The 141,465-nt window shown below is 45.1% G+C and overlaps 3 protein-coding genes, 3 long non-coding RNA genes, 1 other non-coding gene and 1 pseudogene across 7 annotated transcripts; 5 read left to right on the plus strand and 3 right to left on the minus strand.

The window, feature by feature from the left end:
• The first annotated feature begins 36,014 nt into the window (after window positions 1–36,014).
• Window positions 36,015–40,839, plus strand: LOC123089675 (uncharacterized). The gene is made up of 4 exons (XR_006442345.1): window positions 36,015–36,383; window positions 36,629–37,095; window positions 37,275–39,763; window positions 40,486–40,839. It is a non-coding gene; the product is annotated as an uncharacterized lncRNA (long non-coding RNA).
• Window positions 40,840–59,060: 18,221 nt separating this feature from the next.
• Window positions 59,061–62,039, plus strand: LOC123089676 (flavin-containing monooxygenase FMO GS-OX-like 3). Its single transcript, XM_044511293.1, has 7 exons — window positions 59,061–59,679; window positions 59,805–59,875; window positions 60,253–60,402; window positions 60,920–61,002; window positions 61,117–61,252; window positions 61,347–61,526; window positions 61,661–62,039. Exons 1-7 carry the CDS (start codon window positions 59,121–59,123, stop codon window positions 61,898–61,900), a joined length of 1,419 nt encoding a protein of 472 aa, XP_044367228.1. The 5' UTR covers window positions 59,061–59,120; the 3' UTR covers window positions 61,901–62,039.
• A 17,547-nt stretch (window positions 62,040–79,586) lies between these two features.
• Window positions 79,587–82,096, plus strand: LOC123089677 (flavin-containing monooxygenase FMO GS-OX-like 2). Its single transcript, XM_044511294.1, has 7 exons — window positions 79,587–80,149; window positions 80,278–80,348; window positions 80,423–80,578; window positions 81,060–81,142; window positions 81,275–81,413; window positions 81,501–81,677; window positions 81,828–82,096. The coding sequence occupies exons 1-7, from the start codon at window positions 79,621–79,623 to the stop codon at window positions 82,005–82,007; spliced, it is 1,335 nt and encodes a 444-aa protein (XP_044367229.1). The 5' UTR covers window positions 79,587–79,620; the 3' UTR covers window positions 82,008–82,096.
• Window positions 82,097–96,648: 14,552 nt separating this feature from the next.
• On the plus strand, window positions 96,649–97,700 carry LOC123090374 (flavin-containing monooxygenase FMO GS-OX-like 4). Its single transcript, XM_044511703.1, has 2 exons — window positions 96,649–96,800; window positions 97,145–97,700. Exons 1-2 carry the CDS (start codon window positions 96,649–96,651, stop codon window positions 97,698–97,700), a joined length of 708 nt encoding a protein of 235 aa, XP_044367638.1.
• Window positions 97,701–99,191: 1,491 nt separating this feature from the next.
• TRNAG-GCC (transfer RNA glycine (anticodon GCC)) lies at window positions 99,192–99,262 on the minus strand. Its single transcript has one exon. It is a non-coding gene; the product is annotated as a tRNA-Gly (tRNA).
• Window positions 99,263–113,335: 14,073 nt separating this feature from the next.
• Window positions 113,336–114,156, minus strand: LOC123089678 (uncharacterized). Its single transcript, XR_006442346.1, has 2 exons — window positions 114,084–114,156; window positions 113,336–113,577 (listed from the first exon to the last, which is right to left on the minus strand). It is a non-coding gene; the product is annotated as an uncharacterized lncRNA (long non-coding RNA).
• A 155-nt stretch (window positions 114,157–114,311) lies between these two features.
• LOC123089680 (uncharacterized) lies at window positions 114,312–115,451 on the minus strand. The gene is made up of 3 exons (XR_006442347.1): window positions 115,268–115,451; window positions 114,925–115,068; window positions 114,312–114,473 (listed from the first exon to the last, which is right to left on the minus strand). It is a non-coding gene; the product is annotated as an uncharacterized lncRNA (long non-coding RNA).
• Window positions 115,452–119,663: 4,212 nt separating this feature from the next.
• On the plus strand, window positions 119,664–120,562 carry LOC123089681 (coniferyl alcohol acyltransferase-like; annotated as a pseudogene).
• Window positions 120,563–141,465: the final 20,903 nt, after the last annotated feature.

A 141,465-nucleotide genomic window follows, 5' to 3' on the forward strand; every position in this document is an offset into this window, starting at 1 on the left:
TCCAAGACCGCGTTGTCCACTGCTAGAGATGGACGTTTCTCATCCACGGCAACGGACCAATAGCCTTGCATCGCGTCCTTTTGCTCCATCGGCGTCGTCGTCCTCTTTGTCGGGGCCGCTCACACGACCTTCTCTTCCACCGCAATGGGACTTATCCCCCGATGCACCCGTCTACTGTCGCAGATCTGCTTCAACGCCACCGACAGCCATCGCACCCCCGATGCCTACACGATGCTGCAAGAGAGGTGGTACTTCATATCTCCTCAACTTTTTGATCTCAACCAGAAAATAGATCTTAACTTGGTTACTCTACTTTCTTTTCAGCTCTTAGAATTTAGTTCTTAGTTCGAAGCAAACAATGGATGCTAAATATCATTTCTCCAGTTTGCAGCTTCAAATCTGCCATGGCAGAGCCATAATACGGTTTAATTGATCATGCTTAGGGTTTAATTGATCATGTTGGTTCCGTGGTGGTTTCTTTAATAGAAATCGGAGGGAAAACCCTCTTTTGCTAAAAAATATATGCTTAGAGTTTCCCCCTTTTATGATCACTATACGATCAGAATACGTGCTTCGTGTCATAATAACACTGCTCCACGCATCAAGCTAAACAAGCTTAGATGTTCAAATACGAATCTGATATTATTAAAACAGAGTTGTTTAATTGGTCAGCTAAATGTTCCTAAATTAGTTTTGAAAATGCATGTTCGCCGCTCGGGTGTGTATCTCTACAGGGTGCCCATGGTGGGCCGGCCCACCCTGGGATTTTGGGTCGTCCCAGGCCCCGATTCCCCTCTGTTTTGTTGTGCGCTTCCGATCTGTACTCGCCCCCAGCCGCCTGCCTCGCCGGCGACTTGCCGTCCCCGGACGGCATGACTCTAGGAGGAGACGCCAGACTAACATGAGTTAAAGATCGAGGATGTCGCCTAGAGGGGGGGGGTGAATAGGCGCTTTAAAATAATTACGGTTTAGGCTTGAACAAATGCGGAATAAACCTAGCGGTTAATTTATCAAGCACAAAACCTACGACAACTAGGCTCACCTATGTGCACCAACAACTTATGCTAAGCAAGATAAGCAACTATGTGATAGCAAGATATATGACAAAGAACAATATGGCTATCACAAAGTAAAGTGCATAAGTAAAAGGGGCTCGGGTAAGAGATAACCGAGGCACGCGGAGACGATGATGTATCCCGAAGTTCACACCCTTGTAGATGCTAATCTCCGTTTGGAGCGGTGTGGAGGCACAATGCTCCCCAAGAAGCCACTAGGGCCACCGTAATCTCCTCACGCCCTCGCACAATGCAAGATGCCGTGATTCCACTAAGGGACCCTTGAGGGCGGTCACCGAACCCATACAAATGGTGACACTTGGGGGCGGTCACCGATCCCGTACACTTTGGCAACCCTTGGGGGCGGTCACCGGTACCCGTCAAATTGCTCGGGGCGATCTCCACAACCTAATTGGAGACCCCAACGCTTGCCCGGAGCTTTACACCACAATGATTGAGCTCCGAACACTACCAACCGTCTAGGGCACCAAGGCACCCAAGAGGAACAAGCTCTAGGGTGCCCAAACACCCAAGAGTAATAAGCTTCTCAAACTTCACTTCCACGTATCACCGTGGAGAAATCAAACCGATGCACCAAATGCAATGGCAAGGGCACACGGAGTGCCCAAGTCCTTCTGTACCAAATCCCACCAAAGCAACTAATGCTAGGGAGGAAATTGAGAGGAAGAACGAAAGAAGAACACGAAGAACTCCAAGATCTAGATCCAAGGGGTTCCCCTCACTTAGAGGAGAAAGTGATTGGTGGAAACGTGGATCTAGATCTCCTCTCTCTTTTCCCTCAAGAAGTAGCAAGAATCCATGGAGGGATTGAGAGTTAGCAAGCTCGAAGAAGGTCAACAATGGGGGAAGAATACGAGCTCAAAGGATAAGGTTCATTGGGGAAGAAGACCCCCTTTTATAGGAGGGGGGAAATCCAACCGTTATGTGCTCAGCCCGCACACGAGCGGTACTACCGCTCGAGCGGAAGAAGCAGGGAAATGGAGCAACAAAACAAGAACCTTGGGGCGGTAGTACCGTATATAAGCAGTACTACCGCTCACCCCAGCGGTACTACCGCTCCTACTGCCGCTACTACTGCCGCTGAACCCGACACGGGAAAACCACATCTCGAGTCGAGGCGGTACCAGCGCGGAACCGGAGCCGTACTACCGCTTATGGCCATGGGCGGTACTACCGCTGTGGGACAGCGGTACTACCGCTTGTGGCGATAAGCGGTACTGCCGCTCCGACCCAGCGGTACTACCGCTGGCGCCATCCTAATGCCACTACCGCGAAAACAAAGAATACTCCAAAGAAAACCAGAACTACCATAACTTCTGCAAATGAGCTCCGAATTGAGCAAACTCAAGCTCGTTTGAAACAAGACAACGAGTAGCATCAAAACAGCATACCCTCCAACATCCCATGGTTATAGTAAGAAGAGGCAGGGGAGGTATGCTTAGCAAACAAAGGAGTGACACCTCCGACAGAGAAGAACCGGCATACCCTCCAACATCGAAAACATCATAGAAGATGCATGTGAACTCCGTTTTTGATGAACTCGAACTTGTCATAAAAATGACCATAAGCTCCAAATCTCACAAGGAGAAGAACCAACAAGAACCAAAAAGATGATGCAAGGATGCAATGGTTTGAGCTCTCTATGAATGATACGATCAAGCAACTCATCAAGAGCCCCCCTTGATAGTACGGCAAATGATCCTATAACCTAGTCTCCCACAACTACCATGAGACCAGTAAAATAGAAAACCTATCAAGGGCAAACCTTTGCCTTGCACATGGTCCACTTGAGCTAGATGATGACGATCTTGACTCCCTCAAGTTGGACCACCTTTCTTGATTGTGTTGGCTCGATGAAGACTAGTTGATTGCTCCCCCATACTCCACTGTGGGTGAGCCTCTCTTCCGCACATCTTCACAAGTCCATTGTCACCACAATGGACGGCAAGCTTCAAGCATTTGATCTCTTCGTGATGCTTCACTTGAACTTGCACACCACAACCTAACCCCACAAAGAACTCTCACGAAGATCATGGGTTAGTACACAAAGCGTAATTGACAGTGCTTACCATACCATGGGATCGCTTGATCCCTCTCGGTACATATTCTACGCTTTGTGTGTTGATCAACTTGATTCACTCTTTGACTTAGTCTTGATCAATCTTGAATCTTTCCAACTCTCTTCATTTGGATGATGTCTTGAAGGTAAACATGAATGATCACACAATCTTCTCCTTCAAGACATGCTTGCAATAAGCTCAACACTCACTGACCAATCTTTGGATAATTCCTTAATAGCACCTTGGTCAACTCATAAACTCCTTGAAACCAACACATGGACTTCAAGAAAAACCTATGGACAAAACCTTCACATAAACTCAAGGCAACCATTAGTCCATAGAGATTGTCATCAATTACCAAAACCAAACATGGGGGCACCGCATGTTCTTTCAAGGAGGTCAGGAGCCGCTCGCCCAACAGCATCACCGCTGCCCGGGCGCGCCGCCGTGCCTACCTTCCCAGTCTGTTCAGGGCTCAGGCGTGCAACACCCACCAAGCCAACCCGATTTATCCTGAGATACGTCCTCAACACTCAGCAGCCACTCCTCATCACCCATTTTCTAATTGATTCATTACTCATTAGGCAGGACTGTCATTAGGGTTTGTTGTGTGCTCAGTGCTACCTACACTTAATGGTTCAGATGTATTTTGGTAATCTTTAGTACCTCTAAAGTTCACAGGGTTTTGAAAATTTCGGCCCTCGAAACAGAAACTAGTCATTTTGGATTGTTGGTTGTAGTGACATTGACCCAGATTACTACTGCAAGCCAGGTTTGTTGACAATTTTACTTGTGTTTCTTACATAATATCCAATTATTTAGGTCGATTAGTTGCAAACAATAAGTGCTAGACAAACTTCTTCATTCCGATTTTGGACGGTCTCTTACTGCAGTTATAATTCTGCATACTTGTCCTAATAAGCTCACAAGTAAATGATTGATTCACTACATCTATGCTTGCCTTGTCATATTTGTTGTCAATATTCTTTTAGAGTGGACCACCCTGTTTCTAAATACTGGAACCGTAGACCTGAGTGAATAGTGTTTCTCTATGTGATCTCTTCCATCATGTGTGGGTAACGAACACTGCATTGTATAGAAAGAAAGTGTCATTTCCAGCTTTTACATAGGTTTCGATCTTTTACATGGAATGCAATCTGCCTACTTGCTTTGTGTCGCACTACCAACACTCCACCCTTGAAGCTAAACATTACGCCACTCATAATTGCTTAGTTTATTTGTTCAAATACGAATTTCATATGATTCTAATGTTCCTACTTCAGTTTTGAAATGGGTGCCTGCCTGTTATAGAGACATAAGGGGTTTGTATTTCTGTGTCTGGTCTGGTCAGCACGGTTGGGGAGGTGAACTTTGCATATGCAGGGGTTTATAGGGAGACACTCTCCGAGTTGAATCCGCAATGTATTCCATAGATAATCTGACTACTTTTTATGTTTTCATGAATCTTAGATTCTGAACAACATCATAATGATTATGAGCTTGCGCGCATGAAAAGAATAAAGCAGAACAATGCCATGGCTGTCAAACTTGGCATTAAGGGACTGAAATCAAGTCTGGATGCAATGCAATGCAAACGCTCTCCACCTATAGATTCATGCTCAGAATATGATCCTAACAGTGATACTGAGCTAGAGGGAGACCTAAGTCAATGTAGCTCCCTAGTGGAGGAGTTAGAGGAAGATGCCCTATCTTATTCATCCATCAAGGTACTTGCTCTAACTTTCCAAGGTTACATTGCTCGCACATATCTTGCAACTGATGCTTTGCATTGCTTCTACTTTGTTGAACTGCCATTAGCTTAGTTTACACATCGTGTACGTGAATACGCCCTGCCTATCCATTTTCAGTACATATTCCATCTGTCATCATACCATATTTATCCATTCAAATGTTGTTCTTGTGTATTAGACGTTCAAAAGGAAGAGGGCGATTGCTGATCGTGGAGGAGCACAAGCAAAGTATTTGGAAAAGGTAGTGGCACCTGATAAATCAAATAGCCCATTAGGTGTAGTTGCAATATCACCCGACCCACAAAATATCCCAACTCTAGCAGACTCTAGCCCTACTACACTGGTCATTTCTGATGCCCCAACTCAGCAAACCCCAACTGCAGCAAACAGTATGATTATGCCAGTTGACATAGCACCAGCTGTACAACGCAAAACCCCAATTCCAGCAAAGAGTACACCAAATCCAGTTGCCAAATCCCTTTTCGAACCAGAGAGAGCCCCAATTGCAGCAAATAGGACCCATGTTCCATTTCTTTCCAGTTTAGAAGACGAAGCTTATGTTGTTGTCAGGAACTTTGTGCGCATCTTTCCTTCATGGAAAGATTATACCGCAGACACAGAACAATTTCCAATCTTCCTCCGCAACTTATGCGTAAGTAATGTACTAATGTTATTCATGGTCATTACTGCATATGTTTCTGCTGACAGAAGACACAAGATTTCATTCTTTTAAATAGGCGAGGAGCAAACTGGATTGTGATGACGAGCAAGAGTTGGTTGCACTTTTCAAGCACTCGTTGATGAAGTATCGTTCCTACCTGAGGCAAGCGCACTTCGATGGCAAGCCTCTGAACGAAATTTCTGTAAAGTCTCCGGTGCTACATTTATCCGACGGTGACTGGAATAATCTTGTTACACATTGGTCTCGGCTGCAGCGTAAGGTACTATCTATGATATCACATCACAATTTGAACTACATTTCTGCATTTGCCTTAATGTCTCACTTGTACGAAAACTGTTAGCAGAAGAACATTCGTTCTCAAGGGACCACAGAATCTCGCAACTATACTGCACACTGCATTGCTCTCGTGAGTACCTCTTTCCCTGTATGACCATACTTACTTTCATAGTTGTTTGATTATGTAGCATCACTTCACATGTTAGCCTCATCATCGCCCATTTGGTGGACATTATAAGATCCGTATGGACTCTTATACAAATTTAGAATCAACCCAATGCTTTTGAAGAGGTTTAGCTCTGTAGTCCTCTTGTAAGGACTGAACGTGGTCTATCACTGTACTTACATTAACAGCTACTCCCTCCGTACCGTAATATAAGAACGTTTCGTACAGTACACCAGTGTTCAAAACACTCTTGTTTTATGGGAAGAGGGATTGGTTCATTTTGTAGCATTCTGCATCTTATCTCCCTCGCCCACCATTTACTAAAAAAGATCAGATCTATATTTAATCTTACCAACAAGTAGAATACACAGACAATGCCAGTGCAGAAGTGTAGCCCATTGCTCTTGTCAGTACATTTTGTCCTGTAACGCTTGTACTTCTAGGGATTGGTAGTTGATTATGTAGCATCAATCTGCATCTTATCTTCATTATCCTCTATCCCTTCCAGTATTATCATATCTATGATTACTCTCTACAAAATGTAGAGTACAGGCAATGCTTATGAAGAAGATTCTGTGCTGAAATTCTTGAGTTATCCTTCCCTTGACATGGAGAAGGGCATTATAAAGCCGGTGTTAACTGTTAATGTAAGTCAGTCCTTCTAAAGCCTTTATCCTCAACTGCTGTTTAATTTGCTCATACTCCCTATCATTTACTGCTGTTTAGTTTGCTGTTTCTACCAAAATGCATATTCGTAAGAATCGTAAGTTCTAAGATTTACTTGTAAAACCAAATTTCTTATTCATACCATGCACATTACTTAATACTGCCTATATGTATGCTTGGTTTTGTGGATCTATAATCCAGTGTGTGGTGAAGCAGCCCACGTTTGCACCTTGTCATCTCCTATTTTATCTTACGGATGTGGCTGATGATATGAACAACATGCCATGCATATTATCCAAAATAGATACAATGATTTTCTTTGCCCTTCATCTATGCTTGTTATGTTGACATGGTAATCCAGTAGTGTGGTGAAGCTCCCCGCATTATAAACAATGCCAAATTATGCTATTGATATTTTGAACTTACTCTTTATTTTCTAATTTGAAATTGGATAGAATTGACAGAACAGTTATCATCTTTGTTTATACACATGCAAAACCTGTCATCTCTCTGCTTTGTTTCAGGGTGATATGCCTGATGGCATGCACAAGTCTGCTGAAGGCTGTGAGACAAACCCAACATATATTGCAACAAAGAAGGCAAAACATCTTGAAGATAGCGAGACAACCCCAAAGTCTTGTCTTGATGCAGTGTTCAAGTTACTTGAGACTAACAGTCAGACAAATTCATAGAATTCGTTGTCTGAATCAGTTCAACTTCTTCAGTCCCAAGTTCTAGCGGAAAGGCATTCTGTAACTCAACTTCGACTTGAAGTCCTATCTCTAAGAAAGATTGCGGAGAACACCAATGAGAACCTCATCGCTAAACAGCTACACCTGGAAACTATGACCGACATGCTAGGCCGGTCTCACAGCCTTGGTCATCAGCTTGCGCAACAGTTCCCCCGCAAGGCTAACCTTTCTTGAACTGTCTTGGAAGTGATCTCGGTTCAGTATTATTTTGTTATGCTGCAACGGTGCCCAGTTTTTGTAATCTGCTTCTTCGTTGCGCTTTATGATCACTGGTGGCGAACTTCGATGCCCAGTGGATGTAATATACCTTAAATCCTTTATTGTATAGTGTAGGTTTATTCTTAGTTACTATGCCGTAATTTCTTTATTGTGTAGAGTAGGTTTGTTCTTAATTCCTACTAGTTACTTCCATCATTCGCTATCTGAAAAAAAAATCAGATGTAGTCGACCGGGCTGAAACATTCGATAATGGGCCAGGTTTTTAGCGGGCCACAATCGGCCGGCCTGCGTCTTTCTTGGGACCGAATTATTGGGGCCTTCACACATTGCGCCAGGCCCAAACTTACACCAGCCTATATTTTAGTTGGGCCTTTTGTCGACCCAGCGCTTAGTTCGGCCCAGGTAGCGTTGGGCCATTAACAGGCTGAATATTGTACTGGCCCGTTACGACCGAGATGAAACCACGTGCCTTTAGCAGGCCAAAATGCATGTTGGGCCTCAATTTTCACTAGTCGTCGACGGGCCTTCCGCAGGCCGAAATGTAGACCGGGCTGTTATGGGCCCAGTTAGCTCACGGGGCGTTACCAGGCCGAAACATATCTCGGGCCTTAGTTGGCCCACTGATATCATGGGCCTTTAAGAGGCCGAAAGCTTAGTACAGGCATCAATGGGCCGAATTACGCGACAGGCCTTTAACAGGCCCAAAGTCACGTTGGGCTTAACTGTTGCCACCTTTAGCATGGGCCGTTAGTGGGCCCGATGTCCCGTCGGACCATATATGGCCCATGGGCAGCACGGGCCATTCCCAGGCCGAAAGTCACACCGGGCTGAAATGGGCCCATGTCTACATCAAGCCTCTAACAGGCCGAAAGTCACTAGGCTGTAGTTGGGCATGAATATTCGGCGAACAATTAACGGGCCAGATCTGGCTTCGGGCCGCAAATGGGCCCAAGTATAGGGCAAACAATTAACGGGCCAGATCTGGCTTCGGGCCGCAAATGGGCCCAAATATTGGGCGAACAATTAACGGCCCCGATCTGGCTTTAGGCCGTAAATGGGCCCAAATATTGGGCGAACAATTAATGGGCCAGATCTGGTTTCGGGCTGTAAATGGGCCTTTATTAAGCAGGCCGTTATTGGGCTGGCCCACTAGTACCTGATTAATTTCTACGGGCCTTTGACTGGGCCGGCCTTTTTAACCTATATGGGCCTCTATTGGGCCCAGCCACGTGTTAACGTACCATAGGCATGTCTCCTCCAATGGTCGGGCAACATCTGGCCCACTTACGAGCTGACAGGTGTTCCCTTCGGCCAATCAGAATTTTACACATGGAAATTTCCCATTGGTCAGGGCTGTTAAAGGTTATCGGATCCAAAACCCGACCCGATAGCTTAACGGCGTTCCGTTACGGTGGATGCCACGTGTCGGTCACCCTTGACGAAAGCACTTCTGTGATGCGCGATTTATTGTCATGGAAGTGGACACCTCCGTGATGATAATTTGGTAATGTCATGGAACACTTCTACGACAGCACAGGTATGACTATCTTGATTCCGTCATAAATTTGTCATGGATGTACATGCATGACAAAAAACGCGACCTACTATGACAAACACGTATCATCACGGAACTGTATTTTTTTGTAGTGGTTTTCTCTGCAAGCACTGAAATAGTAGGTGATAGATAGTTTTGTGATAAGATAAATAGTAACGAGAAAAAAGTAAATAAAGTAAATAAAGTGCAGCAAGGTGGCCCAATCCTTTATGTAGCAAAGGATAAGCCTGGACAAATTCTAATAATGAAGAAGGAGCTCCCGAGGACACATTGGGAATTATTGTCAAGCTAGTTTTCATCACGTTCGTAAGATTCGCATTCAATACTTTGATAATTTGATATGTGGGTGGACCGGCACTTGGGTACTGCCCTAACTTGGACAAGCATCCCACTTATGATTAACCCCTATTGCAAGCATCCGCAACTACAAAAAGGATTTTTAAGGTAAACCTAACCACATCATTAAACATATGGGTCCATATCAACCCCTAACGAAGCAACGCATAAACAAGGGTTTAAGCTTCTGTCACTCTAGCAACCCATCATCTACTTATTACTTCCCTATGCCTTCCTCTAGGCCCAAATAATGGTGAAGTGTCATGTAGTCGACGTTCACAAAACACCACTAGAGGAAATACAACATACATCTCATCAAAATATCGAACGAATACCAAATTCACATGAATACTAATAGCAAGACTTCACCCATGTCCTCAGGAACAAACGTAACTACTCACAAAGCATATTCATGTTCATAATCAGAGGAGTAATAATATGCATAAAGGATCTGAACATATGATCTTCCACCAAGTAAACTAATTAGCATCAACTACAAGGAGTAATCAACACTACTAGCAACCCACAGGTAATTTATGGTTTTGATACAAGATTGGATACAAGAGATGAACTAGGGTTTTGAGAGGAGATGGTGCTGGTGAAGATGTTGATGGAGATTGACCCCCTCCCGATGAGAGGATCGTTGGTGATGATGTTGGTGATGATTTCCCCCTCCCGGAGGGAAGTGTCCCCGGCAGAACAGCTCCGCCAGAGCCCTAGATTGATTCCGCCAAGGTTCCACCTCATGGCGGTGGAGTTTCGTCCCGTAAGCTTGCCCATGATTTTTTCCAGGGTAAAAGTGATGATATATCAGAAGATGGACGCCGGAGGCCCACCAGGGGGCCCAGGAGATAGCGGGCCGCACCCTACAGGGGGGCACGTCCCCTGTCTCCTGGACAGGGTGTGGGCCCCCCTGGCCTATTTCTTTGGCTCATAATTCCTTAATAAATCCAAAAGGTTGTTTCCTGGAGTTTCAGGACTTTTGGAGTTGTGCAGAATAGGTTTCCAACGTTTGCTCCTTTTCCAGCCAGAATTCCAGCTGCCGGCACTCCCCCTCTTCATGGTAAACCTTGTAAAATAACAGAGAATAGCCATAAGTAATGAGATATAATGTGTAATGATAGCCCATAATGCAATAAATATTGATATAAAAGCATGATGCAGGCATGTATCTTAGCGACTTGTTGGTGAAGTTGCAAGTTTTACCGATCGTCATCGTCATGGTTTCCAGTGGCGGATTGGCTGAGGGCCACGAGATCCGTCTCGGCACGCTCGTTTTCGTCGCCGACGACTCCGCGTGGCTTCAAGAAGCTCCCCTAGACGTTGATGCGCTCCCTGTCCGAGGGGCGACGCACTTTCGCGCGTGCGTTCGCGCCTACGGCAGCCGTCGACTCAGTATCAGTCGGCTCCGACGGTGTTTTCACTCCTCGCTGTTCGCCGTCGCAAGTGGTCCAGTCGATCGCGGCTTTAGCGGTGGGTGAAGCACGTGGTGGCTTGGCGTTCGGCCACCCATCAAGTCGTGGCAATCAAGCCCGACAAAACTCTCCACGGCCTGTTCGACCTGTCGACTTGCTCCTCGGAGACCGCATCCGAGTGCGATAGCAGCGACCCTGCGGCTGAAGTCTTGATGGTCGACGGACCTCACAGCCTGCCCGGTTTCCGCTGTGAGGACGGCGGAGACAGGGGCAGCGATCCGTCGTGCATCCACGAGGAATACCGAGCCGAACCCCTCTCTTCGCAGCAGAGGGAAGAACTTCGTCGCCGCAACATGGATACACTCCACACGCCCATCGTTGGAGAAACCCCCAAGGCTCAGGCCTTGGAGGAGGTGCGCCTAGCTAATTTGGCTGAGCGCACTCGACTGGATAACCTTCAGCATGCTTTCGACGAGCGCGCTCAGGAGCGGATCCATGAGTCGAATCGACGACAGCTTTTTCTGCCTCCACCTAAGGTATACCGTACTCCGATTCAGAATCTCACAGCTGCGGCCCGAATAGCAGAGTCGATCCAACCTTCCCAGTCAGAGGCTGGCAGAGGGCTGATGCAGATCCGGGCCTTGCTCCGGGCAGCAGGAGAGCAAAATACAGCAGTATCTCAGTCGCAGAATAGGATACACAGCAGACCCGTTGTAGCGGACACGGTTCAGTCAGCCCATAGCCCAAGATCGCCCCCGCGGTGTGAGGGCCGTGGACAGTATGATCATCCACTCGACCGCGATAATCATCATCGGGGACCCACGCCTCCTATGAGGAGCGCGTCATATGTGCCTCGGCGGAACGATGACAGGCGCCGTCACAGTGGCGAGCGCAGAGCCTCAGTCGACCCAAGAGAACCAGGCTTCGACGCGAGGTCCATCCTCATTCAAGGCCTGTTCGACCGGAACAGAGCGCATAGAGAAGACCCTGGCAGAGATCGTCCAAGTGGTAGCAGAGTGCATGTTTCCGGTCCGGAGAGTTTCAGCAGGGCCATCAGGGCAGCGGTGATTCCTCCCAACTTCAGGTTGGCGTCCGGAGTCAGTAAGTTCACTGGAGAGTCCAAGCCTGAAACTTCGCTTGAGGATTACCGAGTGGCTATGCAGATTGGCGGTGGAAACGATGAAGTAGCAATGAAACATCTCCCTCTGATGTAGGGTCAGCCCGAGCGTGGTTGACTCAGTTAGCTCCGAGCAGTATATACAGTTGGGAAGAGCTGGCTCCAGTGTTCTTCAGAACTTTCGAAGGCACTTGCAAATGACCATCGGGATTGACCGAGTTGCAGCATTGTGTGCAGAAGCCGAGTGAGACCTTGAGAGATTTCATTCAGAGGTGGTCCACTTTGCATCACACTATTGAATATGCATCAGAGCATCAAGCAGTGTGCGCCTTCAAAGTGGGCGTCAAATACCGAGAGTTAGTCCTGAAGTTTGGTCGAACTGGTGATATGACTCTGACTCAGATGATGGAAATAGCCACCCGGTACGCTAACAGGGAAGAAGAGGATCGACTCCGTAGCGGAAAGAGTAAGCCAGTCGGCCAAGAGATCGGTGGAGGTAATTCCAATCGGAAGCAGAAGCGTAAGGCCGAGCCTGCATCACCCGGTGAAATTGCAGCGGTGGCTCAAGGAAAGTTTAAGGGAAAGCCAATGGGGCCCTGGCCCCCTAAGAAGGTGAAAGATCAGGCGGGAAATGATGTGCCGGATTTATCGTGTACATCCACACGAAGAAGGACAAAGAGGGGAATCTGATTTACCCTAAACATACCACTCGACAGTGTCGGTTCGTGATCCAGCAGTTCCGAGGAGATCAACCCAGTGAAAAAGGAAAGGAGTCGGACAGATATGAGGACAAAGAAGAAGACGATGGTTATCCCAAAGTCAATTCAACCCTGATGATTTTTGCTGATGTTGAGAGCAAGAACCGATTGAAAGTCATCAACAGAGAAGTGAATATGGCCGCTCCGGCAGCGATGACCACATACCTAAAATGGTCTCAAACAGCCATCACAATCGACCAATCTGACCATCCTGCTCATGTAGCCACCCCCGGGAGGCAAGCACTGGTGGTCGACCTAGTGGTTGGAGGCACTAGACTGACTAAAGTACTGATGGATGGTGATAGTGGTCTGAACATCCTTTACGCTGAAACCTTGAAGGGGATGGGCATTCTGATGTCCAAACTTAGCGAGAGAAACATGAGTTTCCATGGTGTTATCCCTGGAAAGAAAACCGAATCACTCGGCCAGATCGCCCTTGACGTGGTTTTCGGTGATTCCAAGCATTACCGTAAGGAGAAGTTGACATTTGAAGTCGTGGATTTCCAGAGTGCTTATCATGCCATTCTGGGTAGGCCGGCCTACACACGTTTTATAGCTCGACCATGTTATGTGTATCTCAAGCTGAAGATGCCTGGCCCCAAAGGTGTGATCACAGTCACTGGCAATCGACAGAAGGCAGAGGAATGTTTCCAGAAAGGTTCCAAAATTGCCGATGCGCAGATGGCAACGGTTGAATTCCAAGAGTATCAAAAGAATGCAGATCCGAGTGACTTGCTTTGAGCCAAGAAGCCTGCTATAGATTCTGCATTTCAGTCGACTGGTGAAACGAAGCCGATCCATATTCACCCGACCGATCCCAATGCCGCACCGACTCATATATCAACAACACTCGACAGCAAATAGGAAGAAGCACTCATCCAGTTCCTCCATGAGAACTGGGACATCTTTGCATGGAAACCCTCTAACATGCAAGGTGTACCCAAGGGACTGGCTGAGCACCATTTGCATGTCAATCCCAAGGTAAAACCCGTCAAAGAGCACCTTCAGCGGTCCGCCATGCGGAAGAGGAAAGAAATTGGCGAAGGAGTGGCTCGGCTGCTAGCAGCAGAGTTCATCCGTGAGATCTACCACTCCGAGTGGCTGGCCAATGTAGTCATGGTCCCTAAGAAGGATGATTCACTTTGCATGTGCATTGATTTCAAGCATATCAATCGGGCCTGCCCAAAAGATCACTTCCCCCTCCCTCGCATTGATCAAATTGTTGACTCGACTGCAGGGTGTGAGCATTTGTCTTTCTTAGATGCATATCCCGGGTATCATCAGATCCGACTGTATGGTCCCGATGAAATAAAAACAGCTTTCATCACCCCATTCGGGTGCTTTTGTTATGTCACCATGCCATTTGGTCTGAAAAATGCCGGAGCCACATTCATGAGAATGATTCAGAAGTGCTTGCTCACTCAAATCAGTCGGAATGTGGAAGCATACATGGATGACATTGTGGTCAAGTCTCGCAAAGGTTCCGACCTATTGACTGACCTTGCAGAAACCTTTGCCAACCTAGGAAGATACGATATCAAGCTTAATCCGTCAAAATGTACATTCGGAGTTCCAGGAGGAAAATTACTTGGTTTTCTCGTTTCCGAACGAGGGATCGACGCCAATCCAAAAAAGGTTGATACCATCCTCCGAATGAAGCGCCCTGTGCGAGTGCATGACGTTCAGAAGCTGACTGGTTTTTTGGCCACCTTGAGTCGATTCATTTCTCGTCTTGGTGAAAAGGCCGTGCCTCTTTACCAACTGATGAAGAAGTCTGATAAGTTCGAGTGGACTGAGGAAACTGATGCGGCGTTTGCAGAGCTCAAAACCCTGTTGTCCACCCAGCTGGTGCTCGCTGCACCAATCAGCAAAGAGCCTTTACTAATTTACGTTGCAGCCACTGGACAAGTTGTCAGTACAGTACTCACGGTCGAGCGAGTAGAGGAAGGAAAAGCTTACAAAGTTCAGCGCCCAGTTTACTATCTCTCTGAAGTTTTGACTCCATCCAAGCAACGATATCCACATTATCAGAAGCTTGTCTATGGAATATACATGACCATGAAGAAGGTTGCACATTATTTCTCTGATCATTCCATTACGGTCGTCAGCGACGCACCACTTTCTGAGATCCTGAATAATAGAAATGCAACTGGTCGAGTGGCAAAATGGGCGATTGAACTCCTTCCCCTGGATATCAAGTTTGAGGCAAAGAAGGCCATCAAGTCCCAGGCGATCGCAGATTTCCTTGCCGAGTGGATTGAACAGCAATTCCCGACTCAAGTTCACTCGGAGCATTGGACTATGTTCTTTGATGGCTCCAAGATGCTGAATGGTTCAGGTGCTGGGGTAGTACTGGTACCCCCCGTGGAGACAGGCTTAGCTATGTTCTCCAGATCCACTTTGATTCCTCCAATAACGAAGTTGAATATGAAGCACTTTTATACGGGTTGCGTATGGCCATTTCAATTGGCGTCGTCGCCTTATGGCCATGACTGGTTATTGCAATGCAGTAAGGAAGCTGGAAAAGAAGTTTGAAGGGTTGGAACTTCACCACATACCCCGACTAAAAAATCAAGCTGCAGATGAGTTGCAAAGATAGGTTCAAAAAGAGAGGCCATTCCCCGTAATGTGTTTTTGGAACATAGTCATTCACTTTCAGTTCAAGAGGATCCTTTCACTGAAGGATCACCACAGCCCAAGCAGATTCGACTGAAGTCGAAGTCCCAGTCGTGGTTGACTTGGTCATGGAGGTTTTGGTCATCACCCCCGACTGGATAGTGTCGTACATTGCATACATTCTTAGGAAAGAACTTCCAGAGGATGAAGAAGAGGCTCGACAGATCGTCCGATGGTCTAAAGCCTTTACCGTGATGAGAGGTCAGTTGTTCAGAGAAAGTGTAACTGGGGTCTGCCAGAAGTGCATCATGCCAGAAGAAGGCCGAGTGATCCTCAATGATATTCACTCAGGGACCTATGGTCACCATGCGTCCTCTCAGACCATCGTGGCCAAAGCATACCGAGCCGGATTTTACTGGCCACGTGCCAATGAGATGGCAAAGGAGATAGTAGACAAGTGTGAAGGTTGCCAGTTTTACTCCAACATGTCCCATAAACCTGCATCAGCTTTGAAGACTATTCCACTCGTCTGGCCTTTTGCTGTTTGGGGATTAGACATGGTTGGACCTCTGAGGAACGGCAGGAGCGGATTTACCCATGTGCTAGTGGCAGTCGACAAGTTTACCAAGTGGATCAAAGCCAAGCCCATTAAAAACCTTGAAGCAAGTACTGCTATGAGTTTCATCTGAGAATTGATATTCAGATATGGTGTGCCGCACAGCATCAACACGGACAACAGATTGAACTTCGACTCTGATGAATTCAGAGCCTTTTGTGCTTCCCAAGGTACGAGGGTCGATTACGCTTCGGTCACCCATCCTCAGTCGAATGGGCAGGCTGAGCGAGCGAATGGATTGATTCTCAAAGGACTGAAACCCCGATTGATGAGTGACCTCAAGCATGCAGCAGGAGCTTGGGTTGATGAGCTCCCATCAGTGCTTTGGGGACCGAGGACAACTCCCAATCAGTCGACTGGACGGACTCCATTCTTCTTACTCTACGGAGCCGAAGCCGTACTCCTGAGTGATTTGCTCCACAACACACCCCGAGTCAAACTCTTATCAGAAAAGGAAGCAGAGCAAGCTCGGCAAGATGCAGTCGACCTCCTGGAAGAAGAAAGAGAGATGGCCTTGATCAGGTCGACCATTTATCAGCAAGACTTGCGTCGATTCCATGCCAGATATGTAAGAGGTCGGGCATTTCAAGAAGGAGACCTGGTTCTCCGAGTGGACCAGCAGAATCCACACAAGCTCGCTCCAGCTTGGGAGGGCCCTTTCGTCGTCACCAAGGTGCTCCACAATGGAGCATATCGTCTCATCAATGTCGAGCACAACAAAGATGAACCACGCGCTTGGAACGCGGAACTGCTTCGCCCTTTTTACTCTTAAGTACTTAGACTAATGAGATGCAATAAGAAGTTCCTTTTTAGTTTGGTTATCAAAAGACATAGTTTTACAGTCTTCCGAATGATTGTTGTTTATTTCTTTCGTACATGTCGCCTTAGCTGCGAATCTGTTTCGCCTAAGATGAAGGAAATGCTACCGAGTGGTGAGTCTACCTCTCACTCGAGGACTTAACTGCAGTCCAGTACTCGCCTAAGTGGTGAAAATCCTACCGAGTGGTGAGTCTGCCTCCCACTCGGGGGCTTAGCTACGAATTTGTTTCGCCTAAGATGAACGAAAAAATCATACTGAGTGGTGAGTCTGCCTCTCACTCGGGGGCTTAGCTGCAGTCCAGTACTCGCCTAAGTGATAAAAATCCTACCGAGCGGTGAGTCTGCCTCTCACTCGGGGGCTTAGCTGCAGTCCAGTACTCGCCTAAGTGATAAAAATCCTACTGAGTGGTGAGTCTGCCTCTCACTCGGGGGCTCAGCTGCAGTCCAGTACTCGCCTAAGTGTTAAAACTCCTACCGAGCGGTGAGTTTGCCTCTCACTCGGGGGCTTAGCTGCAGTCCAATACTCGCCTAAGTGATAAAAATCCTACCGAGTGGTGAGTCTGCCTCTCACTCGGGGGCTTAGCTGCAGTCCAGTACTCGCCTAAGTAATAAAAAGTCCTACCAAACAGTATGGGTCGGTCACGTCCCTCCCCCCCCTGGGGGGTTGCACCGTCAAGAAGAAGGACGGGATTGGGAGAGCAAATCTCCCTACTTGAATACTTAGTCGCGGTCCAGTACTCACCTAAGTTTGAGAAATCCTACCAAGTGGTGAGCAGCCCTCCCACTCGGGGGCTTAATTGCAGTCCAGTACTTGCCTAAGTTTGAGAAATCCTACCCAGTGGTGAGCAGCCCTCCCACTCGGGGGCTTAGCTGCAGCCTAGTACTCGCCTAAGTTTGAGAAATCCTACTGAGTGGTGAGCATCCCTCCCACTCGGGAGGCTTAGCTGCAGTCCAGTACTCGCCTAAGTTCAAAAAATCCTATCGAGTGGCGAGCAATCCTTCCACTCGAGCGCGTAGCTGCTGTCCTGTACTCACCTAAGCGTGAAAACCCTACCGAGTGGTGAGCAGTGGTGCAGGTCGACCACAACCCACCCCCTCCCCCGGGGGCTGCACCGTCAAGAAGAAGGACGAGATTGTGCGCACTATCAAAGGCCCATCCAACGACTGGTCCCTTGCTGATGACAGGAATGTCAAGACCATTGTTGAGTACCTTGCTGATGAGCTGATCAATGCTGCCCAAGGCTTATCCAACTGGTCGACTGCTGATCCTTCTTCAACACCTGCATCAAACAAGGAGAAACCGATCCAAGAGAAGAACGGATTCCACTCGAAGATAAACGCAACATATTCAAAGATAAATTCAAAGGTCCCTAACCGTAGATTAAAAGTACTTGGGTGCCAGGCCTGAAGGAGTTTTAACGATTACAAAATCACTCGGCATTCGGAGGCAAATAAAAGTGGGGCATAATGTTTTTCCGTCACTTAACGGGAGAAGGACTGGCTGGATCGCAGAAACTGTCAAGATCGATGCTGTCGGCAATGCGGGTAGCTGCCTCGAGGAAGGTGTCCATGAAGTTCTGGAAGGAGTGCTTCTTAGTATTTGCTACCTTGAGGGCCGCCAGCTTCTCTTCTTTAGCCTCCTTGCAGTGTACTCGAACCAATGACAAAGCGACGTCAGCACCACAGTGAGCAGAGGACTTCTTCCACTCTTGTACTCGGCTAGGAATCTGATTCAGTCGAGTCATCATTGACTCGAGACCTTGAGAAAGTTTTGCCTGAGGCTAGAGTTCGGCGTCCACTCGGGTCATCGCAGCCTTCAGCCGAGCCAGATAGTCGATAACACCGTCCAAGCGTGATTCCAATCGAAGCAAGTTCATCACAACTTCGTCTTTCACGGGACAGTTGATGGGATCGAGACCTATCTCGACCCGCCCGATTTCAGCTTCAAAGTCCTGGCGAAGTTCTGTTCCATCACAAAAACAATGAGTCGACGGTATTGCAACAAATTTCAGTCGATGACAGTTACCTAATCGAACAGCTATACCTTCAAGCTTCATGACAAGCTTCGCCGCAAGATGTTCCAGGTAGGACTCCAGCTTGCCCGTTTTGGCTCTGAGGCCACCGACTTTAGTGGCCAGGTTCTCCTTGTCCTTCTTCAGTTGCTCGACCTCCCGATTAGCGTCCGAGATGGCAGTCTTCAGCTTTGCATTCTCCTCCTGCAATTTGCCGACTGAAGCCAGCTTCTGGTACGCAAGCGTCGTCTTCTCACGTGCTTCCTTCTGAGCAGCTGCAAGGTCCAGGTCCTTCTTCTCCAAAGCCTCCTTCATTTTCTCTAAAGAAACAACACTCTTCAGACGAGCCTGAAGTTGGCAGTTTTCACTACGCACATCTGCTTGTGTGAAGTCATTCGGTTCAAAGAGACTGAATGAAAAGCAGTGGAAAGTGCGAATTGCTAAGCAGACAAGGCAGTCGAATGGTTACCTCCCATGATGGCCATCTCTTGTTGAGCAGTCTTGAGATTCTTCTTTGCGAGTTCAAGGTCAAGTTCAACACTGATATGCTTCTTCTTAAACTCGGAAAGCCGAGCTCCAAGATCACAAGACCTCTGCAGTCAGAAAGTGTGATGCGTCAGTCCACAGAAATAAGAGATAGTGACAGAGAAAAGTTACTCTAAGACTACTGCTGAATCAAATATTCACCATTAGTCTCGGGGACTACACCCAGTGGGTGCACTTAGCGTGTCCCCACTGGTTCAGATCAACGCTCAGCAGGGTCTGCCTAGCGTGAGTTCAAAAAAAGAGAAAAGGAAAGAGATAAATTCTAAGACCTCAGTCGACTGCCAGCAGTCGACCGTGGTCTCGGGGAGTACACCCAGTGGGTGCACTTAGCGTGCCCCCACTGGTTCAGATCAACGCTCAGCAGGGTCTGCCCAGCAATGGGTGCACTCGGTGTGCCCCCACTGATTTAGAAAGTTTACTAAGACTCAACTCAAGTCGACTAGCGTGGAAAATTTCCCAAACTCTAAGCAAAGAAACACCCCAGTGGGTGATCAGATAGAAAACAACATTCGAAAGTTCCGTCGGAATTTTTCTGACCTGAACATTGGTCTAAAGGGAAGTACTGGCGTTGTAAGCCATCTGGCTAGCCTCGTGCATCACCTTCACCTGCTCCATGACAAGGTTCACCTGGCGAAGAGCTTCCCTAGCGGCACTCGGCGAGTCATCCAGGGTCTGATACGCAGCAAAGAGTGATGGCTGCAGGGCAGTCGAAGCAGTTGCTGGGTCAGAGGCGTGGAGTTGCACTGGAGCAGCAGGAGTCGGTGCGGTCAAGCCCGACGGACGATTAGTCGTCAGCGGGCTGGCGAACATGACGCTGGTCCGAACCGGCTCTCCAAAACGTTCGACCACCGCCTCAAGCGTCGGTGTCGACTGAGGGACTTGAACTTCAAGCATCCTCCTACCATAGCTCCCACCCCTCTTCCTCCTCTCCTGTAGAGGCACTTCTTCTTCATCATCACGAAGCACAACAACCTCTTACAGAACTATAGAAAGAGAGAAATGTCAGAAACTCTGCCGATTGGCGATCCACTCAACTTAACGAAGCTTAGTCGAACAGACTTACCAACTAGCAAGGTGGCCTTTTCGTCTCTTGGCGCCTTGTCGATGTCCATGTTAGTGGCAGCCGAGGTGGGACTAGAAAGATACATGAATCGGCTGGTCAGAACAAAAAAATCTCCAGTCGACCAACGTAAACACAAGTGAGACACTCGCCCCGAAGCAATAGGGATGTCCATCTTGATCCGTGGAAAAGTCTTCCGGACCTTGGGAGGAGCAACTTTGGGCTGCTTGGCCACCTTTTCCGTCGGATCCGGGGTCAACGACCGAGTGCGCTTCTGAGTGTTGGTACTCGGAGCCACGCTCTTCCCGCGCCCGCTAGACGGGTCATGCTGCTGTTTGGATCGACGTTCAGAGCGCGGCGGTGAGTGGACTTCCTCCTCCTCGTCCGACTCCTCGCTCTCCTCCTCCTCCTCCTCTTGACCCGGAGACTCCCACTCGCCACTCTCCTCCGCACTGTCCTCTCCCTCCTGGTCCTGCTCCAAAGCTTGTTCGCCGTTGGGCATCGAATGCATCTCAGTGAATACCTGCAGGACAAATTAGTTGAGTAAGAGTCAGTCAACATTAAGTACAGTCGCAGCGTGAGCATGAAACAGTCGGAACAAAGAGCATACCTTGTCAGGTGGATTACCGTCGCCGAAGGGGATGACTCGCCTGGATCCTCTGGGGTTGTCCTGGTTGCCTGTAATGCTCCTCAGCCACAAAGCCACGGTATCGGACGACACTTCTTCTGGATGGACTCGAGCGGTGTCGTCCGGTCCGGAGTACAACCACATAGGATGATCGCGAGCCTGGAGACACTAGTGCAGAACCGGGCTTTAGTACCGGTTCGTAACGACCTTTAGTGCTGGTTTGCCAACCGGCACTAAAGAGTGGGGACTAAAGGCCCCCCCTTTAGTACCGGTTCGTCACGAACCGGCGCTAAAGTGCCACCACGTGGCACGAGCCAGGCCCGGGTGCGCGTAGGGCATTAGTACCGGTTGGTAACACCAACCGGTACTAAATATTTGGGGTGGTTTTTGATTTATTTTCCATTCATTTTTTTTGTTTGCTGGTATTTCACGATACTACAAATTGTACACGTTATGCATATATATAAATAGATTTTCTCGTACGTAGAACCGCATATATATCATTGAATGTCTCATAAACCAACACCATTAATTATTCACACATACACATCTATATACATATACACAATTTCTCCTACATATATATGTTGCCTTTGGTGCCTCCGGAGCACGATGACAAGTGGTTCATGGGGGCGGTAGCGGGTAATAGTATTCTACTTTGGGATCTATGACCTGGTCGAGCAAAAATCCGGCTATTTCCTCTTGAAGTGCTAGTATGCGGTCCGATGTTAGGAGCTTATCCCGCACCGATCTGAACTGTTAAGAAGGAGATCAATATATGCATGTGTGTTAGTTGTGTGACTAGATATCGATAATGGTGTGAATAGTGTTCTGACAAACGTACCCAGTCCTGTCTATCAGATCTGCTCCTTTCGCACGTCATCATGCGAATGTTCTCGCAAACGTAGTATGCACACAGATTATTCCCTTGCGCCTGCCTCAGGGCCTTTACGAGAATGGAATTGAATCAGATAATGATTAATCAAGCATGATAATTAATTAATGATATTGAAACAAGAATTAAAGAGATGGTAGCTAGCTAGTACTACTTAATTACTTACCTTGGATTGATGCCAAAACAACTTTTTTGGCCACGTGCCTGGAGTCACCTTGATGAACTTTGTCCATGCCCTGCCCGCCGGCAAAGAAAATTAATAAAGGGGTTATTAAATAGTTCATATCAGGAAATGACGAACTAATAATTATTAGGCTGAGATATAGTTAATAATGATTGAAATTACCCGTTGACTATCCCCTTCACGATGGTGTAGTCTTTATCTTCTTTAGTTAGTGAGTCCAGTAATTCAACTTTTCCTTCCTCAACTTTAATGTCTAACAAGACCCAGTGCCAACTGCATACGCACACGTTTGCATGTCTTAATTAAGCGGGCATGTGCATAAAATTAATCAACTACCGTAAACCGTATACACTTAATTATTAACATCTAGCTAGCTAGTAAGCAAAAACAGAATTTGTAGTACAAGACAGTGTGACTCACGGGAAGTTGTAAGGAAGTAGTATATCTTCACTGCTATTGAGGCGCTTCAAGAACTCTAGCATGCTTTCCTCTACAGCATCTTGACAATGTTCAATCTGCCATATGTCCTGATTAATGGTATTTGGGTCAATGAACCCAATGCCATAGCGTCCAGCTTTTTTCATTTCATACATCTTCATCCTGCATATAATACCACAGAAAAAGAATATAGTGAGGATAATTACATGTAATGATTGATCAAAATTATCACTACATAACTAGCTTGAGACTTAAATTACAGAAAGAAATCACTTACAGACAATAGCAACTGACGATAGACTTGTCGAGTGCGTCTTGATTGTATAACTGAAATAGTTCTGGATACTCAATGATCAGAGCTTTCTCATGGTAATAATGCTCATGCTTGACATTCACCATGAGGGACTCTCGATTGGAAATCTTGGTAATGTTCATGTACCATTGATGCAATTGATACATTCTCGTTGGGAGGTCCTTGACCTTGTCTGGATGGACCAAAGGTTTGCCCCGGACATATTGCCATGCTATTTCCGATTCTTTAAGCGTAGGCATGGGCTCGATTTCGAGGAGTTGTCCAACAGAGATATTGAGCATTTGAGCCTGCATTATATGATCCTCTGTTATTACCACATCGCCCTGCTGGGGAACGCTAACGGTTTGCCCACAATAATATTTGGCGCGCGTACTACTCCTCTCATGTGTTGTTGGCACAACAAGCGGGGGGGATCGCTTGCGCCGCCTGTTCTCCCAACTGGGGAACGGTTCTCCCGCATTTTTTGCCAGCTGCTTGTTGGCTCGAGCTTGAGCTCGCTTCCTTCTGTACTCGTGCTCGATGTGCCTTCCTGATTTGGCGCTCATAGTCCGAGTCAACAGGCTTGGGAGCTGGTTCTCTAGCCATACGAATGAAGTGGTCAATTACTTTCTCAGGCACTTTCTCCTTTGGCGGCGGTGCCGGTTTCGGTCCAAAATGGGCGTCCACTTGGGCTTGCACTATGGCTGTGTTTTGCTCCTTAGTCATGTCGTAAGGCCTCTGAGGAAGAGGAGCGAGGCTTGGACCATATTTATATCGCTTGTCTCCGCCTGTACTTCCTGAACTACCTCGACTCGTACCGCTACGCACCAAAGCTGCGGCATGTCTCTTCTGCGATTGCTGAGACGGCGGAGACGGCTGACGTGGAGTTGGACCAGGAGAAGTGGCCTGACGATGTGCCGGACTTGAAGCAGGAGGTGTGGCCTGACACGGTGCCGGACTTGAAACCGGAGAAGTGGCATGACGCTGTGCCGGACTTGAAACCGGAGGAGTCAGCTCACGCGTTCGGGGACTTGGAGGAGGTGGCGGACTTCGAGGAGGAGTCGTCTCACGCGTTCGTGGACTTGGAGGAGCGGGAGTCTGCTTACTCGGTGGCGGACTTCGAGGAGGAGTCGGCAGACGACGCGGTGTCGGTTGACTTCGAAAGATGATGCAATCCTTTCTCCATAGGATGATACGATGTATGGCCTCTCCCAGTGTGCGCTCGTCTTCACCTCCAGGAATGTCAAGCGTTAGCCCCGAATATGGGTCCACCACTTCATCAACCATGACACGAGCATAGCCCTCTGGAATCGGGATGCAATGGTAGGTTGCTTTGGGGGTAACTGGAAAAGCAACGCCGTCCGCCACCTTCATGGATATGTTCTTCATTTTGGAGTGTAGCTCACAGTTAGTGTTCTCTATGATGTCATCCACAGGGTATGTATCCAGCAGTGTGTCGCCCGGGGCAGAACCAACGCTGCTTCTCGGCATGGATGGGACGGTGCTATCCAATGCTGGACGATCATCCGCTTGCTGCTGCCGCTGCTGAGACCCCCTTTCCTGGCTAAGTGAGTCGATCTGCTGCTGCTGCTGCTGGAATTTGAGTGCCAGGTCCGCGTGCCTTGCTTCTAGGCCTTGAAGGCGTTCTGCGTCCTGCTTCCTCTGCTCCTCCTCCAACTTCCTCTTCTTCTCCTCCTCCATCTTCTTTCTTGCACGGGACCTGTAGTCGTCATTCCAGTCCGAAAAGCCCTCATACCAGGGAATAACGCCCTTGCCTCGTGTTCTTCCCGGGTGTTCAGGATTTCCCAGGGCGCGCGTAAGCTCGTCGTTCTCTCTGTTGGGCGTGAACTCCCCCCTTCGAGCTTCTTCTATTGCGTCAATTATCTTTTGTTCGGCTCCTTTTAGACTTGCCTTCCGCGAAACTTCACATGTCTTCTGGTCCAACGCTCCCCCATGCACATAGAACCAAGTTCTGCACCTGGGGGGCCAGTTCCTAGTAACCGGAGTGACCCCTGCATCCTCCATCTCTCGCTCAGACTTATCCCACTTAGGCAATCCCACCGCGTAGCCACCTGGACCCAGCCTATGGAACTGCGTCTTTCTTGCGGCATTTGCCTTGTTTTTCATCGACCGTTCCTTAGATAATTCTGAATCCTTGAAGGTCACGAAATCGTCCCAGTGCTCTCTTTGCTTCTCCAGTGTTCCCTTGAAATCTGGAGTCTTCCTTTCATTAGCGAGGTAGTTGGCCCATACAGTTTTCTTGTGGGTGTTGAATGCAATTGCCATCTTCTTAAGAGCAGCGGCCTTGACTTTCTTCACATCTGCTTCAGTGAAATGATCTGGTAGGGTGAAATGTTCCATCAGAGATTTCACCAGGTCTTCTTTGGCTCTGCCATCGACCCAAGTAACACCTGGACGTTTAGTCTTTGGCTCTTTCCATTCTTGAATGGAGATCGGGAGTTTGTCCTTCACAAGAACTCCGCACTGACGAGTCCACTTGTCCGCAACGTTCTTAGGCGTGAGGGGTTCGCCACTAAGTTTGATGGATTCGATGTGGTACTTTACACCATCCTTCAACAATCTGCCCGGGCCTCGCTTTGTCTTGCTGTCTGTAGAAGCAGATTTGCTCGATCCGGAGGGCTGAAAGAAGAAAGATCGATTCGTTAATATATCTTCAATAAAAAAACATGTGATGATCACCATGATGCATGCTTATATAAATATATACCTCACCGGAAGTCTTTGTTATTTGAAGATCAGCATTGTCTGTGTCATCACTAACATTGTCTGTGTCATCATAATCATAGTTCATGACTTCATCAGCTCGGTCGTCGAGATCGAATATCTTTTCATCACCCTCTCCGGTATTGTTCAGATATTGGGAGCCGTCATCTTCATTCAGATCATCTAGCCTGTGAGGGCTGCGTATGATGTCGAACAATTCCTCTTCTCTCTCTCTGCCGGTATTGTCCGCCATAGCTTTTACTTTACTAATTAATACAGAAGAAATATAAAACAATTTAGTATTCAAATTACAATGCATGGATGCAATTAATCAATAAGGAAAAACTGAATCTCGAATACATCGTCTCGAATATATAATCTCGAATACATCATCGTCTTAATATATATAATCTCGAATACATCGTCTCGAATATTATATATCGAATACATCACTGGCTAGGTACCTAATAAAGATCGAGTACTACAGAAGAATCTAGGGCGCCACTCGCGGTTCCTGGGGCGCGGGCGGTGCACACCCAAAGAGAAGGAACCATCACAGGATCATATCTCCGGTCATCTGCCCAAAGAACCCGCCAAGTAGTGGAGAACCTGACGTCGTCCATAGCAGCCATGTAGCGATGGACGTGCTCATCTTCCTCCCTGACATGGCGACGCACCACCTCCGGCGGGGCCGGCTGCCTCTGCACCGAATGTGGCCCACGCGAACGCCACCAAAGAAGATCAGGGTCGACGACGGGACCCGAGGTCGGGTTCCTCACCAAGCGGCGCGCCCCTCCAGGTAGCACCTCCCACTGCCAGCCCGGCGGAGCCCAGTCCCGGACATGGCTCCCCTGAAGCATGACGTCGTCGCGAACGGGTCGACGGCGAGGATGCGGGACGGGCATATCGTCGAGAACAAATAATATATGCCCGCAAAAAGTAACATTTTTTAAATGATTGGATTGTGATAACTAAAATTCTATATATATGCAAATTCTAACAATTTGACATTAATCTAATTCATCTAACTAAAACTAATTCTAAAATTTCCTAATTATATAACTAACATTTCTAATATTTATATAACTAAAAAACAGAAAAATTGCTAACATTTCTATAAATGTTTCTATAACTAAAAAACAGAAAACATTTATAACATTTCTATATAACTAACATTTCTAATATTTATATAACTAAAAAACAGAATAATTTCCTAACATTTCTATAACTAAAAAATAGAAAATAAAATTAACAAAACAAACTAATAATGTGTGTGTGTGTGTAGTGTGCGTGTGTATAGTGTGTGTGTGTGGACATGGCGGCCGGGGCGAGCTCACCAGCGAGGCGACGACAGGGCGGCGACGACGGGGCGACGGGACGGGCGGCGACGACGATGGGGCGGGGCGGCCGGGGCGACGGGACGGGGCGGCGATGACGGGGCGGGGCGGGGCGCGGCGACGGGGATGACGGGGACGGGGACGGCTGGGGCGGCGACGTCGACGGGGCGGCGACGAGGGGCGGGGACGGCCGGGGTCGGCGATGAGGGGCGGGGGACGGCCGGGGTCGGCGACGAGGGGCGGGGGCGGCAACGTCGACGGGGACGGCGTCGATCGGGGCAGGGCGGCGCGACGGAGGGAGGAAATAGAGGGAAGAAACAGAGGGAAACTAATTTTTTTAAGTGTTGTATATATAGGATGGACCTTTAGTACCGGTTGGAGCCACCAACTGGTACTAAAGGTCTGTTTTGATCAGGCCAAGCGGCGGGAAGCGCACCCCCTTTAGTACCGGGTGGTGGCTCCAACCGGTACTAAAGGCCCCCCTTTAGTACCGGTTGGTGCCACGACCCTGTACTAAAGGGGGTGCGCTGGCGCAGTGCGGTGCGGCAAGTTTAGTCCCACCTCGCTAGTCGAAGGGCTACCGCACTGGTTTATAAGCCCCGGTGCGGTAGCTCTCTCAAGCTCCTCTCCTAAGCAGGCCTACTGGGCCTACCTATTCATTGCTGCCATGTGGGCCTGCTGGGCCATTGCGGTCCTGCATCCTGGCCCAACAAAAGGTTGAGTTTCTAGTCGTATGCAGGCCGCTTTGGCCCAGTAGGCGGGCTTTTTTATTTTCTTAATTTTTTTTGCTTTTTTTGTTTTATTTATTTTTGAGTTATTTTTTGCTGCATTTAGATTTTCTTTATGAATATTTTTGCTTTAGGTACAAAAATTTACAAACTTTCTGTTAGTGCCGGTAGTTTTAAAATTCGAATAGTTTAAATTTTGAATTATTTGTAATTTGTGTGAATCACTAGTTTGTGAATAACTTAACTTTGAAAAAAGATTTGTCAGTGATTCTTTTTTCTTATGTTTAATATTAGTGTGTTTTATTATTATATTCAATTTGGTAATGCTTAGGTTATTTAAAAAATGAAATGCCTTTGTAACATTTCAGTTTTCGTCGGAAACCCTGATACTTCGAAAAAGATTGTCCATTTTGTACACGAAGTGTATCCAATTTTTGCCGTAACCCTCTCTACTTTTTTGCACATGCTATTTGTATGAAATTATGATACCATGCCAACTTTCAACCTTTTCTGAGTTCATTTCAAATGCTTTTCAATTTCAGGGTCATTTAGCTGGAAAAAATCAGTAAATGCATGAAAAGAATTTGTTTGCACATAAAATTTCTTCGCGTTTCAAATGCCAAAACACATAATTAACTACCCTAACTATTACAGACATTCCCTCCTGGGTGTGAAACACAGAAGAAAGTGATGATAGTGAAGCCGATCACATCCCAGATCTTTGGGTGTGAAACTTTTTCTTCTCGTGTGTCCTTTTGCGCCGTAGCCATGGAAAATCTTCATCATTTAACTGGATGCTCGGGTCAATATTCACTGTGAATGGAGCAATTTCATCAAACTTTTCATAATCTTCTGACATGTCTGTCTTGTCATTCACTCCCACGATGTTTCTTTTTCCTGAAAGAACTATGTGGCGCTTTGGCTCGTCGTATGATCCATTCGCTTCCTTATCTTTTCTTTTTCTCGGCCTGGTAGACATGTCTTTCACATAAAAAACCTGCGCCACATCATTGGCTAGGACGAATGGTTCGTCTGCATACGCAAGATTGTTGAGATCCACTGTTGTCATTCCGTACTGCGGGTCTTCCGTTACCCCGCCTCGTGTCATATTGACCCATTTGCACCGAAACAAAGGGACCTTCAAATCACCTGATCCATAGTTAAGTTCCCATATGTCCTCTATGTAACCATAATATGTTTCCTTTCCCGTGTTGGTTGTTGCATCAAAGCGGACACCACTGTTTTGGTTGGTGCTCTTCTTATCTTGGGCGATCGTGTAAAATGTATTCCCATTTATCTGGTACCCTTTGAAAGTCATTATATTCGAAGATGGTAACTGGGACAGCGAGTACATGTCATTTTGAATGTCGCCATCATTCAGGGCATGTTTCTGCAACCAACCGGCGAAAGTCCTCGTTTGTTCACGTGTAATCCAGTCGTCAGACTTCTCCGGGTGTTTGGACTGTAGAAAATTCTTGTGTTCCTCCATATACGGAGCCACCAAGGCGGAATTGTGTAGAACTGTGTAGTGTGCTTCAGTGAGAGAATGCCCGTCCATACATATTATTTGATTCCCTCCTAGCGTGCCTTTTCCTTCCAGTCTGCCCTTATGCCGCGATTCAGGAACACCAATCGGCTTAAGGTCAGGAATAAAGTCAATACAAAACTCAATGACCTCCTCATTTTCATGGCCCTTCGAGATGCTTCCTTCTGGCCTAGCATGGTTATGAACATATTTCTTTAAGACTCCCATGAACCTTTCAAAGGGGAACATATTGTGTAGAAATACATGACCCAAAACGTTAATCTCTTCGCAAAGGTGAACTAAGACGTGCGTCATGATGTTGAAGAAGGATGGTGGGAACACCAACTCGAAACTGACAAGACATTGCACCAAATCATTCTGTAACCTTGGTATGATTTCTGGATCGATTACCTTCTGAGAGATTGCATTGAGGAATGCACATAGCTTCACAATGGCCAATCGAACGTTTTCCGGTAGAAGCCCCCTTAATGCAACCGGAAGGAGTTGCGTCATAATCACGTGGCAGTCATGAGACTTTAGGTTCTGGAACTTTTTCTCTGCCATATTTATTATTCCCTTTATATTCGACGAGAAACTAGACGGTACCTTCATGCTGAGCAGGCATTCGAAGAAGATTTCCTTCTCTTCTTTGGTAAGAGCGTAGCTGGCCTGACCCTGATGTATGTCGTGTTTTCCGTGCATACGTTGTTGGTCCTCCCGTGCCTCTGGTGTATCTTTTGTCTTCGCATACACGCCCAAAAAGCCAAGAAGGGTCACGCAAAGATTCTTCGTCACGTGCATCACGTCGATTGCGGAGCGGACCTCTAGGTCTTTCCAATATGGCAGGTCCAAAATATAGATTTCTTCTTCCACATGGGTGCGCGTCCGTCAGCGTCCTTCGGAACAGGTTGTCCGCTAGGACCCTTTCCAAAGATTACCTTCAAATCCTTGACCATATCACGTACATCAGCACCAGTATGGTGGCGAGGCTTCGTCCGGTGATCCGCCTCACTTTTGAAATGCTTGCCTTTCTTTCTTACGGGATGCCTGCTCGGAAGAAATCGACGATGTCCCAGGTACACATTCTTCTTACAACTATTCAAATATATACTGTCGGTATCATCCAAACAGTGCGTGCATCCGCGGTATCCCTTGTTTGTCTGTCCTGAAAGGTTACTGAGAGCAGGCCAATCATTGATGGTCACGAACAGCAACGCCTTTAGGTCAAATTCTTCCCCCATGTGCTCATCCCACGCACGTACACCTGTTCCATTCCACAGTTGTAAGAGTTCTTCAACTAATGGCCTTAGGTACACATCAATGTCGTTGCCGGGTTGCTTAGGGCCTTGGATGAGCACTGGCATCATAATGAACTTCCGCTTCATGCACAACCAAGGAGGAAGGTTATACAAACATAGAGTCACAGGCCACGTGCTATGGTTGCTGCTCTGCTCCCCAAAAGGATTAATGCCATCTGCGCTTAGACCAAACCATACGTTCCTTGGGTCACCTGCAAACTCCTCCCAGTACTTTCTCTCGATTTTTCTCCACTGCGAACCGTCAGCGGGTACTCTCAACTTTCCGTCTTTCTTACGGTCTTCTGCGTGCCACCGCATCGCCTTCGCATGCTCTTTGTTTTGGAACAAACGTTTCAACCGTGGTATTATAGGAGCATACCACATCACCTTGGCAGGAATCTTCTTCCTGGGGCGCTCGCCCTCGACATCACCAGGGTCATCGCGACTGATCTTATAACGCAATGCACCGCATACCGGGCAAGCGTTCAAATCCTCGTACTCACCGCGGTAGAGGATGCAGTCATTAGGGCATGCATGTATCTTTTGCACCTCTAACCCTAGAGGGCAGACAGCCTTCTTTGCTTCATACGTACTCTCGGGCAATTCGTTGTCCTTTGGAAGCATATTCTTTATCATTACCAGCAACTTTCCAAATCCCTTATCAGATACACCATTCTCTGCCTTCCATTGCAGCAATTCAAGTGTGGTGCCCAACTTTTTTTGTCAGCTTCGCAATTCGGGTACAACAATTTCTTGTGATCCTCTAACATGCGCTGCAACTTCGTCCTCTCCAGATCACTTGCACAGTTTCTCCTTGCATCGGCAATGGCCCGACCTAGATCATCAGCGGGCTCATCTGATGCCTCTTCTTCAGCTTCTTCCCGCATTGTCGGCTCAACTTCTTCCCCCATTGTTGTATCATCGTATTCAGGGAACCCATGGCCAGGATAGCCGTCGTCGTCCTCTTCTTCTTCATTGTCTTCCATCATAACCCCTATTTCTCCGTGCTTGGTCCAAACATTATAGTGGGGCATGAAACCGGACTCAAACAGGTGGACGTGAATGGTTATTGACGTAGAGTAACTGTGACCATTCTTACAGCCAGCACATGGACAAGGCATAAAACCATCCGCCCGCTTGTTTGCCTCAGTGGCAAGCAGAAAAGTATGCACGCCATTAATGAACTCGGGAGAGCATCGGTCATCATACATCCATTGTCGGCTCATCTTCATTACACAACACCGAATAGACTAAATTAATACAAGTTCATACATAAAGTTCATACATGAAGTTCATACATAAAGTTCATATACAACACTTAATTAAATGCAACATACAAATAACTCTCTAGCTAAAGAATTTAAATGCAACAACAAATGCGATGAAGATCACAACTAAGGTAACAATTGATCCAACAGCATAATGATACCAAGCCATACTATCAATGGCATATTTTCTAATCTTTCTAATCTTCAACCTCATTTTCTCCATCTTGATCTTGTGATCATCGGCGACATCGGCAACATGCAACTCCAATTCCATCTTCTCCCCCTCAATTCTTTTCAATTTTTCTTTCAAATACTCGTTTTCTCTTTCAACTAAATTTAACCTCTCGACAATAGGGTCGGTTAGAATTTCCGGTTCACATACCTCCTAGATAAAAATATCTATGTCAACTTGATGGGCATAATTTGTCATAAACACGAAATGCAACAACTAGTTTTAAAAGAGAATATACCACATCTGAATCATAACAAGGACGAGGGCCGACGGGGACGGATATCAAAACCATGGCACTATGTATAACAAACAACGTACGGGTAAGATAATTATATGATTAACTATATATCCAAATCACACAAACATCAATTTGGTAATGTAAAACATTCATGAACAAGAGCCTCACCACAAGGTGGTGCCGGCGACGGGACGGTGCGGGCGCTCGACGGTGGTTACGACGGAGATTTAGAAGGCACTAAGTAAACCACACCTACATATGCAAACTAAGTGTTATTTTTGACCTCAAATTGCATATAAATCAAATACTAGCAAATATAATTTCTCCCAAATTAATAACTATACAAAGCATTGCAAGAGTTGAAAGGACAAAGTTGCTAACCTTTGTGATCATTTGAATGGATGGGGGCCTTCAAATCTTGACAAATTTTGGGCAAAATGTGTGATGAGCTCAAGAGGAAGAGGGGAAGAACAGAGGAGGAGAGGGGAAAGGGGAAGAACAGAGCGAGCTCGGGTGGACGAAGGGTTTATGTAGGTCGACCTTTAGTACCGGTTCGTGCCACGAACCGGTACTAAAGGTGCTGGACGGGCCCCAGACTGACAACACCCTGCCACCACCATCTTTAGTACTGGTTCGTGCCACGAACCGGTACTAAAGGTTCGCCACGAACCGGTACTAATGAGAACGGCCGGCTAGCCGTTGGAACCGGCACTAATGGACACATTAGTGTCGGCTCAAAATCGAACCGGCACTAATGTGTCTCATATTAGGTCCTTTTTCTACTAGTGAGAGGCTGGATGCGTCGACTGAGGAAAACTTACAGCAGGTCCAGGCCGGTGACACTCTCATTGATAAGTTGGACCACTCTCTCCACCAACATCTTCGTCTCCACGGTCTCAGCAGCAGTTACTTTCAGTGGGGCAGGAGTCTGAACACGGTCGAATGAGAAGTGGGGAAGACCAGTCGACTGACCTGGAGCTACGATGTCCTGGCAGTAGAACCAGTTCGACTGCCAGCCTCTAACAGATTCAGGGAGAGTCATGGCAGGAAAGGCACTCCTATGCCTCTTGTGGATACCTAAAACCCCACACATGTGGATGACGTGGGTTTTCGAGTCACTCGACTTTGCCTTTTTGACCGACTGGGACCGGATGGTGAAGATATGTTTGAAAAGACCCCAGTGCGGTCGACACCCTAAGAAGTTCTCACACATCGATACGAATGCAGCCAAATACGTGATGGTGTTGGGAGAAAAATGGTGGAGCTGAGCGCCAAAGAAGTTCAGAAATCCTCGGAAGAAAGGATGCGGAGGGAGCGAAAAACCTTGGTCGACGTGAGTGGCGAGTAGTACACACTCACTCGGTTGAGGCTGCATGAGTGGCGAGCAGTACACACTCACCCGGTTGAGGCTGCGGTTCCATCTCCCCCTTCGGCAGCCTTGCCGCTCCCTTGGCGATCAGCCCAGACTCCTCCAGCTCAACCAGATCCTCTTTCCGGACCGAAGACCGGATCCAATCGCCCTGGATCCAGCCCGGCGGCAGCCCCGCGCGCGATGACGACCCGCGGTTCTGCTTCTTGCCTTTCGCCGCCCCCATCTCCTTCTTTGCCCACTCTAGTGCCACAGTCTTGTCCTTCACCATGGTGGCTGGGCAGCAGCGTCGAGAGCGGAGGAGCTGGGTGCGGTGGAGGGGCGGAAGAAGGAGAAGGAGGAACATGCATGCACAGTGCAGGTGCCTCGGCCCCGTCGCCTTATAAAGGGCCGCTTCCGAGTGACTGACGCGTGGGGCCAGGCGATCTTGTCAAATCCCGCAACAGTCGCGTGCAGCGTACATGGCGAAAAAGGTGGCGCGGTAATCGAGGCATTGCTGCTTATCCGGTCCGCTCGTTTCGGCGCCCTCCGTCCCGCGCGCTTCCCCGAAATTTTGTATCTCGCGAAATCCGGGATACACAACAGTCAATCGCGCCCAAGATCCCACACTCTAATGCAGCACTCGGCGCATGATGCCATAAGTTAAGTCAACAACTCACTGAATAGATCAAGGCGACTGAGTCGACACTAGAGCGTCGACGTAAGTATTTCAGTCTTGCAGAAAACTCTCACGAAGACACAAAGCTCAGAACGAGTTCAACTTCAACCTACTTTCCATTCGAACCTTAATCCATTCGGGGGCTACTGATAAGGATACAAACCTGTGGTAGGGTCATAAGCCTGACCTATACGTCCTACCCAAGGTCACTACCCTAGAAGATAAGAGGTCCAAGAGACAACAAGAGACCACCAGCCGAGGACGTCGAGTGCAATCCACTCGACGGTCGTGTCACTCGGAGGTCTTCTTCCCTACCGTCACTCGACCATACAGAGAACCACTCAACCTATCGAAGACCAAGAGTCACTCAGCGGGGCAACGGACAGGCGTTCACTCCGTAGTCTTTAAGGTCATTAACAACACTTAAGGCTGGCGTTACCAGTAACACCCCCACTTTATGTACATTAAGTTCCTTGTAATGGAGGATGACTGGGTCCTGGCGCACTCTATATAAGCCACCCCCCTCCTCTGGCACAAGGGTTCGCACTCCCTGTAATATCACACACATAATCCAATCGACCGCCTCCGGGCACCGAGACGTAGGGCTGTTACTTCCACTGTGAAGGGCCTGAACTCGTAAACCTCGTGTGTACACCTTCACCATAGCTGGGATCTTGCCTCTCCATATCTATCCCCTTTCTACTGTCAGTCTTAGGACCACGACAGTACCATTAACAAGTGATCTTGAAATCAGAGCCGGCGACACATAACCCTATTTGTACGGGCGAGACATAATACAAATCAGTACGGGTGGGAAACAAGAGCTTTTATTCATAACCGTATATCGCGCTGCTGTGCTTGGCCAAGATAAACGCTCTGCCACAGGAAACAAAAAAAACGGCTCCTACTGTTTGCCTTGGTTTCCTTTCAAAAAATAAAATAAATATATTACTAAGACCTGCTTCAGTAATGGATTTGTTGATGAATTTTAAAAATGGACTTAATATTTTTTATAAATTTAGAAAGAAAAAATATATTTTTGAAAACATTAATAAATGCTTACATTGTTCTCAAATTTAAAATAGAATACAAGAATTCAATATATTTTTTATGAATTTGAAACCTTGAAAAAGGTGAAAAAGATAATCAAAAGGAAGTAAACTGGCGAAAAATAAATAAAAGAAATCACGAAAAGGGAAACCCGAATGCAGGGAAACAAATATGAAATAGGAAAACGAAAGAAAAAGTCAGATTTTTTCTGTAATACAATAATTATCTTTTTCCATGTATAACTTTAGTTTTCAAATGTATGTAAATTTTCTCCAAAATACACTAACATATATTTTGTATGTATGTGTGTAAAATATGAATTCTTTTTATAGATATATAGTATCAGTGAATTTTTTTAGGTTTATATTAAGTACAGTATAACCGCACCTAAAGCGAGACCTCATAGTGATTTGGATTTTCGGCTGTCTGTTTTCACGATCTGAGAGTTTCTGGCCGTCAGATTTATTGTGCAAAGCGAACTGTTTCGCAGTGGAGCTAATTTGGCCCAGCTGTCCTGTGGGCTGCTGCTCCACGGGCCAAAACGGACGATTCTGGTGCATTGGGCCATTTCTCGCAGCCCAACGCGTACAATCGCACGTACAACCAGAGAGCCCAGCCCACCTCTACTATCCTCTCGCCTCCGCAACTCCCTTCTCGTAGGGTTTCTTGAGCGGAGGGCATCGCACTGCCGCCGGCCATCTCTCCTCTGCTCCCTCCCGCCGCCGTGCATCTCGCCATATCGCTCATCCGCTCGCCAGTCCCGCCTCTCCTTTACCGCGACGCCGGAAGCCATCGCCCTCACCCCGACCACGAAGCCAGCGTCCAATCCACTCGCTCCGACCTCGACAACGCCGCCGGACCCCGTCGCTCGACCCCGTCGCCTCTACCTTGAATGAGTCATCGGAAACAGCCGCTCGACCCTTACCCCGTGCAATAACGCCGTGCTCCCATCCCTATTGACCCTGACACCGCTGCTTCACCCCTACCCCGACCTCGCACCAGACGTGGTCGCTCTACCTCGGTGAGCTTCTTTATGCCTTGTGGATTATTGCTCGTAGGACTGAATTGTTGCTGCTGTGAATACTTGCATGTAGAATTTTTTTTCTAATGCTACATGTATACCAATTGGTATTGACTATACATACAATCTGCTAATGTGTGGTAATTGTAATGTAAGATTGTTGATTCCAATGCGTGCATAGATGGTGTCAAAGATGCATTTTTTCTGATTTTTAATGTGTGTGTGGCGGTTGTTCTGTCTTCCAGTAGCAGCTCTTGTCAAGATGGTTGCTTACTGAGATGGTCGGTTGTGGGAAGGCAGTCGACTCCAGCGCGGTCAAGGAGGGGACGTCGAGCAGGGTTTTGAATTTCGGCCGAAAAAAATGGATTTCGGCCGAATTTCGGCCATCTCGGCCTAGGGCGAAATCTATCTTCCGCCGAAATTGGTCAAATTTGAGAAATTTTGGTCAAATTTTAATCAAATTTCAGTCAAAATTTGGTCAAATTTGGGCCGAAATTTTTAAAAATGACCGAAATTCGGCCATCTCGGCCTAGGGCGAGAAAAATCACAAACCGAAAATCAAAACGCTGACGTCGAGCAGCACCAGGGTCAGGCTGTAGTTCCCCGTTGGCAGGATTGCTAGATTCCTCAAGACTGGCAAGTACACCAAGCGTATTGGCGCCGGCGTCCCCATCTACCTCACCACCGTCCACGAGCGCCTCGCCGCTGAGGGGTGCGTTTCTACTGGTCTCATCCTTGCCCTTGTTCTTTGGGTCCTATATTCCTCGACCTGGTTCGTTACTGGGTTCCCATTAATCAGGCTATTCTTAGATCTGTTTTCGACTGTACTGTTGATTAATAGCAATGCCTGAATATTTGTTCTAATCTTGTCATTTTTTCCCATTGATGCAGGTCCTGGAGCTGGCCGGCAATGCTGCCAGGGACAACAAAAAGAGTTGTATTGTGCCCCGCCACATTCAGCTCGCCGTGTGCAATGATGAGGAGCTAACCAAGCTGCTCGATGGTGCCACCTGTAGTTGCGCCGCTCGCCACTACCATCTCTGGCATGGATAACTTCCAGAGCCTCACCATCCTCATGAATATCCAGTCCATGTTAATTCTCATTGGTCACAACTAAACTTCGCCTTCTCATGATACCATCTTTGCTTTGTTTGATAATAAGACATGACATAGGGGGGCAGGCAACATTGATCCGAAGAATCATGTCACCCATCTTGTTCTCAGGTGCTACACCTACAATACTGAAAAGAGGATATACATGAGAATGACACTTCACAGTTGATTTGATAACATCATATACATGTATTGGTATATTCTCGTCACAATGTTAGTAGTTGGCTATAAATAACTGGTTTTGATTCATCCATCTAACTCGGCATGATGGTTATCTGCTCAGTCTCCCTGAATTTAGCATAAATCAATCTCCAACTATTAATAAATGGCTTCAATTCATCCATCTAGCTTGGCATGATGGTTATCTGCTTAGTCTTTCTGAATTTAGCATGATCAATCGCCAACTATAAATAACTGGTTTCGATTCATCCATCTAGCTCGGCATGACGGTTATCTGCTAATTCTCTCTGGAATTAGCATTATCAATCTTCAATTTATGAGTATTTTAACCCAATTTGTTCTCTAAATATTTCACCAGCTATCTCATGTTGGTTGTAAGGATCACAAGACAGACAGGAGCTTGGAGCAAGTCCATCCATGTCGGCTCCTTTTCATTTATTTATTTTGTGAATTCCTTTTCATTTATTCATGAGCATACTTTTATTACTGTTCTTGCATAATAGGAGTCATGAGGATTGCTCCTCCATAAGCAGCGGCATACTCCTAGATGACAACTTGCCTAAATGAGCTGATAGAGGTGATGGGGAAAGGCTAATGACGGTTTCTTGGAAATATATAGACCATGTATAGTTTATGTAGATCGATATGATTTATTATTGGGACAGATAGCGTACGCATATTAGCCTATGAGATTGTTGCTGTAGATTCCAGTGTTTGCATTTTCCGCCTTGATTTCATTTCATACGGCTTTAGTAAGACCATCACATGGGTTGTTTGCATTTGACACCTTGATTTCCTTTGTACGGTTTTAATTAGACCATAACATGGGTTAATTGGTCAGGAGGGGGCCAACATCCAGCAAGATATGGTGCTGCAAAATGAATGTGGGGTTTGTCTAGCTAATCAGGTCGGTGTGGTGCAGTACCCTCTACTGTTCGTATCTTCTTTTTTGTTGCAATTCTGATGTCCTGATTCTGTTGCTTAGTTGTAATATATTTCCATTCACTTGGTCTCCAGATATCCAGAAACATGTGAGGAAACATGTTGCTTGAATGGTCAACTCCATCGCTGGCTATCTTTTAGACTTCCTACACTTGTTGCGTTATCTTCAGTGAAAAATTGTTATATGCTAGGAAACAAGCTTCAAATATGATTAAGAACACACCTAAATACATTCTTAGTCCAATAGTTAATTAGAATGGCACCACCTAGCTTGCTATTTTTGACCTCCGAGCCATCCATTAGTCATATGTCGCTGTCCCAATGCACTGGCTTCTTAGTACTGTATTTTGCCTATTATCCTATCAATTGTTTCGGAAAATGTCTCTAGACGTGTGGTTCATCTGCTGCATGAGACAATCTTTCCTTATTTATTTGATCCTTATAAGTCACATCAAAGATGTATTCTAACAAATCCATCTTAATCAGTAATATGTCTATCTGGCTCTAGCTTCCTGTCTATGTCAGATTTGACTTTAATATCATCAATGATCCAAAACCCTTAGTTGATTCATCCATGTTAGATAATATTTATTTAGTATGAAATTTTTCTGCAAGTAAGCGTATTTACGTAGTACAAGTATGTGCAATCAGTTTCATGACATTTTTAATACTCGCTTCACCTGTCAAGAGGGGGGGTGTCTATCTATCTTCACTGACAGTCCATGGTCCTCGAGTGTTTCTACTAAAATTCCTTCCGAAGAAGCTTCTTTGTAGTATGTAGCTTTTCTTTTATGATTGTGCATGTGCAGATAATATCTTTTACAACAATGTGCGCTAGATGATGATTATGAGCATTTTCAGTACAAGGTATACTGTTGTGCGGAAGGTTGTACTCGTAGCAACATGATGATCTTTTTTCCCACCCCAAGTATTTGATGATTGGTTCATCTTCTTGCCCATCAGTGTCGAATAGAGTGGTGGATTCTTGTTTCTATTGAGCTGTTGCATGCATTGTTACCTCAACTGTTACCAAGCTAATGGAGGAATTTCCTGGAATCCGTTGGCACCTGTGCTTACACATATTGTGAAGTTGAAGAAGGCAGAGATAGTATCAACTTCAGACCATCCCTTTTCAACCTCAAATCGTGAGTGTGTTCTTATTTTGTTGTTTGGTATGTTTGTAGAATATCAATGCATTTTCTTCTCAGAGGCATGTTTGACCTCTTTCCTGCTCATGTGTAGTCTAGGGGGGGAAAATAGGTCCTGCAGAAAAAAAACATGCCTGTCAATGTTTAAGGTTATTGTTGACATTCATTCACCGAGTGAAAGATCTGTTTCTCGATCCAAACTTAGTGTGATATTATTTACTGTAATTTGAAAAGAAACCAAAAACTTACATGAAACAGTTTATTTGAATCTATTTATCATTTTCCGTAAGTTCTCTGTCTCCAAGTATTTACAGAAATTCATATCTTATAGAAAAATTCAAAATAGACGGGCGTGGCGACGCGCGCCATCAATGATCTAGTATAAGTAAAAACTCTACCCGATTAGCGAGTCACACTAAGACGGTCCATAAGTAGTTGCTGGCGAGCTGTTGCTCTGAATGGAGGAGGCATATGGGTTCTCTTTTGGTGGAGGCCACATAATTAAGATGCACAACATTGATTTCCGCAAAAGATAAAAAAAGACGTACGCTCTTCGATGTGGGTGCTTGTTACATACGTTGAAGGGAAGAGAAGGTATTAATGTTGAATGCGCAAAATCGTAAGCTTTGAAGAATGGGCTCATGTTGGCAATTCATTTAGGTTGCAGTAGAGTTGTTGTTAACACTGATAGCAAGTTGGTGATTGATGTGATGATGTAGGGTGGATCACTTTTTAGAAGGTGCTCCGGCTTGGCATTGAGGAGTCCAAGCGCCCCACGAGAGCGGCTTCCTAGCAAAAGCAGCCCGACTCAGCCAAGGAGCAGGCTTGCGTTGCCCAACATCTGGTTGGATCATCTCCTCCTCCTCCTTGTCTGGTAGTGGCATGCCGAGAGATGACGACAATGACTCCCCTCCGGTGGTGGACACCTACGTGGAGGAGCACAACCGGCACTCCAGTGACCCCAAGAAGAAGGGACCTGTGAGGAAATGGTGAAGTCTGGCGCCCTCCCCCTCCGTTTATCTATCGTTTGTATCTAGGTGTGGTGATGAACCTGTACATTTTTTGTTCGATTGTAGACCGGATCTATGCTATGTTGTTATGTTCGAATGTGATCTATGTTCATCTCACATTGTATGGGTTGTGTGGATTTGGGAGGGGGGAGGGGCTGCCTACGCGGACAAATAATGGATGATCGGTCAGTGTCCACGGACCATAGGAGGCCAAATTTGACTCTGATGATTGTAGATGCTCTAACAGACATGTTACACACATTCCTAACTAATGGACCGGCCAAGCAGCTGATGTAGTCCTGTACGTGTTTGGATCTCAATGCTTTCAAGTCGGTGAAGACGACTAAAACAAGTTTGTGGTCAGTCAACTGCCCCCAATTTTGTTTAGAGGACTGACCTCTAGCGGTCTAGCTGGTCCAAACTATAGGAGAAGCAACTGATAGTCTTATAAAGAAACTAAAGATTGACGCGCGAATGGAGGAAACGGAAAGGTGCCATAGCACCCGGTGCCCCGACACCCTGTTATCCAGTGCGTCCAACGACCTGAAGATTCGAGCTGAAGAATAGTCAGCAGCAGGCGACTTGCATGCGCATGTTAATTAGGCAGCTGTTTTACATGATGTGATCAGGCTGCAGGACACTAGTAGAAAAAAGACCTATTGTCCCGGTTCGTGAGGGCCATTTGTCCTGGTTTTTGAACCAAGACTAAAGTGTCGGTACTAATGCCCTAAATCTTTAGTCCCGGTTCTTGCATAAACCAGGACAGATGGGCCTCCACGTGGCCGGTGCGGCGAGCCCAGGCAGGAGGCCCTTTGGTCCCGGTTGGTGGCACCAACCGGGACCAATAGGCATCCACGCGTCAGCATCTCAGGTGCTGGGGTTTTTGTTTTTTTTGAAAGGGGGGGAGGGTTTGAGGGTTTTGGAGGGTTCATTTAGGTGTTTCATATATCGTGTTAGCTAGCTAATTAATAGAGAGAAGTGTCCTTTCTTATCTCCGTGCTTGGTCGACGCTATGTACTATACGTATAGAGAGGACTAGACACACTAGCTAGTTAAGCAAATGAAGGAAACAGAAGATCATCATGAACAGATGCATACAAAGAGAAGTGATATGGACCACCTCACCTTCTCTGAGAGATTGGTCGAACAACAAATTCTCGTATATCTATCCGATGCTATTGGCTACATATATAAAATATAAGTATATTTTACAATATAATCTCCTAATTAAAATTGAACGCATCAGGGTCCATATAGTATTCTCCGTCTTTAGCGATGACATGGTCAAGAAAGAATGCCGCCAATTCCTCTTGAATTCCTCGCATACGATCTGGTGCTAGGAGTTCATCCCGCATCAGAAATATCTAATTTCAAGAAGGGGGTCAATACATATATATGAATAAATGAAACTGAACACAAATGATGGTAATAAAATAAAATTGTGAATATAATTATTTACGCACTTCATATTGTTTCTCGTAGTAGCCCCGCTCACAGGTCGTGTGGCGGATGGACTCACAAATGTAGTATCCACAGTAATTAGTCCCTTCTTCCTGCCACAACCACTTTACAAGAAATAGAGGTCAATCAAACTGATAATTAGCAAGCATGCTAAATGGTATTAATGAAACTAGCGCTTGAATCACTAGGAGATGCGTGGAACATATATGCTACTATAGTACTTACTTTCGGGTGTCTAAATTGCAGCTTCTTCGGCAGTTCCGGAGTTTTTGAGGTGAATTTATTCCAAACCCTGCCAGACAAAGAAAACAATTACTTGATATCAGAAAATGAACAAATTGAAGTTGCCGATATGGTGCGATAATGATCGATTTAACTTACTTCTCTAGAATTTCAGTCATGTCCGCGTACTTCTTGGGATCTTTTCGTCTCGAGTCTAAGACAGTTACTAGTCCCTTCTCAAGCTTAATCTCTAGGAGAATATAGTGAAACCTGCTCACGCATGCATAACTCATCAATTACATTACTATAACCTCGACTAATAAGGGAAACCGAATATGCACAAGACAGTAACACTCAGTCGAAGTTGTAAGGGGAGAGTATTATAGCTTTTTTTTATTTAATATAAACGATTTTAGCAGCTTGGCCTTGGTATCTTTGGCCTGAAATTTAACCATATATGCATCTATGAGATTTGTGTTAATGAAACCAATATCACCGATTTGTCTTTTCTTCAATTCGGCGATCTTCAATCTGCATAATATAGTGAGAATAATTAAAAATACATGCAATGAAAGAGCTGACCTATATATAGAGACTTAATGACAGAAGTAGTACTACTTATAGGCAGTAGCAAGTGATCATTAACTTATCGAGGGCCTTTAGATTGAAAAACTCGAAGAACTCCTCAAATGGAACATTCAACAAATCAATTCCAACGAGGTCATGCTCCTATTTAACTCTGAGCGTCAAAATATTCCTCCCCTCAGATTCTTTGCAGGTTTTCATATACCAATCATGGAATCTTCGCATCATCGTTGTTAGAGATTTTTCATCTTTGACGAGAGGCTTCCCGTACACATATCTGTGTTCGTCCACCTCCAAGAAATCAAAATGTGCATCGTCGGACAGGTAATCTCCAAGATCGTTATAACCGGGCACCATCCCGCCCAGATGATTCGCGACGACGCTAGACACCTGGAGCGGGGGCAACGATTGGTTCGCTTGTTCACCGAGCTGGGCAACTTTTTTCCTAGCTCGTTGTTCTTCTAACCTTTGAGCACTGACAGTAGTTCCCGATCGCTCCGCTTCGATAAATGACTTTGTAAGAATGCGCTCATAGTTGTCTTTCACCGGAGACTTTGGTGGTTTCGTCAGGGCAGCCAGAGTACGCTTCGCTTTTACCGGATCTATCTTCTCCTCCGGAGGTGGATTTTTCTTTGCTTTGACCCCTTCAAAGAAGTTGGTCACTTCGGCTTGCACGATCATCGCGTTTTCCTCCTTGCTCCTCTCGTATGGTAACATCTCTGGAGTCTTCAGAGAAGGACCATATCTGTATTGCCTGCCTCTGGCTGTATTGCTAGACGCCGGAGCAGACGGAGCGGCTGCGTCTGTCTTTCCTTTCTTACAACACGGAGGAGAAGGACGACGCGCCGGAGAAGCCGGAGCGGCGGCGGGTCTCTTCTGCCCTTGTTGACGAGGCGGAGAAGGAGGAGGCAGCTGGCTTCTCGGGCTCGCCGGCGCAGGCAGAGAAGGAGGCGGAGTGCCGCCACGCGCCGGAGAAGGAGGCTGAGTGCCCTGATCACTCGCCGGAGGGGGCGGAGTGCCCTGACTCGCCGAAGGAGGAGGAGAAGGAGGCGGAGGCGTCCAGTTCGGAAGGTTGATGAGCTCCTTCCGCCATAGGCATGGAGTCTTCAGAGAAGAACCCAGCCGAATCTCCCCTTCACCCGTAGGGTGGTCAAGCTCAAGGTCCTCAAATCCGTCCGTTATTTGATCCACCATCACCCTTGCATATCCTTCTGGAATCGGCTGGCCGTGGTAGGTTGAGCCAGGTTCATTAGGTATAACAGAGCCAACAACCGCCTTGACTTTCAATGTCATCCATCGCGTCATAAGGTGGCAATGTTGAGACTCTGTGATAGCATCCACGGGGTAGCCCGTGAAGACAGGCTCCAGCTGCTGAGTCTGCTCGGTGGAAGCCATGCTGCTTCTCCGCTGAGATGGCGGGGTAGCTTCAGGGGAAGCTTCGGCAGGTCGTTTGCTGCGATCTGCTTCTCGTTCCTCTAGCCCTTGTACCCTTTCACGCAGCGCCTGCAGTTGGCTATGGTCCACTTTCTTCCTCCTCTCCTGGGTTTTGTAACCCCCTGAGTCCGGAAACCCAGCCTTCCACGGAAGGGAGCCTGGCATGCCTCGTGTCCGTCCAGGGTGCTCAGGATTCCCAAGGGCCATTGAGCTTGTCGTTCTCTCTATCTGGAACGAACGTCCCTTGCTGCGCTTTCTTGATATACTCCTGAAGCCTCCTGACGGGTATTCGCAGCTGCTCTTCCGTCCAAACGCACTTCCCTGATACAGGGTCCAAGGTTCCGCCAACCCTGAAGAACCAAGTCCGGCAACGGTCTGGCCATTTCAATGTCTCTGGTTCGACCCCTTTAGCAATCAGGTCATTCTCAGCCTTGTCCCACAAAGGTCGGGCTTTGAGGTAACCACCTGACCCCATGCGATGGTGATGCTTCTTCTTAGCAGCATTAATCTTGTTTGTCGCTGTCATCTTCTTACTCTTTTTCGATGTCTTGTGGGCCACAAATGCGGGCCATTGATCTCTGATCTTCTCAAACCGGCCGATTATCTCTGGTGTCCCTTCTTTGTCGACAAACGTTTTCAGCTTATTCTTCCACCTCCTGAATAGTTCTGCCATCTTCTTAAGAGCATGAGACTTGATCAATTCCTCTTTAACTGGCTTCTCTGGATCCTCCTCTGGCGGTAGGGTGAAATTTTCCTTAAGCGTTGTCCAAAGATCTTCTTTCTGCATATCGGAGACATAAGACGTCGGCACCTCAGGGTCTTCCTTCTTAGACTTTAACCATTGCTGGATACTGATCGGGATCTTGTCCCTAACAAGAACCCCGCACTGAGCACGAAATGTATCCCTTGTCTGGATGGGTTCAATCGGCTTGCCATCGCGCGCGTTTGCTGTGATCTCAAACCTTTCATCCGAGCGCAACTTTTTCTTCGGGCCTCGTTTCTTTACCGAAGTTGAGCTCGATCCGGAGGGCTAGAAATAAAAGAAGAAAGACGAGAGTTAATTAATATGTGTACATATGAAAACAATGAATGCATCAATTAACTAGTCAGCACGGGCTTAACTAATATATATACCTGGCCGGACTTGGTTCGGTCACCGGAGCCGTCATCGCGGTCTCCTTCTTGTACCTCCATTGGGTCACCGGAGCCATCATGAACATAGCCCTCTTCTTGTACCGGCATTAATGGGTCACCGGAGCCATCATGAACATAGCCCTCTTATTCACCCCGTCCTTCCTGACCATCGGTGTCGTTGAGAAACGACAAGACGACATCACTTCCTTGTGCGATTATCTCCCCCAACATCGCTTCTGTTGCTTCATCTCGGGAGTGCTCCATAGTTTCTGCAAATATTTACAACATGTCAATTATTATTCAAACATGACAGATGGATATATATTAGTGGCAAACATAGAACTAGCTAGCTAATCACAATGAGGAATCATATTAGTGGCATCGACACTGCTTCTCTAGGGTTTGGGGTGGCCTAGACAACGCTTCAAGGGTTTGGGGTGGCCTCGACACAACGCTTCAAGGGTTTGGGGTGGCCTCGACGACAACGCTCTTTTAACTTGGTAAATTTGGGTGGCCTCGAGAGAGTTTGTCGGGTAGGGGCGCGGCGGGAGGGGGTAGGAGACCAACGTTGTTTTTTCTCTAGGGTTTGGGTGTCCTCAAGAGTTTTGGTCAAGCGAGAGGGCCGAGGGGGGGGGTGCTCCCGTGGTATAAGTTATCACGGTCGAGAGGGGGTATATATATCGACCGCCCCTCATGTCGAAGTTATCCGGGAGGGGGTTATATCGACAACGACGCGACATACATATACATGGGAAAATAATGTTATCAGGGAGGGGGTATATCGGTACCCCCCCTCGTGTTGAAGTTCTCGGGAGGGGTTATATCGACAATGACATACCCGATAAAAAATAAGAAGACAAAAGAAGAAATAAAAAGAGGAGAAGAAGAAAGGAATAGAAGAGAAGCAATCGAAGAAAAAAAAGAAGAAGAAAAAGAGAAGAAGAAAGGAATAGAGGAGAAAGAAGAAAAAAATAGAAATTCTATTTTTGAATAGAGGAGAAAGAAGAAAAAAATAGAAATTCTATTTTTTCTTCTTTCTCCTCTATTCCTTTCTTCTTCTCCTCTTCTTTTTCTTCTTTTTTCCTCTTCTTATTTATTTCTCCTCTTCTTCCTCTCCTCTTCTTCTTTCTTCCTCTTCTTTTATTTTCTTTTTTCCTATCCCGTGGTCTAAAATCGGTCTATGCACGATAGAAAATTCTGAAAAAATTACATCTATGATCCCTCGACATCCCCGCCTCTCTCATGAACAAAAAATAACTATGAATAAAATAACATCATGTTCTATGAACAAAAAATATCATATATTTCATCCACGTCCATGCATACATCATATATATCATCATATATCATATATATGAAAAAAACATCATATTCTATAAAAAATCATCATATATATATATATATATATATATATATATATATATATATATATATATATATATATGAACAAAAACAATTAAGATAACAAGCATATATATCATCATATATCATATATATGAAAAAACAAGCATATACATATGAAAAAATAAGCATATATATAAATGAAAAAAATGTTGCGCCAGCCGGACCAAGTGAGGAGGACGGCGACGGCGACGGCGGGGGCGACCGCGACGACGGGGGCGGGGTAGGGGGAGACGACGACGGAGACGACGGGGGCGGGCCGGGGCGGCGTGCGTTGGGGTAGGCGAGCGGGCGACGACGACGACGGGGGCAGGGTAGGCGGGCGACGGCGACGGAGACGACGGGGGCGGGCCGGGGCAGCGTGCGTCGGGGCAGGGAAGTGGGCGACGACGAGAGAGCAGGCAACGGCGAGGGCGCGGGCGACGGCAATGACGACGGCGGCGGCGGGGGCAGCCTGGCGGCCTCGATGTCGTCGGCATCGTCGGGGGCGGCAACTTAGAGTGGAAAATTCCTAAGTGTGAACTTATATAGCGAGGCCTTTAGTGCCGGTTGGCACCAAAAACTGGGACTAAAGGATGCATTAGTCCCGGTTGGTGCCACCAAACAGGACCAAGGGTCTCTTTTCAGCAGCCTAAAGGGCGGGAAGCAGAGGCCTTTAGTCCCGGTTGGTGCCACCAACCGGGACCAAAGGCCCCTATGCTGCCCGCGTCGCGGCCAAAGTTTAGTCCCACCTCGCTAGTTGAGAGGGGCGCGCAGTGGTTTATAAGCCCCACTACCGCAGCCCTCTCCACTAGTAGAAAAGAGGGCTTTGGTCTAGGCCGGGTTAGCCCATTAGTCCCGGTTCAGTCCAGAACCGGGACCCATGGGGGCATTGGTCCCGGTTCGTGAGCCCAGGGGGCCGGCCGGGCCACGTGGGCCATTTGCCCCGGTTCGTCTGCACCTTTTAGTCTCGGTTAGTGCCACGAACCGGGACTAAAGGGTGCGATGCCCATTAGTACCTGTTCGTGGCACCAACCGGTACTAAATGTTAGACCTTTAGTCCCGGTTCGAGCCACCAACCGGTACTAATGGGGTTTGAGGCATTAGTACCGGTTAATGGCATGAACCGGTGTCAAAAAATAAAAATAAAAATAAAATGATGGAAATGATGCAAAATCTCTCTGGAATTTGTAAAATGGGCATAACTTTTGCATACTAACTCGGATGAAAAAGTTTTTTATAGGAAAAATCATCTACTCGAAAAGTTACATCCAAATTTAATCGGGGGAACCCCGTTAAACATTTTCACAATCCTCAAAAACCTAACAGAAAAAAGTTACGGGGCTTTTAAGATCTGGAGGCGAAAAAATTAAAAAAAATCAAACTTACTAGTGGCGCACCGTTTGCTAGGTGCGTCACTAGTAACAGAAAAAAATTAGTTTCAAATTTTTTTTGGGAATTGTTTTTAAAATATGATACGTAATATGAAAAAGGAAAAAAAGTTATGCTCAAATTTCGGTTTTTTTAATTTTTGTTAAATCTAGTCAAACTACTTATTCAAGAAGTATTAGTGTTACTAAATAATTATTCAAGAATATTAGTGTTACTAAATAATTATTTCAGTTTTTTTGAATTTTTGTCAAATCTGGTCAAACTATGGTCAAACTGTGGTCAAACAATGGTCAAACAAATTATTCAAGAAATATTAGTGTTACTAAATATTAGTGTTATTTTTTAGAACAATAGTTTCAAACTCAAACAGTGAAATGTGTGACTTTATGCTCAAGCAAAATTCCTGAGGTTAATAGGATTGACATCTTACTATTGTCAGGAAAATAACAAGTGCAGACTTGGAAATGAGGGAGAATAGAACCCGGAAGTTAAGCGTGCTTAGGCTGGAGTAGTGAGAGGATGGGTGACCGTCCAGGAAGTTAGATGATGAGGGGTGATTAAAGGTTAAATTGAGTAGTGATGATGGGTGATTAGAGAAGAGAGGTTAAAATAATTCAGAAATTTGAAAATCAGAAAAAAAATATTCCAAAAAAAAATTTAAATATTTTTTGAAAAAAAATCATAAAATTTCCTTTAGTACCGGTTGGTGTTACCAACCGGGACTAAAGGTGGACCTCTAGGCAGCGGCCACGTGGAGAGCCTATAGTCCCAGTTCGTGTAAGAACTGGGACTAAAGTGGGAGGCTTTAGTAACGACCCTTTAGTCCCGGTTCCAGAACCGGGACTAAATGCCCTCATGAACCGGGACTAAAAGCCCTTTTTCTACTAGTGCTCGATCTCCTCTCCACTGCAGGCTTACGGGCCTACTTGCTACTGCTTTGCCTGATGGGCCTTCTGGGCCTACTACGGGCCTGAATCCTGGCCCATGGATGGGTTTCTAGTCGTATTCAGGCCATGGTGGCCCAGTTGGTGGCAATTTTTTTTATTTTTTCCCATTTTTTGTTTTCTTTTTTGCTTTATTTATTTTGTTTTGTTTTTACTTACAACAAAATACTTATTTACTTTCTGTTATTTTGTTTATAATTACTTATTAATTTTATTTTATGATAATTCTTTTTGCTATTAAAGTTTCTAACAAAAAAAGTTCTTTATGAAAATTCTTTTTGCTTTTAATGATTTTGAACAGAAAATACTTTGATAATTTTAGTTGCATCAATTTTATATAATTTTAATTTCAACAATACTAGAGGTTGCTTATAATGTTTTGAACAAAAAATACTTTGATAATTTTAGTTTCATAAATTTTATTTATGTTATTAAAGTTTTTTTTGTTTCTACTTATCTATTTTATTAAAGTTTATATTATTTTGTTTCAAATTACTTATTTATTTTATTTTGTTTTGTTTTTGACTTCATTTGTTATTTTTCATGCATTTACTGCTTATTTTGAGCTATAAGACCATGAAATTGAAAAGCATTTGAAATGAACTATGAAAAGGTTCAAAGTTGGCATGGTATCATCATTTCACCCACATAGCATGTGCAAGAAAGTACATAGGCTTACGGCAAAAACTGGATACACTTCATGTACAAAACGGACAATCTCTTTCGAAGTATCAGGGTTTCATACGGAAACTCGTCTGTTACAAAGGGATTTCATTTTTTTTGAACTTATTTGAACTCCCTTATTTTTCTATGTTCAAAATGCACCATTCAAAGCCACATCATCAATTTACAACCCTTTCTGACTTCATTTGTTATTTTTCATGCATTTACTGATTATTTTGAGCTATAAGACCATGAAATTGAAAAGCATTTGAAATGAACTCTGAAAAGGTTCCAAGTTGGCATGGTATCATCATTTCACCTACATAGCATGTGCAAGAAAGTAGAGAGGTTTACGACAAAAACTGGATACACTTCGTGTACAAAACGGACAATCTCTTTCGAAGTATCAGGGTTTCATATGGAAACTCGTATGTTACAAAGGGATTTCATTTTTTTAACTTATTTGAACTCCCTTGTTTTTTTGTGTTCCAAATGCACCATTCAAAGCCACATCATCAATTTACAACCCTTTTTGACTTCATTTGTTATTTTTCATGCATTTACTGATTATTTCGAGCTATAAGACCATGAAATTGAAAAGCATTTGAAATGAACTCTGAAAAGGTTCCAAGTTGGCATGGTATCATCATTTCACCCACATAGCATGTGGAAGAAACTATATAGGCTTACGGCAAAAACTGGATGCACTTCGTGTACAAAACGGACAATCTCTTTCGAAGAATCAGGGTTTCATACGGAAACTCATCTTTTACAACAGGATTTCATTTTTTTTGAACTTATTTGAACTCCCTTGTTTTTCTGTGTTCAAAATGCACCGTTCAAAGCCACATCATCAATTTACAACCATTTCTGACTTTATTTGTTATTTTTCATGCATTTATTGATTATTTTGAGCTATAAGACCATGAAATTAAAAAGCATTTGAAATGAACTCTGAAAAGGTTCCAAGTTGGCATGGTATCATCATTTCACCCACATAGCTTGTGCAAGAAAGTACATAGGCTTACGGCAAAAACTGGATGCACTTCGTGTACAAAACGGACAATCTCTTTCGAAGTATCAGGGTTTCATACGGAAACTCGTCTGTTACAAAGGGATTTCATTTTTTTTGAAATTATTTGAACCCCCTTATTTTTCTGTGTTCAAAATGCACCATTCAAAGTCACATCATCAATTTACAACCCTTTCTGACTTCATTTGTTATTTTTAATGCATTTACTGATTATTTTGAGCTATAAGACCATGAAATGGAAAAGCATTTGAAATGAACTATGAAAAGGTTCCAAGTTGGCATGGTATCATCATTTCACCTACATAGCATGTGCAAGAAAGTAGAGAGGTTTACGGCAAAAACTGGATACACTTCATGTACAAAACGGACAATCTCTTTCGAAGTATCACTAGTGCAGAACCGGGCAATAGCACCGGTTCGTAAGGCCCTTTAGTGCCGGTTCCATAACTGGCACTAAAGTCTGGTCACTAAAGGCCCCCCCCCCTTTAGTACCGGTTCAACACGAACCGGTGCTAAAGGGCAACCACGTGGCACGAGCCAGCTCCGGGGGCCTGGAGCCCTTTAGTACCGGTTGGTAACACCAACCGGTACTATAAGATTTGGGGTTTTTTAGTTTTATGATTTCTTTTTCATTTAATTTTGTGTTTCCATTTTAATTCTTTTTCGTTTGCTGGTATTTTACGATACTACACATTGTAAATGTTATGCATATATATATATATATATATATATATATATATATATATATATATATATATAAATAGAATTTCTAGTAAAACCAATCATCGAGTTCAACATGATTGTCATGATATTATAAGCGTTCATATATAACACCACAAAAGCAAATCACTTAAGTTCAGAACGAAGAACACGGACATGAAAGGACAAGTCTAATTAAGAGCAGCATGAAGAACTAGCTAAATCACTCCTACTAGCTACTCTCTCTCTCTGGTAAAATAGCATAGAACATGTATAGCTCTCCTGATTGATCATACTGGAGCATGCCGATGAACCTGTCTCCTAATCATGGGCTGCGCTTCTCATTGCTGCCCCCTAGTACTTCTCTGCGATCATTAACAATTTCCCTCCAATCTTTCACTATTAAGCATTCATCGCTTCTAGAAATCCTGAATGCATTCATGTGCAATGCAGGATATCTTGGCCTTAAGCTAACAATTGACATCTGACCTTTAGTCTCGATCCCCTGAGGCACAACTGTCATCGGGAGTCCCTGTTGAAGAACATCGTATAGTACTTAATTAATATACTTAGCAATGAAAGTTTAGCAAAAAAAATATGTATGCAAAATATGCACTAAGGACAAATAGTAAATATCTTACCATCATTCCTAAATAGATGTGACTGTAGTTCAATACCATCACTATTGGTCGCACGTTTTGAGTACTAACATTTCCAAGTGCAGGAAAAAAATTTGTCTTGACAGTATGAAGATCCTCAAGCCATGAAACATAATGACTTATCTCCTCGCAGTTTAGTTCAGCTCCGGGACAATAGAAGGTCCTGACTACCAAGCGCCGGACATGTTTGGTTGAATGGAGATAAACTGTCAATAGAAATTAGTTGTCAGTTATTTTTCAAATAAGCAATATCAAAGAAAAAAATATATTTGAGAAGAACTCACATAATGGTAGAACTGGAGGCGTCTGCACATCGACCCATATGTCTCTATTACCTTCAATATCATCTTCCGGACGAATATCAAAGGTGATAACCATACCAGGCTCAAATGCATAAGCCTTGCATAGTGCTTGCCAAGTTTTGCATTCAAAATAAGTGTACGTGTGTGCATTGTATACTTTGACGTTGAAAGTATAACCATCATGCTCAGTTTTCAGGTAAGCTCTCTTTACCTCCATAGTTTCCATATCTTTGAAACCTATCTTATCCAAGACAAAAATTCTTGCATGGCATGGGATGCGCTAGTAGAATAGTGAAAATTAAAAATTATAAGTCAGGCAAATGAAGCATATATAAGTCATGCTTAATTACGAAAACAGACTTGTCGTTGTGACTTACTATATCGAATTCGAAAGTCTCATCCAGCTTGATGCTGAATCGCCTACCATCAACAAGGAAATTTCTGTCGCACTGGCCGCGCTCGTCTTCATAGTATGTGGACATACCAAAATTTTTTCCGTCGTCAGACGACATTTCCTATGTTCATATTAGGCGAAACATTAAACACTTACTAATTCAATTAATTCAACTACTTCTATTAATTCAACTAAGCATTTACTAAAAATAAACTAGTTATATTAATTCAATTAGTTCAACTAAGCATTTACTAAAAATAAACTAGTTCTAATCCCACTTAGATGAAACATTAAACACTTATTACTATCTAATATTAATTAATATCTAGCCAATTCAAATATATATCTAACTATATTCATCTCTAACAATTGACATTACTATATATCTATATAAACTCAAAATATATAAAAACATTAAATAAACAGAAAAACTCATTAACAAATAATATTTTAATAACATAATCAAATCTCAGATACGACAATTTTCTTACTAAAAATAAACTAGTTATATTAATTATTCAACTAGTTCAAATCTCATATATACCTAAATAAACTAGTTCGACAATTTTCTTACTAAAAATAAACTAGTTATATTAATTATTCAACTAGTTCAAATCTCACATACCTAGCTAATTAATATCTAATTAAATTTTCTAAAATACAGAAAACAGAAAACAGAAAATAAGTAAAAATTGTGTGTGTGTGTGTGTATGTGTGTAGTGTGTGTATGTGTGTATGTGTGTGTACGCTGCCCCGTACGCCGCCGCCCCGTACGTACGAGCGGGGGCGCCGGCGTACGGGGCGGGGGCGCCGGCGTACGGGGCGGGGGCGCCGGCGCGCGGGTGCGAGAAACATACGGGACCGCGGCGACGACGACGGACGGCGGCGGCGTTCGGGGCGGCGGCGCGAGACGACGACGACGACGGGCGGCGGCGGGGACAGCGACGACGACGACGGACGACGGGCGACGGGCGGCGACGACGGGATCGAGCGGCGCGCGGCGATGTCGAGAGGTTGGAGACGAAAGTGGGGAGATGTAACTGAAATTTTCGTAAGTGCTATGTATATAGGATGGGCCTTTAGTACCGGTTGGAGCCACCAACCGGTACTAAAGGCCAACTTTGGCCAGGCCAACAGGCGGGAAGAGCAGGCCTTTAGTACCGGTTGGTGGATCCAACCGGTACTAAAGGGTGATCTTTAGTACCGGTTGGAGCCACCAACCGGTACTAAAAGCCTCGCGCTGCCACCCCAAAGTTTAGTCCCACCTCGCCGGGCGAAGGGCAGCCGCACTGGTTTATAAACCCAGCCGCGGCTCCCTCTTTGAACTCCTCTATATAGCAGGCTTGTGGGCCTAAATTCTGCGCGCTGCCCTATGAGTCTGCTGGGCCTTTAAGGCCTGTAATTGCACGCCCGTGGCCTAGCAGGCCCACAGGGCAGCGCCCCAATTTTTTTATAGTTTTTTTCTTTTCTGCTTTATTTTCTTCTATTTATTTCTGCGTAGTTTTTTGTATAGTTTTTTCTTTTCTGTTATATTTATTTTCTTCTATTTATTTCTGAGTAGTTTTTCATCTAGTTTGCCAAAATTCAACATTTTCAGAGTTCATTTTGTAGTGATTTTCAATTTCACGGTCATTTTATATAGTTTTTTTTCTTTTCAGCTATAGTTTTTTTTCTGCTATTTTTTCTTTTCTGCAAAACTTGATGGTCAAAGTCTGGAGTTATAACCAAAGTTTAAAAAAAATAAATGCCGACGTGCAATTAGTTTGTCCGGAGTTGTAATAAGTTATTTTTATAGTTTTTTTCTTTTCTGCTTTATTTTCTTCTATTTATTTCTGCGTAGTTTTTTGTATAGTTTTTTCTTTTCTGTTATATTTATTTTCTTCTATTTATTTCTGAGTAGTTTTTCATCTAGTTTGCCAAAATTCAACATTTTCAGAGTTCATTTTGTAGTGATTTTCAATTTCACGGTCATTTTATATAGTTTTTTTCTTTTCAGCTATAGTTTTTTTTTCTGCTATTTTTTCTTTTCTGCAAAACTTGATGGTCAAAGTCTGGAGTTATAACCAAAGTTTTAAAAAAAGAAATGCCGACGTGCAATTAGTTTGTCCGGAGTTGTAATAAGTTATTAAAAATAAAAAAGAGGTGCGATGCTCGTTAATTTGCTTCAAGCCTTTCGGAATAGTGTAAAGTGCACTGCGCATAGCTCCGTGTAGTCTACCATATTCCTGAAGGCTTGAAGCTAAGCAACGTGAGCATTGAGCCTCTTCTTCATCGTACACTCAGGGCTTATAAACCGCTCCTAGTCCCTCATTAGTACCAGTTCGTGGCACGAACCGGTGCTAAAGGTTCGCCACGAACCGGTACTAAACAGCTCCTCCCGCCTAGCAGTTGGTGCATACTGAACGCAAAAAATATAAGAGCATTTAGATCATGATCTTATATATCTTTACAGTCTAAATTGTCAATATGATCTTATAACATCAAAAATACTTTGATCATCAATGATCTTTGTGTGTACAATCTGAATTGTCAATATGAGTCATCAACGATTTATAAACCGATGAAGACTCATATTGCGGCCACAAATTCTACACATAGAGTTTAATGAAGACCAAGTGCTTGTGATAGTTTGAGAAATAACATATTTAAGGTGGTAAAAGGCTTGTTAGGGGAGCGAGGTGGGACTAAAAACAGCTTGCCATAACCTCATTAGTACCGGTTTGTGGTACGAACCGGCACTAAATGGTGATCGTGGGGCCATAGCCTGACCGCAGGCTGACATAGCCTCTTTAGTACCGGTTCGTGGCATGAACCGGTACTAAAGGTTCGCCACGAACCGGTGCTATTGATCGCCGCCACGAACCGGCACTAATGTACACATTAGTGCCGGCTGAAATTCAAACCGACACTATTGTGCTTCACATTTGACCCTTTTTCTACTAGTGTATCAGGGTTTCATACGGAAACTCGTCTGTTACAAAGGGATTTCAATTTTCTTTTTAACTTATTTGAACTCCCTTGTTTTTTTGTGTTCCAAATGCACCATTCAAAGCCACATCATCGATTTACAACCCTTTCTGACTTCATTTGTTATTTTTCATGCATTTACTGATTATTTCGAGCTATAAGACCATGAAATTGAAAAGCATTTGAAATGAATTCTGAAAAGGTTCCAAGTTGGAATGGTATCTTCATTTCACCCACATAGCATGTGCGAGAAACTATATAGGTTTACGGCAAAAACTGGATGCACTTCGTGTACAAAACGAACAATCTCTTTTGAAGTATCAGGGTTTCATACGGAAACTCGTCTGTTACAAAGGGATTTCATTTCTTTTGAACTTATTTGAACTCCCTTGTTTTTCTGTATTCAAAATGCACCATTAAAAGCTATAGGACCATGAAGTTGAAAAGCATTTGAAATGAACTCTGAAACCAAAGTACATACATAGTTCTCCAGAGCATTAAAACCAAAGTACATACATAGTTCTCATTGAACAACATATAGCTCTCCAGAGCATCTAATTAAACCATACATTGAAATTATGTAAAACATTTCAATGCAAAAACAAATGCGATCATAACCGCAACCAAGGTAACAACTGATCCAACTGCATAATCATACCAAGCCTCGATATGAATGGCATATTTTCTAATCTTTTTAATCTTCAACCGCATTGCATCAATCTTGATCTTGTGATCATCAACGACATCCACAACATGCAACTCCAATATCATCTTCTCCTCCTCAATTTTTCTTATTTTTTCCTTCAAGTAATTGTTTTCTTCTTCAACTAAATTTAACCTCTCGACAATTGGGTCGGTTGTAATTTCCGGTTCAACAACCTCCTAGAAAAATAAAATCTATGTCACATTGGTCGGCATAATTGTCATAAACAATAAATGAACCAAATAGTTATGAAAAGATAATATATACCACATCTGAATCATAGACAGGACGAGGTCCGACGGGGGCGGATACCAAAACCATCGCACTATATAATAACAAGGAATAATAAAAGTAAGAAAATTATACAAGTATCTATCTGAAGTCAACATTTTTTTCTTTCAGAAAGAAGATAAGAACAAGAGGCTCACCACGGTGGTGCCGGCAACAAGATCGGCGTGGGCGATCGACGGCGGTGAAGACGGGGCGGGGACGGGGCGTGACGGACCACTAAATCTAGACAAATCTCGTTGAAAATGGAGCTAGGAGGTCGAGTTTCGAGAGCAGAAAGCTTAACTAGTGTGGTTCGGGCATTTCATCGAACACCTCATGTGCATAGGAGGTGAACTAGAGCACCCAAATGCCCTCCCCTCGCTGGCTTGACAAAACAGAGCACTCTGGAGTGCTCTGCCGCGGCGGTGGGTATATATAGGCAAGTTATTTGTCCCGGTTCGTGGCATGAACCGGGACTAAAGCCACCCCTTCTGTCCCGGTTCAAGCCACGAACCGGGACCAATGGTTGTGGGCCAGGAGCGAGGACCATTGGTCCCGGTTCGTGGCTTGAACCGGGACAAATGGTTCCACACGAACCGGGACCAATGCCCACGAGGCCCCGGCTGCCCCTTGGGCTCATGAACCGGGTCTAATACCCCCATGGGTCCAGGTTCTTGAAGAACCGGGACTAATGGGCTGGCCAGGCCCGAACGGTAGCCCTGTTTTCTACTAGTGGGAGACAGGACAGGGCCGGTCCTAGGCACCTTTTCGATGGAGACAGAGATGACTTGACATCACTATTGTGGGTGCGGCTTGTCCATTGTTCTTTTGCATGCGGTGACAGAACTTGTCATGGTCTTAGGCCAACTCCACCGCACGACCCTAAATCTATACCCATTTTGTCCGGATTTTGTCCGTATGGGGTAGAAATAGGGAGAATAAACGCCGGACAGAGGCCGGACAAACTCGTTGCACCCACCGCTGCTATCCTATATTTTGTTCGGATTTTGTCCATGGTGGGTGCACGTGGTGGGCCAGGTGCAGAAAAGGAGAGAGTGACAGGTGGGGGCGAGGGCGGACACAGACGGACGACGAGGACGCGAAGACGTCCGCTTTCTGTCCGCTTTGGCCCCAAACCGAGAGCAACTTTGCTCTGAAAATGAGGCAAAAGCGGACACGGACCGGACAAAATGTCCGTATGCTCCCATGCGTTGGATCGTTCGGTTTGTCTGTTTTACCCCAAACGGACACAAACGGACGATTTGGGATAAATTTGGGTCACACGGTGGAGTTGGCCTGAGAGATCCCTGTCTACGTGAACAGTACAGATTCCCAGCATATAGCCAGGTCGTTGTCCAGCCCGTGATTCAAAAACAGCAAATATAACCAACGAAGCAAATCACATGTCCCTGTTCAAACTTTGTCTCTCTCTCGCACTACATGCACATGCAAAGTCAGTCTTGGTCTAGAGAGAGGCGGTGCTAGACTAGACCCAAATCTGTTTGGTTCATATGTCTTAGGACTTTTTTTAGTCCCAACTAAAAAGTCGTTAGTTCCTAAAAAGTCCCCATCTGTTTGGTTCCTGTGACTAAACATGGATTAAAAAACCATGTTACAACTAAAAGTCCCAAAAAACTCTTCCTCAAGGTCTTTTTTCATAAGTCCCAAATGACCACTTTAAGTCTCTATAAGTCCCTTATGTTTGGTCTAGATGAAACTAAAAAAACTTTTTAAAGTACCTACACCAATAAGTCTCCTGTAAACAAACACCCCCTTATTCTTGGGCTTAACGAGGCAACAAAGCTGGCAACGAAGTCATTGGCTGCAGTGAAGCGCACACATCTCGAAGTACTCCCTTCGTTCCACCATGCATGCTTTTCATTTGTCAAAATATAGATGTATCTAGACATGTTTTAGTATAAGGTATATCCATTTTTAAACAAATGAAAGTCAAGTATTTTGAAACGGAGGCGGTACAAATAAGGGAATCCAGTCTCGTGGAGGAAAATAGCCAGCTCCATCAACTGCTCCATATGAAGAAGACGACACACGCGACGACGAGAGAGCAGGCCAGCCGAGACTTGGAGACTTTTCCTCCTCAGATGCCATCGCGCCGCGTCGCCGTGATCGGCGCGGGGGCGGCCGGCCTGGTGGCTGCGCGGGAGCTGCGGCGGGAGGGCCACGCGCCGGCGCCCGTCGTCTTCGAGCGCGCAGTCGGCGTGGGCGGCACCTGGCGCTACGACGACGCGGCCTCGGCGGACCCGCTCGGCGCCGGCGGCGTCCACGGCAGCCTCTACGCATCCCTCCGCACCAACCTGCCCCGCGAGTCCATGGGCTTCCTCGACTTCCCCTTCGTCGCCGATGAGGGCTCCATTGACCCGCGCAGGTTCCCCGGGCACCAGGAGGTGCTCCGATACCTCGAGACGTTCGCGCGGCGCTTCGATCTCCTTGGGCTGGTCCGGCTCCAGACCGAGGTGGTCGGCGTCCGCCGCAGCAGGGTCGACGGCGTGGGCGCGGGTGCGGCGGGCTGGACGGTCTCCTACTGCTCGAGGAAGCTCGCCGGCGGGGAACTACAGGAGGAGGAGGAGCAGTCGGAGGTGTTCGACGCCGTTGTCGTCTGCAACGGCCACTTCGCCGAGCCCCTCCTCGCGGACATCGCCGGTAATGCATCGCTCCATGCCAGTCACTCATCTTACATACTGTTGCATGCTGTACTGGTCAGTGAAGTTACTAGTAGACATTTTCATGGCGATGTGGATCGATGTAGCGAGATGAATGATGTGCAGGCATAGGCGGCTGGCCCGGGAAGCAACTGCACAGCCACAGCTACCGTGTGCCCGACCCGTTCCACGGCCAAGTGCGTCTCATCTACTCACTTTGTTTTCATCTTACCTTTCATACTAGCTTTGTCCTAATTAAATCGAACTTTGTAAAGTCTTACCTAGCTTGTTTATACTAAACTAGATAGATGACAATATAATCATTTACAATAATAAGTGGGAATATATTCAACGATGAATCAAATATATTGATTTGGTATTTCAATGCTAATGTTTTTGTATGAAGTTGGACAAAGAATGACTTAAGGGTTAAGGCAAATCTAATATGCCGAGTAAATAAAAAAGAAGGGAATATAATCCTTGCATCATCTGAATTTATTGTTAATTTTTGACTGACCGGTAGCACATGAGGAACAACTGCATGTTAATTGTATGTTATTCGTGACTAGCTTAGGTCGTGGTGGTAATAGGATACCACCCCAGCGGGATGGACATCTCGAGGGACATCGCCGGCGTTGCCAAAGAGGTCCATGTCGCCATTCGAGCGGCTCCTGCCGAGATGCAGAGCGCCACTGCCCATGCCAACCTGTGGCTACATCCCATGGTAATTACTTGGTACTACAATGTAGCATCAACAACTTTATTATTCTCAATTGCGATGCTAAATATCCTGTCAGACACAATCATCAACTTCATTTTGCATCTTACTATGTGGAAAATCTGAGATGCAACAAACAAAAAGATCTTGCAAGACTTAGAGGTCCACCCACAAACCAAAATCAGAGACATTATCGATTATCTTACTCAATGGTCACTGGTCACATAGTTTTAAAACTGATACGCTTGTACTTATGGGTCACGCCGGTCTGTGGCGATTACCTCTCTTCACGCTTTGTGTGACACGTACACCCTGTGAACTTAACACAGTTTGAAATAGAGCCCCCCCCCCCCCCCCCCCCAACCATTTCTGAAGAAAAAAAGAACTACTCTCTCTGTTTCATAATATAAGATGTTTTTTTTACACTAGTGCATTATAGGATGGAGGGAGCATGTAGTATCACCATCACGCCCAAATCCAATTCCCGCATCACCTCAAGCTAGAGATGTACTCTTTATTGCAGATTGAATGTGCCGAGGAAGATGGCAGCGTGGTGTTCCAGGATGGCAGTCGGGTCAAGGCGGACTCAATCGTGCACTGCACAGGGTAAGTATATATGTATATATCATCATAGGCTAATTCTGGATGCAATCGTGCTCGTACATGGTCGGTAATTACATATGTTGGCGGATGTGCATTTATACAAACAGTCATATATAGGTACAAGTACGGGTTCCCGTTCCTGGAGGAGGATGGTATAGTGAGCGTGGACAACAACCGTGTGGGTCCGCTTTACAAGCACGTGTTCCCGCCACAGTTGGCCCCTCACATCTCCTTCATTGGATTACCATTCAAGGTCGGTCGGCCGATCAGTAGCTTAATTTGCGTACTATTGGAACTGGTATCCTATAGCTTAAATGTTTGATGCGGATCTCAATGTGTCTGTCTAGTTGATCCTTTTTCCAGTGTTCCGGCTCCAGAGCAACTGGGTGGCGGGAGCACTGTCAGGAAGGATCGAGCTCCCGTCACCGGAGGAGATGATGTTGGATGTCATGGCATTTTACTCCGACATGGAAGCCCGCGGATGGCCCAAAAGATTCACACATAACCTAGGAGTGGAAGCATGGACGGTCAGTGCAGTGTACTACCTACGCTACATATACATGTCATTCATACTTTTCGATGCTTATATATATAGTAAACTTAAATACTTTTCGATTCATATAGTAAACTTATATACAGAACCTGCTTTCGCATGTTGCAGTTTGAGTATCAGGACTGGTTGGCGGAGCAGTGCGGGCTGGAGAAGATGGAAGAGTGGAGGAGGGTGATATACGTTGCGGCGAGAGCGAGGGTGTTGGTCCGGCCGGAGAGCTACCGTGACGAGTGGGACGACGACCAACTGGTGGCCCAAGCACACATCACCTCATCGACGGCTACTTATGGTTTAGCTTCTGTCGGCTTCTCGTCCCTTCGGGGACATGCGATAAAAGAGTTTAGATGAACTTGTCGAGAAATAACTAGAATCTAAAGAAAGGGCTTTACAAAAAGTGAACTAGCCGTGGCAGAGTAATATTCTATCACTAGACCATTGGTGCTTCAAAGAGCATTTGATTTGAAAATAGTACATGATTCGAAGAACATTTTTACTTCTAACACTATAGTTTTGCGGGGATACTCCTGACACTGTTAGTAGACCAAATTGACAAAAATGTCACATTAGGAACAAATTGTGTTTGGTTTGAGTCCCGCAAAAAATAAAATAAAAATAGCCCATCCGAAATTTTGACATCACCAAAGCAAAATCATGAACAAAATCTGGCAAGTCATTGTTAGTAGGATGACAGCTATTGTACCTAGCAAAATTGCTAGACCTTCATTTGGTTTGCACCCAACCAAATTCATAAACACTTGATTCCTTTTCAGTATTCATGATGAGTCAACAGCCAACACGGTTTAAAAATACTTAATCCACTACAATATGACAAAACACACGGAGTGGGTGTGTAAAGAGTACTTCCTCTGTAAGCAAATATAAGACGTTTTAGGTCACTACTTAGTGATCTGAAATGTCATATATGCGTTTAAGGAGGGAGTACATATTTTATTTACTGTACTAACTGCTATAAAGCCAGTTATTTACTGTACTTACCGCTTTACAACACTGAACATTATTGTGTACTTACCGCTTTACAACACCGAACATTATTAAGTGTACTTACCGCTTTACAACACCGAACATTATTAAGTGTACTTACCGCTTTACAACACCGAACATTATTAAGTGTACTTACCGCTTTACAACACCGAACATTATTGTACTGGATGCGTCTAGCAAGCAAACATTATCCAAAATACTCAGTGTTAGCAAAATCCTTGTCTGCAAAACCTCCCGGCGACCAAATAGGGAAAGCACATTGCCTGGTCATTAAGCGATGTTCGTAGGCCAGACAATGCGACATGCCCCAGGTGCCCCAGGAGCTATGGACCCCCATCAACCATTCTATGATGCATATTTTCATGTTTTATTGTTTTGAACATGTTATTTTCATGTTTTAAGGTAAACTTACACTAGTAGAAAAGGGGGCAATGGTCCAGGCCAGGTCAGCCCATTAGTCCCGGTTGTGACCAGAACCGGGATCAATGGTGGCATTGGACCCGGTTCGTGAGCCCCGGGGGCCGGCCGGGCCACGTGGGCCATTGGTCCCGGTTCGTCTGGACCTTTTGGTCCCGGTTGGTGGGACGAACCGGGACCAATGGGCCTCGCTCCTGGCCCACCACCATTGGTCCCGGTTGGTGGCATGAATCGGGACCAAAGGCTGCCCTTTAGTCCCGGTTCATGCCACCAACCGGGACCAATGAGGTGCCTATATATACCCCCTCGCGTAAGAGCAGAGCACACTGCTCTGTTTTTTCTGGCAGCCGAGGGGGAGAGGGCTTGGTGGTGCTCTAGCTCACCTCCTATGCACACAAGGTGTTCGATGGAATGCCCGAGCCACACTACTTAAGCTTTCTCCTCTCCAAGCTCGACCTCCAAGCTCCATTTTCCTCAATATTTGTCTAGGTTTAGCGGTCCGTCACGCCCCGTCCCCATCTTCACCGCCGTCGATCACCCGCGCCGATCTCATCGCCGGCACCACCGTGGTGAGCCTCTTGTTCTTATCTTCTTTCTGAAAGGAAAAATATTCTTACTTGTATGTTTAGATAGATACTTGTATTATTTTCTTACTTTTATTATTGCATCTTATATAGTGCGATGGTTTTGGTATCCGCCCCCGTCGGCCCTCGTCCTGTCTATGATTCGGATGTGGTATATATTATCTTTTCATAACTATTGGTTCATTTATTGTTTATGAAATTATGCCGACCAACGTGACATAGATTTTATTTATCTAGGAGGTTGTTGAACCGGAAATTCCAACCGACCCTATTGTCGAGAGGTTAAATTTAGTTGAAGAAGAAAACAATTTCTTGAAGGAAAAAATAAGAAAAATTGAGGAGGAGAAGATGATATTGGAGTTGCATGTTGCGGATGTCGTCGATGATCACAAGATCAAGATGGATGCAATGCGCTTGAAGATTAGAAAGATTAGAAAATATGCCATTCATACCGAGGCTTGGTATCATTATGCCGTTGGATCAGTTGTTACCTTGGTTGCGATTATGATCGCATTTGTTTTCGCATTGAAATGTTTTACATAGTTTCAATGTATGGTTTAATTAATTTAGTATGCTGATGAGAGCTTTTTCTATTAATTTGCTTAAGATGAGAACTATGTATGTACTTTGGTTTTAATGTGATGATGAACTTCTATTAATTTGGTCACTTAATTATCTATTCATGATGTTCTGTAATGATTTTTGACACACTTAATTATATATAATGCACGCAGATGAACCGGCAATGGATGTACGGTAACAGACACACCTCCGAGTACATTAAGGGCGTGCATGATTTTCTCGAAGTGGCTGAGGCAAACAAGCAGAATGGTTTTATGTGTTGTCCATGCCCTATATGTGGGAATACGAAGTCTTACTCTGACCGGAAAATCCTTCACACCCACCTGCTTTACAAGGGTTTCATGCCACACTATAATGTTTGGACGAGGCACGGAGAAATAGGGGTTATGATGGAAGACGGCGAAGAAGAAGAGTACGATGACAACTATGTGCCCCCTGAATACGGTGATGCTACTGAACATCAAGAGGAACCAGACGATGTGCACGATGATGCTGCAACGGGCGAAGCTGCTGAAGATCAAGAGGAACCAGACGATGTGCCCGATGATGATGATCTCCGCCGGGTCATTGTCGATGCAAGGACGCAATGCGAAAGTCAAAAGGAGAAGCTGAAGTTCGATCGCATGTTAGAGGATCACAAAAAAGGGTTGTACCCCAATTGCGAAGATGGCAACACAAAGCTCGGTACCGTACTGGAATTGCTGCAGTGGAAGGCAGAGAATGTTGTGCCAGACAAAGGATTTGAGAAGCTACTGAAAATATTGAAGAAGAAGCTTCCAAAGGATAACGAATTGCCCGACAGTACATACGCAGCAAAGAAGGTCGTATGCCCTCTAGGATTGGAGGTGCAGAAGATACATGCATGCCCTAATGACTGCATCCTCTACCGCGGTGCGTACAAGGATCTGAACGCATGCCCGGTATGCGGTGCATTACGGTATAAGATCAGACGAGATGACCCTGGTGATGTTGACGGCGAGCCCCCCAGGAAGAGGGTTCCTGCGAAGGTGATGTGGTATGCTCCTATAATACCACGGTTGAAACGTCTGTTCAGAAACGGAGAGCATGCCAAGTTGATGCGATGGCACAGTGAGGACCGTAAGAAAGACGGGAAGTTGAGAGCACCCGCTGACGGGTCGCAGTGGAGAAAAATCGAGAGAAAGTACTGGGCTGAGTTTGCACGTGACCCAAGGAACGTATGGTTTGCTTTAAGCGCGGATGGCATTAATCCTTTCGGGGAGCAGAGCAGCAATCACAGCACCTGGCCCGTGACTCTATGTATGTATAACCTTCCTCCTTGGATGTGCATGAAGCGGAAGTTCATTATGATGCCAGTTCTCATCCAAGGCCCTAAGCAACCCGGCAACGACATTGATGTGTACCTAAGGCCATTAAATGAAGAACTTTTACAGCGGTGGAATGGAAACGGTGTACGTACGTGGGATGAGCACAAACAGGAGGAATTTGACCTAAAGGCGTTGCTATTCGTGACCATCAACGATTGGCCCGCTCTCAGTAACCTTTCAGGATAGACAAACAAGGGATACCACGCATGCACGCACTGTTTACTTGACACCGAAAGTATATACCTGGGAAGCTGCAGGAAGAATGTGTACCTGGGCCATCGTCGATTTCTTCCGACCAACCATCAATGTCGAAAGAAAGGCAAGCATTTCAAAGGCGAGGCAGATCACCGGAAGAAGCCCGCCATGCGTACCGGTGATCACGTACTTGCTATGGTCAATGATTTACACGTAATCTTTGGAAAGGGTCCCGACGCACTAGCTGTTCCGAATGACGCTGGGGGACACGCACCCATGTGGAAGAAGAAATCTATATTTTGGGACCTACCCTACTGGAAAGACCTAGAGGTCCGCTCTTCAATTGACGTGATGCACGTGACGAAGAACCTTTGCGTGAACCTGCTAGGCTTCTTGGGCGTGTATGGAAAGACAAAAGATACAGCTGAGGCACGGGAGGACCTGCAACGTTTGCACGAAAAAGACGGCATGCCTCCAAAGCAGTATGAAGGTCCTGCCAGCTATGCTCTTACCAAAGAAGAGAAGGAAATCTTCTTTGAATGCCTGCTTAGTATGAAGGTCCCGACTGGCTTCTCGTCGAATATAAAGGGAATAATAAATATGCCAGAGAAAAAGTTCCAGAACCTAAAGTCTCATGACTGCCACGTGATTATGACGCAACTGCTTCCGGTTGCATTGAGGGGGCTTCTACAGGAAAACGTCCGATTAGCCATTGTGAAGCTATGTGCATTCCTCAATGCAATCCCTCAGAAGGTGATCGATCCAGAAATCATACCAAGGCTAAGGAGTGATGTGGTGCAATGTCTTGTCAGTTTCGAGCTGGTGTTCCCACCATCCTTCTTCAATATCATGACGCACGTCCTAGTTCATCTAGTCGACGAGATTGTCATTCTGGGCCCCGTATTTCTACACAATATGTACCCCTTTGAGAGGTTCATGGGAGTCCTAAAGAAATATGTCCGTAACCGCGCTAGACCAGAAGGAAGCATCTCCATGGGCCATCAAACAGAGGATGTCATCGAGTTTTGTGTTGACTTCATTCCTGGCCTTAAGAAGATAGGTCTCCCTAAATCGCGGTATGAGGGGAGACTGACTGGAAAAGGCACGCTTGGAAGGGACTCAATAATATGCAGGGACGGATATTCTTGGTCTCAAGCACACTACACAGTTCTACAGAACTCTACCTTGGTGACCCCGTATGTCGATGAACACAAGAACAGTCTGCGCTCCAAACACCCGGAGCAGTGCGACGACTGGATTACATGTGAACACATCAAGACTTTCAGCAGTTGGTTGGAAACACGTCTCAGAGGTGACAACACTGTTTGTGATGAGCTGTACTTGTTGTCCAGGGGACCATCTTCGACTATTACGATTTGGAAAGGATACGAGATAAATGGGAATACATTTTACACGATTGACCGAGATCAAAAGAGCACCAACCAAAACAGCGGTGTCCGCTTTGATGCAACAACCGAGAGGGGAAAGGACACGTATTATGGTTACATAGTGGACATATGGGAACTTGACTACGGACATGATTTTAAGGTTCCTTTGTTTAAGTGCAAATGGGTCAATCTGTCAGGAGGCGGGGTACAGGTAGACCCACAGTACGGAATGACAACAGTGGATCTGAAAAATCTTGGATACATTGACGAACCGTTCGTCCTAGCCAATGATGTGGCATAGGTTATCTATGTGAAGGACATGTCTACCAGACCGAGAAAAGAAAAGATAAGGAAGCGAATAGATCATACGATGAGCCAAAGCGCCACATAGTTCTTTCAGGAAAAAGAGACATCGTGGGAGTGGAGGGCAAGACAGACATGTCTGAAAATTATGAAAAGTTTCATGAAATTCCTCCCTTCAAAGTCAAGGGTGACCCCAGCATCCTGATAAACGATGAAGATTATTCATGGTTACGGCGCAATAAGCAAATGACACAAGCGAAGAAAAAGTGAAGACTTTCTCCCGCAACTATTATGATGATACCATGCCAAGTTTGTAACAGACGAGTATGATACCATTGTCCGTTTTGTACATGCACATGCTATGTGGGTGAAATTATAATACCATGCCAACTTTCAACTTTTTCAGAGTTCATTTGAAATGCTTTAATGTCTTATGGTTCGGCCCTCGTAATACCATTAATCCCGGTTCGCTCCTTGTCAACTATGTTCTCACCAAGAACACTCTCAAGAGGGCATCCACGTGGGCCATTGGTCCCGGTTCGTCTGGACCTTTTTTCTCTATAGGCGCATCTATGTTTATTTTTTTAGTAAAGTTAATCACAAACTTGTGATTCACACAAATTTCAAAGAATTCAAATTTTAACTATTCAAATTTGAAAACTAATGGCACTAACAGAAAGTTTATAATTTTTCTAAAACTAAAAGCAAAAAGAATTAAAAAATAAAACAAAAAACAAAAGAAAATAAATAATGCAAAAAACAAAACTAAAAAACTAAAAAAACAAAAAAATGCCACCTATTGGGCCACCACGGCCTGAATACCACTAGAAACCCAACCTGGGCCAGGATTCAGGCCCGCAGAAGGCCCAATAGGCCCACAACAGCATAGTGTGAGATTAGGCCCGAAAGCCTGCAGTTGAGAGGAGCTCGAGAGGGTGGGCGCAGCAGCGCTTATAAACCACTCTCTAGCCCTCTCAACTAGCGAGGTGGGACTAAACTTTGGCCGCGACACGGGCAGCACAGGGGCCTTTGGTTTCGGTTGGTGGCAACAACCGGGACTAAAGGGGGCATTGGAACCGTTTCGTGGCACCAACCGGGACCAATACCCCACCTTTAGTCCCGGTTGGTGCCACCATGCGGGACCAAAGGCCGCCGCTTCCCGCCCTTTGGGCTGCTGAAAAGAGGTCTTTGGTCCCGGTTGGTGGCCCCAACCGAGACTAAAGGGGGCATTGGTCCCGGTTCGTGCCACGAACCGGGACCAATGCTCTTGCTATATATACATCACTTAGCAGTTTTCGACCAAATTCTCCACTTCTCCCCCGATGACCCCTGCTCCTCCTTGTCGCCGTCACCGCCCGACGCCCCTGCTCCACCTTGACGTCGTCGCCGCCACCGACGCCGTCAGGCTGCTCGCCTTCGCTGTCGCCACCGACGACGTCAGGCTGCTCGCCTTCGTCGTCGCCGCCGCCCCCTATGAGCACATGCTCCTGCGCTCCTCTCGTCCCGCGCCCCTGCGCGGCCGCCGCGCGGCCGCCCCTGTCCTGCGCGGCCGCCGCCGCTGCCCTGCGCGGCCGCCGCGTGCCGCCCTGTCCTGCGCGGCCGCCGCCGCTGCCCTGCGCGGCCGCCGCCGCTGCCCTGCGCGGCCGCCGCGTGCCGCCCTGTCCTGCGCGGCCGCCGCCGCTGCCCTGCGCGACCGCCGCGCCGCCGCCCTACCCTGCGCGGCCGCCGTGCCGCTGCCCCTGCCCTGCGCTGGCGCCGCGCGCCGCCCCTGCCCTGCATTTTTCATAGCATTTTTCATATTTTTCGGTGTATATGTGTTTGTATGTGTATATATGTGTACATGTTCATAGTATTTTTTTCGTAAGTGTATTTTTTTGTTCATTGCATTTTTTCATATATATATATATATATAATATATATATGTATGTGGTAGCTATATGATGAATGGATGTGGTTATCTATGTATGAATATAATGTTCATAGCATTTTTTTATATATGTTTTTTAATATATGTATTAATTTTTTATTTAGGTTGTTAGTAGATATCGATTTTAGGTTAGTGTAGAGGAAAAAGTAAAATAAGGAAAAGGAAGAAAAGAAGAAGAAGGAAGAAGGAAGAAGAAGAAGAAAAAGAAGGAGAGGAAAAAGGAAAATAAGAAGAGGAAGAAAGGAGAAGAAGAGGAGAGGAAGAAGAGGAGAAATAAATAAGAAGAGGAAAAAAGAAGAAAAAGAAGAGGAGAAGAAGAAAGGAATAGAGGAGAAGAAGAAAAAAAATAGAAATTTCATCTTTTTTTTTCTTCGATCTTCTCCTTTGTCGTCGTCGATATACCCCTCCAGATAACTTCAACATGAGGGGCGGTCGATATATATACCCCCTCCCGAATAACTTAGACATGAGGGGCGGTCGATATATATACCCCCCCCCCCTCGGCCCTCTCGCTCGACCAAAACTCTCGAGGACACTCAAACCCTAGAGAAAAAACGATGTTGGTCTCCTACCCCCTCCCGCTGCGCCCCTACCCGACAAACTCTCTTGAGGCCACCCAAATTTACCAAGTTAAAAGAGCGTTGTCGTCGAGGCCACCCCAAACCCTTGAAGCGTTGTGTTGAGGCCACCCCAAACCCTTGAAGCATTGTCTAGGCCACCCCAAACCCTAGAGAAGCAGCGTCAAGGCCACTAACATGATTCCTTATTGTGATTAGCTAGCTAGTTCTACGTTTACCACTAATATATATCCATCTGTACCATGTTTGAATAATAATTGACATGTTGTAAATATTTGCAGAAACTATGGAGCACTCCCGAGAGGAAGCAACAGAAGCAATGTTGGGGGAGATAATCGCAAAAGGAAGTGATGTCGTTGCGTCATTTTTCAATGACACCGATGGTCAGGAAGGACTGGGTGAAGAAGAGGGCTATGTTCATGATGGCTCTGGCCATTAATGCCGGTACAAGAAGAGGGCTATGTTCATGATGGCTCCGGTGACCCAATGGAGGTACAAGAAGGAGATCGTGCTGACTGCTCCGGTGACCAAACCGAGTCCAGACAGGTATATATATATTAGTTAAGCCCGTGCTGACTAGTTAATTGATGCATTCATTGTTTTGGTATATGTACACATATTAATTAACTCTCGTCTTTCTTCCTTTTTCTAGCCCTCCGGATCGAGCACAACTTCGGTAAGGAGACGAGGCTCGAAGAAAAAGTTGAGCTCGAATGAAAAGTTTGAGATCACAGCAATCGCGTGTGACGGCGAACCGATTGAACCCATCCGAACAAAGAACGCATTTGCTGCTCAGTGCGGGGTTCTTGTTAGGGACAAGATCCCGATCAGCATCCACCAATGGTATAAGCCTAAGGAGGAAGACCCTCAGGTGTCTTATGTCAATGATATGCGGAAAGATGATCTTTGGACTGAGCTGAAGGCAAATTTCACCCTACCGCCAGAGGAGGATCCGGAGAAGCCACTTAAAGAGCAATTAATCAAGTTCTGTGCTCTTAAGAAGATGGCAGGCCTATTCAGGAGGTGGAGGAAAGAGCTGAAAAAGTTTGTCGACAAAGAAGAGACACCAGAATTCATCGACAAATATGAGAAGATCAGAGATCACCGGCCCGCATTTGTGGCCTACACGACATCGGAAAAGAGTAAGAAGATGTCGGCGAAAAACAAGCAAAATGCTGCGAAGAAGAAGTTTCACCATCGCACGGGGTCAGGTGGCTACTTCAAAGCCCGGCCTAAGTGGTCCAAGGCTGAGAATGATCTGCTTGATAAAGGGATCGAACCGGAGACAATGAGATGGCCAGACCGTTGCCGGACTTGGTTCTTCGGGGCTGGCGGAACCTTGGACCCTGTATCAGGGAAGTGCCGTTCGATGGACGAGCAACTGAAAACACCACTCACAAGGCTTCGGCAGTATATCAATGCAGCGCAGCAAGGGACGTTCGTTCCAGACAGGGAGAAGGACGAGCTCATAATGGCCCTCGGGAATCCTGAGCACCCTGGACGGACACGAGGAACGCCAGGCTCCATTCCGTGAAAGGTTGGTTTTCCGGACGTAGGGGTTACAAAACCAACGAGAGGAGGAAGAAATTGGAGCAGAGCCAACTGCAGGCGCTGCACGAAAGGGTAATGGGGCTAGAGGAACGAGAAGCAGATTGCAACAAACGACCTGTCGAAGCTTCCCCCGAAGCTACCCCGCCATCTCAGCGGAGAAGCAGTGTGGCTTCCACCGAGCTGCTTCAGCCGGAGCATGTCTTGACGGCTCCTACCAGCTATCCCGTGGATGCTATCATGGAGGCTCAAAATTGCCACATTATGACGCGATGGATGAATTTGACGGTCAAGGCGGCTGTTGGCTTTGTTTATCCTACTGAACACGGCGCAACTTTTCACTGCCGACCGATTCCAGAAGGATATGCTAGGGTGATGGTGGATGAAATAACGGAGGGATTTGAGGACCTCCAGCTTGACTACCCTACCGGTGAAGGGGAGACTAGGCTGGGTTCTGCTCTGAAGACTCCATGCCTATGGCGGAAGGAGCTCATCAACCTTCCGAACTGGACGCCTCTGCCTCCTCCTCCTCCTCCGGCGAGTCAGGGCACTCCGCCTCCTCCACCGCCTCCTCCTCCGGCGAGTGACGGTTAGGGCATTGGGCCTCCTTCTCCGGCGCGTGGCGGCACTCCACCTCCTTCTCCGCCTGCGCCGGCGCGCCCCAGCAGCTAGCAGCCTCCTCCTTCTCCGGCGTGTGGTGGCACTCCGCCTCCTTCTCCGCCTGTGCCGGCGCGCCCGAGCAGCCGACAGCCTCCTCCTTCTCCGGCGCGTGGTGGCACTCCGCCTCCTTCTTCGCCTGCGCCGGCGCGCCCGAGCAGCCAGCAACCTCCTCCTTCTCCGCCTCGCCAGCAAGGGCGGAAGAGACCCGTCGCCGCCCCGGCTACTCCGGCGCGTCGTAGTCCTTCTCCTCCACCTTGTAAGCAAGCACGAAAGAAGACAGGCGCCGCAGCCGTTCCGTCTGCTCCGGCGTCTAGCAGTACAGCCAGCAAAGGCGGGAGGCAATACAGATACGGTCCACCTCTCAAGCCTCTAGAGAAGTTACCGTACGAGAGGACCGAGGAGGAAAACACGATGATCGTGCGAACCCATGTGAAGGACTTCTTTGAAGGGGTAAAAGCAAAGAGACATCCACCTCCGGAGGAGAAGGTAGATCTGGTGAAAGCAAATCGCACTCTCGATGCCCTGAGGAAACAGGCAAAGTCTCCGCCAAGAACCAACTATGAGCGCATTACTGAACAGACATATCTCCAAGCGGAGCGGTCGGGAAGTACTGTCAAACATCAAAGGTCAAGAGAACGAGCAGCTGCGAAAAAATTGACCAGCTCGGTGAACAAGCAAACTAATCGTGCCCCCCGCTCAATGTGTCTAGCGGCGACATCGTTGCTAATGCTCCGGGGACAGTGGCCGGTTATGGCAATCTTGCAGATTACCTGCCTGACGATCAACTTCCTGATTTCTTGGAGGTGGACGAACACATATACGAGTACGGGAAGCCTCTCGTCAAAGATGAAAAATCTCTAACAACTATGATGCGAAGATTCCATAATTGGTACATGAAAACCTACAGAGAGTCTGGGGGGATGAATGCTTTGTATCTGAATATTAAAGAGGAGCACGACCTCATTGGAACTGATCTGATTGTTCCATTTGAGGAGTTCTTCGCGTTCTTCAATCAAAAGGCCCTCGATAAATTAACGGTCTTTTGCTACTGCTTGTAAGTACTATTTCTGTCATTAAGTCTCTATATATAGCTCGGCTCTTTCATTGCAGGTATTTATAATTAATTATCCTCACTATATTATGCAGATTGAAGATCGTCGAGTGCAAAAAACAAGAAATGTATGATATTGGGTTCATTAACACAAATATCATAGATGAAATTCAGGTTACAAAGCACGTCGAAGAGGCCGAGGCCAACTTGCTACAATTGTTGATCAAAAATCAAAACAAAGATTTAATACTCTTTCCTTACAACTTCCAGTGAGTCTTACTGTCGTGTGCATATTCGGTTTCCCTTATTACTCGAGCGAGGTTATAGTAATGTAATTGATGAGTTATGCATGCGTGCGCAGATTCCACTATGTTCTTCTGGAGATTAAGCTTGAGCGGGGAGTAGTAAACGTCTTAGACTCGAGACGAAAAGATCCTGAAACCTATGCGGACATGACTAATTTTCTCAACAAGTAAGTTCAATCGATCATTATCGCACCATATCTGCAACTTTTTGTTTATTTCCTGATATCTCAAGTAATAATAATTATTTTCTTTGTCTTGTAGGGTTTGGAAACAGTTCACCACAAAAGTCCCGGGACTGCCGAAGGAGCTGCGATATACATACCCGAAAGTAAGTACTACTAGCTAGCTAGTTGCGCGCATCTCCCGTTAATTATATATATAGCTGTACTTTCATCAATGCCATTTATAGTGCTTCATTATCAGTTTGATTGACCTTTATTTCTCGTAAAGTGCTTGTGGCAGGAACAAGGGAATGATTTCTGTGGATACTACGTATGCGAGTTCATCTACAACGCGACTTTGAAAAATAAGCGGGGCTACTCTAAAAGACAATATGAAGTGCGTAAGCAATAATATTCATAATTTCATTTTATTACACCATCATTTCTGTTGAGTTTCATTCATATATGTATTAACCCCCTTCTTCAAATTAGACGTGGCAGATGCGGGATGAACTACTAGAACAAGATCGCATGAAAGCAATTCAAGAGGAATTGGCGGGATTATTTCTTAACCACGTCATCAATAAAGTCGGAGAATACCATGTGGAAGTTGATTTCAATTGCTAGGGGATTGTAAGAGATCTTACATATTGTATATGTATGTATAGCCAGTAGCGTCGGATAGATAATATGAAAACTTGTTATTCGACCAATCTCTCGGAGAAGGAGAGGTCGATCGATCACTTCTCTCGGTATACATGACGAATTTATGTACTTAATGGTTCCCTTCATTTTCTTACTAGCTAGCGTGTCGAGGGCCTCTCTATGTACAGTACGTAGCGTTGACCAAGCACGAACATAAGAGAGGACACTTCTCTCTATTAATTAGCTAGCTAACACAATATATGAAACACCTAAATTAACCCCCCAAAACCCCAACCCCCCCTTTAAAAAAAACAAAAACCCCAGCCACTGAATTGCTGACGCGTGGACGCCTTTTGGTCCCGGTTGGTGCCACCAATTGGGACCAAAGGCCCTCCTGCCTGGGCTCGGCGCACCGGCAACGTGGAGGCACATCTGTCCCGGTTCCTGTTAGAACTGGGACTAAAGGGGGAAGGCATTAGTAACGACCCTTTAGTCCCGGTTCAAGAACCGGGACTAAAGGCCCTTACGAACTGGGACAAATGCCCTGTTTTCTACTAGTGTTATAAGTCAAATATCATAACTAGAGCATCTCACTAGTAGAAAACAGGGCTTTCGTTCGGGACAGATAAGTCCATTAGTCCCGGTTCAGTCAAGAACCGGGACTAATGTGAGCATTGGTCCCGGTTCACGCGGCAAAGGCATTAGTCCCGGTTCAAATGGGACCTTTAGTCCCGGTTGGTGCCAGAACTGGGACTAAAGGGTGTGATGCCCATTAGTACCGGTTCATGGCACGAACCGGTACTAAAGGTCTAACCTTTAGTACCGGTTCGTGGCACCTTTAGTACCGGTTCGTGCCACGAACCGGTACTAATGGGGTTTGAGGCATTAGTACCGGTTCGTGGCACGAACCGGTACTAAAGGTCCCATTTTCAAACTCTACACCCCCCCCCCCCCCGATCGCCTTTTCAGTTTTGTAAAAAGCAAAAGAAAATGATAAAAACTTCAAAAATTAAAATCCTTCGAGATGTAGTTATGTTACTACATCTACTAGTTAGGAAAATTTAAAAATTTAAATTTGGACATGTTTTGCAAAAAGTGTAGGGAAAATGTAATGGGCTATAATTTTTGCATACTATGTCAGAAAAAAACGTATAATATATCAAAATGTTCAGCACGAAAATCCGCATCTGATTTTTACCGCCTATGGCCTGTTTAAAATTTTTTAGAATCTTCAAATTCTAAAAGGAAAAAAGTTATGCTCAAATTTATGTTTTTTTGATTTTTTTTAATTTTTGTTAAATCTGGTCAAAATATGGTCAAACTACATATTCAAGAAGTATTAGTGTTACTAAATAATTATTCAAGAATATTAGTGTTACTAAATAATTATTTCAGTTTTTTTAAATATTGTTCAAATCTAGTCAAACTGTGGTCAAACTACTTATTCAAGAAATATTAGTGTTACTAAATAATTATTGTTTTTTAGAAAAATAATTTCAAACTCAAATAGTGAAATGTGTGACTTCATGCTCAAGCTAAATTCCTGAGGGTTAATAGGATTGACATCTTACTATTGCGAGGAAAACAACAAGTGCAGACTTGGAAACGAGGGAAATAGAACCCGGAAGTTAAGCGTGCTCAGGCTGGAGTAGTGAGAGGATGGGTGACCATCCGGGAAGTTAGATGATTTGGAATGATGAGGGGTGATTAGAGGTTAGAGGTTAAAATAATTCAGAAATTCAAAAAATTCAAAAAAAAATTCAAATTTTCTTTTCCTTTAGTACCGGTTGGTGTTACCAACCGGGACTAAAGGTGGACCTCCAGGCAGCGGCCACGTGGACGGCCTTTAGTCCCGGTTCATGTAAGAACCGGAACTAAAGGGAAGGCTTTAGTAACAACCCTTTAGTCCTAGTTCTAAAACCGGGACTAAAGACCCTTATGAACCGGGACAATAGGCTCTTTTTTTACTAGTCATAGTGACTGGAGCAGGCTGCCGCAAAAGGGTTAGTCTGCTATTGAAAATTTTGAATGGGCATGTTAGTTCATAGAATAAATGTGAGGATACCTAGATTGCTTCTATTCTATAGTGTTACTTTTTTTTGGAAAAAAGACAAGCGTATACAAGATAACAATATATAAATACATGATATTTCTGAAATCAAAGTCATCACTAAGACTTGGATAATATATAATCACCCACGGCTTAACGTGCTCCATTGTGGAGTACAAACTTTATGAATTTTTTTTTGTTAATTTATAGGTTTTGAAACTAGATTGTAATATCGAAATGTATAGTTTGCAATGATTAATCCAGATCTGAAGCATTAAAAGATATATTTAGCAAAGACAAAGGGAATCTTTTTACATAATCAGCGTAGCAGGACATATTTTTGGGACACCAATATCTAGTGATCGATCGCCAGGGAGGAAGGTCCAACGACCGAATATGTCACTGGGGCGAGCTGATCCTCGTGAACGGATAGCCACCCCCTCCCCCGGTAGGCTGCCGATGAACAAGAGGCCGTTGCTGCCATCCGTGCCTGAAGAAGTGCCCGACGCCGTTGCAACGGACACAGTTAGTGGGGTTTGTGCACTCGCGGTAAATGTGGTCATCCTCAGCATAGTTGTAGCAGCAGCCGATGAACCGTGCCGGCGATGGGCCGGATGGAGCCAGAGGACCAAGCGCCAAGCCCACCACAGGACCAACAGCTAGAGGAGTATATAGCAAAAAACTACCACATTACAGGCTATGTCTACAAAAAACTATCACTTTTTTTTAATTTTTCAAAAAACTACCAAAAATTGGTTGGTTGTTCAAGAAAAACCAAATGAGAATGTGATTCAAAATTGATCCGGTTTATGACAGGTCGGGCCTGCTCCTAAATAAACCGTTAGTTGACTGTTTGTTTGACTGGTAACTTACACTTGGGGCCCACATGTCAGCTCTATCTTCTCCCCCCTTTCTTTCTTCTCTCCCTCTTTTTACCTTAGCTCTCTCCCGAGTCAAGGACATACCATGGCCGGGACCAAGGTTCTGCCACCGCTGCTGCTTGCCCTTGGAGCTCCGCCGCCGCTACTCCGTGCCATTGGAGCTCCCTCGCATCAACCCACAGGGCAGCAGCCCTAGGAGCTCCGCCGCGTGCTGTGCTCAGCTCCGCGCAGCTCTGTCCCATGGGGAGGCTCGCGCCGCCGCCTGCCTGCTCAGCCCACGCCATGGGGAGTCCCCGCAAGCAGCACCCTGGGCGGGTGAGCAGCACCACGACGAGCACCGGCGACCAGTAGGCCGAGAGGGTGAGCAGCACCACGGGGTGGCTCTGGCGGCGAGCAGCTCGGGCGGCCTAGAACCACCATGGGGAGTCCCGGCGACCAGCAGCCCGACGGGTGAGCAGCACCATGGGGTGCTCCGGCGACCAGCAGCCCTGGCGGTGCCAGATGAGCTCGTGAGCAGCAGCCTAGGCGATGGAAGATGCGAGCAGTTGCTGCTTGCCGCCGGCCATGGCCGCCGCAGCCACGGCCAAGCAACGCTGACAGACCAACACATCGGCTCCGGCGATGAGCTCGCCAGCGAGGACCAGATTGCTTTTTGTATTTATTACAGGGACCTGATTGCTTTTTTAAAAAATATAACAAGGACCTGATTGCTTTCTTTAAAATATTTGGGCCCCACCTGTCATAACCTGAAAACGGTCAACCTGATGAGTGGGCCCGAGCTATCATAATCTAGCTTAAAACTTAACTGCTCAACTATTAGGGTTTCTTGGAACAGCCAACTAATTTTGTGGTAGTCCTTTATAAAATTAAGAAAAGTGGTAGTTTTTTATAGATATAGCCTGTAATGTGGTAGTTTTTTGCTATATACTCCAGCCAGAGGGGAGCAGTGCGGGATTGAGTAGTTTTTGAGAGTAAATTGCTTAAGACCACCACATTTGTGGCTAGGGTACTCCAAAATCACCGTTTTTGTCAAAAATCACAAATAACCACCACTTCTGCGGCAAGTGAGTAACAAATCACACCGATTCTTGCATGAGCTCCTTCTAACAGCGAAAATGACAAGTTGGGCTGACATGGCATGCTTGCGTGCACAACATGCTGAGTTGGACAAGGTCCCACATGTCAATGACTCGCGTTCTTTTTCTTCATTTTTGTACTTCTCAATCCATTTGTCTCCTGGGCATTTCTACAAACAGGCAATGGGCAGCTCTTGACGCCATGGCAACCTTGGCAGGGCTTGCCGGAGCAGGCTATGGCACGGACGAGGTTGCAGGAGGTGATGGCGGCTCACGTCGCCCGTTTCCAGGAGGCTGGCAACAAGCTCCGGCGGCTGGAAGTGTGCATGCACCTGCCGGTGAGGTTCCTCATGGTGCTGCGTCCATGCTAGGAGCTGCGGCGGCGGCCGGGTCGGCGACTGGATCCAGTAGAGGAGGGCTCAGGTGAGGCGAGCACCTCCACTGGCTCGTGGGCCATGGCGCTCCAGCCGCGACCATGGATATCGGGCGCGCTAGGAGCTGCGGCGGCGGCTGGGTTGGCGACTGGATCCAGTAGAGGAGGGCTCAGGTGAGGCGAGCACCTTCACTGGCTCGTGGGCCATGGCGCTCCAGCCACGGCCATGGATCTTAGGCGCGCTAGGAGCTGCGACTGCGGCCGGGTTGGCAACCAGATCCAGCAGAGGACGGCTGGGTGAGGTGAGCACCTCCTCTGGCTCGTCGGTCATGGCGCTCGAGTGGCGGCCATGGATCTGCAAGGAGCTGCGGCGACGGACGGGTCAGCGACCGGATCGAGCAAAGTAGGGTCGGGCGAGGCGAGCACCTTCTCTGGCTCGCCGGCCATGGCGCTCGAGCGACGGACAACGAGGAACGGTGGCTCAGCGTCAGGAGGCGAACGGCGGTGCGGCATGAGGGTGCGGCAGTGAACGGGATGGGGCGGCGGCGCGACACTACACGGATAAGAGAGATGAGGTAGGAAGAGAGAGGAAGAAGATAGGGATGACATGTGGGACCCATTGCCACCTCAGCAACTTATTCACATAGGCCTGCCATGTCACCCTGACGTGTGGGTCAAACTTGTGAGTTTTGTTGTTAGTCGCGGCTGGCAGCTTGTTTAGTGCATTTTGTTACTCACCTGCCGCGCAAGCGGTGGTTATTTGTGATTTTTAGTAAAAGCGGTGGTTTTGAAGTACACTAGCCATAAATGTGGGGGTCTTGAGCAATTTACTCAGTTTTTGACGCTTTGGTTAGTCATGTGAGGCGGCTGCGTTCCGACAGCGACTAGTACAAAAGAACTGATTCACGACTAGAAAAATGGCCAGCTCGAGCAACTGCTCCACACAAAGAAAACAACAGACGCAACGATGAGAAACTAGCTTGGAGACTTTCCTCGATGCTGGCTCGTCCTCCTCCGATGTCATCGCGCCGCGTTGCCGTGATAGGCGCAGGAGCTGCCGGCCTGGTGGCGGCGCGTGAGCTGAGGCGCGAAGGCCACGTTCCCGTCGTCTTAGAGCGCGCCGCGGCCATTGGCGGCACCTGGCGCTACGACGCCGGCGTTGACGCCCACTCCAGCGTCTACGCCTCTCTCCGCGTCAACAGCTCCCGCGAGTGCATGGGCTTTCTCGATTTCCCCTTCGTTGCTGGCACCGAGGGCGACCCGCGCAGGTTCCCGGGGCACGGGGAGGTGCTCCGGTACCTCGAAGCGTTCGCGCTGCGGTTCGATCTCCATGAGCTGGTCCGGCTCCAGACGGAGGTGGTCAGCGTCCGCCGCAGGGTCCATAACGCGGGCGTAGCGGGATGGAGTGTCTCGTACTGCTCGAGAAAGGTCGCCGGCGTCGGTAACGGGGTAGAGGAGGAGGTGTTCGACTCCGTGGTTGTCTGCAACGGCCACTTCACCGAGCCCCGCCTCGCCGACATCGCCGGTATTTAACCATCCAATTAAACTGCCAAAACGTCTTATATTGAGAAACATAGGGTGTAGTTAGTTGGGTGTGGTTATTTGGCATGGTCATGGATAGAGTGAGCTGAGCTCAATGATCACTTGTTGCAGGCATAGATGGCTGGCCAGGGAAGCAGATGCACAGCCACAGCTACCGTGTCCCAGACCCATTTCACGGGCACGTGCGCCATTGTCATCAACTCATCATCGACCACCTTCAGTTCACATGGGATACTAATATTGGTGACTTAATTAGGTTGTGGTGGTAGTAGGATACCGGAGCAGCGGATTTGACATTTCGAGGGAAATTGCTGGGGTCGCCAGAGAGGTCCATGTTGCCGATCGCTCGCTACCTTCAGCTGATTCCACGTGTGAGACTGCCCGCTGTGACAACCTGTCGTTTCATCCGGTGGTAAAGCACCCTGCCCTTTGCAAATTGATCTTTACAATCTTGTACTATATATCAGTTTTTCTAATTCTCACTAGGATGAGAATTAACTAAATCTCTCTGAACATATGTTTCCGCTATATTATTATTTTACGTGAATTCACTAGGATGAGAATTAACATATGTTTCCGCTATATTCATATTAACTAATTCTCACTAGGATTTGACTTTTCGTTTACTATTTTATCTTCTTTTTCATTGATTTTTTCATAGTTATCATTTCGAGAAAAACAGGACAATAACCAATGAGTAGAATAGAAGTGAAAAAAGAATAAAATAGAAAATAGAAACAATGAATACCAGAGGGTGATGTATGACTGTTTTATATCTCACTCAGCTGAGGCCTAGACACACGCCCACACCCATAATATATGCATAATTGCAAAGAAACAAATTACCATGATGGACTGATGCTTCAAAACTGAAATGCATGAAATGACTGCAGATCGAGCGTGCTGAGGAAGATGGCGGCGTGGTGTTCCAGGACGGCACTCGGGTGAAGGCGGATGTCATCATCCACTGCACAGGGTATGTACCTACATACATGGCTATATACATCTTTTCAAATTAGAGTTAAGTTGCTCGTTCAAACATCTCATGTAAATCGAGTCGCCTCCTCTGATGGTCTTAAATCTTAACTATGTTGGTTTACTATAATAGATACAAGTACAACTATCCATTCCTCAGTGACGACAACTCTGTTATCTCTGTTGACGACAATCGTGTGGGCCAGCTATACAAGCATGTCTTCCCGCCGCACTTGGCTCCTCACATCTCATTCATCGGATTGCCCTTTAAGGTCAGCAAATGACGCCACTACATAACACACACCTTTACAGATATGCAAAAGATAATTCAATTGTTGCATACTGAGATCTTTTTCTAGGGTATCCTTTTCTCTGTGTTCCAACTCCAAAGCAACTGGGTTGCCGGAGTTCTGTCAGGAAGGATCGAGCTGCCATCACAAGAGGAGATGATGCGGGATGTGGTTGTATTTTACTCAGAGTTGGAAGCTCGCGGTTGCCCCAAAAGATACACTCATGACCTTGGAGGAGGCACTACGGTATGTATGTATGTATGTATGTATGTATGTATATGTTATACGTATATGTACATGCGTTCATTCATTCATTCAATACATATTATACTCCAAGATAAATAGGCCATGGTCGATGGCCAAGTACTTTATTCTTATTTTGTTTTGTGCATTTAGTATGAGTATGACGATTGGCTCGCGGAGCAATGCGGGCAAGAGGGTATAGGCGGGTGGAGGAAAGCGATGTACATTGCGGCGAGGAAGAATGTGGTGAATCGCCCGGGGAACTACCGGGACGAATGGGACGACAGCCACTTGCTACCACAAGCGCACCAGGAATTCACCAAGTATTTTTGACTGGTTTCCGATAGAGAATTATCGTACTCCCATCTATCTGTATTGTTGCTAAAATGGCAAGGTCTCCATTCTACCTCCTCGCCTCACGCATTCCCACTCTTATAGTCAGTATGTAGTGGCCATGAATGACAGCGTATTAAGAGCAAAAGTGGTAACTAGAAACCTATTATCCACAATCTACTCAAATTATGCAAAATTTGAGAAGTGTGTGAACGCAAATAAATGATTGATTGGTTGCAAACTAAAGTTGCCTCTAAAATAAAATAACAAACTAAGTAAAGAACCATGTGTTATCTTCCACACCTTGCATATTATTCTAATTGTTCGAATTACTGGTTGTAACCTTTTAACAATTCAATAGGTATGCAACATAAGTCATGACTGAAAAATAAATAAATAAAAAAGATCAAAAGATTGTGTAGCTATAACGGGAAACAATTGATTAGAAGGCATGTAGAAATTTGTTAGTCAGCTGCAGATAAATATTTTCAATCATCGTGAGGGCTGAGCACTACTCGCTCTGTCTCAATATAACTCACATGTTTTTTTTCTTAAGTTATACTACTTTGTAAAGTTCTACCAAATTTATATTTGAATATATAATAGTTACAATGCCAAATAAATACCAAATAAACTTCGCCATACTCATGACCCCAATGTAGATCAAATCTACATGCCCTTTCGTTTGCTAAATTCAGCTTTCATGATTAAGGTGTAACCCAAAGAACTGAGATAGAAAATCGTTGATAGCCAGAATCGCCGATAGCTAGAACTTTTGTACCAAAGTCCCACCATGCCGTCGAACAGAAAAGACACAATTTTTTGAGGCAAGCAAAACCATCAATTAAAAGATTGCATCTACTGACAATAGATCTTATCTTCTACTTGCACAAATTTTATTAAGTAATATATCTAATCTACTACCAATTTTTTTAGCAATAAATCTAATCTATTACGGAACACTTCTGTGCAATACCCACACAACACATGTGTTCTAGATCCTAACCTGCACCTGCTCATAGATTGCTGATGATGCCAATGGTGGGACACGTAATAGAAAATAAAAATTGTCGTCCTACGGATCACGTTTCCATGATCATTATGAAGATGCATACAAGGTTAGATCTAATAATTACCATCTTCGAGTTGCAATGGAAGAAGAGTAGGTGAAGATCGCCCCTAATGTTCCTCGAACTATCCGACGAACAGTTCCCTCGCACAAGAATTGAACGCATGACCCCACTATGGATTGCCCGCATACGACACCTGTGATCCGGTAGCGCTTCGCCGTCCAGAGCTTGATGATATCATAGTAGGAGGGGTAGGGGGGAGGAGCAACTATGGTGGAGAATGCGAGAGAGGGAGAGGTGCATCCACGAGAATGTAGAACTTGTGTGCTTGGGGCTTCCTTCTCTCCCTCTATCTATAATAAGCTAGAAAGGGGACAGCTCGGAGAGAGGGGTAGCATCCCCAAGGGGGGCGCCCCATCCAGGGCAACCTCCAAGTGGTGCACCCCCTCCCCAAACCCCAGGGCACCAACTAGTGGTTTGCCCACCAAGGCTAAGGGAGACGCCGCAATATTGGGCCCCTAGGGCCCATGTGGCTTCCCCCAGTTGGGCCTTGCCATGGGAATAGCCAATGGTGTCCCTAGAATAATTTTGGGAGGTTCTGAATAATTCTGGAACATTCCTATATACTTTGGGGGTCATCTTAGGGCCTCATTATGTTCTATTTAGGAATTCTTCGTCATCAGATTTTGACTCGGATATTTCATCTCCAGAGTCCATTGTCATTCCAGCGTAAACACTAGCTAGTTTAGACATTCTCTTCATGTTGGATTCGATCATGGCATGTGAATTGAAGTCAGTGACTGGTCTCAATGAAGAGGGAGTGTTGGGGTTTCCATTCTTCTTCGTCAGCTTAGTATGACGACTTACTCGCGCAAATCCTATACAATTGACAGATTTCCATCTTCTACTTGGTTTGACATCCATTTCACATGTTGGAAAATCAATAGTGTAGTGACCGAAGCTTTTGCATTTGAAGTAAGAGATATCAAGTGGAGGTAGTCGTCTTCTGGAGAACTTGTTAAGCACAGATTATGACGTCTGAGGGCATTGATGCGTTCTGTGAGAACTTCTACATCTCTCGTGATGGCATTGATTCTTGTATTATTCTTCATTCGAGCTACCATAGTCTGATAGTATGTCTCCTTATTTCGAGGTAGAATCATCTTGACCTCCTTCCTTTTCCAAATCTTCATGAATGTTCAGCAATTTCATAACTTAGATTATTTGAAGATTCTCATAGTCAGTTGTCTCTCCTTTATGGTTGCAATTATGGAGTCGAAGGAATCATCAAGTGACTGAAGTAGTTTTTGTTGGGGAACGCAGTAATTTCAAAAAATTTCCTACGCACACGCAAGATCATGGTGATGATATAGCAACGAGAGGGGAGAGTGTTGTCCACGTACCCTCGTAGACCGTAAGCGGAAGCGTTAGCACAACGCGGTTGATGTAGTCGTACGTCTTCACGATTCGACCGATCCAAGTACCGAACGTACGGCACCTCCGAGTTCAGCACACGTTCAGCTCGATGACGATCCCCGGGCTCCGATCCAGAAAAGCTTCGGGGATGAGTTCTGTCAGCACGACGGCGTGGTGACGATGACGATGTTCTACCGGCGCAGGGATTCGCCTAAACTCTGTGACGATATGACCGAGGTGGAATATGGTGGAGGGGGGCTCTGCACACGGCTAAGGAACGATCCGTAGATCAACTTGTGTGTCTAGGGTGCCCCCCCCCGCCCCCGTATATAAAGGAGCCAGGGGGGAGGAGGCGGCCGGCCAAGGAGGGCGCGCCAAGGGGGGAGTCCTACTCCCACCGGGAGTAGGACTCCCTTCTTTCCTAGTTGGAATAGGAGAAGGGGGGAAGAGGAGGAAGAGGGGAAGGAAAGGGGGGGCGCCACCCCCTTCCCTTGTCCTATTCGGACTAGTAGGGGGAGGGGCGCGCGGCCCCCTCCTGGCTCCTTCTCTCTTCTCCCTCGTGGCCCACGTAGGCCCATTAACCCCCGGGGGGGTTCCGGTAACCTCCCGGTACTCCGGTAAAATGCCGATTTCACCCGGAACCATTCCGATGTCCAAACATAGGCTTCCAATATATCAATCTTTATGTCTCGACCATTCCGAGACTCCTCGTCATGTCCGTGATCACATCCGGGACTCAGAACAAACTTCGGTACATCAAAACTTTGTAAACTCATAATAAAACTGTCATCGAAACGTTAAGCGTGCGGACCCTATGGGTTTGAGAACTATGTAGACATGACCTAAAACCATTCTCGTTCAATAACCAATAGCGGGACCTGGATGCCCATATTGTTTCCTACATATTCTACGAAGATCTTTATCGGTCAAACCGCATAACAACATACGTTATTCCCTTTGTCATCGGTATGTTACTTGCCCGAGATTTGATCGTCGGTATCCAATACCTAGTTCAATCTCGTTACCGGCAAGTCTCTTTACTCGTTCTGTAATACGTCATCTCATAACTAACTTATTAGTTATAATGCTTGCAAGGCTTAAGTGATGAGTATTACCGAGAGGGCCCAGAGATACATCTTCGACAATCGGAGTGACAAAACCTAATCTCGAAATACGCCAACTCAACATGTACCTTCGGAGACACCTGTAGTACTCCTTTATAATCACCCAGTTACGTTGTGACGTTTGGTAGTACCCAAAGTGTTCTTCCGGTAAACGGGAGTTGCATATTTCTCATAGTTGCAGGAACATGTATAAGTCATGAAGAAAGCAATAGCAGAATACTAAACGATCAAGTGCTAAGCTAACGGGATGGGTCATGTCAATCACATCATTCTTCTAATGATGTGATCCCATTAATCAAATGACAACACATGTCTATGGTTAGGAAAGATAACCATCTTTGATTAATGAGCTAGTCAAGTAGAGGCATACTAGTGACTATATGTTTGTCTATGTATTCACACATGTATCATGTTTCCGGTTAATACAATTCTAGCATGAATAATAAACATTTATCATGATATGAGGAAATAAATAATAACTTTATTATTGCCTATAGGGCATATTTCCATCAGTCTCCCACTTGCACTAGAGTCAATAATCTAGATTACATAGTAATGATTCTAACACCCATGGAGTTTTGGTGTTGATCATGTTTTGCTCGTGAGAGAGGCTTAGTCAACGGGTCTGCAACATTCAGATCCGTATGTATTTTGCAAATCTCTATGTCTCCCACTTGGACTTGGTCCCGAATGGAATTGAAGCGTCTCTTGATGTGCTTGGTCCTCTTGTGAAATCTGGATTCCTTTGCCAAAGCAATTGCACCAGTATTGTCACAGAAGATCTTCATTGATCCCGATGCACTAGGTATGACACCTAGATCGGTAATGAACTCCTTCATCCAGACTCCTTCATTTGCTGCTTCAGAAGCAGCTATGTAGTCCGCTTCACATGTAGATCCAGCCACGATGCTTTGTTTAGAACTGCACCAACTTACAGCTCCACCGTTTAATATAAACACGTATCCGGTTTGCGATTTAGAATCGTCCGGATCAGTGTCAAAGCTTGCATTGACGTAACCTTTTACGACTAGCTCTTTGTCACCTCCATATACGAGAAACATATCCTTAGTCCTTTTCAGGTATTTCAGGATGTTCTTGACCGCTATCCAGTGATCCACTCCTGGATTACTTTGGTACCTTCCTGCCAAGCTTATTGCTAAGCATACGTCAGGTCTGGTACACAGCATTGCATACATGATAGAGCCTATGGCTGAAGCATAGGGAACATCTTTCATTTTCTCTCTATCTTCTGCTGTGGTCGGGCATTGAGTTTGACTCAACTTCACACCTTGTAGCACAGGCAAGAAACCTTTCTTTGCCTGATCCATTTTGAACCTTTTCAAAATTTTGTCAAGGTATGTGCTTTGTGAAAGTCCTATTAAGCGTCTTGATCTATCTCTATAGATCTTGATGCCTAATATGTAAGCAGCTTCACCGAGGTCTTTCATTGAAAAACTTTTATTCAAGTATCCCTTTATGCTATCCAGAAATTCTATATCATTTCCAATTAATAATATGTCATCTACATATAAAATCAGAAATGCTACAGAGCTCCCACTCACTTTCTTGTAAATACAGACTTCTTCAAAAGTCTGTATAAAACCATATGCTTTGATCACACTATCAAAACGTTTATTCCAACTCCGAGATGCTTGCACCAGCCCATAAATAGATCGCTGGAGTTTGCACACTTTGTTAGCGCCTTTTGGATCAACAAAACCTTCTGGTTGCATTATATACGACTCTTCTTCCAGAAATCCATTCAAGAATGCAGTTTTGACATCCATTTTCCAAATTTCATAATCGTGAAATGCAGCAATAGCTAACATGATTCGGACAGACTTAAGCATCGCTACGGGTGAGAAAGTCTCATCGTAGTCAACCCCTTGAACTTGTCGAAAACCTTTCGCAACAAGTCGAGCTTTATAGACAGTTATATTACCATCAGCGTCAGTCTTTTTCTTAAAAATCCATTTATTCTCAATGGCTTGCCGATCATCGGGCAAGTCAACCAAAGTCCATACTTTGTTTTCGTACATGGATCCCATCTCAGATTTCATGGCCTCTAGCCATTTTGCGGAATCTGGGCTCATCATCGCTTCCTCATAGTTCGTAGGTTCATCGTGGTCAAGTAACATGACTTCCAGAATAGGATTACCGTACCACTCTGGTGTGGATCTTATTCTGGTAGACCTGCGAGGTTCAGTAGAAACTTGATCTGAAGTTTCATGATCAATATCATTAGCTTCCTCACTAGTTGGTGTAGTTGTCACAGGAACTGGTTCTTGTGATGAACTACTTTCCAACAAGGGAGTAGATACAGTTATCTCATCAAGTTCTACTTTCCTCCCACTCACTTCTTTCGAGAGAAACTCCTTCTCTAGAAAGGATCCGAATTTAGCAACGAAAAGTTTGCCCTCAGATCTGTGATAGAAGGTGTACCCAATAGTCTCCTTTGGGTATCCTATGAAGACACATTTCTCCGATTTGGGTCCGAGCTTATCTGGTTGAAGTTTCTTTACATAAGCATCGCAGCCCCAAACTTTAAGAAACGACAACTTTGGTTTCTTGCCAAACCACAGTTCATAAGGTGTCGTCTCAACGGATTTTGATGGTGCCCTATTTAACGTGAATGCGGCCGTCTCTAAAGCATAACCCCAAAACGATAGCGGTAAATCTGTAAGAGACATCATAGATCGCACCATATCTAGTAAAGTACGATTACGACGTTCGGACATACCATTTCATTGTGGTGTTCCGGGTGGCGTGAGTTGCGAAACTATTCCGTATTGTTTCAAGTGTAGACCAAACTCGTAACTCAAATATTCTCCTCCACGATCAGATTGTAGAAACTTTATTTTCTTGTTACGATGATTTTCCACTTCACTCTGAAATTCTTTGAACTTTTCAAATGTTTCAGACTTGTGTTTCATTAAGTAGATATACCCATATCTGCTCAAATCATCTGTGAAGGTGAGAAAATAACGATACCCGCCGCGAGCCTCAACATTCATTGGACCACAAACATCAGTATGTATGATCTCCAACAAATCAGTTGCTCGCTCCATAGTTCCGGAGAACGGCGTTTTAGTCATCTTGCCCATGAGGCACGGTTCGCAAGTACCAAGTGATTCATAATCAAGTGATTCCAAAAGCCCATCAGTATGGAGTTGCACTATCGTTATCAACTCTGCATCTTTTGGTTTCAACACTATGAATATGTGTATCACTACTATCGAGATTTAAGAAAAATAGACCACTCTTCAAGGGTGCATGACCATAAAAGATATTACTCATATAAATAGAACAACCATTATTCTCTGATTTAAATGAATAACCGTCTCGCATCAAACAAGATCCAGATATAATGTTCATGCTCAACGCTGGCACCAAATAACAATTACTTAGGTCTGAAACTAATCCCGATGGTAGATGTAGAGGTAGCGTGCCGACTGCGATCACATCGACTTTGGAACCATTTCCCACGCGCATCGTCACCTCGTCCTTAGCTAATCTTCGTTTAATTCGTAGTCCCTGTTTCGAGTTGCAAATATTAGCAATAGAACCAGTATCAAATACCCAGGTGCTACTACGAGCATTAGTAAGGTACACATCAATAACATGTATATCACATATACCTTTGTTCACTTTGCCATCCTTCTTATCCACCAAATACTTGGGGCAATTCCGCTTCCAGTGTCCAGTCTGCTTGCACTAGAAGCACTTAGTTTCAGGCTTAGGTCCAGACTTGGGTTTCTTCTCTTGAGCAGCAACTTGCTTGCCGTTCTTTTTGAAGTTCCCCTTCTTCTTCCCTTTGCCCTTTTTCTTGAAACTGGTGGTCTTGTTAACCATCAACACTTGATGCTCCTTTTTGATTTCTACCTCCGCAGCTTATAGCATTGCGAAGAGCTCGGGAATAGTTTTGTTCATCCCTTGCATATTATAGTTCATCACGAAGCTCTTGTAGCTTGGTGGTAGTGATTGGAGAATTCTGTCAATGACACTATCATCAGGAAGATTAACTCCCAGTTGAATCAAGTGATTATTATACCCAGACATTTTGAGTATGTGTTCACTGACAGAACTATTCTCCTCCATCTTGCAGCTATAGAACTTATTGGAGACTTCATATCTCTCAATCTGGGCATTTGCTTGAAATATTAACTTCAACTCCTGGAACATCTCATATGCTCCATGACGTTCAAAACGTCGTTGAAGACCCGGTTCTAAGCCGTAAAGCATGGCACACTGAACTATAGAGTAGTCATCAGCTTTGCTCTGCCAGACGTTCTTAACATCGTCAGTTGCATCAGCAGCAGGCCTGGCACCCAGCGGTGCTTCCAGGACGTAACTTTTCTGTGCAGCAATGAGGATAATCCTCAGGTTACGGACCCAGTCCGTGTAATTGCTACCATCATCTTTCAACTTTGCTTTCTCAAGGAACGCATTAAAATTCAACGGAACAACAACACGAGCCATCTATCTACAAACAAACATAGACAAGTAAAATACTATCAGGTACTAAGTTCATGATAAATTTAAGTTCAATTAATCATATTACTTAAGAACTCCCACTTAGACAGACATCTCTCTAGTCATCTAAGTGATCACGTGATCCAAATCAATTAAACCATGTCCGATCATCACGTGAGATGGAGTAGTTTCAATGGTGAACATCACTATGTTGATCATATCTACTATATGATTTATGTTCGACCTTTCGGTCTCCGTGTTCCGAGGCCATATATGTATATGCTAGGCTCGTCAAGTATGACCTGAGTATTCCGCGTGTGCAACTGTTTTGCACCCGTTATATTTGAACGTAGAGCCTATCACACCCGATCATCACATGGTGTCTCAGCATGAAGAACTTTCGCAACGGTGCATACTCAGGGAGAACACTTCTTGATTATTAAGTGAGAGATCATCTTAAAATGCTACCGTCAATCAAAGCAAGATAAGATGCATAAAGGATAAACATCACATGCAATCAATATAAGTGATATGATATGGCCATCATCATCTTGTGCTTGTGATCTCCATCTTCGAAGCACCGTCATGATCACCATCGTCACTGGCGCGACACCTTGATCTCCATCGTAGCATCGTTGTCGTTATGCCATCTATTGCTTCTACGACTATCGCTACCGCTTAGTGATAAAGTAAAGCAATTACAGGGCGTTTGCATTTCATACAATAAAGCGACAACCATATGGCTCCTGCCAGTTGCCGATAACTTCGGTTACAAAACATGATCATCTCATACAATAAAATATAGCATCACGTCTTGACCATATCACATCACAACATGCCCTGCAAAAACAAGTTAGACGTCCTCTACTTTGTTGTTGCAAATTTTACGTGGCTGCTACGGGTTTAGCAAGAACCGTTCTTACCTACACATCAAAACCACAACGATAGTTTGTCAAGTTGGTGCTGTTTTAACCTTCGCAAGGACCGGGCGTAGCCACACTCGGTTCAACTAAAGTGAGAGAGACAGACACCCGCCGGTCACCTTTAAGCAACGAGTGCTCATAGCGGTGAAACCAGTCTCGCGTAAGCGTACGCGTAATGTCGGTCTGGGCCGCTTCATCTCACAATGCCGCCGAACCAAAGTATGACATGCTGGTAAGCAGTATGACTTATATCGCCCACAACTCACTTGTGTTCTACTCGTGCATATAACATCAACGCATAAAACCTGGCTCTGATACCACTATTGGGGAACGCAGTAATTTCAAAAAATTTCCTACGCACACGCAAGATCATGGTGATGATATAGCAACGAGAGGGGAGAGTGTTGTCCACGTACCCTCGTAGACCGTAAGCGGAAGCGTTAGCACAACGCGGTTGATGTAGTCGTACGTCTTCACGATCCGACCGATCCAAGTACCGAACGTACGGCACCTCCGAGTTCAGCACACGTTCAGCTCGATGACGATCCCCGGGCTCCGATCCAGCAAAGGTCCGGGGATGAGTTCCGTCAGCACGACGGTGTGGTGACGATGATGATGTTCTACCGGCGCAGGGCTTCACCTGAACTCTGCGACGATATGACCGAGGTGGAATATGGTGGAGGGGGGCACCGCACACGGCTAAGGAACGATCCGTAGATCAACTTGTGTGTCTAGGGTGCCCCCCCGCCCCCGTATATAAAGGAGCCAGGGGGAAGGAGGCGGCCGGCCAAGGAGGGCGCGCCAAGGGGGGAGTCCTACTCCCACCGGGAGTAGGACTCCCTTCTTTCCTAGTTGGAATAGGAGAAGGGGGGGAAGAGGAGGAAGAGGGGAAGGAAAGGGGGGGGGGCGCCGCCCCCTTCCCTTGTCCTATTCGGACTAGGAGGGGGAGGGGCGTGCGGCCCCCTCCTGGCTCCTTCTCTCTTCTCCCTCGTGGCCCATGTAGGCCCATTCACCCTCGGGGGGTTCCGGTAACCTCCCGGTACTCCGGTAAAATGCCGATTTCACCCGGAACCATTCCGATGTCCAAACATAGGCTTCCAATATATCAATCTTTATGTCTCGACCATTCCGAGACTCCTCGTCATGTCCGTGATCACATCCGGGACTCCGAACAAACTTAGGTACATCAAAACTTTGTAAACTCATAATAAAACTGTCATCGAAACGTTAAGCGTGCGGACCCTACGGGTTTGAGAACTATGTAGACATGACCTAAAACCATTCTCGTTCAATAACCAATAGCGGGACCTGGATGCCCATATTGTTTCCTACATATTCTACGAAGATCTTTATCGGTCAAACCGCATAACAACATACGTTATTCCCTTTGTCATCGGTATGTTACTTGCCCGAGATTTGATTGTCGGTATCCAATACCTAGTCCAATCTCGTTACCGGCAAGTCTCTTTACTCGTTCTGTAATACATCATCTCATAACTAACTTATTAGTTATAATGCTTGCAAGGCTTAAGTGATGAGTATTACCGAGAGGGCCCAGAGATACCTCTTCGACAATCGGAGTGACAAAACCTAATCTCGAAATACGCCAACTCAACATGTACCTTCGGAGACACCTGTAGTACTCCTTTATAATCACCCAGTTACGTTGTGACGTTTGGTAGTACCCAAAGTGTTCTTCCGGTAAACGGGAGTTGCATATTTCTCATAGTTGCAGGAACATGTATAAGTCATGAAGAAAGCAATAGCAGAATACTAAACGATCAAGTGCTAAGCTAACGGGATGGGTCATGTGAATCACATCATTCTTCTAATGATGTGATCCCATTAATCAAATGACAACACATGTCTATGGTTAGGAAACATAACCATCTTTGATTAATGAGCTAGTCAAGTAGAGGCATACTAGTGACTATATGTTTGTCTATGTATTCACACATGTATCATGTTTCCGGTTAATACAATTCTAGCATGAATAATAAACATTTATCATGATATGAGGAAATAAATAATAACTTTATTATCGCCTCTACGGCATATTTCCTTCAGTTTTTCAATCACATCATGATCAGTATATCTTCAACACCCTTTTGACGCGGCATCTCAACAATGCTGCTGAGACGATCAGTGCGTTCCTTGACACTTTCTTTTGCGAGACTTCGAAAGGGAGTAAACATAGCCTGAAGCATATTAATGTGAGCATCCTTTCATGACTTGTTTTCTTTGTGAACATCTTTGATGCCATCCCAGATTTGCTTCGCAGTCTCAAGTCATTTGAATCAAACAAAAACATTTTTGGAGATGTTGTCGCAAATGATATCTTTTGCCTGTGTGTCCAACTGAATGTTTCTTTCATCAGTGGGCGAGTAAGATTCGGGTGACTCAAGCATATATCCACTTTTGACAATCTGCCACATCTAAGTACTGATAGCCTTTAATCGGATTATCAACTTCTGTCTCCAGAAGCGATAGTCATTCCCATCGAAGATAGAAAATCTCTCAGAGTGACTGTGATGTCCTACAAGCGACATACTCATAACTCCAAGGTGGTTAGACCTTTAATCAGCAAAGAGACAGAGACCTTGCTCTGATACCAATTGTTTTGACCGATAGTATATCGACGAGAGCGAGGGGGAGAATGAGATTGCCCCCCGCCCGCTCCCCTCGATTGTTCGCCAGGGGAGGGTGCCAGGGCGAACCGCCATTGGCATATAGGCCCAATATACTCTTTTATTTTAATTTTAAATGCCATGGACAAAAAATACAAAACAGAGTAAAAGATGCCATGATATTAGAAAAAAATGCCATGTACCTAAAAGAAGGTATCTCTTAATAATAAAAATGCCATCTCTTAATATAAAAGTGCGACCATTTTAAAATAAAAAATGCCACCTCTTTAAATAAACATGTCATCTCTTCATATAAAAATGAAATCTCTTAATAATTTAAAATGTCATTTATTAACTAAAAATGCCATCTCTTAAAAATAAAAAAATTCCATCTCTTAATAATAAAAATGCCATCTTTTAATACAAAACTACCATATCTTTAAATATAGAAATGCAATCTCTTAATATTTTAGAATGCCATCTCTTAATAAAGAAAAATGTCATCTCTCAATAATAGAAAAAATGACATCTCTTAATACAACACTGTCATCTGTTTACATATAAAAATGCAATCTCTTAAATCTTAATATAAAAATGCCATCTCTTAGAATAATTTAAACTTCCATTTATTAAGACAAAACTGCCATCTTTTAATAATCAAAAATATCATCTATTAATACAAAACTTTCATCTATTTAAAATATAAAAAATGCCATCTCTTAACATAAAAATCTCATGTGACATACTTCGAAAAACAATAAAACTGGCATGTTAACTTTTATAGAAAAATTGTGGTGTACCTAAAAAGAAGCAGAAAAAAGGAGGCCATGGGATTCAAACCAGGTCTCCCACACGGAGAGGCGCTTCGTCGCTTCGCTCGCCTCGGATAGATCGATCGCTAGGCATACGTCTCGATCAGAGCAAGGGCCAGAAGGAAAACCGAAGAGGCCCATCTACAGAGGTTAACAGGGGCCCAGATGGAAGACCGAAGAACACAGGCAAGACGGGCCCAGATCGGTGTTTAAAGGAACTACTACTGCGTGGGGGGGCGACTTCCTATCTGCCGCATTATGCGGCAGAATGTCCAGGCTTCGCATATGGCAGTCCCTCGACTGGGCTGGCCCAGGAAGGCAGCGAGCAGTGTAAAACATAAATGATTAGAAACGGAGCGCTTCACCCAGGATTCGAACCGCGACCGCGAGACTATAGACATACCTAGCTAGCCACTACGCCAGACTCTGTACGCTGGTGAAAGTGCAATGCGAGTCCTTTAGACCTATCATATCTAAGGAATCGGATTATTTTTCCTTTTTCCTATCATTTGTTGTAAATTCTGAATATATTATTTGAAAAGTACGAACGTTTTTTACAGAACACAAACTAGTTTTCAAAAAGATTTAGCAATTTTTCGAATTTTTAACCAAATTTGAAAAACAGGAATAACTTTGAAGTTGTGGACAAATATTGAAAAACAGGAACATTAATTAAAATTACGATCAATTTTTTATAAAACGAAAAATGTTCTTAGAAAATGTGAACAATTTTCTGAATAGTGATTTGTTTTAAAAACATAAACATTTTTTGAACTGGTGAACAAATCTTGAAAAAACAGGAACATTTTCTAAATCCCGAACATTTTTTGAATTTAGAGAACAAAATTTTGAAATTGAGAACAAAATTTAAACATAAATATTTTCTAAAAGTACGAACATTTTTTGAATTTGGAGAACAAATTTTGAAACGAAGAACAAATTTGGACAATTTCTTAAAGCATGAACATTTTTTGAATCTTGAGAACAAATTTTGAAACAGAGAACAAATTTGGAAGCATGAACAATGTATTAAAGCACGAACATTTTTTGAACATAAATATTTAAAAACATAAACATTTTTTGAACTGGTGAACAAATCTTGAAAAAACAGGAACATTTTCTAAATTCCGAACATTTTTTGAATTTAGAGAACAAAATTTTGAAATTGAGAACAAAATTTAAACATAAATAAATTAAAAAAGTAGGAACATTTTTTGAATTTGGAGAACAAATTTTGAAACGAAGAACAAATTTGGACAATTTCTTAAAGCATGAACATTTTTTGAATCTTGAGAACAAATTTTGAAACAGAGAACAAATTTGGAAGCATGAACAATGTATTAAAGCACGAACATTTTTTGAACATAAATATTTTAAAACATAAACATTTTTTGAACTGGTGAACAAATCTTGAAAAAATAGGAACATTTTCTAAATTCCGAACATTTTTTGAATTTAGAGAACAAAATTTTAAAATTGAGAACAAAATTAAAACATAAATATTTTCTAAAAGTACGAACATTTTTTGAATTTGGAGAACAAATTTTGAAACGAAGAACAAATTTGGACAATTTCTTAAAGCATGAACATTTTTTGAATCTTGAGAACAAATTTTGAAACAGAGAACAAATTTGGAAGCATGAACAATGTATTAAAGCACGGACATTTTTTGAATATTTAGAACAAATTTTCGAACAGAGAACAAATTTGAAAATACCAAACAAATTTGGAAGCGCGAACATTTTTGAATTTTGAAATCCAAATTTTTGAGAAATGCATACAGTTTTTGAATTTATGAAAAAAATTGAAAACACGAATTGTTTTCAAATTCTGAACATTTTTGTAAAAGCGCGAACATTTTCCAAAAAATGCGAACATTTTTTGAAAAAGAAAATATAAACTTGAAAAAAAACGAAACAGAAATAGAAAAAGAAAAAAAACCGGTTCAGGAACCTTCTAGAAGGTTCCCAAAACCGGAAAAAACCAGCTGGAAACCTCTAGAAGGTTCCCAAAACCGGGAGCGCTGGAACCGTTCAACGGGCCGGCCCGTTGCGTCGCTGCTCGGTCGCTCGCCTGTGCGAAGCGCCGGCAGTTTGACGCAAGGAGCAGCATATAGGATTTTCCCTGTGGGGGTGCACATGTTGCACCCCCTTGGGCTCGGGCCTGGGTATATTAATACCAACTTGGCGCTTGAAAATGTCATCACGCCCAAATCCAATCCCCTCATCACCTCGAGCTACTTTTTCAAATGGTTGGGTGCTGCAGATCGACTGCGCCGAGGAGGACGGCATCGTGGTGTTCCAGGGCGGCAGCAGGGTGAAGGCAGACGCCATCGTGCACTACACTGGGTACCTGCATATTGTATAAAATTAGTTACTCCCTCCGTTTCATAATGTAGTGCCTATAGATTTTTGCAAAAGTCAAACAATACAAACTTTGACCATATTTATAGAGAAAAGTAGGTACATCTAGAATACCAAATGGACATCATTGGATACATCACGAGTTATATTTTCAGAATGTATATGTTTGATATTGTAGATGTAGACAGTTTTCTCTATACACTTGGTCAAATTTGGCAAAGTTTGACTTTCACAAAAATCTATAGGCACTACATTGTGGAATGAAGGGAGTACCAAATTATGCTTGTAGTGGAGATCGATGTTAACCGATGGAGATGTGCTCGTCGTAGGTACAAGTACAGCTTCTCGTTCTTCGGCGACGACTCTGCTATCACGGTGGACGACAACCGCGTCGGCCCGCTGTACAAGCACGTGTTCCCGCCGCGGCTGGCCCCTAGCATCTCCTTCGTCGGACTGCCATTCAAGGGATTCCTTTTCCCGGTGTTCCAGCTCCAGAGCAGCTGGGTGGCCGGGGTTCTGTCGGGGAGGATCGAGCTCCCGTCGTCAGAGCAGATGACGCAGGACGTGGCGTCCTTCTACTCAGACATGGAGGCCCGCGGACACTCAAAGAGGTTCACCCACGACCTGGGCGTAGGCACATTCGAGTACGAGGATTGGCTGGTTGAGCGGTGCGGGCTGGAGAGGATCGAGGAGTGGAGGAAGGAGATCTATGTCGCGGCGAGAGGCAGGGTGAGGGACCAGCCGGACAGCTACCGGGACAAGTGGGATGACGACGCCCAACTGTTGGAGCAAGCGCAACGTGAGATCTCGCCAAGTTCTGATCTTACCTCATCGAGGGCTACTTGCGGTTCGGCTTATTCGGAAATGGAATGGTTGATGATATGAAGGACCTTATTTTGTTTGGACAAAAATATTTTAAATATAAGTATAAATAAAAGAGTGCACTAGCCGGAAATCGAACCCGGGTCTGTACTGTGGTAGGGTATTATTCTACCACTAGACCCGGGTATATGCCAATAATTTGTATGAAAACGATGCATAAAAATTTTCACAACATATATAGGTACATATGTGCTAACCGGATCTAGTTTACTCCGTAAAAATGGAAAGCAGTTGAACAAAAAGCAATAGAAAATAGCATGCATGCATAGAAGGAAATGAAAATTGTACCTGTTGTGCCCCTGGTTTGAACAAAGATGCCAATGGAGATCAAATGTAAGTATTCATCCCTAGCTCCGTATCACACACCCACCATCGTTCCTTCCCACATTCAAGTTGTGAAAACGGTGATTAAGGGTCTCCCCGTGTGCCCACTGTGGGTTTCCCCGTGGAGCCGCCGCTCGAGTCGCACCGATCCAATTTTTTTGGGTGTCAGATTCCGTGGTGAAGAGGATTATGAAGCTTCTGCTAGCTCGATGAACTGAAGTGAAAAGCTAGCCTCTAGGTAGCAATTGATTCATTCCAGAAATTTGTACTAGAGTAGTACACCCATCGGAACAACCCAAGAGCCATCCCTGCAGCGAGCAAGGTCCCCGTCGCATCGTCGGCCACATGGCTTCGTCGGTGTCTTCCGATAGCGGCAAACAGGAACAATAGATTTTTGGTGGCGGCGGCTAGGATTCAGGCTGCCTCCCGAGTCGCCCACACGGGAGCGACGCGGGGGCAGTTGATGTTCATATCCAGGAAGTTCAAGTTAATTAGTTGTGTTATAGTTTTTGAAGGGTACACATCAAATTTTGAAGCACATAATCTCATTTCAGAACATGTACTAGAGTAGTACACCCATCGGAACAACCCAAGAACCACCCCTGCCGCGAGCAAGGTCCCTGTCGCATCGTCGGCCACATGGCTTCGTCAGTGTCCTCCGATAGCGGCAAACAGAAACAATAGATTTGTGGTGGCGGCGGCTAGGATTCAGGCTGCCTCCCGAGTCGCCCACACGGGAGAGACGCGGGGGCAGTTGATGTTCATATCCAAGAAGTTCAAGTTAATTAGTTGTGTTATAGTTTTTGAAGGGTATACATCGAATTTTGAAGCCCATAATCTTGGTAAATCTCCCCTTCCGCTCGGCCTTAGTCGCTATATGTGGTTTTCTCCCATTACCCTATTTCCTATTTGTATACCTGTAGACATTCCCTTTGATTAATAAAGTTTGGCATTCCCCTAAAAAAAGCTAGGTGTGAGTTGGGGAAGTTAAAAAGGGTGTTCTTTTTGTCGTTAATTCAACGACTCCTTCAAACAGTTTCTTCGGTTTGCATACAAAATGCAGGAAACTTTAGGTATAAACTGTATGTAGTATATCAACAGAAGTGCCCAAAAAAAAGTGACAAGCCCCAAAATGGAAATGCAAAGAAAAAAAAGGAAAAAACAGAGAAATGCACCAGCCGGGAATCGAACCCGGGTCTGTACCGTGGCAGGGTACTATTCTACCACTAGACCACTGGTGCTTTGATGAAATGTTCTTCGCATGGCCTACCAATTTTGGTCGTAGCATTCCTTTCACTGAAAATTAGACAGTAATCTTTACTCCCTCTGTCGTAAAAAGTATGTGCTTCAAATAGATGTATCTAGCACCAAATTAATGCTAGATGTATCCATTTGAGGAACAAACTTTTCCAAACAAAAAGAATACGTATTTCAGTATTGACCAACTAGGCTTTCAGACGTAATGTTGGATCCACGTATACAACTTCTAGACGAAGGGAAGAAGCCAACGTGTCAGGAAGATAGAAAGTGGTAAACCAATCTGTTATGGGCAAACAGACCACAATACAGCCTTTTCTCATTTCTCTTTTATGGAAAAGGCTAAATCCCGACTTTATTAATAATGCAAAAACGGCAGCACAAAGGATCCGTTAGAGTATAAGGCACACAGCACATGGGTGCAACATCATGGCCCAGGAACTAAGAGCATCCCAGCCGTTGGCCCCCCAGGACGTATAAAAATCGCCCCCTGGGGTGAGCCGGCGATTGGTTCGGCGCTGAGGACGATTTTGCGCCTAGTCGTCGCCCCCAGTCGTTGATTTTGGCCCACTTTTGAAGCCCCATTTCAGCAAAAAAGGCCCATATGGGCAAGAATAGGCCTATATTCGGCGTGGTTCGCCGTGGCTCGGCGTTCAATTATCAACATAAATATTTTTTATCACATATTTCATCACATAAAATTCAAATACTTCAATAAAATAGTAAAACAACAAATAGTTCAATACAAATTATATAGTTCAACAAATAAAAACTCATATTTCATCACACGTCGCGCCCGGTGTCGCCCTTGAGCCTCCATAGGTGCTCTATCAGATCTTGCTGCAGTTGATGATGCACCTCTGAGTCTCGGATCTCCTGACGCATACTGAGGTAGGCATCGCCCAGTCATTGCCGGCGATTCGTTCGGCGCTGGGGACGATTTTGCGCCCAGTCGTCGCCCCCAGCTCGCCCCAGTCGCCGATTTTGGCCCACTTTTGAAGCCCCATTTCGGCGAAAAAGGCCCATATGGGCGAGAATAGCCCCATATTCGACGTGGTTCGCCATGGCCGGCGTTCAATTATCAACATAAATATTTTTTATCACATATTTCATCACATAAAATTCAAATACTTCAACAAAATAGTAAAACAACAAATAGTTCAATACAAATTATATAGTTCAACAAATAAAAACTCATATTTCATCACACGTCGCGCCCGGTGTCGCCCTTGAGCCTCCATAGGTGCTCTATCAGATCTTGTTGCAGTTGATGATGCACCTGTGGGTCTCGGATCTCCTGACACATACTGAGGTAGGCAGTCTAGGTTGCCGGTAGCTGGTGATCAACTTGGGCAAGAGGACCCTGCCTGTGGTATGGTTCAGTGTCAAACACTGGCTCTTCCTGCTCGCTCTCAATGATCATGTTGTGTAAGATGACACAACAAGTCATGATCTCCCATATTTGATCTTTCGACCAGGTCTGAGCGGGGTACCGGACAACAGCAAATCGAGATTGGAGCATACCAAATGCCCGCTCGACATCCTTCCTGCAAGCCTCCTGAATCGTCGCAAACCAGGCGTTCTTGCCTCCAGGCACAGGGTTTTTGATGGTCTTCACAAATGTCGACCATCTCGGATAGATGCCATCAGCTAGATAGTACCCCTTGTTGTAGTGCCGCCCATTGATCTCGAAGTTCACCGGAGGAGAATGACCTTCAACAAGCTTGGCAAAGACAGGAGAGCACTGCAGCACGTTGATGTCATTGTGAGTTCCTGGCATACCAAAGAAGGAGTGCCAAATCCAGAGGTCCTCTATGGCCACCGCCTCCAATACCACACTACAACCGCATTGGCGCCTTTGACATCCCCTGCCAAGCAAATGGGCAATTCTTCCAATTCCAATGCATGCAGTCGATGCTTCCAAGCATCCCAGGAAATCCTCTTGCAGCATTCTGTGCTAGGATCCGAGCAGTGTCTTCTGCATTGGGTGTTCTTAAGTATTGCGGTCCAAACACTGCCACCACTGCCCGACAGAACTTGTAGAAACACTCTATGCTGGTGGACTCGGCCATGTGCCCATAGTCGTCCTGTGAGTCACCGGGAGCTCCGTATGCAAGCATCCTCATCACTGTCATGCATTTCTGGATGGAGGTGAATCCAAGTTTGCCGGTGCAATCCATCTTGCATTTGAAGTAGTTGTCGAACTCCCGGATGGAATTCACAATCCTGAGGAAAAGTTTTCTATTCATCCGATAACGGCGCCGAAATGTTCTGTCGCCGTGAAGTGGAACATCGGCAAAGTAGTCGGATTAGAGCATGCAGTAGCCTTCGAGACGATGCCGGTTCTTTGCTTTCACCCGCCCCGGCGCCGAGCCACCTCGCCGCGGCTTTTCATAGCAGCTGGGCGAGGGCGGCGAGCACCATGAGATGATCTTCCTCCTGGACGTCAGCTTCGGCTTCCTCCTCCAGCAGCACGGCAAGCACTTCCTCGTCATCCGAGTCCATCGCCGAGGCAGGAAAATCGCCGAACACCTTGCACGCGGTGGCGTGCACCCGCCGCTAAACTACCCCTCCGCGGCCGAAAACGGCGGCCGGAAACGCCCAGCTGGTCTCGGAGGGGCTGCCACGGCGAACCTCTGCTATTTTTCCGGCGGGAAATGGCTACCTAGCGGTGAAGGGCGGCGCCGGGATATACCTAGTGGCGGCCGAGAGCGCGGGAGGGGTGGGAGGCGAGTCGGGGAAGAAAATATTGACTTTTCACCTGACGGCGTGGGCCAGCCGTGCTTTTCCCTTGCGCCGGAGCCCCCAAGCGACCCCCAGCGCGCCGGGTTTGGCCTGCGGCCGCCGGGCGGAAAAAAAGGCCGAACCGAGGCTTTTCGTTGTCCTGGGGGCGCGACTGGGCCGTTTTTTGGCGCCGGGGCCGAAAAAGTGGCCTGGGGGGGCCTGTTGGGGGCGCGGCTGGAGATGCTCTAAGTTGCCGAAGATGGAAGAGCAGCAAGCGTTACTAGGATCCTAGAGGCATGTCCGAGAACGCATTCCGATGTCTAGCAGCATTGAGAAGCTTCCACTGCTGAAGGAAATCAATCATTTTGAAAATGAAGTCAAAGCATACAAATGGTAGCCAAAGTAAGCAGATGCTTCTCTATTCATACATATGGTAGCTTACTAGTTGAATTCTTGGTCAACCCTGTAGATAATACAGGAAAGTAAAGAGAAAGAGACACCGATTTGTGGGGTATAAGTGTTTTCGGGCAAATAGCTGTATATGCCAATCATTTGTATGAAAAAGATATATGGTACTCTTCACAACATGTAGGGCATATTTGCTAACTGATTTTGTTTACTCCATGCAAAATTGAAAGCAATTAAACAAACAGCAATAGAAAATAACATGCACAGAAGAAACTGAGAATTGTACCTGTTGTGCCCTTGGATTGGAACAAAGATGGACCTCTTAGAGATACATCTTTTGACAAACAACAACAGAAATTAACATCGACTATACGGTATATGAAAGTGTTCAACTGAGACAACTTTTGACAAAATTACAATAACGGGCAAGTAACAAGAATAGTGTTCCTTTTCTGTGCTAGTTTAGAAGGCCATCACTGAAAACCGATAAGAGTGAATGCCAAGCTCCTTTTTAATGCCAAACATGCATAAGAGTTTAAAATGCTCCAAGCTTCAGAAAGATGACCTTACATCTGAAGGAAGTATCCAGATGCAACCTTTGTTTATCAACCAGCTTTAGATTAGTACCCAGGAGAAACAGAGGGTGCTAAAAAAACATTGCTCAGGACTAAATAATAATTTGCATTGATGGGAGAGACCCTTAAATTATCAGTTTATTAATTCGATGCTTTTCTTTTACTGGGAATCAAAATCTTAGATGGATCTAAAGGTTATTTAGATTGCTTTAGTATGTAAATTTATAAATCCACAAGTTCTCTGCAACAAATTCTACAGAATTCGCCACAGCAAGCAGAACATGAAAGACATCATACATAACCATGTTGTAGGAGACCGTACAAACAACAGGGAAGTCTTGAATCACGTGAAAACAGATACATTACTCATTCAATCCAATAGACTACTTTCCGTCTTGATGACCTTTGTACTGTCCAGATGTTATAGAGTGAACCTGTTGGTCCTGTGGCTGAGTTAATTAGGTTTAGAGTTTAACTATATTTATTCTAGACAGCAGAATATTAAGTTAGAGTAAGTCAGATTAAACCCAGTGTCAGCATGGGTACAATAACCATGAATCAGGCAACTAAAGGAAACTGTTTGCAAGTGGCGGTCGGATATGTATCAGCCGGTGGAATTCGTCCATAGCAACAACCATCCTTCCAATTCTGCAAAAAGAGTCTGTCATAGTTTAATGGCATGCTCTATATGAAAATTTTAACCGGGTAACCTGGACGAGCGACTCCCTGCTTCAACCTGATTGAAGCCTGATTCAACGAAGCTTCTTTAAATGGAATCGGGTATGTCACAACCATCGAGTTGAATTTATCCATAGCACCAGCCATCGTCGTGCAAAAAGGCAACAGAGTTGAATTGCAGGATGGCTGATGCTATGGACAAATTCAGCCAGAGGATTGGCTCCCTGCTTCTGCGTGCTAACTTTTGGGGTGGCCGAGGGCATGTCACAACTACAATCTGGTTGAAGTTATTCATAGCATCAGCCATCTTACCCACCGTGGGGAATCGGCAACCACCGTTGAAGGGTAGGATGGATGATGCTATGGACGAGTTCAACCAGCGCACCTGTGCGTGTCGACTCCGGGGATGGCATCGGAGGGAACTGGTTCGGCCATCGGTCGAACAGGTGGTGCGCTCCCGCCAGGAAGAGAGGAGAGGCCGTCGGAGAGGAAGCGAGAAGGCGGACAAATCTCGACCTGCTGCTCCTCGTCGTTGCAGTCGGCCGCCGCCCTACGCCGCCGCCAATCCCCAATCACGAACTCTGGCGTTAGGGTTTGTCGGAGGGGCGCTGCTATATATATGGAGCAGCGGCCCATCCCGCGTCACGCCGTGTTTTGGGCCGACGGCCCAACAGCGCACGCGGTTCAACATGTTGCCGAGCTATAAAGAGGTGCCACATCACCGCGCCCATTAAAACTGGTACAACATGTTTTATTTATTTATGAAAACTTAGTTTTGCCTTGTCGATTTTATCTAACAATTAATTCAATCAATAAAAAAGAGGAATATCGTCCTGTATGATATAAAATATTCACACTTATTCATAAAAGGAGAAGGACATGGCTCGGGTAAGTGGACACCGAAGGGAGTTTAGTGAACACAAGAGGGGCTTGCGTGACACTTAGGTTTGGACATGACAACCAAGCCAACCCATTCGAGACTCTCGTGTCTTCCGCAAAACCCAATCTTCCTTTTTGTCATGGCCATTTTAAATGTCTGGAAGCATCAAGGCAAGCTATGATAAGAAGTTCCCGGATGCCCCTCCATGGTTGATGTCGGGCTAGGAGTGAAAGGAGACCCCTTTTACTCTTCCTATCATGGTGGATGCATCATGACGTGGACGGTTAGTGGATCCTTGGACATGGATGCCGGGGTGGCGGCCCCGGATGGTGGTCTGTATGGTTGGCTCTTTGGCGGGCACAATAGCGGTGGTGATGGCATTCTCTCTTGGTCGTGTGGGTGGTGAGAGGTGGTGCGGCGGGTGGCTCTGGCGCGCTCTTGTCCCTGATGATGGTGGTGCCCCGACCCGGATCTGGAGTTCTGGGCTCACCACTCTTGCCCTGGAGACCTCGCTTAGGGACACAGTGGAGTTGCCAAGCGAAAGCTTCGCGCTTTGTCGCCGACAACGGCAATGCTCGCAAGCGCCGTTATCTTCCTAAAGACGTCGTTGTGGCGCTCCTCTCCGTGTCCGGGTTCCGGCTGAAAACCTATGTCTTTCGGGACTCGGCAACGGCGAGGCCTTGCGCTGTTTTCACTCCTGGGGGCGTTGTCGTGGAACTTAGGTGCTATAGGGCTTATGGTGGGTGTTGTTCTCAGTTCTTCTTCTACTCTATTACGGTTGCGTAGCCGCGTGCGTGTTGCGTGATCAGGTTTGCCTAAGATCGGCATTGTTTGAGGGCTACCCGATCCCCTTGTATCATTCGGCCATGTACTCTGTGTGGTTGATGCTTTCTATATAAAGCGGAGTGAAAGCCTGTTTCGAGGATGATAAAAAGTTCCCAGAACGCTACTGATGCTCCGACATTGGGCATAATTCAAGGGAAGAGTGAGGACGCCCCGAGGTAATTTACCCCCACACTCTTGATCCCTACGACCCTACCTTCGCTTCGAAAGTAGCCTCCCTTGTGCAACTGAGAGAGCCATTGGTAGTAATACATATTGCACGTAAGCTAGTCTTTTTTAGGATTAATGTTGCCGCTTTATTTAAACTTCAAAGTTTGAAACCTCATCCGAAATTACATCTAGAACCCAGTCTGGGGACCCCCAACCAAACCTCACAAAGTTCTTCACCGATCCTTACCTTAGCCAACTTATATGCAACAACATTAGCAGAACGTCGCACCCACAAAACTTTAAACCTCGGCGATGAACTAAGCATCGGCTTGATCTCTTCACTCATGGCCCTACGGCGGAAAGCATTTCCAGTGGTTGATTCAACCTTTGTACCCGTCTTAACTATCGAGCTCCACATGCACCCTCACGGCGTTGACCTCCTCGCGCACCACTTGGAGAGCCCGCTTGCAAGCTAGGACTTAGGCCCTGTTTGGTTCATAAGTCCTAGGACTTTTTCTAGTCCCAACTAAAAAGTCCCTAGTCCCTAAAAAGTCCCTCCCTGTTTGTTTCCAGAGACTAAAAAGTCCCTAGTGCTTTCCTAGAGGTTATTAAATGACCATGTTGCCCCTAGTATATAAAAAAATAACAATCAAACAACACCATGGGGTGGCGGGCCAATGAATGCATGGAGGGGCATTGTTGGAAAAGTCCCAAAAACTCCCAAAAAAGACTCTCCTTGAGAGTCTTCTTCATTTAGTCCCAAATGCCTAGTTTAGTCCCTAAAAAGTCCCTCCCGTTTGGTAAAAAAGTTTCTAAGAGGGACTTTTTCTAGTCCCTACACAAAAAAGTCCCTGGAAACAAACACCCCCTTATTACGGCGTACGGGTCCACAATGTTCGGGAAATGATGGCACACAACGGCTCTAAAGTCTAAACCCGGTTAGCCTTGCAAACACACATGAACCGTAGCAGCGACCTGAGGGGGATCCGGGGCAGGATGTGCGACACGATGACCTTGTGTGGCACGTACGGCGCCATTGTCACGTTGGTGAGGGCGGTGGCGATCTCTTGCGACGGCGATGAGCACGCAACAACACGTCACCGACTCTGTACACGTACAAGTTTATGCAAGTGAATCCTTGGTGTACACGTACACGTACGTTATTTCTCGATCGAGATATTTCTCAATTAACGACTGCCTCGTCAGATCTACTAATATCCAACTCGGGCGGTAGAAATATTAAATCGAACGCGATGGGATCTCGTCGTCCTGCCGTGGAGGCCACCAGCAGCATGGATATGCTACAGGAGATCCTGCTGAAGCTGCCGACCAAGGACGTCGCACGGTGCTGCTGCGTTTCCAAGCTGTGGCGCCGGGTCGGCAGCAACCCCTCCTTCCGCAGCCTCCACTCCATGGCTGGTCATGTCGTCTCCGCGGCCCAGATCTCAAAGACCTTGCTCGTGTCTGAGAGGTGCCAGGCCGGCCGGAGCGATGAGGCCATCATCTTCGATGCGTCGTCGGGCAATACCATGTGCTGCGTCCCCATCCCCGGCGGCTATAGCCTAGCCAACATCTGTAACGGCCTCCTCTGCTTCGTACACCGCTATGGCCGCGATGACCCCGGTCCCGAGGCGCCGGTGGTGGTGTGCAACCCTGTCACCGGCGAGACCCTGGCGCTCCCCAGGGCGCCTCCGCTAATGGTCACCCCCAAGGGCACGTACAGGCACCAGTTGGCCTTGGGATTCGGCCCTCCCACCAAGGAGTACAAGCTCTTCCGGCTATCGACGCACTCTCTTTCCTCCGAGCAGCGCGTGGAGGTGGACGTGTACACCCTAGGCGATGCCGATGGATGGCGCCATCATTCGTTTCTCTCTCCGTGTCGCCCGACGAAAATCTCGCCGCTGGTGTCGATGGACGGCAAGCTGTACGTGGTAACCAATGGCTGGAAGCATGGCTACGGCTGGAATGAGATTCCCAGAAGAATATTGGTGATTGACGTGGCGACGGAGTTGTGCCGCACGTACCCACTTCCGGACTACGAGTGTTTTCACTTCGAGAGCCCGCCGATGGGTGCCTTTGAGCTCAGTGGCCGGCTGTGCTTCGCCGCGCATGCCCTCAGCTGTAGACGGCCTGAAACTAATGTCATCCACTTTTGGGTCATGTCACCGTCGGAGGGCGACGAGGACGAGCAACCAGACTGGGAATTGCACTACAGCTTCCCCATAGTAGAGGGACGACCATGCTTTGTGTTTCACAGACCATGGGCCTGCTGGCTAGACCACGATGAGATATTGTACTACGCCTGCGCTGGCGTATTGCACAGGTATAGCATGAGACAAGGCTCGTCTGTTGACGTATAATGTGCTGCCTAGTCTCTTCCATCAGATCGGTCTTTTGGTTGCATTGACTAGAGCATGCAGTTCTACATGGTATCGGAGCCAAGAGGTCTTGAGTTCAAGACCCGGCTGGCGCAATTAAATTGCAGCCCACTTTCGGTCCACGTTTATGCCTGAGGGAGCCACACGTGAGGGAGAGTGTTGACGTATAATGTGCTGCCTAGTCTCTTCCATCAGATCGGTCTTTTGGTTGCATTGGCTAGAGCATGCACTTCTACATCGTCGACTTCCAACGGTGGATTTCTATTACTCTCGCATCTCACCTTTGAGTTGTCGCCATCCCAGGATGATGATGAAAACAAACACCAGTTTGAGCATGCAATGCTAAGTCTACTACGATGATGCTATCAGTAAATCAACATAGCTCTTGAGCCGTGGGTTTTGCTCAACAGCATGCCAATATACCATGTGATTTGCTGATTTTGTATATATACACTACAGAAACTTTGAAATATTGGTTATATACCTCTTGGTTTAGTATTTTTTTCCTTTTTCTTTTAATTGATTAATTAATCAGCTCGGCTAAATATCTGAGACTTAGTTAATTATGTCTTACTCAATGTTTTATCCGTCAGATCTTACGCAGAGATCCATGCAATTTTTTCTTTTTATATGTAATTTCTATCTAACAATGATGATGTCACAGATATTACACCCATTAACTTATTTATCTTAACATGCAAATTTGTCACCTCATCATACAATCATGTATGGAAAAGCACCTCAGCATGCAATCATGCTCAGAGAAAGGGTTCGGCTCTCCTGCTGGGATCCCCGCACGCCTTATGCTACTGTTGGGAGCTCTATACACATTATGTTGCTGGGATCCTTTTCACAAAAAAGGAGGTGGAAGATTTCAGATCCACGGTGAAACTCAAGCCTACTATATTTTTGTGTGTGTTTGGTTTTGGAAGTGGGTGGGTGGCCCCCGACATGTAGGGCCTCAAAGGGCAATTTAGGATCTTTTTTTAAAAAGTAGGAAGGTCCCGGCCTCTACATCAGAAAGATGCATGCATCCATTTATTAAAAAAGTGTCCAAATAGTCTCAGTACAAAAATAGGCTCACTCCGAGCTGAAAGAAGAAAATAAAGGGCAATTCTAGGTGGCTGCCAACTGTTTATAGGATTGGTAGTCTGATTCCGTTTCGGCCGTGTCCGGGTTTCTCCACCATCAACAACGGTTGAGCATCTCTGTGGGTCACAAAAGGATTGTAATAGTAGCACATTTTTTTGAGAATAGTTATATCACATTATTAGTCACGCTGAGGCAAATTAATCATGGAGAAGAACATGAGAAAAAGATTTATAATGTACCTTTGGTGTTTCAATAAATTAAACTGGATTGGAACTAGGCTTGAAATGTAAGGGATTGCATCAAATTGAGAGAGAAATTATGTGCATATAAATTGGATTTAGCAAAAGCTTATGATAGGGTTGATTGGCACTTCTTGGAGAGTATGCTAAGGGCGTTGGGCTTTGCCCCAGGTTGGATAAATTGGATTATGGCCTGTGTTATGTCAGTAAGATTTTCTGTGCGCTTCAATGCTCAACTTTTGGAAGCTTTCGCCCCTTCATGTGGTATTAGACAAGGAGATCCTTTATCACCGCACTTTATGTTTGTGCCTGAGGCTCTATCTTTGGTGCTACTGGATGCGTGTAGTAGAGGATTTCTTATGGACTTTAAGATCAATAGGCATGCTCCATGAATATCACATCTTTTGTTTGCTGATGACTACCTGTTATTCTTCAAGGGATCCATTAATCAAGCTTTGACAATTAAGAATATTATTTCCACTTATGAGAAGGGAACTGGTCAGGTGCTGAGCCCAGATAAGTGCTCTATCATGTTTGGAAAAAAGTGCAGTGTGGAAATTCAAGTGGCCGTTATGGTAATCCTTTGCATCACTGCGGAGGGATTTGAGGACAAATATCTTGGGCTTCCAGTGCCTCAAGGTAGAATGAAAGCCGGTAATTTCAATTAACAAAAGAAAAAGATCTCAAGATTTTATCAGGTTGGTTAGAAAAATATGCATCTTGTGGAGCAAAGGAAACATTTAATAAATATGTGCTTCATGCCCTCCGAGTGTATGTCATGGGTATGTTTAAGTTTCCGGCTGCATTGTCTGAGGAGTTATCACAGATTATAAGGAATTTTTTGTGGGGTGATGAGGAGGATAAGAGCAAGACTCATCGACTGGCTTGGGATCAATTGACAAGTCCTAAAGCTGAGGGAGAGATGGGATTCCGAGATCTCAAACTTTTTAATCAAGCGCTGTTAGCGAAGCAGGCGTGGAGGTTGGTGGTCAACCCTGATTCTCTGTGCGCCAAAGCGGTCAAGGCAAAATATTACCCACAGGGACTTATCCTCGACATTGTATTTCCTCTGTCGGCCTCACTGCCTTGGCAAGCTCTTATGCATGGATTGGAGTTGCTGAAATTGGGAGTTATTTGGATAGTGCGTGATGGCTCTAATATTAATATTTGGAGAGATAACTGGCTCCCAAGGCACTCTGGACTTAAAATTACGGCAAGGAAGAGTAGGACGAGAATGAAATGGGTGTCTGATTTGATTCTGACTGGTCCAAAAGGATGGGACGAGAATTTGGTTAGGCACCTATTTTACCCACATGATGCAGAAGAGACCCTTCAGCTGCGTATTCCATCTTCAGGGGAAGGTGATTTTGTTGCATGGCGCTTTGAGAAGACGGGGATGTTTTCAGTTAAAAGCGCGTACAAGCATGCACTCACGTTAAAGGAACAAAAAGAAGACGAGGGGCAATACAGAGATGCAACATTGGGGGAGAGGAAAATTTGGGACATCATCTGGAAGGCCAATGTTCCTCAGAAGATCCATATTTTTGCATGGCGGGTTGCTACCAATAGTTTGACTGTCCAAGTAAACAGAATGGCGCACCACCAAGCGGTTCTCAGTACGTGCTCGATATGTGGAGTGGAGGACGAGAATATGTTTCATGCGCTTATTATTTGCCCGAAGGCTCATGCGTTGCGTATGGCCATGAGAGATATTTGGGAGTTACCTACGGAGGATGCATTCAGGTATACTGAGTCGGAATGGTTTCTTGTTCTTCTAAGTCCAGTGGGACAGTCTGTGCGGGACAAAATTATTTTCATTTTTTGGAGAGCCTGGCACTTGAGAAATGATTTGATTTTTTGGCAAGGGCACAGAGTCAGTCACAAATTCGACCAATTTTGTTGATAATTATTGGTCGTCCTTTGGCACATGTCATTCAATGCCATTGGATGATTCTAAGAATAAATGGGAAAATACGATGAGTGGTCTAAAAAGTGATCCAAATACTTTGGAAGTTCAGATGGGTTGGAAACCCCACCTTCTGGTTATATCAACATTAATGTCGACGAGCTTTTTGAAAAGTATTAGCGTGGCAAGTGTGAGTGTGATGGCTAGGGATTTTGCTGGCAAAGTCATGATTTCTTCGTGGGACTATACATTGGGAGGTGTAATAGCGTGGAGGAAGCGGAACTCCGAGCTTGCATTGCTTGTCTCTATATTACTACTAGATCATTGATGGCGTGCGTTGCTGCGCCCGTTTATTGGTTCAATGTAATTATAGGAATCATGTAAATATATGATGCCATGAAGGAGGTCCAATATGCTCCAAATTTAGGCTGGTCACCGCAAAGACCAGCAACTTGATTGGCCACACCAGAGCAAGGATAATAATATGGCAATAGCACACTGCCATGTAATCTAAAGTCAATCAAATAACCAACATTTATAATACTCTCTCGATTCACTATTATAAGATGTTTTTGATATTTTAATATGGACTACATATAGACTGAAATGAGTTGACAAACCCGTTAAAACACATTTATAAACATCCAATTCAGAAAGTTAGAAGATCTTATAATAGTTTGCGGAGGGGTAGTAATTTGTTACATAGGATCTAATGCAGTCCACCGCATCAATTGTTTTTGGGATATGAACACATCGACCGATCCCTCGTGCATACCATCATATGAGAAATATGTAGCTAGCAACAGTTGATATCAAAATGCTTTCAAGATGCTTATGGGATGGGTAGTAGTAGATAGTATAGTCTCATCATCAGAATCTGCATCATTCAAGTATCTTGATGCAATATGATAAAACTATCAAAGATAGCTTCTTTTTCTGTTCTGCAATAGATGAAGGAAAACAATCAGTATTCTACATGTCAAAAAAAAGCAGCACTAAATTTATTTCATATACATGTAGCATGTTGGCGCTCAGTTCTTAAGAGAAGAGAAATAAACATTAAGGCATCAACACGTAGCTCATGACCAAATAACTTAACTATTAGGTATATCATGTAAAAAATATTCAATGTTTAAAAAAAATCCGGGGTTGACCAGCACAGCTTAAATAATTCTATCAAACAAACTACAAATAGTATTGAAGACAAGAAGGCAGGAATCAATAAAAATATCTATTTTAACATAAGTATATGCTTACATATCATGTATACAATGTAAAAGAGTATAACATCTAAATGGAAAGTTATTCACCTCACATTTCCAAATGTCCATACCAACCGGAGGACCATATCTTGCAAGTTGGGAGTATGGAGCAGAATGGAAATTCAATTACCTTTCTAAGAAAGTGAAGTGGACAATTCAAGTTAATCTTTAAAGGACAAAACCTAAGAGGAATGCACTTTGGATGGCATTCATTGGTGCTAGGATGTAGTTATATGAAAAGGGGAATAAAAATGGGATTCAGAGAATCAGACAAGACGCATACATAAAAATTGGAATAAAAATGGGATGTAGTTATATGAAAAGGGGAGTCTGAGTATCGGACAAGATGCATATAAACATTGGAATTTAACCCCCAAAATACTAACCAAAACAGATAAACACCAAGAAGTGAGACAACAATCCGCTTACATCTTCAAACACCTTCCCTACACAAAAGCTCTGCAATGTCTTGACATACAGAACTGTGCAATGTCTTGACATACAGAATTTACCAAAGTGACTTGTGTCCTCAGCCGTCAGATCGCGGCGTTGACGCCCGAGATTGGCTGGTCGTTGTACCAAGTATCGTTACACCATTTTTAGGGTCCCATCGCATGTCACGGTCTGCCAAATTAAAAGGGCTGCTGCTATCGAAACTGATCTGGCTGTTCTGTCATCGACTGGCCGCAAAAAAAACTATGTACGAGAGGCCTGGGCATGACAATTGAGAACTAACATCTCTTCCAAGCAGGTGGTCACCATTTTTATGGGCTTCTTTGTGTGCTTGAGCCAGGCAGCCTGACGTGGAACGACTGCTGCTCCAGAAGCCTATTTCTGTTGCCTTTCCATTCACTCGACCGACGCGTGTTTTCTGGTTACTATAATAACTGACCATGATAAAAACTCACTAAAAAAGCTGATCTAAAATATAACCAGACTATTAGCATTCTCCCCTGTATCTTTGAGCCAGCGAAAATTATGTCGTTCACATTCTGTGTCCGCTCAATGCAAATGAAAATTCCCTGCCCCATCGAATCATTCAGTCATGTGACCAGCGACAGAATGATGGTGATGAAGCTTCAGTTCCAGAATCACAATTGAAGCAAAGAACAGGGCTGATGGAGAAACTTTTAGTTCTGGGATTGCCACGCCATCATTCTTGGTCTGCAAATGCAAAAGGAACATTCTTATACTATAATCAGATAGTTTGAAGCGTATTTGCTACTTGCTAGATTCTTCTACTTAAAATTTATTTATTTTACTTTTGATGATGATTCTAACATCTGTTTAACTGTTCCTTGCTGGTATTTCTAGCAGCTCCATCCAATCCAATCCAACTATAACCGCATTAATATTACACCATATATATTTGTGTGGCTTAATCCATTTATATTCGATGCCATCCTAATCTATTTTGGATGTTACACATTAAGAAGTTATGTCAGCTCACCAAACATATGGGGAATGATTGATGCAATACTGTCTAATTTTTTTACAAACTAACTTTGAACAAGAAGTGTAACCCAAACCATGTCCTTTTCACATATCCGTGTCGTTCAACTATACTCAAATATTTGCATTGTTCTATTGACATGATAGACGGGCGCGGCAACACGTGCATTCATGTTCTAGTGTCTTCACATACAGAATAGCCTATCTAATAAGTTTACCTCTTCAGATCATGGTCAAACTATACAGAATTGTCTCCATCTCTTCCAATAATTGGTGTCAGAGGATTCACAAACAGCACGAGGCCTGATCCACGGAGAAAGATGAAATAAAGTCCAAATTAGTGCTTTGAGATTTCATCCACCAGTACAATGGGGCAGATGAGTAGAGGCCTAGTGTTCGAGGAGAGTAGGGGAGCTAGGAGGGAATTTCACAGGAGCTCACCAACAACAGTTCTGAAGCATCATGACAATGAGGAGAAGACGGTCTGATGCAATAGATGAGGGAGACAGGACCGCCGACATCCCCGACATTGACCAGGTCTTCCACTACCTTTGTCCACCGGCTTAGCCTCCAACTCCAGATAATTGTGAAAATTGTCGTCGTCATTACTTTGCTCCATAATAAGTAGTGACGAATATTTGGTTCAGACAAAAAAATTAGCATGCAATAGTTGAGATAGATATGCCTAAGATTACAACTGAAATTGATTCTTTAGTTTATTTATCGGATAAGAACAATTCTGAACAATTATATGGACTTCATCTAGGGACTGTACAATTCATTTAGATGTCCAATGTATCCATTCATGAAAGAGTTCGGTCCAGAAGCAAAAAATCTAAGAACACTATCCAGCCAATGAGCAACTAACTTCTGTTTGGGTTATGAGTTCAAACAAGGCCAAAACTCCAAATTCTGTACCAACATCTATTTGAATTAACTAAACCTCGAGAACATAAAAGGTGTCATTTGTATGTGGTTCTTCCAAAAAAAGGTTGCCAACGTGATGTGTACATGGACTATAAAATTACAGGAGTCCTTCATTGGGTTTCAATTACTTACTTCATCAGCGGCCTGCCGCCCGCTATCTCGTTGCCTCGGTGTCATCTCAGATCTGCATCAACCACAACATGGCATGCTATGGTCCTATGACTTGAGCTCTGTGATGACCAAACAGTATTGCAAGGGAGGATATGGCAGTTGCAGCTGCGCGCCATGAAAATCAAATGAAGAACCATGGAAATTGGAACATCCAGAATTCAGTTAAATGATAGATCATTCTACACTGACAAACCCTAACTTATTACCCCTATCTGTAGCACCTCGGCCGGACAAACAGATTGTTTAGCACCTCAATTGGTTGAGTTACAAAACCCTATAATGCATCGAGGGAGAAGAAACTTACTGGTGGGGAGAGCAACGGCGACTGTACGGCACGGAAGGGGGCGGCCAGCGTGATGAGGTGGGCGGCTCCGTTCAAGCAGGATGAGGTTGGCGGCTTCGTGCTGTCGGGTTGACGCGGTGGATTTGAGCACTGCCGGTGGGGCGGCCTCCAACCTAGCCGTCGCGCGCCTCCGCCGTCGCCACCTCTGCTGCCAGCATCGCTCGTTCCCTGAGGGCCGAGAGAGCGAGAGGAAGGGGGACGGGGTTGACTGTTGAGCACGGCAAATGGGCCAAAACAACGCGATACGAGCCCAATTAACCACAGGGGCCCAAAAAAGCTACCGGAGTAGCTGCCCCTCGGACGGCCCATCTCGCGAAAAACATCCCAGGAAGATCCAGTGGCCAGGAACGGCCAGCACATGAAAACGAATGGTCAAGATGTTGAGTGCGTGAGAGGGCTGGGATGATGCTCAGTTTTAATATATCTAAATATAGGTATAACACTTCATTCTCCAATAATTTTAGAGACTGGCTGTGCTTTTGTTGCGGTGATTTTTGCAAATGAATTTGATGATAGACCAGCTCTGCACGATCTGAAGAAGGAAGCATGGGGTATTTCTAAGCTAATGGATAGCTTCAGAGTTTCAAAGATTAGACGTTCGGCTAATGAGGTGGTCCATCTAATAGCCAAGTTTAGTTTTGATAACAGAGTGGATGGGATTCTTGTTAATGTTGTACCGCCCTATGTGGTGAACTCTGTAATGAATGATTGTAACACGTCCTTTGGTTAATTAATATATGAGGTGGTGTTTAAAATAAATTTGAGAGAGAAATTTTCTTGTCAATTCAACAAATGTGTCTGTGTTGATTTTGGAGATCGCTGCGATAGAGGTAGAAATATCCGATAGAGGTAGAAATTTTCTTATCAATTCAACAAATGTGTCTGTAATGAATACTATGTTGTCACTGATGCATCCATCAGGTGATAAAGTAAGCCCGGGAAAGCAATGATATGACACTGATCCTATTGTGGGGGATTGACATCATCTCCCAGGGCCCTACACACCCACATATCGAGCGAGGCGCACGTACGCACATAATTCCCCATGGAGCTCGGTTAAATTGGACGCAGCAGCGGTCCGACGGCGGGCCGGAGGAGGATCTGTGGCACCATCTCGTCCGGCACGTACGGTGTCAATCGGTGAATACATATGCATGGAATTTAGGTGGTTCGGATCCTAAAAATACTACTACTACCATCAGGAAGTAATTAGTGTGCCCACAAGGAGTCCGACTTGATACCTGCTTCGACTCCAACTCGGCAACTCGTGCTCTAAAATAGACACCCTGCGATCACAAGCTGGTCGATTCCATGTTGCCGGATTGCTGTTGCCCATCTATCTGTAACGATGGGGCGTCGTCTTCGTCACCATCTTCGTCTATCCATGACGACGGGACGTCGTCGTCGCCATCTTCGTCGCGTTGAGGCTCAGAGCAGCAGCCACAGCAGGGAGATCCCTAGGGAGATGCTCCAAGAGATCCTAGTGAAGCTGCCGACAAAGGACGTGGCCCGGTGCTGCTGCGTCTCGAGGCTGTGGCGCAGTGTCGTCAGCGAGCCCTCCTTTCGCCATCTCCACGCCGCCAATTACGCCACCGCTTTGTCGGCGGACACAGAAGTCTTGTTCGTCTTGACGACGTGTGAGCCGGGCCGGAGCGACGGTGCCAGCATCTTCAGCATGTCTTTGGGCAAGGCCATGTTCTCCTTCGACATCCCCAGCGGCTATGACCTCGCCAACGTCTGCAACGGCCTCCTCTGCTACGTGCACGGCAGCGGCCCCGAGGCGCCGGCGGTGGTATGTAACCCTGTCACCGGCGAGACGCTGGCGCTTCCCAGGGCACCGCCGCTCACAGGAACCAAGGATAAGACACATCTCTTCGCCTTGGGATTCAGTCCACCCACCAATGAGTATAAGTTGTTCAGGTTCTCTAAGGTGCACATGGCCGTGTACACCTTAGGCGACACTCGGCGCTGGCGGCAGCACTCGTTCCACTCACCATCTCCAAGTAACTTAATAGCTTCATGTGCAGATTCCCATCCTTCTAAAAACATGGAAAAAATGAAAAATTAGTTCGACCAGCTTAAAATAAGTAACATAAAACAAAATAATCATATAGAGTCACTCACATTTTAGAGTGCCCCTTTTCGATCTGTCACCAATAAACATATTAGCTCTCTCTGAATAGAATATTAGACTATGGCTCATAAACTGATCTCCAATTTTATTGCGCAACTTTTTCTTGACAACATTCATAGTGAAAAGTATCTCTTAGACAGATGTTGCGGCAACTGATAATACCAGTACTATCTTTAGAAATTGAGAGAACACTGGTCTCCCTGTTAAATATCTTCACCTAATCTTGTCTCGCTTCTTAGAATTTCTTGTGTATTATGAAATTCTCTACCAATTAGCGGAATCATAAGGCAACTCATCCAAATTAATTTCTCTTTGAATAGAAGGCTTTGAAAGACTGTTTGCAGCGACAACATTTGATGCACCTCGCCTGATGGGTGGCCGTGAAATGCATCATCATTTGGATCTGTCGATCCATTTTTTTAATTTCATAACCTAGATCAGCCAGTACGTGGAGTATAAACAATTAAAAAATTAGGGTACACATGATAGAGAAGCAACGTGGTGATACGATCTCAGCACCTCGAATATGGAGTTTTGCACAACAATCGCCGGGCGCCGGCGCTGCGGCCGACCTGCCGGTGTCTGACGGCCGATCGAGGGCGAACAGGAGAAATAGACGGAGAGGCGAACAGGAAAGACAAGTCTTGGTTCGTGTACTGCGGCTGCGGACCTGCGGTGAAGAATAAAATAGGGGCACCAACAGGCTAGGTACAGACCCAATTTATTATTGGGCTTTTGGGCTTTTTTTATTAGGCTGTTTTCTTGGCGTTGAAACTTAATGGGTTCAACCCTTGTTTTTCATTGGGTTCATAGCAGTATGTACGTATGTACGTGTACTAGACCAGGAAAGATCGTTGGGTTCATCTGAACCCATCCGGCTGAAATCCTGACTTGGCCGCCACTGCTGATCGACGGCAAGCTGTATGTGGTGACGATAGGTTGGAAGCGAGTGTTGGTAGTCGATGTGCTTACTGAGACATACTGCACGTACCGTCTCCCAGAGCATGAGACTCTCGACTATGCCAAGCGGCTAATGGGTGCCTTCGAGCTCGACGGCCAGTTGTGCTTCGTCAAACACGTCTGTTACGTGGGCCCCCACTTTTGGGTCATGTCACTGCCGAAGGATGACAAGCCTCCACAATGGGATCTGCGCTATAACTTCCACATCAAGGAACCTTTCTACATCTTCAGGCCATGGAGCGCCTGGGCTGACGATGGCGACAAGATGCTCTGCTACATGAACGACGAAACTTTGTACAAGTATGACACGAGAACATGCTCACCGCTGATGCCTGACCAGGGTCAACAGCTGCGGTGGGACCAAAGGCTCCAGATCCCGGTGTTTCAAATATCAGGGAAAATTTTGAAATGCGACTTTATCATCCGTGGGGGTTATCGCCCCACCCTGCTCTCGCCTCTCACCTTTGCGTTACCGCCTTCCCAAGCTGATGAAGACAGAGAAAAATACAGACGCCAATTCAAGCACACCCTGTCAAGTGTACTATATGGTACCATCAACAAATTAAGAAGAAGAAAGCAAAAGGAAAAAGAATAGATGACAAAAGTTATACTCATTTGTTGATAGCTGATGTCAACTAAAAGCATTAGAAAATCAATAACATATGCATACATATCGGCGTGGAATCATGTTAACATGCATCTTTTTTCCTTCTAAGAATGCATGCATCTTCGATCTGGTGATATATTTGTGTATATTATCATTTTGGCATCCAAAGCGCTGCTCCAGCCAGTACAAAAGATTCCACGCTGACTTTGGAATTTTCAAGGTTAACTCCTACTGCAACATTTGTATATATAGTACTTCAGGGCATGGAAGGGAAAACGTATCTCAGAGACAGCAGGTCAGTTTCTTTGCGTGTTCGAGTGACCTGCAGGAGTATCGTCAAGGCCTCCGTCACACGGCCCGGCGCCGTGCTTCCCGTCTCCAACCTCGACCTGCTGTATTATCCATAGTTTTAAATAGTCGGCTATACTCCGTTATAGCCTTTTCAGCAGAGTTCTGCTAAATAGTCGTCTTCATAAATAGTCCGCTATACCTCCGCTATAGCTGATTCGAAGGCCCATCGCTATTTTTCATAGCCCGCTATTTAAACATTGGTATTACCCAATGCCGCTCTCGATGGGGCCCTCCGCCAGCGGTGGCTTCGTCAACGTCGTCGCCGCCTTCGAGGGCAAGTTGTCGCCCCTGCTGGACCACTTTTTTCCGCTCGCAGGCCGCATCGTGGCCAACCCGCGGACATGGCTCCCAGAGGTGCACTGCGACAACCAGGGCGCGGAGCTCGTCGTCGTTGAGGTCGGCGTGGCGCTAGGCAGCCTGGACTTCGGCGACATGGACGCGTCGCTGGCGAGGGTCGGCATCCCCGTCCAGTACGACGCGGGCGCCGCGCTGTCGGTGCAGCGGGTGCCGTTCGCCTGCGGCTGGTTCATTGTGGCCTGGACCCGGAGCACTAACCACGGCCTCGCGGATGGGTGCACGCTGTGCATGATCGTAGACGCATGCTCTGAGCTCACGCGGGCCAGGACGATCGTTGCCACCCCGAACTTTGACTGATACTTGTTCCGCCGTCGCACCACGCCGTCGTACGGCCCTTCGGTGGGCGAGTTGTTCATGCCGCTGGTGAGCAAGCGTCTCGTCAACGCCCTCATGGCCGGGGGTTCCTTGGTCTGCCGCACCTACTACGTCGAGGAGCGGGACCTCGCCATGCCGCACGTGCAGGCGACCGGCGACGGGGAGCACGGAGCGAGCCACGTTGAGGCGGTGTCTGCATACCTATGGAAGGTGTTCGCCGCCACCGTGGGCTTGTCGGACCAGAGTTGCCGCATGGGCTCGTGGGTGAACGGGCGACGACGTCGCACCACCGCGCCGGAGGAAACCAGGCGCAACTACGTCGGCTACGTCACGGCATTTGCGGTGGCCGATGCGAGCACAGACGCGATCCAGCGGCGGCCGCTCCCTGAGATCGCGTCAATGATGCGCGAGTCGATTAGGTCGACGACCACCGACGAGCACTTCCAGGAGCTGCTGGACTGGGTTTGTCACATAGTGACTGACATGTGGGCCCACATATGATAACGGTCCCACATATCATAATGCATGCCTTAGGTGCTGGTCCAAATAAACGGAGTTGACTATCCAGTCATGACAGCGTGATGGGTGGGTCTCTCCTCTCATAAACACGTTTAATTTGTCTAAACCGGTAACTATGCAAAAGCGATAGTTTTTAAGAAATTTTTAGAACAAAAATGGTAGGTTCTTTTATAAGAAGGGGGTAGTTTTTGGGACAAATACCTTCAGTTGGCAATGAGTAACCAATAATACGTCATGGGCCAGTGAAGGAGATGAAATTTCATATACTCCCTCCTTTCAGTTTTTAACTCAAAAATCTCCTCAACCTAGACAAATGATGAGTGAAGAAGCAAATTCCGTACTTTGCAAATCTATCGAATTAGTGAATGAGATGAAATTAAGGGTGGCTCGTAAGGCCTTGGAAATTTGGTCCGTGTCAACCAACGATCAAGTGATGGATGTGCTGACGAAGCAGAACGATGCACAACAGCTAAGACAGACAGCTTTGTTAACTGATTAGTTGTGATTGAGGGGAGTGTAAAGATTTGGGAGTTGTATCGGCACACCTAATTAGTCAACTTGTATGCATGAGGGTAAATCCAAATGAAATCATACCAGATCATAATAGTGTGCCATGCTTGAGTAGAGGAGCCATTGGCCGTGATATAACACATATTAATTGGTCTACTATGAGAACCACTAGCCTAATGAGCCAACTTGTGTGCATGAGGGTTGTTTAGCATCCGATCTTGAGGGACGCAACTACCAATTTAGTGCCACATATATATGAGGAGAGGCGCCAATAACCAGCTATATATAGGAGCACATAGTTGACTTGGCCTGCTACTACCTAATTAGTTGATGTCTGCACATGCATATGTCTATAGTGTACGTTCACAGATAATGAGAGCAAGCAATGCATGCCCGTGGCGTGCTCCGCAAAAAAACCAGCCAATTCCAGCTAGTGCCATGAGGGCACATGTACTGTAAGCAGCGCGTGGCTTGTTGTAAACTACGTACATAGGGTCAGAGCATCGATCCATGAGGGTACACGATCTGATTCTGATCTGATCATCAACACGTACACAACCTCTTGCATCATGTACAATCCGGCTATAAATACCACCCAAACAACCCGAACATACAGCAGTACAATCACATACACATGCGACTAGCTTCCTCAATCAAAGCTCTAGCAATGGCGCCGCCGCCATCGTCCAAGCTCGCCCTCCTGCTCCTTGCCATGGCACTGATGGTCTACACCGTTCGCGGTTGCGGATACAACTGCCCGTCCCCGTCTCCGCCGCCGCCGCCACCACCACCGCCGTCGCCACCGCAACCGGCGTACCCCCCGTCGCCACCACCACCATCAACCAGCTCTGGCTCGTGCCCGAATCTGCAAGTGTGCGTCAATGTGCTGAACCTGCCAATTCTCAGTCTCGGCTTGTTTGCGAATGAGTGCTGCCCACTGCTCTACGGGTTGGCCGACCTGCAAGCTGCCGCGTGCCTCTGCGACGTCCTTGACGGCATCCTCGGCCTCCACCTCGACGTCGTGCTCCTTCTCAACCAGTGCAACATTCGCTGCGAATCCACCTACACCTGCCCGCGCTGATCGACCAACCGTACACATATATGTGCTCTTTGCAAGTTTGCCTTCCCGTTCATATTATATCTGAGTCTCGTGCATGCATGCATGCAACGGTGTTCACTAGGTAGGTACATGCGTAATCATAAAAGTGTGTCGTGTTGCGTTGTTGGAATTAATACTGTACCAGACATTCATGCATAAATACGTGGAATGAAAGTACGTTGAAGTTGTCTAACAATGTGCTTATATCATCTGGGATATTCATGTCTTTGTATCATCTGAGATGTCCGGGCTGTGCATGCATTTTCCTTTTCTTTTGATGAAGAAGGATCGAAAACAATAATACTACATCTACGAAACCTGTTACGTGATCCTACGTAACCTTCCCTCTAATTCCCCCCCCCCCCCCCCCGATTTTCATGGGTGTGGGGCCCCCTCCCTCCCCTTCTTCCAATTAAAATTTGCCAAATCAGCAGCATTACGTAAACCTTACGTAGCTTTGCGTGGATGTAACATTGCTCGATAGAAAATTACATGAAAACCAAGTTTTGGTGGAAATCGATGAAAACCACTGGGAAACAATGTTTTAGTGTCTCAAAAAAAATCTCCAATGGGCATCAATACAACATGTGGTACTATCTTTGTAATGGCATCTATACTCATCAGAGTAACTCATGGTGGGTGCGGTCACGATCTGAGGATACGCTCGCTCCTCGGTCGCTCCCGCGGGCGACTAGGGGTGAACCCTAGCCGCCAGCGCCAGCGCCACGACCTGCCGCCCCCTCCCCCCTCACCGCCGCCGATATGTGTCGCCGAGCAAAGCCCGTGCTGCTCAGCAGCGGCGAGGCTCTCTCCTCCTCCCATCTGGAGTGCCACGACGCAGGCCGGCCGCTTCAAAGGAGCTCGGCGCCTTGGCGTCCGGGGCAGCGCAGCGAGGAAGCGGTGATGGTGGACGTGAGTGGTGAGGCTCCACAGGTGGCTGGGTGGAGTGGCAGGGTGACTGGGCGGCGTCGGGCGCGGAGTGGCGCTGATCTGGCGCGAGAGGGGCCTGCACGACGGCGTCCGCGCGGCAAGGCTGCATGGGCAGAGGGCTACAGTGGCTGCAGGAAGGAGTGAGGCGTGGGCGCGCACAGGCTCGTCGCAGCCGTGATGGGCGCGGTGGCTGCTGGTTCCACCCAGATCTGGCGGCGGTGCTCCTAGCGGATCTAGTCTGGTGCTCGCCGCGGGCACGCGGGGAGCGTGGGTGGTGTAGTCGGCGCGGCTCAGGGCCTATGGCGACACATGGCAGCTGCTTCAAGGTGCAAGGTGTGGTGGATCTTGTTTCCAGCGGCCGCGATGGCGCGAATGGTGCGCGTGGCACACGTCTGTTGCTTGGCTGCGGCCGACAACCATGGTAGATGTTGGTCTCGGGTACCTGATGTCACTTGAAGCTACGTCGGTATTTCCCCAAAGAGGAAGGGATGATGCAACACATCGGCGATAGGTATTTCCCTTAGATATGAAACCAATGTTATCGAACCAGTAGGAGAACCAAGAAACACAACGTAAACAGCCCCTGAACACAAATAACAACACCTCGCAACCCGACGTGTTAAAGGGGTTGTCAATCCCTTTCGGGGTACGACGCCTCAAGATAGGCAACTAACGTGAGGTAAATTTGTAGATAGGATAAATAGACTGCAGAACAAATAAATTGCAGCAAGATATTTTTATATTTTTTGGTTTAATAGATCTGAAAATAAACGCAAGAAAAAAGTAGATCGCAAGACAAATATATGAGAAAGAAGACCCGGGGGCCATAGGTTTCACTAGTGGCTTCTCTCGAGAAAAGTAGCAAACGGTGGGTGAACAAATTACTGTTGGGCAATTGATAGAACTTAAAATAATTATGACGATATCCAGGCAATGATCAATACATAGGCATCACGTCCAAGATTAGTAGACCGACTACTGCCTGCATCTACTACTATAATCTTCTTAACCCACTCCATGTCTGCTATTTGAATAAGTTGAATCATTGAAGCTAATTTTCTAGATTACAAGATGAGCCTAGATTACAGCCATAACATTCAATTGACATATTCCAAGTGGCCATCTATTCTTCCTGTAGCTTGGTCACAGCTTTGCTAGGTAATCTTGAGAACCAAAGAAACTCCAGATTTAGATGAAAGAAAAGGTGGGAAGCTTCACATGAACTCATGATTGCCTTCCCAGCGCCAATGGCTTTGAACTAGAACTACCATTTCTGAAACCAGAGCTTGAGCTACTGCATACTTGTACAGCAGTCCTGAAGCACCTAAAATGTACTTGGATTCTTGTTATCTAGTAAAATATGAGCAGATAAGATAAGGATCAAAATTATAGTGTTTGTTGGTTTTCAGAATTGTACACGACTGTATATTTGTCATATTCCTATCCAACCAGATAAAATTCAAAACATGACCAGAAAAATCAGAAAGAAAATTAGGTAATAATCCAACATTGCTGCAACTACATATGTATGTCTAATTACTAGGTGGTAATAGTGTTTTTATTGTTCTCGACTTCAATTGCTAGTGTTCCTGGTTCATTAGGGTTGTAGCCATACATAAACATAAAAACAGTATTTTGTTATTAAGTACATATTATGCACATAGTAATTTGTGTTCATGTGTTCACTCATCTTAGAACCACCGCCGGTACATCCTATGGACGAGTTGCGCCTCAAAAGTATCATAAGGAAAAAATTCAAGGCTCCAAGCACTCAGAATTCCTGCATTATCAACATTGTATGCAGCCAAAACTGTCATTTCACCTAAAAAAAGGCCCAAGAATAGTACCGATGAATCTGAAGCTGAGTACCATCTTAATGAGGACGATCCCAGTGAAGGAGAGTCGGTCGATGATAGTTTAGTACATGAGACAGAAGCATTGCAAGAATTTAAGTCCAGACCTGCTGCTAGCTCAAACTCCAAGGTGCTAGATTCCTCCATCTAGTCATTGCTAGATATGTTGCTTGTTGGTCATTGCAGCAATTTTTTTTGTTAAATGTTGTTGATTAAACAGTGGTTTCATTTCTATCAGGGCTTGAAGGATTGTAAAAAAAACCAGTCAGGAATCTAGTAAGAAAAGATGTGCTGCCATGCCCCCTGGTGGAGTCAAGCCTCAGCCTCCTAAGAGAGTTCTCGCGGAATCCCAACTAATATGCGAGTTACAAGGTCGAAGAAAGTACAATCACAAAATGCTTCTTAAATATACTTGATATAAACCATAATGAAGCTTGACAGATCAACTCTTAGTGCATACATCATTAGCTTCTCTTGTCGCCGCTTTACACTGTTTCGCCTTAATTGCTGCTGCCATCGGTTACTAGTATATTGTCTTGGCCTTCTTGTGAGATTAATACCATCCTTGATTTTACCTTCTCTATAGGTCCACAATCCTATGAGGATCCAAGGGAAAGGGGGCCCAATTTGGGAAAAGGCCTGGAAAGGATCACTCGACGTCGGCAGGGCAAACTGCCGCTTCTCATTCTAGAAGGAAGCTTACAGCCAGAGACACCTCTTCTGGCTGCAAACTTTGCAACCAAATGCAATGTCACAGTCAGACACCATATGCCTGTGTTTAAGCACTGGAAGGATTACAAGGACCCAAATGGAAATGTCAGAGATGGGATCTTCAGGAACTTTGTAGGAGAAGTTGGTGTAGTTACATAATGCTGGACTTTCTCCCTCAAATTGCTAGGAACCCGTCAATCTTCTGCTATTTGTCTATGTGCCATCATGACTTACCCATGTTTTTTTATCTTACTAGAACAAGTTTCAGATGGACCTAGAGGCGGTGCCAGTTAGGAAGGCTTGCACAAAAATGCTGAAACGCGCAACTCGCCAACAACGATACATGCTCAAGAAAGAGTATTTTGATCCTCACGCATCCAATTTGGTGAGGAGAACTTCTCTGGTCCCCTTGATGACTGATGACTAGTGGAATGAGCTGGTGGAAAGCTGGAAGGATCCCAAATAGATGGTATGTCTCTTCCTGCAGACCGATCTCGCCTTCTACATGCTAATCTAGAGACTGTGCCTTACATGTATTTGGTCTCTTGATATAGGGGTCATCTCAAATTAACAAAGCTAATCGAGCTCAAGTTAAGTTCCACCAAACTACTCGATCGCGCAGCTACCCTGTACACTGTGGAAATGTGGTAAGTCAAACATGTGGCTGTGGATGTGCAAGATGTATGTGTGCCCTGTTAAAAGGTGTTTTTGGATTGCTTCCATGTAGTGTATGTATATGATGCTCCCTTACCTTCATATCTGTTGTTTTCAGGGAGACAACTACAAGGATAAAGAACTAACTGTAGTGGATTTGTTCAAGGAGTGCCACTACAGCAAGAAAAAGAAATGTTACACCAATGTTGTGCTGAATGCAATTGTAAGTCAGCTTTAAAAGACTACCAACCATCAAAGTTTTAACTTTTGCACGGCTAGAATTAATATTGTTTCAGCCCCTCTTACAGATTGAAAAATAATAAGCAAATGCTAGTGTATGTTAATTGGAAATTTAACATATTCACTTGACTATCTTGTAATAGATTGTCCTATATTGCAGTTTTGGCCATCCTCAGTCTCTATCTTGTAGTATATATAAAATAATTATATTTAAACATTAGTTGCTTGTACTTAATTGATATAATTTATCCTGTTTCTTCTGGCCACTTTGTTGTTGATGAATAATCCGACTCAGCTCCGCACAGGAAAAAATTAATCTGACTCTGTTCTCACAAAATAAGGATGCATGCTAGCTTTCCTCATGCATGTTAACTTGCTGATGATGTCATCTCTACTTGTGCTTAAGCTGTCTCATAACCATGTTTGTTGCTTGCATTGCTAGACCGAGATGGAAAAGAAGGCTGCTAATCCTACAGAAGATGGTCAGGAATCGAGCTCTGTAGCTGGGGCGGCAACCGAAGCTGTAGCTGAAGTACTTGCTAAGCACACTAAGAAGCCGAGGTTTCTTCAGCATGTCGGGATCCAACACGTCCATGTGAGATCCAGTGCTACCAACTGTGAAGTAGAATTGGCAGCGCAGAAGAGGAATGTTGAGCTTCGAGCACATGTTGACACCTTGACCAAGAAGTTGAAGGAATCTGGAGAGGAAAGGGCCAGGAAAGATGAGGAGTACAGGAAGCGAGACGAGGAGAACAGGAAGAAACAAGCTGAGATGGATGCAAAACTAGACTTATTGCTAAGTCAGATTCCATCAAGATCAGCTGAAGGGTAAGTTGTTTGTCCAAAAAGCTGCTGGAAGCTCTATGCATGTGGGATATACCGGTGGCACCTAGCTTGTTATTTTGTCAGCCTTTTGTTATGCAAACTGCATACAGTTGGATGCAAACTGGTTGCATTTTGGTGCTTGATGGTTAGTGGATCTCGAGATGTAAACTGAATGCTATGCTGGATGTGTCATGGAGGACCAATACTGCTTGTCTAATGTGACTTGTGCTTCGTAATACCGTGCCTATTTTCTATCTTAATATTTGTACAAATAGTTAATAGTTGTCAGTGTCGGGTGCTAAATTGTTTCGTGTAAAAATCACAAATGGGCTTCGTTGTGTAAAACTTTGATGGGCCGGATGAAGTAGGCCTGGAAACATATTATGGGTAATAAAAAACATAACTAGCCCATAAGATTAATGGGCTGATGTGCTTGTTGGACCATCGCAAATTGGCTAACATAAACAGTAAAAAAATAGTTCGAACCAAAACAAATGGGCCAAAACTTACTAGGCCGAAGGCTACATGGGCCCAGGCAGCGCCACGTCAGACCCAGACTGGAGTGTTGATGCCACGTCATCGTGTAAATCCATGATGGAAAGGTCTGTCACAGAGGACCGGGCTTGGGCGGTCCGGGTGGGCTTGGGGACCGATCGGTGACGGTAAATGACCGTCATGATTTGGCCTGAATCAATGACAGGCGAAAATTCCGTCATGGATGGCTGGGTGGACAAATTATGATGCAATATACATGACGGATAGGCACACATCACCAATGGTCATCGATGATAGTTTCCGGGCTCTCGGTGACGGACGTTGGCTGTCACAGATTACCATATTTCTTGTAGTGATAATGACACAACTATACTTATATCGTCACCAAACGTTAAGTGTGTAGACCCTACGGGTTCGAGAACTATGCAGACATGATCGAGACACCTCTTCGGTTAATAACCAATAGTGGGACCTTGATGCCCTTGTTGGTTCCCACATATTCTACAAAGGTCTTATCGGTCGAACCTCGATGTCAAGGATGTAGTTCCCCTTGTCTATCTGTATGTTACTTGCCCGAGATTCGATCGTCGGTATCTCCATACCTAGTTCAATCTCATCACCGGCAAGTCTCTTTACTCGTTCTGTAATACAATATCCCGTGGCTAACTCATTAGTCACATTGCTTGCAACCTCATTGTGATGTTGTATTACCGAGTGGGCCCTGAGATACCTCTTTGTCATATGGAGTGACAAATCCCAGTCTTGATCCATGCCAACTCAACAGACACCCTCGGAGATACCTATAGAGCACTTTTATAGTCACCAATTACGTTGCGATGTTTGGTACACACAAGGTACTCCTATGGTGTCAATGAGTTGTATGATCTCATGGTCATAGGAACATATACTTGACATGCAGAAAATGATAGCAATAAACTTGACACGATCATATGCTATGTTTATAGTTTGGGTCTTGTCCATCAATCATTCTCCTAATGATGTGATTCCGTTATCAAATGACAACTCATGTCCATGGCTAGGAAACCATAGCCATCTTTGATCAACGATCTAGTCCGGTAGAGGCTTACTAGGGACACGTTGGTGTCTATATATGCACACATGTATCTGAGATTCCGATCAATACAATTCTAGCATAGATAATAAACGATTATCATGAACAATAAAATATGATAATAACCAATTTATTATTGCCTCTAGGGCATATTTCCAACAATATACCTCTTGGGTTAGTATTTTTGTTTTTCACCAGTCTCTCAATCCTAGTTATGTCTTTAGCAATGCTTTATTCGTCAGATCTTACACGGAGACCCATGCAAACTTTTCTTTTTTAGCATGTAATTTGTATCTAACCATGATGTTGACACTGATACTATCTCCATCAACTTGTTTGTCTTAACATGCAAATTTATCTCCTCATCATACAATTATGTATGGGAAAGCACCTCAACATGCAACCATGCATAGAGAAAGGGTTCGGCTCATCACACAATCATGTATGGAATGTATAGGATTGCATCAAAATGAGGGAGCAATTTTCTTGTCAATTCAACAAATATGGTTGTGCTAAGGTTGTGATACTTCAAGGACACCATGTCAATCTTTTTCGTGCAACTATGTTTATAGACTCATCTTGTTTTGATATGTGTGATGTTACTTATAGCATGAGTAACTAGCTATGTTACTACACACCTTGGTTTCCTCATTAATTACATGTCTCACATATCAAGCGAGGCACGTGCACACACACAACTTCCCATGGAGCTCGGTTAAATTGGTCTGACGGCGAGCCAGAGGAGGATCTGTGACTACCCACACTTCATGGTCAGTTGCCTTCTCACACTTCACGGCGGCGCCGAAGTATCAATCGGTGAATACACGCATGGAATTAGTTTACGTGCAGGTGGTTCGGATGCTAAAAATACTACTACTAACACCAGGAAGTAATTACGTGTGCCCAGAAGTCAGGTTCAAGTAACCAATCTGCGTGTTTAACTAAGAGTCTGACTCGATGGTACATGCTTCAACTCCAACTCGACAACTCGTCCTCTTAAATAGACACTCTTCAATCACAAGCTGGTCGATTCCATGTTGCCAGATTGCCCATCTATCCATAACGATGGGACGTCGTCTTCGTCATCATCTTCATCTATCCATGACGACGGGACGTCGTCGTCATCATCTTCGTCGCGTTGAGGCTCGGAGCAGTAGCCACAGCAGGGAGATCCCTAGGGAGATGCTCCAAAAGATCCTAGTGAAGCTGCCGATAAAGGACGTGGCCTGGTGCTGCTGCGTCTTGAGGCTGTGGCGCAGTGTCGTCAGCGAACCCTCCTTTCTCCATCTCCACGCCGCCAACTACGCCACCGCCTTGTCGGCGGATGCAGAGGTCTTGTTTGTCTTGACGACGTGTGAGCCGGGCCGGAGCGACGAGGCCAACATGTTCAACATGTCTTCGGGCAAGGCCATGTTCTCCTTCGACATCCCCAGCCAAAAAACCCACAAGCAGAACATCTAGCTTACAATCACATACACATGAGAGTGAACAAAAGATTAGCCAGACATGATAGTCGAACTTACATGAACATCTAGCTCACAAAGCCATTAACAATAGTCTGAATTACATGATAGTGTACATTCAACACATGACACCAGGAAGATAATTAATTAATTTAGATAATGGCACCAACATATACAGCCATGCAGAACAACAATTATTTTGTTATAAGAATGTGAACAAACATGATCAAGTGCAAGTCAACAATTAAATATGATGAAAATAACTACACAATAATCGGGCCAATAGCTCCTGTGCGACGTCTTTGATGTGAATTGGAAAGGGTGCGACGTTGTTAGAATGAATGGCTGTGATGCGACACATTTGAGTGTGTAAATAGCCCAGGGCCACATGGGGTGTTAAATGTGGTTAAATTGGTCGTCAACCAAGCCCTTTTATGTTAGGACATGTGGGTCCAACTTAACTACTCCTCAAAACAGCTGACCATGCCCTGCCGCCCGACCGTGCCGGGCCCGCCACTCTGCCCCCTCCCCCCTTATTCTCCGATGGTGGCGGATCTTGCGTTCTCGGTGGAGGCGACGGAGCCCTCGTTCTCAACGGCGGCGGAGCCTTCGTCCTCAGAAAATGGTGAGTGAGAACCCTAGTCCCCCTCCCGTTCCTCTCTCGCCCCCGTAGATCTCAGCTCGTTTCCTCTGTTTTCACTTGTTGAATCGATAGGTTGTGAGGGGAGACCGTGGGCATACTGAGATGGAGCCGCCAGATTCAACTTCGAATAGGTAATGCGCCTCTCTCTGATCCAATTTTGCATGCAATTAGGGACTGGTCTGCTCTTTCTCACGGGCTCACACTGTCTGGCACTGACAGAGGGGATGCTGCCGCTCGGACCTTCGAATTGACGGCCAATTTCTTTCCATGGAAGGCAAAATTAGTTGATGGTAGCATTCAAAACATTGAGAGAGACACAATTGTTAAATGAGAGGTTGAGTTTACAGAGATTGATCCACAAGTTCTACAAAACATGGGAGAGAAGGCAGTGAAGAAATGGGTGGAAAAAATTGGGGAGAATGCTGTTTGGGGTCCAGAGCAAGAAGTATCACTGTTGCAGTTTGATGATTCGAAAGGAGAGTATGTGAGAATAGAATATGGTGAACAGATTGTTGATGAAATCGATCGGCAAAACGGCTGGACAAGCATATGAGCTAATTTTTTTGCTGAGCTGGTTGATCTGAATATTTTTTTTCGAAGGTTGGATATGTGCCATCACAATTGGCTGCGCAGATGGTAGATGATGATTGGGCTACACAGAGGCCATTGATTCCCAAGTGTACTGAACTTACAGTAATAGCCGAAGAGGGACATGTGACTGGAACTGAAACTGAAACTGCAGCAACTGTTGATTGGAATGTCGTTGAATTAGATGAGCCTACTGATTTGGTCATTGCACCAATGCCTGACATTGAGATGGCCAAACTTTTTGGCATTCCAGTCGATGACAGAGATAAGCGGGAGAGGGGCGAATCTAGTTTGCCTGCTAATGCTGATGAAGATGTAGATGGACAATTGATGGAACAAGCTGCAGATGAAGTAGATGATGCACATGATGATGAGCTGGTGCATGTGTATGACAAAGAAAACCCTGTCATTGAAGTAGGCAAGTTGTTCCCAAGCATGAAGGAGTTTAGGATGTGTTTCAAGACTTATGTAGTGAAACATGAGTTTGATGCCAAGACTGTTTGGACTGATAGAAATAAGTTTTATGCGAGGTGCAGAGGATTTGATGGTAGTGTCAAGCCTTGCAAGTGGTACATATCTGCTAGACTGCAACCTAATGGAAGTACTGTCAGGGTTAACCAAATCCCCGATCAACATACTTGTATTACAAGTTCACAGAGAGTCTTGATGACCCACAAGTGTAAGGGATCTATCGTAGTCCTTTCGATAAGTAAGAGTGTCGAACCCAATGAGGAGCAGAAGGAAATGATAAGCGATTTTCAGTAAGGTTTTCTCTGCAAGCACTGAAATAATAGGTGATAGATAGTTTTGTGATAAGATAAATAGTAACGAGCAAAAAGTAAATAAAGTAAATAAAGTGCATCAAGGTGGCCCAATCCTTTATGTAGCAAAGGATAAGCCTGGGAAAATTCTAATAATGAGGAAGGAGCTCCCGAGGACACATTGGGAATTATCGTCAAGCTAGTTTTCATCACGTTCATAAGATTCGCGTTCGGTACTTTGATAATTTGATATGTGGGTGGACCGGCACTTGGGTACTGCCCTAACATGGACAAGCATCCCACTTATGATTAACCCCTATTGCAAGCATCCGCAACTACAAAAAGGAGTATTAAGGTAAACCTAACTACAACATTAAACATATGGGTCCATATCAACCCCTAACGAAGCAATGCATAAAGTAGGGTTTAAGCTTCTGTCACTCTAGCAACCCATCATCTACTTATTACTTCCCTATTCCTTCCTCTAGGCCCAAATAATGGTGAAGTGGCATGTAGTCGACGTTCACATAACACCACTAGAGGAGAGACAACATACATCTCATCAGAATATCGAACGAATACCAAATTCACATGACTACTAACAGCAAGACTTCACCCATGTCCTCAGGAACAAACATAACTACTCACAAAGCATATTCATGTTCATAATCAGAGGAGTAATAATGTGCATAAAGGATCTGAACATATGATCTTTCACCAAGTAAACCAATTAGTATCAACTACAAGGAGTAATCAACACTACTAGCAACCCACAGGTGCCAATTTGTGGTTTTGATACAAGATTGGATACAAGAGATGAACTAGGGTTTTGAGATGAGACGGTGCTGGTGAATATGTTGATGGAGATTGGCCCCCTCCCGATGATAGGATCGTTGGTGATGACGTTGGTTATGATTTCCCCCTCCCGGAGGGAAGTGTCCCCAGAAGAACAGCTCCGCTAGAGCCCTAGATTGATTCCGCCTCGTGGCGGCGGAGTTTCGTCCCGTAATCTTGCCCACGATTTTTTCCAGGGGAAAACCCTTCATATAGCAGAAGATGGACGCCGGAGGCCCACCAGGGGGCCCAGGAGATAGGGGGCCGCGCCCTATAGGGGGAGGGGCGCGCCCCCTGTCTCCTGGACAGGGTGTGGGCCCCCTAGCCTATTTCTTTCACTCATAAATTCTTAATAAATCCAAAAAGTTGTTTCGTGGAGTTTCAGGACTTTGGGAGTTGTGCAGAATAGGTTTCCAATGTTTGCTCCTTTTCCAGCCAGAATTCCAGCTGCCGGCATTCCCCCTCTTCATGGTAAACCTTGTAAAATAAGAGAGAATAGCCATAAGTATTGAGATATAATGTGTAATAACAGCCCATAATGCAATAAATATTGATATAAAAGCATGATGCAAAATGGACGTATCAACTCCCGCAAGCTTAGACCTCGCTTGTCCTCAAGCAGAAGCCGAAATCGAAAAATATGTCCACATGTTTAGAGATAGAGGTGTCGATAAAAATAAAATACGAACATGAGGGCATCATGATCATTCTAATAACAGCAACATATATGGATTTTGTCATATGATTTCCTATGTTCAAGTAATAAGCAATTCACAATGTCAAGTATGGTTCAAAAACTTCATTGGGAACTAACAAACTGTAATCTCAGTCATTGAAGCAATCGCAATTTACCGTAACATCAGAAAGAGTCTATAATAGAGCTTTTCAGCAAGCTCACATACTCAACCATCTCGTAGTCCCCTATAATTGTTAACACTCACGCAATACTTGTGGTTATAAAGTTTCAGCCGGACACTAAGAAAGATAGGGGCTTATTATGTTGCCTCCCAACATATTCACCTTTAGGTGATGTCAACAATAATAGCCTATGCCAACTTACATCCAATTGGATATATGTATCATGATCTTTCAAACACGAGGAGCTTGCCAAAGGATAAAATGAAAAAGGGAAAGATGAAGATCACCTTGACTCAAGCGTAAAGTAAAAACATAAAGTAAAAGAAAGGCCCTTCGCAGAGGGAAGCAGAGGTTGTCATGCGCTTTTAGGGTTGATGCATGAAATCTTAATGCAAAAGAACGTCACTTTATATTGCCCCTTGTATGTGGACCTTTATTATGCAGTCCGTCGCTTTTATTACTTCCACAACAAGTTCGTACAAAGCTTATTTTCTCTGCACTAATAAGTCATACATATTTAGAGAGCAATTTTTATTGCTTGCACCGATGACAACTTACTTGAATGATCTTACTCAATCCATAGGTAGGTATGGTGGACTCTCATGGCAAAACTGGGTTTGAGGATATTTGGAAGCACAAGTAGTATCTCTACTTGGTGCTAGGAATTTGGCTAGCATGACGGGGAAAGTCAAGCTCAACATGTTTGGAAGGTCAATGACAATATACTTTAACTGAGATGTCGGAAAACATAAACCATTACATTGTCTTCCTTGTCCAACATCAACTCTTTTAGGATGTCATAATTAATGAGTGCTTCACAATCATAAAAGATGTCCAAGATAATATATCTATATGTGAACCCCTCTTTCCTTATCACTTCCTATTAATTGCAACGATGACCAAGGCTACGTTCATCAACTCTCAACAATTTTTATGCCTCATACATTCTATGTGTGAAGTTATCACTATCCAAAAGATCAATATGAACTCTTTTGTTCTTTCTACTTTCTCAAGATCATAGCAACAAAGCAAAGCCCTTGACTCAACACTAATCTTTATTATAGATAGCACACAGACTCACTTACATAAAGGGATCACAATGCAAAACTCAAAACTACTTGAAATCAAAACTTTGAACTAATAGATCAAAATACTACTAAAAGGATCGAACTAAATAAAGCGGTAAAGATAGGAGTGTGATGGTGATACGATACCGGGGCACCTCCCCCAAGCTTGGCAGTTGCCAAGGGGAGTGCCCATACCCATGGGATTATTTCTCCTTCTTCACAGTTGGTGTTATGATCTTCTTGGCGATGATGCCCTTCAGGATACTATTCTCCTCCTCGAGCTTATTGACTTATCGTTTGAGGTCCAAAATTTCTTTACGGAGCTTGCCCGTAACGGCCAAAGCTACTTTTACCCAAGGATGCCGCATAGCTTCTAGAGAACACGTGAAACTCTTTTTCATATTTTCACAAGAAAGAAATCTAGAGTTGGAAGGGATGACCGAGGCAGGGACAACCAGGCTAGGTAGTTCCCCTATAGTGAAATTTGCTTGGGGACGAGAGGTGACTTCTTGATCTTCCTCCATGGCATCTATCCTTTACAAATCAGCCTCCATCTCATCCTCCGTTGATGGTCCAAAGCGATAGGCATCGCCGTTTGCTCCTAGACCTGGCGTTGGGTGAGACACTCGGCTCTCCCCAACTGATTCCTGAGAAGACATCTTGCTTTATTCTGCAACAGGAACAACTCGAAACGAAAACTGAGGATATTTGCGTGATACGGTGGTCAAAACCTTCGGGAGTATATATAATGAATTTTTACCGACCAAAATACGTAACATACAAGAAAACGGAGTCCGAGAGGCACACGAGGTGCCCACGAGACAGGGGGGCGCGCCCTACAGGGGGGGGCGCCCTCCTCTCTCGTGGGAGCCTCGTGTCCCTTTCGGACTACTTCTTTCTTCCTAAAATTCTGAAATAATCCAAAACCGATAGAAATTGCCATTAGAGTTGTTTTGGAGTTGGTATACTTACCGTACCATGTACCTATGCCTTTTCGGAGTCTGGAACGTTCTGGAAAGTGTCTCTTATGTATTCCTCTAGGGTTATGGTTTCAATAATATTAGTTTCAACATTGATAGGATTACCTGAAATATAATGCTTGATTCTTTGACCATTAACCACCCTCGGATTTGTGCCTTCAAAGTTGTTGATTTTTATAGCACCAGAACGATAGACCTCCTCGATAACGTAGGGACCTTCCCATTTTGAGAGAAGTTTTCCTGCAAAAAATCTTAAATGAGAGTTGAACAATAACACATAATCTCCTACGTTAAACTCACGCTTTTGTATCCTTTTATCATGCTAGCGTTTGACTTTTTATTTGAAAAGCTTAGCATTCTCATATGCTTGGGTTCTCCATTCATCAAGTGAGATAATATCAAATAACCTTTTCTCGCCGGCAAGTTTGAAGTCATAATTAAGCTCTTTAATAGCCCAATATGCTTTATGTTCAAGTTCAAGAGGTAAATGACATGTTTTTCCATAAACCATCTTATATGGAGACATACCCATAGGATTTTTGTATGCAGTTCTATAGGCCCATAATGCATCATCAAGTTTTTTGGACCAATTCTTTCTAGATCTATTCACAGTCTTTTGCAAAATTAATTTGAGCTCTCTATTGCTCAACTCTACTTGACCACTAGACTGCGAGTGATAAGGAGATGCAATTGTATGATTGACATCATACTTAGCAAGCATCTTACGAAAAGCACCATGAATAAAGTGTGAACCACCATCAGTCATAAGATATCTAGGGACTCCAAACCTCAGAAAAATAACTTCTTTAAGCATTTTAGTAGAAGTGTTATGATCAACACTACTATTGGAATAGCTTCTACCCACTTAGTAACGTAATCAACAACAACTAAAATATGTGTATAACCATTGGAGGCAGGAAAAGGTCCCATATAATCAAAGCCCCAAACATCAAATGGTTCAATTACAAGAGAATAATTCATAGGCATTTCTTGACGTCTACTGATGTTACCTATTCTTTGACATTCATCACAAGATACGACAAACTTAAGAGCATCTTTGAAAAGAGTAGGCCAATAAAAACCAGATTGTAGTACCTTGTGTGCAGTTCTATCTCCAGCGTGGTGTCCTCCATAAGATTCAGAGTGACACTTGCGTAGGATTTGTTCCTGTTCATGCTCAGGCACACAACGTCTAATAATACCATCTACTCCTTCTTTATAAAGGTGTGGATAATCCCAGAAGTAATGTCTTAAATCATAAAAGAACTTTTTCTTTTGCTGGTATGTGAAACTAGGCGATATATATTTAGCAACAATGTAATTAGCATAATCAGCATACCAAGGAGCAGTACGAGAAGCATTGACGACCGCTAATTGTTCATCAGGAAAGCTATCATTAATAGGCAGTGGGTCATCAAGAACATTCTCTAACCTAGACAAGTTGTCCGCAACGGGGTTCTTAGCTCCCTTTCTATCAATAATATGTAAGTCAAATTCTTGGAGCAAGAGAACCCATCTAATGAGTCTAGGCTTAGTATCTTTCTTTTCCATAAAATATTTAATAGAAGCATGATCAGTGTGAATAGTAACTTTGGAATCAACAATATAAGGTCTAAACTTATCACATGCAAACACAACTGCTAAGAATTCTTTTTCAGTGGTAGCATAATTTCTCTGGGCAGTATCAAGAGTCTTACTAGCATACTGGATAACATTCAATTTCTTATCGACTCTTTGCCCTAAAAGAGCACCTACAACACAATCACTAGCATCACACATAATTTCAAAAGGTAAATTCCAATCAGGTGGCTGAACAATAGGTGGAGTGATCAAAGCTTTCTTAAGTGTTTCAAATGCTTCTACACAATCATCATCAAAGACAAAAGAAATATATTTTTGCAATAAGTTAGTCAGAGGCCTAGAGATTTTAGAAAAGTCCTTAATGAACCTCCAAAGGCATGACCAAGGAAACTTCTTATACCTTTTATGTCCTTGGGACATGGCATCTTTTCAATAGCATCAACTTTAGCTTTATCAACTTCAATACCTCTCTCGGAGATCTTGTGTCCCAAGACAATGCCTTCATTAACCATAAAGTGACACTTTTCCCAAATTAGGACAAGACTAGTGTCTTTGCATCTCTGCAAAACTCGATCAAGGTTGCTCAAACAATCATCAAAAGAGGATCCATAGACGGAGAAGTCATCCATGAATACCTCACAAATCTTTTCACAAAAATCAGAAAATATAGCCATCATGCATCTTTGAAAGATAGCAGGTGCATTGCATAAACCAAAAGGCATACGTCTATAAGAAAAAGTACCAAAAGGGCAAGTAAAAGTAGTTTTAGATTGATCCCCCACTGATACAGGTATCTGATAGAAACCAGAATAACCATCTAGAAAGCAAAAATGTGTGTGTTTGGATAGCCTTTCTAGCATTTGATCAATAAAAGGTAAAGGGTAATGATCTTTCTTAGTAGCTTTATTTAACTTACGGAAATCAATTACCATCCTATAGCCTGTAATAATTCTTTGCGGGATCAATTCATCTTTATCATTAGGAACAACGGTAATACCTCCCTTTTTAGGGACACAATGGACAGGGCTTACCCATTCACTATCAGCAACGGAATAAATAATACCTGCCTCAAGGAGTTTTAGTATCTCCTTTCTTACCACTTCCTTCATTTTGGGATTTAATCGTCTTTGAGGATCTCTAACTGGTTTAGCATCTTTCTCCACGGAATTTTTGTGTTGACATAATGTGGGACTAATGCCCTTAAGATCATCCAGGGTATATTCAATAGCCGCTCGATGCTTCTTCAGAGTTTTCAATAATCTTTCTTCTTCTTTCTCTGAAAGGTTAGCACTAATAATAACAGGATATATTTCTTTTTCATCAAGGTAAGCATACTTAAGATTATCAGGTAATGGTTTGAGTTCAAACACGGGATCACCCTTCGGTGGAGGGGGATCCCCAAGAATTTCAATAGGAAGATTATGTTTCAGCATAGGTTCTTGTTTAAGGAACACTTCATCTATTTCTTCCCTTTCCTTCATAAACATATCGTTTTCATGGTCTAGCAAATATTGTTCTAACGGATCAGTTGGAGGAACAACAATGGAAGCAAGACCAATAATTTCATCCTTACTAGATGGTTCCTTTTCACGATGTTGTCTGCTAAATTTGGCAAAATTAAACTCATGAGACATACCATCTATGCCAACAATGACAATATTCTTTTCACAATCAATCTTAGCACTAGCAGTATTCAAGAAGGGTCTACCAAAAATAATGGGACAAAAATCATCTTGTGGGGAACCAAGAACAAGAAAATCAGCATGGTATTTAATCTTCCCACACAAGACTTCAACATCTCTAACAATCCCAATAGGTTTAATGGTGTCCCTATTGGCAAGCTTAATAGTAACATCAATATCTTCTAATTCAACAGGTGCAATATCATGCATAATTTCTTTATAAAGATCATAAGATATCGCATTAGCACTAGCACCCATATCACATAAGCCATGATAACAATGATCTCCTATTTTAACAGAAATAACAGGCGTGCCTACAACAGGTCTACGGGTCTTAGTATCGGGTCTAGCAATATTAGCAGTTTCACCCACAAAAGAGATAACATGCCCATCTAAGTCTTCATCCAAGTGATCTTTAATCATAGCAATACCAGGTTCAACATTAATTTGCTCAGGAGGTGTATAAGTCCTAGTATTACTCTTACGAGCAACAGTCGAAGCTTTAACATGATCTTTTATCCTAACAGGAAAAGGAGGTTTTTCGACATAAGCAGTAGGAATAATGGGATCACTATATGTAATAGTCTTTTCTTCGACTGTAATAGGTGCAACTACTTTCACTTCAATAGGAGGATTATATTTAAACCACTTCTCTTTAGGGAGATCAACGTGAGTAGCAAAAGTTTCACAAAAAGTAGCTACTATCTCAGAGTCAAGTCCATACTTAGAGCTAAATCCACGAAAAGCATCAGTATCCATAAAAGATTTAACACAATCAAACTTAGGTGTCATACCTGAATCCTTACCATCATCGGAACCCCAATCTTCAGAATTGCATTTAATTCTTTCCAATAAGTCCCATTTGAAATCAATAGTCTTCAGCATATAGGAACCAGCACAGGAAGTATCAAGCAAGTTGCGATTATCAAGAGAAAGCCGAGCATAAAAATTCTGAATAATCATTTCCCGAGAGAGCTCATGATTGGGGCATGAATACAACATTGACTTAAGCCTCCCCCAAGCTTGAGCGATGCTTTCTACTTTGCGAGGCCAGAAATTATATATGTAATTATGATCACGATGAACAAGATGCATATGATAGAACTTCTGGTGAAATTCCAACTTCAATCGCTTATAATTCCAAGATCACGTATCATCACATAGCCTATACCATGTCATTGCATCTCCCTTCAAAGATAAAGGGAAGACCTTCCTTTTGACAACATCATCGGGAATACATGCAAGCTTAACTAATCCACAAACTTCATCCACAAAGATAAGGTGTAAGTTGGGATGCAATGTTCCGTCTCCTGCAAAAGGATTAGCTAGCAGTTTTTCTATCATATCCGAAGGAATCTCAAAGTGAATATTTTCATAAGGTTTAGTAGGTTGAGGAGCATCTCTTTGTTCTTCTGGTTGGGGTGAAGATACCCCAAACAAGCTCTTCAAAGGATTAGTTTCCATAGTGACAAGTAACAAAAATTTCAGCACACTAAATAAATGTTTCCATACCAAGTTCCACTCACCAAGAGCACTACGCTCCCCGGAAACGGCGCCAGAAAAGAGTCTTGATGACCCACAAGTGTAAGGGATCTATCGTAGTCCTTTCGATAAGTAAGAGTGTCGAACCCAACGAGGAGCAGAAGGAAATGATAAGTGGTTTTCAATAAGGTTTTCTCTGAAAGCACTGAAATAATAGGTGATAGATAGTTTTGTGATAAGATAAATAGTAACGAGCAAAAAGTAAATAAAGTAAATAAAGTGCAGCAAGGTGGCCCAATCCTTTATGTAGCAAAGGATAAGCCTGGACAAATTCTAATAATGAGGAAGGAGCTCCCAAGGACACATTGGGAATTATCGTCAAGCTAGTTTTCATCACGTTTATAAGATTCGCGTTCGGTACTTTGATAATTTGATATGTGGGTGGACCGACACTTGGGTACTGCCCTAACATGGACAAGCATCCCACTTATGATTAACCCCTATTGCAAGCATCCGCAACTACAAAAAGGAGTATTAAGGTAAACCTAACCACATCATTAAACATATGGGTCCATATCAACCCCTAAC

Source organism: Triticum aestivum, chromosome 4B, assembly GCF_018294505.1.
Source record: "Triticum aestivum cultivar Chinese Spring chromosome 4B, IWGSC CS RefSeq v2.1, whole genome shotgun sequence".
NCBI lineage: Eukaryota > Viridiplantae > Streptophyta > Magnoliopsida > Poales > Poaceae > Triticum > Triticum aestivum.

What these genes read in the sequence shown, in the direction of transcription:
- LOC123089676 (XM_044511293.1), top strand. Translation starts at nt 59,121, where the DNA reads ATGCCATCGCGCCGCGTCGCCGTGATCGGCGCGGGGGCGGCCGGCCTG. An exon ending in CCGACCCGTTCCACGGCCAA is followed by an intron (nt 59,876 to 60,252) that starts GTGCGTCTCATC and finishes TGACTAGCTTAG; the next exon opens with GTCGTGGTGGTAATAGGATA. An exon ending in TAGGAGTGGAAGCATGGACG is followed by an intron (nt 61,527 to 61,660) that starts GTCAGTGCAGTG and finishes CGCATGTTGCAG; the next exon opens with TTTGAGTATCAGGACTGGTT.
- LOC123090374 (XM_044511703.1), top strand. Translation starts at nt 96,649, where the DNA reads ATGTCATCACGCCCAAATCCAATCCCCTCATCACCTCGAGCTACTTTT. An exon ending in GCCATCGTGCACTACACTGG is followed by an intron (nt 96,801 to 97,144) that starts GTACCTGCATAT and finishes TGCTCGTCGTAG; the next exon opens with GTACAAGTACAGCTTCTCGT.
- LOC123089677 (XM_044511294.1), top strand. Translation starts at nt 79,621, where the DNA reads ATGCTGGCTCGTCCTCCTCCGATGTCATCGCGCCGCGTTGCCGTGATA. An exon ending in ACCTGTCGTTTCATCCGGTG is followed by an intron (nt 80,579 to 81,059) that starts GTAAAGCACCCT and finishes AAATGACTGCAG; the next exon opens with ATCGAGCGTGCTGAGGAAGA. An exon ending in ACCTTGGAGGAGGCACTACG is followed by an intron (nt 81,678 to 81,827) that starts GTATGTATGTAT and finishes TTGTGCATTTAG; the next exon opens with TATGAGTATGACGATTGGCT.